The sequence below is a fragment of the Myiozetetes cayanensis genome, unplaced genomic scaffold (genome assembly GCF_022539395.1).
Source record: "Myiozetetes cayanensis isolate MyiCay16 unplaced genomic scaffold, myiCay2020 scf16, whole genome shotgun sequence".
NCBI lineage: Eukaryota > Metazoa > Chordata > Aves > Passeriformes > Tyrannidae > Myiozetetes > Myiozetetes cayanensis.
Window position 1 is genome coordinate 14,286,811 of NW_026087270.1, and position 114,565 is coordinate 14,401,375.

The 114,565-nt window shown below is 43.6% G+C and overlaps 4 protein-coding genes across 5 annotated transcripts; 2 read left to right on the forward strand and 2 right to left on the reverse strand.

The window, feature by feature from the left end:
* Positions 1–12,461: 12,461 nt before the first annotated feature.
* Positions 12,462–40,998, reverse strand: GAN (gigaxonin). 2 transcript variants are annotated; one of them, XM_050311174.1, is made up of 11 exons: positions 40,778–40,998; positions 27,387–27,501; positions 26,180–26,530; positions 25,507–25,724; positions 24,571–24,692; positions 23,973–24,085; positions 22,708–22,857; positions 22,250–22,386; positions 21,631–21,759; positions 15,341–15,450; positions 12,462–14,365 (listed from the first exon to the last, which is right to left on the reverse strand). In XM_050311174.1, the coding sequence occupies exons 1-11, from the start codon at positions 40,942–40,944 to the stop codon at positions 14,184–14,186; spliced, it is 1,794 nt and encodes a 597-aa protein (XP_050167131.1). In that variant the 5' UTR covers positions 40,945–40,998; the 3' UTR covers positions 12,462–14,183. The 2 variants fall into 2 exon arrangements, with proteins under 2 accessions (XP_050167131.1, XP_050167132.1); XM_050311175.1 differs by lacking the exon at positions 40,778–40,998 and having other exon boundaries at positions 26,180–26,349.
* Positions 40,999–43,740: 2,742 nt separating this feature from the next.
* On the reverse strand, positions 43,741–58,667 carry BCO1 (beta-carotene oxygenase 1). Its single transcript, XM_050311034.1, has 11 exons — positions 58,505–58,667; positions 55,897–56,025; positions 54,458–54,587; positions 53,202–53,349; positions 52,309–52,456; positions 51,122–51,342; positions 50,435–50,692; positions 49,288–49,390; positions 48,417–48,511; positions 46,739–46,850; positions 43,741–46,134 (listed from the first exon to the last, which is right to left on the reverse strand). Exons 1-11 carry the CDS (start codon positions 58,662–58,664, stop codon positions 45,962–45,964), a joined length of 1,677 nt encoding a protein of 558 aa, XP_050166991.1. The 5' UTR covers positions 58,665–58,667; the 3' UTR covers positions 43,741–45,961.
* Positions 58,668–67,424: 8,757 nt separating this feature from the next.
* Positions 67,425–103,863, forward strand: PKD1L2 (polycystin 1 like 2). Its single transcript, XM_050311643.1, has 42 exons — positions 67,425–67,725; positions 68,305–68,469; positions 71,214–71,399; positions 72,163–72,273; positions 72,698–72,845; positions 73,864–74,084; positions 74,724–75,128; positions 76,178–76,350; positions 77,925–78,042; positions 78,522–78,729; positions 79,312–79,432; positions 79,699–79,840; positions 80,296–80,496; positions 80,699–80,844; positions 81,319–81,513; positions 82,340–82,465; positions 83,827–84,009; positions 84,956–85,080; positions 85,899–86,025; positions 86,513–86,647; positions 87,047–87,272; positions 87,514–87,707; positions 88,127–88,357; positions 88,579–88,680; positions 88,896–89,074; positions 89,404–89,550; positions 90,031–90,230; positions 90,346–90,572; positions 91,103–91,316; positions 92,281–92,506; positions 93,275–93,506; positions 93,880–93,976; positions 94,398–94,538; positions 95,232–95,417; positions 96,232–96,559; positions 96,658–96,791; positions 97,662–97,789; positions 98,122–98,282; positions 99,627–99,837; positions 100,972–101,073; positions 102,220–102,351; positions 103,154–103,863. The coding sequence occupies exons 1-42, from the start codon at positions 67,425–67,427 to the stop codon at positions 103,277–103,279; spliced, it is 7,461 nt and encodes a 2,486-aa protein (XP_050167600.1). The 3' UTR covers positions 103,280–103,863.
* A 189-nt stretch (positions 103,864–104,052) lies between these two features.
* Positions 104,053–110,758, forward strand: GCSH (glycine cleavage system protein H). The gene is made up of 5 exons (XM_050311036.1): positions 104,053–104,192; positions 107,153–107,232; positions 108,383–108,446; positions 109,914–110,045; positions 110,629–110,758. Exons 1-5 carry the CDS (start codon positions 104,066–104,068, stop codon positions 110,724–110,726), a joined length of 501 nt encoding a protein of 166 aa, XP_050166993.1. The 5' UTR covers positions 104,053–104,065; the 3' UTR covers positions 110,727–110,758.
* The last annotated feature ends 3,807 nt before the right edge of the window (positions 110,759–114,565 follow it).

Here is a 114,565-nt window from a genome sequence, read left to right on the forward strand (position 1 = left end):
TTTCTGTCCTAGCACCCACCATCTCTTTTAGAACACGTGTTTACAGCACCTGGTTCTGCCCTGGAGCTGTGCTGCTGCCTTCCCCCTTCACTCCCCTTGCCCAAGCTACCCCAAACCTCAGCTTTTCCTTCTCTCCTACCTTGCATTTGGCCTTGCCTCAGTGTCCTTTTGTTTAAGAGCAGGTAGGCAGAGCTCAGGGTACTTTCCTGGAGGTCAAACCCTCGCTCCAGCTCCTTGGTGCCAGCAGAGGCAAGGCTGGGACACCAGGGAAGGGAGCAGCCACGAAGGAAGAACACTGCTCAGCTGCAGTTGCAGCTGCTTGGCAAGTTACAACCGTGCAGGTCTGTGAGCTTGCAGAGGTCACATCTGCACAGCACGGAGCAGCCGAGGGCCGGGATATCAGGCAGCCCTGGAAGGAGCTGTTTGTACCCGCCCTTGGGAGCAGTTACACTCCACAGATCTGTCCCCTCTGCTCAGAAAGGTCACAGGGAAGCAGCAGCACTTGTGAGGGGGGACGAGTGAAGGTGAGTGCTGGGGAGAATGGAGGCCTTGAAACAACCACGGGAGCTTTTCCAGGTGAGCAGAGGCTCCTTCCCACTCCCATCTCCCCCAGAGTGGCCGTCACCAGCACTCCCTGCCTGGACAGAGCCGGAGAGGGACTGCTCCCGCCTCCCCTCGTTTCCTTAGCCCTTCCTCCTCATTTATTTCCTTTGGGCTTTCCCCTTTGATTAAACTTCTGGCATGTAGGAATGTTTAATAATAAAACAGATAACTCATGGGAGATGATATTTATAAAATCCACTGCTCCTTTATTTTTCCCTTCACTTTTCATAAGACCTTGAGAGAAAATCTTGAACCGCGTTCTCCCTTTTAAAGAAGCAGAAAGAAAAAGCAGGAGGAGCAGTTAACAAGTTTTCAAACAATCAATGTTTTATTTGGTTAATTTATTAAACACCTTTAAGACAATTAATTTTGGTCTGTACCCTTCTATAAAATTATTCAAGTTCTGAGCAAACCTCCAATACATAAAGCAAAGTTACTTTTACCATACGCAAATTTCAGATCAAAATACAACACTCTGTTTTCTTACATTTATAAAACCCGATCAAATACAAACAACATTAAAAAAGATAAAACACTTTCACTGATCCTTGGTACAATATTACAGCACAATTTGCACAGTGGCAACTAAGTCCTCAAAGCACAAGTCAAATACTTTAAAAAGGGAACCTCCCTTTAGTCACCCAACGTTCTACAGAACACGTAAACAAAGTGAGTGCTACTGAATCCAGGAAAATTCCTGTGTCCCTTTTCGTGTGTGAGCCACAAACCTGCAAGGGAGGTTACTGCTGAGTAACCAAACAGCTTTCCTGCTTTGCTGTTCCCGTTCTTTTGTGTGCAACTACTCCGTGAGAACAGATGGATGGAGGTGGACCAGACTCTGCACTGGGCAACTTATGGCAACTAAAGTAAACCAAGAAATGTGTGTTCTTCTACAACCAGATCACAAAACTATCTCAAAGAAGAATCAATACCAAATTACCCGTGGGTACAACTGGAGTAACTGCCCTTTGCTTCACCCTCGAGACATCTAATGTAGACACAGAGTGTTTTCAGTTGTTGAGAGTTTGTTCAACTGCCAAACCCAGTGTTTCAGCAATGGGTCAAAGTGCCATCAGAACTGCACATTTTTCTACACCGTACCGTGCAACGTTTGTTTGGTGCTACCCCTGAAAGCTCGCACTTACACCAACCTGTGGACAACGTGGGGTCTCTCAGGAAAGAGAAACAACAACTAAAAGGACAAACACAAAGTGGTAGAACTGAAGTGTCAGGTGACAGACGCTGACAGGAAGGTTCTACTTGGCAAACCTTGCAGGAACACCTCGAGAAGAGAATGGAAAATCCGAGCAGTGGCAGCAGGGGCTGATGAATCCCCTCGGGTTCTGCTTTGCACAGGCAGTCAGGGCAGTTGCACCCCAGAGCACCTGAAGGGTATTTTTGCCTGGAGTTCTGCAACCCCTTCACTTCCCCCCATCCCCAAACCATTGACTGTGCTCACAGTTCAACTGTTAAGTTCCCTTATTTAGTCTCAGCTACTAAGAAGACTTGTACATAATTAAATGGAGAATGGATCTAACTTTCCTCTCCTCCCTCCCCAAACCCACGAGGATACCACACACTCCAAAACTTTTCACACCTGATTACATAATCCCAACAGAATGAGGGAGAACTGCAAACTGCACAGACAGTGCACAGTTAAACCACGCTCAAGTGTAAACAGCACAGGATGGAAACAGTTTAATAAAATCCTACTGAGGTACAGCAAAACCCCAATTTCCTAATTCAGAGGTTTAAGTGCAATTGAAACCCCACGTTCCGCCCTTCTCCGAACAGAGCTCTCCGTAATTAAGCTGCACTAATTAGGCTTATTCCCTTAAAGCTACATACCCATGCTATAACTCATTGTATTGACTTAATGCGAATACTTGTGGGGGAAAATTAATTTACAGGGTTAATTAAAACCTTTGTAGTATTCAAAAGGAATGATAGTAAAGGGATCAACAATGGAAAATGTGTTAATACATGTTTTTAAAAAGATTTCCAATAATTCTAACACAAAACAGCAAGTATATTTTGAAAAATGCATAGAAACCCTGTCAATACAAAAATCCCCACTAAAATTACACAACTAAGCAATTTTAATCTAAATATTTTATGTGCTTTTCCTATAAAGGCCACTTTGACATACAAATACAAAAAAATTTACATTTTTTTTTCCCCAAAATAAATTATTTGTTCCTCAATTAAAAATACTGAATATGGAAGCATAACAACCCTCTCTCCTGCCAGCTGCTCATCCGCAGCAGCTGTTTCCAAAGAAGAAAATCTCCAAATATTTTCAACTACCAAAAGAAATAAGAAATGGCTTCAGCCTCACACTAGGGAAAACCTGGGGGATAGGAATGGAACAGGCTGAACCCCTCCCACTGTGTGTGCTGGGGAGGGGATGGATACACAGACACCTGCAGAGAGAGCTTTGCTGTTTGTCTCCCAGGTTATGCACCGAAATCCCTTTTTGGAATCAGAAAAAGAAATCAAGGTTCATCTGAAGTAGAGAAAGGTACAACAGGAAAGGGAGTTAGGAGGGAGGGGCAGTGTGAGGTGCAGGGTGGGTTAAGCAAATGGAGAATGGTGTGAAGGTGAGGAGACAAGAGCACCTGGGAGATGAAAGCTCCTCACGGGATGCAGGAGCAGGGATAACAGCGTTACCCGTTTTACTGACATTTAACAGGAACACAAGGAACAAATTTCACTGGAAAAACAAATCAATGGGAGAACAAAGAACCTTTACCAGCAGTCCTGACCACAAAATCAAACTCAGACAGAAGCGTTGGAAACGAAAACGTTCTTGGACTGGGTTTGGGATGTCACGGGGATTCTCTGCCGTCAGGACCAGACCCACAACTGGACGACACAGGAACATAAAAGCAAGACAACACCAAGCCAGAGGGGCACAGCAAACCCCAAACACCCGACCTGCTCTAGAGCTGAGACAGGCAAACGTTGTGAAGGGGCCCCAACTCACTCCAGCGGGAAAAGCCGTGCTGGGGGATCACAGGATGAGCTCCAATCGACGACACCACGAGAGGACAGGAGGGACACGCTTGGACAGCACATCATTCCAGGTCAAACACCCACAAACTGACCCGGATAAACTGCTGGGTGAGATGAGGGGGCAGGAGGGAAACCAGCGAACTGGAGTGGGTTTGGATACAGGATTCTTGGGCAGCCACCGAGTACAAGCTCTCCTAGCCTTGGACCAAGGACTGGACTTGGAAGGACACGGGAGCTGCACATCTTCTGTATCACAAGGAATTCAGCTCTCTGGTGTGCTGTATTGCATAGTTTGATTGAGGCCAAAGAGCATTTACGTCTCATTTTTCCCTGTTTTTAACAGAAGTAACTCAACATACTCAGATCTGAGCATTCCAAACCCTGGCCCCAAGTGATTCATCAACTCATTTCTAAAGCAACACGTGAAGACTTTTGGAGTGGACACATAAATAAAAGCAGTAACTTCATTCCCACACAGAGCACAGACAGACCCACAGAACACGTGCACACACACAGAGCCTGGAGCAGTAAACACATCTGTAACACAGAAGTCAAAGCACGACAGCTGGACGATGGGAACAAACCTTGCTGTCAAGCTGCATGCCAGAAACGGTAAACGAGACCAGGTGAGTGCTTCTACCACACCACACCAGCGTCATTTTCTGTAGGAAAAGCGTCAATATATTCTGACAATGTCCTGGTCATTGTCAAGATCTGAGATTTGACAGAACGCTGAACCTTTGTGGGAGCAGCAGCAATGTGGCACCACATTGCAGCACCCTCCCATCTCCTGGTTCATGGAATATCGTAAGTGGATTATTCAATGTAGTTATTTCATTCTCTTATGCTGAAATAAAGTGTTTGTACCGTACAAAGTCAGACTAAGTTCATCAGTCATCATTCATATAATATGTATTTCTGTTCTTTAGCCCAACCCTACAAGATTCATGCTACTCAATAAACATGGTTTACAGAGGGAAAACTCTGAAGGTAGAGCACCTAACGTGAAGAAATTTTGCTTTTTCCCTTTGAAGGCAAAATTGGAACAGTCTCAACTTGTCAGGCTCCACTTCAGATTACGAAGCAGTGACCAGACAAACTGGGATGCAGTTCCACATCTCTGGTTTCTCAGAAAAAAAAAAAACGTGGAGGGGAAAACCAAGCAGGTAAAAGCTGCGGTTCCAGCCTGCAGACATAGTTCCAGAGACCCCAATATTTTCAGATTTGAATAGAAGCAATGCAAAATATTGGATCTCCTATAACACCCAGCCCATAAACCTTTCTATCTTCCCATTATGGAAGGGGCAGCATGGACTCATCCTCACCTGTGCTGCCAGAGCTGCAAAGCTCAGGCTCTGCACAGGCAGTGAATGATGTTGCTCTTCAGCCTTCCCTAAAGGGAGAGGATCAAGGATTTGCAAGTGCAGGGGGGGTTCTCCTGGGTCCCTCATTTATCAGCTGTTTTTCAGACAGCCCTGCAGATAACACAGGTACTCCTCATGAGGCCACCAGCCCTGTGGCTCCTGGACAGCCTGGATGAGTTTGGATGGTCCAGAGGGCAGCACCCAAAATGGGAAGGAGAAGGACAAGGCAGTCTCTGGACTCTTCTCAGAAGGCTGAAGGGCTCTTAGATTAACTGGAGAAATGCTACAGCACTGGGCCTGTGAAGCCTATGAGAAGACAATAACCTGCTGCCTGGAGAGGGGACAGGTTCAAACACCAACTCCTGATCCTCTCTGCTGCTTCAGACAGGGCAGGAGTAGGACTCGTGTCCTCCACAGAATAAAACACTTGTAGCAGTTACCAAACCCCTAAACCAAACTGATGATACAGATTAAATACAAATAAAAACCAGCACAATAAGGACAACAAAAGAGTTCCTCCACAGGATTAAAATTCATCTCTCTACTCCATGGCCTGCGCCCACAAGAGCCTCTCCTCAGACCTGCTAAGCTGATGTCTCTGCTCTTGGGAGCTTCTCTCCTTCTACCTCCTGACCCTCTGTGGCACCCACACCCTCGGGGGGCTGAGCAGGGGAGGTCTGAGCCAAACCCCACACCCCCTGCCCTGACAGCCACACTGCTCAGCGTGTCCCACACACAGAGCCAGGGCCTGGGACCCAGCCCAGGAACGTTAATATTTACAGAATAGCCACCACGATGCCAGTGGAAGGCCCTGGAATTAGCAGCTAATTGGTACAGTCTGCAGGGGCATGAATAGCTCCTTGTTTTGTCCCTGCTCTCCCTGCGTGGCCAGCAGAATGTTTGCTACATTGAATTCAACGCGGGAGCTGCTCCTTAAAACCTTAGAGGAAGATGTTCCCCCTGAAGCATTTCTTGGTTTTGCTTTCACAGAGAAAGGAAAAAGGCAGCTTTTCCCCCCGTTACATTTTGTATGATTAAGGCCTCTGACAGGTTGGGAGCCGTCTTTCTGAAAAGGGATGGTTTTTTTTTTACAAAAACAGACTGAATAGTCAAAGGAAAACCCCGGAGAATAAACTCGAGCTGATTATCAGCTTCTGTGGGTCCTTTGAGAAGTCAAGCACAGTGTAAGGAGTTCAAAACTATGTCAAAATAGCACCTTTAGAAGCAGAAGGAAATGCACTCCTTCAAGCTAAGCAAAACCCCACCTGCTTGAAGAGCCCAAAGAAACAATTAGCCAAGTTCAGGTACAGAAGGGGGGTATTGATTTTCGACAGTTTTTCCTCTGGAGGTGAGTAAATGGGGAACTCCACGGACAAACAGCCAATTAGACTTCACAGAAAAATCAGTGAATCTCTCCACTGAGATAATGGATCACAGGCAAAACAGTGCAGAGGCAGAGAGGAAACTATTTGATCTGTCCTTAAAAGAGCAGAGACTTGCATTTTTTGAACAGATCTTTTCCTATTTAAGAATCATCAGGACAGTCTTTCGATTGCTACTCTCATTTCCAAGTATAATAGTTACTTTCAAGGAATATAAATTTTATATTTATTTACTTTTTGCAGCAGCTGCAGGTCAGCCTTGGTCTTTTTGTACAGAAACATCAATTTAAAATGAAATTAAAGTAAACTGTCCTTGGGCAATGGCACCATTCTGTCCTGCTTCTTGTCTGCTTTTAGGGTTTTTTTTTATTGAAGGGCAAGATGTGATTTAAAACAAACCAAAAAGATTTGACAAAGTGCAAAGAAAAAAAACATGAGGTAGCTGGGAATAGGGGCTTCCCCCCCAGAGAATCTTGTTTTACTGATTCTTCTCCTCCACCCCAAGCACTGAAAAGTACCTGTCAGGAGTCCACCAGGACACAGATGGCTTGTTTAAAGCCACTAAATACGAAGGTGCAACACAAACTCACCACACACTGCAAAAATGCAGTCTCAAACCTTAAGTACGAAAATGTTTCTATTAAAAGAAGCCATTTTTATTTACCTATTTAGGTTTTGGAAGTCAGGGATGAAAACAAACAAACAAAAAGCTTCGAATTGACTTGGCAGGTGCTTCCCGCAGCAAACAAAAGCTCGAACAGACCCCGTGTCCTCTGAGCAACCCAGAGCAGTCCTCTGGACTGGTTTAAGACCAGTTCTGACAGAGTTTGAAAGTATTTCTGAAGAGGGCACTCCCTGGCTTGCCTTCAGCAAGAAACTTTACCAAGAGGTTTAGAGAATGTCAGCTCTGTTCGACTCGACCACCTGGGCAGGCACCCCGGTGTACTGGTTTACACACTCCAATAAATACCCAGACTTTGCTTTTTCAGAGTTAAAAACCAGCGAAACAAGTGGCAAGGGTGATAATGCTCTCCTGCTGCCACGTGTGCATTGATAAAGCAGGTTAATTAAAACTGATAAAGCAGATTAATCAACGTGAGATCGTTCAGGAGAGAACCTGAAGCCCAGCCAGGGATCAGGTTTTCACAGCACATCGATCAGTGCAGGCTGAAATGCAGACTTTCCCAAATGGCTCTTGCTTTCATCGGGTGCAAAATTGTTCCACAGGGCTTTTTTTCTCCCTGTTCTGAAGTTGGCAGAGGTGGCAGCACAGAGAGTGCACAGAAATTGCACTGGGAAGAGCCAGCCCATTGCACAGGCTGTCACAGAGGAGAGAAACTTTGCCCTTGACAGAAACTGAGGATATTTTAGCATTAACTGAAAAGAAGGAAGGGCAAAGAAGAGAAAAAAAAAAAATCAAGGCCATTAGGTGGTGATTCAAAAGTACCCAGTATTTGAAAGAAAAAAAAATAATTTCCATTTTCGTGTTTTATCAATAAAATTATTGACATTGAGGATGGTTCTTTCTATCCTATTACTGTAATCAGATCCATCAGCTTTTCCCAGGGCTCAGAACAGCCCCATTTCATTATGCAAATTCAAGGGCACAGGTAGGCAGTGGCATTGAGCACCTTCGTGCACTGATGTGCCCTGGCAGGTGCTCTCTGTTCCCAACAAACCCTGCAAGAGCACCAGGCAAACAAGATTTAGCCTTTGCCACTGAAAATCTCCAATCTTGCAGCTCACTTTTCAAGACATTTCAGTAGATTGTTTCAAATAACCTTCAAATATTATTCTGAACGGCCCCTTGATGTATTTCAAATATTTTTACAACCAAGAAGCAGCGACCTAGAATAAGCTATTTAAAATATCTAAGATTTTGTATCACCAACAGATTTACAACATAATCACCCATTGGTAGCAGTTCATGGTTTAATTCTCCTATTCCTTTTAATCCTTTTTAGCAGGTGTTTATCAAGTTGGGCACTTCACATGGCTTTAGTCCATGTTTTCGGATTACCTGTTAATCAAAATCTCGAGACAATTGATTACTGGAGTACAGCAGCAGTCAGGCTGCAGAGTCATGCTGGGCATGGCTGACCAGGGGTGTCACCTTAAACCCTGGCTGCAATCCTTCCTAGAGCAAGGAATTTCACAGGAAAGAAAAAGCCCACATCGAAAACCACCGGGATGATGGAGAGCAGGTGCCCAACTTAGCAATAAACTTCAGAGCACGTGGATGTGACCCCCACAGAAAATGAGCGGAGCTGTCCCCAAATCTCACTGCCTTCAGCTCTTACAGGGTCTCTCCTCTTTCCCTTCACAAGTGGCGTGCCATGGAAACACAGAACCTACAGATGCAGCTCCCAGCTCCAAGAAAGAGCAGGGAAGAGCAGCAGAACACGGCAAACAACAAAAGGCTGCAGCAGCAACGAGCGAAACACAGACCTGCACTTGTTCCTGGGCGGGAAAAGGGAACACTCCAGGAGAAGGTGGAATAGCAGCTTCTGCACACACAGATGTCATCAACAACCCCCCACACCTGAAGGAGCTGTTCAAGTACTCCAGAGAGCTCAGAGAACACCCCAGCCCCAGTCCTCAATGCTGAATTAGAGGCAGGAAGGATCCATAAATCCCTAAATCAAGTGTAACTCCTTTGACAAGCATGGCTGTGAGTGGCACCAAACCAGGCCTTATTTACCAGCTCCAGTCTGTGTCCCTGGGCACAGCCACTCTGCCCCAGACACTGCAGGCTGAGCAATGCAAACAAATTGCACTTCATGTAACTACTCATCATCCTAAATACTAACACTTGTTGTCAGCTGCCACTTATTAAATACTTGCATGGCACCAGTGCTCTAATAAAGAGCAAAGTGTCCATATCCATCACCTGGAGTGATATTCAAGGCAGCTGTGAAGAGTAACACAAACCTGCAGAACAGTATTTAAAAAAAAAAAAAAAAGGTAAAAATTTACAGTGTTTTCAATAGCACTCATTAAAAAAAAAAAAAAAAAAGAACCACTGCTCTTTTTTGGAACACAGTGAATTGTAAGCATCTCTGTATTTAGTAGCTGAATTGCTGTTACGCACAGAGGAAACCAAAAGTTTGGCACTTGTATCAGCTTGCATTTGTTATTGCATCCTCCCCTGTGCATGGCACAGCCACGTTAGCAGAGCCCGTGCAGGCTGCACGGCCACAGCATTTATGGAACAACCAGAGGAAATGCAGGTAAAACAGGGAAAGACATCCCTAAATCCCTCCCTCCTGTACTTGTGCATTTACTGAGTCATGCAAGCACCAGAAATACCGCAAAGGAACTGATCTGCCTGGTGCGCTCTGCAAGGGGAGTTTGTAAACCAGGCGCCTCAGCAGCTGTGATAAAAACCTCCTATTTTCACCCAGATCTCTGCCTCAGAGGGCAGGCTGTGTGCCAGGCACGTGCTGGGCAGCCCCAGCACAGCCTGCCCACTGCTATCAGTGAGCTGAGTTTGTGAATTTGCTTTGTTTTCAGATTCAACCACTACCCTGCTGCGCCATCTCCTACCCATTCAATTCACAGATGAGGTGCCCCCCAAGCCGTGGAGAGTCCCTCGAGCAGGAGCAGCTGGGTTGATACAGCATTTTCACAACGACTAAAACTTAAGGACCAGCTGATAAAACATTTGAGGACAGGCAGGCCTTGCTGTGGTACAGCAAAACTGAAGACTCTTCAGGATGCCTCTTCTTCAGGGTATAAAAACCAGAAAGAATCTGAAACCCAACCCCGACTCTTTAGGAACACACCTCACAAGGCCAGGTGTGTGCCTCCCTCAGGAACCCCAGGATTCATTTTCTGAGAGCAACAGCACTTTACTCCTTGCTTCTGTAAATCCTTCTCTGCTGCACAGAGCAGCCACGAGACTACACGTGTACAACAAGCAGAGAGGACACTGCTCTGTGCTTGCAATACTATCTCTTTTTTTTTCCCCACTTGTACACTCAAAACTTTTGATTTAACCTAAAATTAGCAATTTCAAAGTTTTTCCAAAAATTACCTGTGGCACATGAAAAAAAAAAAGGAAGAGGGACTTTTTTTTTTGTTGGGGGGGGAACTGTGGTAAGAGATGGAGTGAGGAGAAGAAAAAGCCACCTCTCTTCCCATCTTCCACAACTCCTACCCCGTATTTTGGTGATTTTTCTGATGACAGTGGCTGGGGTTTGTCCAGTTCCTCAGCAGGGGAAGGAAAAAGGACACAGAGGCCCAGCCCAAGTTCCTCGAGGTGGCCCAGCCAGTCCTGGTTTGGGATTGTGCTGAGCTCAAGGTGCAGCCAAGGACCCAGCCCTGGGCCAAGGTGTGCCGGGCACCGAGTCAGCAGCACTTTGCAGAAATACAAATGTTGGTCTAAAAACATCAGCATTTCAATGCTGTGATGAACTCTCAGCCCCAGGGAAGGTGCCTGGTGGTGAAGCCTCAGACTGCAGGGACAGAGGGCCAGGAGAAACATTCACGAGGTCACCTGTGGAGGACCCAGCTGAACGAGGGAGCCGATGCAGGAGCTGGAAGGAATTAAGGCCACTGTGCCAAGCAAGGACAACTTAAACAAGCTTCTAAACTGCCAAACCACCTAAAACCCCTGGACTGAACCTCAGAAGATTCCTGAGCTGTTTCCCACGTGGTTCAGCCATCGTGTGCAGGGGTACACAGCACCAGGGGTGCAGGGACAGCTGGGGTGGTGGCATTTACCAGTGAACCCAGTTCAGTCTCTGGCTGTTTGCACGTTCAGTGCCCCAGCAGACTGGTGACCTCCCTGCACTCAGCACCCCCGGAATCACAGCCTCCCTCCCCTACTGAAGTTGACCATCTCTTCTGAAAAGCCAAAGGAAAATCAGAGGTCAGCTCTACCTCTTGTCCCCTGCACCACCCCTGGGACAATCCCTGGAGAAAGGGGAGCCTTGGCATGAAAGCCTTGCTTCAGATTCAGGGGAGAAATCAAACCTGGTTATTGCACATCCCAAGAGATGCACTCGCAGATCAGACCAGGGCAGACAGACACGAGTCAGACCCCCAAAGACACATCCCTTCCCTCCTACACACACAGGGCCTGGAACAGCTCCTGGATCGGCCACAGGCAACACAGAAGGGGAATGACCCCCATTCACTCAAGCAAGGCCAAGGAAGCCAGTTTGGAGATCTCAGGAGTGCTTAAATCTTCAGCCTGAGCAACACACCCCAAACTCCAGGAGCCAGTGTCCCTGGAGACAACCCCTGTCCCTGGTCCCTGGCCTTGCAGGACAGGACACGAGCACACACATGTGCCAAGAAATTCAGTTTGCAACCGGTTCAGGTGAAGAGGCTTAAACTTCTTGGTCAAATCTCACCAAGTGCATCCGCAACACGTCCCAACCATAAGAGATTTGTTTGTTTTATTTATGTTAAAAAAATAAAAAACAAAAACAAAAAAAAAAGCAAGAATACCTACTGTTAATCCTACTTTTAAGTGTAAACATTCTGTTCAGTAATTTTAACTGCAAAACACTGCTTGATTACAGAGGATTTGGGGGTTTTATGTGCATTTATCAGTTCGGTTTTCTGGGTGCTGAATGCCCTCAAGGGTACTGGGAAGCTACAGGGACTCGGGAGATAGCAGCCTGCAATATTCTGAATAACGTTTTAGGAAGTTTTCCAAGCCACTTAGAAAACTGAGCTCAAAAGTGAAATAGGTACTTAGGAACATTCATCACTTTTGAATATGGGATCTTGGCACTTTTGTCTGAGGAAAAAAAAAAAAAATTGATCCATGTCAGATTTTTTCAAAAAAGGGGACGTTTTATAGATAAACTAACAGCACTTGATTTATTTCACAAGATAGCCAAGGATGGAAATAGTGGTTCACATTTCTGTAGTAAAGCATTATATATAAATTTAAAATCTAAAGACATATATATACACACACCAAGTTTACTGCAATGCATAAATATATAAACTTTTTAATATGTCAACTAATATAGGTCAGAAAATTGATGTATATAGTTCAAGTTTTGCAGCACTTCAGCATTGTAAAAAATAATAAAAAAATAAATAATGGTGAATGCATTGGCTGCTGCCCTTTTCTTCCCCCCGCCCCCCACCCCTTTGCTCAGAAATCAGAGTAATTCCAACCACACATCAGTGCTATGGAAGGACTGAGCAGAAGTTTCAGGATGCCTCTTCGAGGACTATTTAGTGAAATATCACTGTTGTGGAGCAGTTTGGGATTGTAGCTCAGCACGTCTAAGATGACTCAGTGAAGATGACAAAGGCTCACACTAACACAACTGAGGGCAGAGGTTGGCTTGTCTGAGGTCCACAAAGGTGCAGAGTGGAAAGTCTCGTGTGTAGTTATAATACTGGTTATACAAAACCTCTTTTTCTGAAGGGACAGGAGGTCTTATTTCTATTTCCCATCTCTCCCATTTTATTCCTTTTAAATAAATAGAGGTCACGTCCCACCCCTCACAACAACAATGAAATCAAAAACTGAGGTAAAAGTGTTCTACCAGCTGACCTTGACTACAAAAAAAAAGGCAATTAAATATCACTACTGATGTGAACAAGGCTTAGTAAGAAAAAGAATGCAAGATACCAAGTTCTTCACTCTAACCACGCCATAAAACCCAGCTTTCCAAGTCAGACAGCAATAAACAAGACTGTACCTTAGCACGGAAATCATTAGTAAACAAACTTTTGATCCCAATTTAAAGTCGCTGTACGAATTTTCCTGAACTCTTAGTCCAAAAATCAGGTTTTCTGCAAAAGAAATATATCCTTGTCATACTTCACCTTTGTTCTAAGAGAGACAAAACACAGCATTCTACGACCCTCAGGCTTAAAAACCATTCTTAGCTTGCAAGTGATCTGAAGTAAAAAGGAACACAACCTATTTGTTTCTTTTTTTTTTTTCTTTTTTTTTTTTTGCTTTTACCAAAAGCAGCAAATCACCACTAACCGTTCCAAACACCGCTTCCCTTTTCACTCCAAGAAAACAGCCACCAAAGCCCACCCAGAAGCACATGCCACCCACCTGCAGACCAGTTCATCAGGCTACTCGAATGACAGCGTAGAAAAAAAAAAAAACCAGTTTACTTCTCTGCAGTGTCCCCGTATCCGCTTCAGATTAGTCCGTTTTTTTTAAATATATTAAAAGTATTTCGTAGGAATGAACCCGTCGCGAACGAATGAAAAACCGTTATGTACACACCTCCACCATTTTTAGGCACAGACCTTATAATCTTTTTGAGGAAGGACTAGAAATAAAAGGTGCAAACGACCAACGTCTCCTGTGGCATCCCGCTCCGGCGGCAGTCTCGGCAGCACACCAGGGAGGTTGGTTATGGTACAGCTCCTGTGGATTAACAGCTATCCAGTCCCAGATAGCACTTTAATTCGGACCAGCTCCCCTCAGGGGAAATGCACCTGAAATCTGTTCCGCTTTCCAAGAAGCTTCGCCAAAGGAAACCAATTCCCAAAAGTCCCAGACACAAAAAAAAACCTTCTTCAATAATATGGTTTAAACTCCAAATGGTTACGGCTGAAGGTGTTTTCCTTGCTCTCCCCTTTTATTTCCCCCCTCTCTTTTTTTTTTTTTTTTTTAATGTATACTTAAGTTATTTTGTTCCCAAACAAGAACTGAGACTCAAGCTTTTTTAAGCGTTTAAAACAAAAACAGTTACCATACCAAAGCACAGCATACAGTGTAAGTTTTCAGCTGTAATTTCTCAGCTTTTCCTTTATATAGAGAGCTAGATTAATGGTGGGCTGCGCAGAACTCTTCCAGTCTCCTCCCCTGGCAGCTCGTGGGTCACGGAGAAGGAACACGGATGCGGAACAAGCCCTGCTGAAGCTGCAGCCGGAAGAGTTTGCAGTTGGCGATGCGCAGGGCGGCGCAGCCCGTGCGCCGCAGGTCCGACGGGAACAGCGGCTTCGTGCGCTGCCAGGTGCCCGTGCTCCGCTTGAACTCTCTGACGTAGTCGTAGTTTGTGCCTGAGTTCACACAAATAAAGAGAGGAAATGCCTAAAACGTGCTGTGGGTACCACCAGGTTTAACCTCCGATCATCACAGAATCAACAGGGTTGGAAAGGACCTCCGAGATCATCACGTCCAACCCTTGATCCAACCCCGCCGTGGCTCCCAGACCACATCCAGTGTCACCTTAAACACCTCCAGGGATGGTGAATCCACTCCTTCCCTGGGCAGCCCATCCCAATGGCTGATCACTCTCCCTGTAAAAAATTCCTTCCTAAAATCCAACCTAAACCTCCCCTGGCAGAGCGTGCAAACCCGGGAAGGAGAGTGTGCACGGGAACACAGATCAGTTGCTGGAGGGGTGGTTGAAATTATTGTCAAAAGGGAACTACTGGGACGTTTCTGATCCACTTAAACCCACCACATTTGGAATTTTCCTCATTTACGTTTCGTAGCAAGCCCTGTTACACATTTATATATGTACACATGGCCACTAAAGCATGTAGTCTTCCAAATCTCTTTTACAGTATGTGGCTGGATGCTGAAAGCTGAGGACTGGCTGTGTTTGTCAGCACACATTTATTTAGTTGGGATTTAGAGCCCAGAGTCACTCTCACATCCATATGAGCCACCGGATGATGTCCCCAAAATGCAAAACTGTCTGCTTACTGCTGCAAAGACAGGAGCCACAGCCTCAGGCAGTAACAGTTTTCCTTACATTTAGATAAAAGCAGTAACACACTCCTAGTCTCCTTCTCTGGTCTTCAAATTAATCAACCAAATTACCCAATGCTCATAGCACTGAACTTGTTTCTGAAGAGCTCCAAAACCAACCGGCATTTCTGTATGTCCAGCATAATCCCCATGAACCACAGTAACTTCAGAAGAGAATCCCAGCCTCTCACCCTTAAAATGTTCAGTCTCATTAGTGCCAAGCATTTAAAAGACCAGAAGAAAATAAGCAACAAGAGGTTTTTAGCTCTAGTTCTGACCTGTGTCGAGATCTCCAATCACGTATATGCTGGCTCCGATGGGCACAGCTCCATACACGAAAGAACTACTAGTTGGGATACAGAGGTTCTGGTCATTTAGATAAATCCACCTGTAAAAAACAACAATTAAAAACAAGGATGAGATTATTAAAAGAAAAAAAAAATTCAGATTCTTTTTGTAACTGTAACCTTTGACTCGAAAGCAGAGAGCACATGTTAATTTGTTATGCAAAAACCACTGGGAATGTTGTCTAGACTGCAATAGCCCTGGCTTCTCCTAGCCAGGAAAAGCAACTGGTACTGCTGTATCCTGAATTTGCTTTATTTCAGAATTGCTCCACTCATCTGTGTAATCTACCCACAATAAATTCTTCTTGCAGCCACCCAGCGTGACCTTCTGGAAGCGACCAGGCATGTCAGAGAGCCAACAGCCATGCCAGGCAATTTTCCCTCCAGAGAAAATGTTAGGCTGTTTCTCCTTAAAATTAGGAAAATCATAAACACATAGAAGCCTTAACGATCCACACTAGGGGAAATAACAAATTGCATCCTCTTTGGTTCTGAAATGAATTCCTACAAAATGCTGCTGCACTTTCACAGGGGCTGTCACAGTTCCCAAGTACAGACCCTGAGACATACAAATCAAGGCCATTGCAGGTGAATGTTCCTACATCTTTTATTACATAACCTACAGAGAACAGGAAAGCCTGAGAAACCTTTGGAAAAATCAACCCATGTATCTTCATGGCCATACCAGGTTAATTTGAGGGGAAAAGTTCGGAAATGCCCTCACAGATCATGGAAAATTCTGCATGCTCTGAACCCCTGGTTCAGAAGTAAACCCCTCTTGTGTCACTGAAGGAGATGCTGCTCCATATCAATTATCTTGGAGACAGAAATCAATTTTTAAAGGGCAAATGAAAGGATTAGCTGTCCATGGTTTTGTCTGGGCTGTACACTGAAGGATTAACATCCTGCAGAAAGCAAGGCCATGGTTTGTAGCTGTCAGAGAGGATGAGAGATGAACTAAGAGCAGAGAAAATGATAAGTTCTCTATACTGATCCAGAAACTCTCTTACAGAGCAAAACATCTTGCACCACATTTCATTAGCTTCCTTTCCTTACTGTGGGAAGAGAGCACAGTCAGTGTTTTCACTGCTTTTTAGCAGCAGTGACCTAGAATTATGAAAACTGAGTAAGTGGCAGAGAAATGCAGAAAGCACTAGAATTTTTGGGTTTTTTTAGTAAACACAGGACCATGTTAAGGAAGGGAAAAAACCACCCAGTTTAGAGGTTTATCTGGACAAGATACTCAAGGTTTTGGAGTTTAAATAAAAATATCTAAACCCACAGCGTGAGGTCCAAGCACAGCACCAAAGGACAATATTAAAGCATCTACAGTTGCTTGTGAAAATTCATTCTGAAGCTTTCTCAACACTCTGAAAAACAGGCAGCACTTTTCAGGAACACTCACAGCAGCTTTAGCAGTTAGAACTAGGAAGGAACAAAGACAGGAAGGGCAAGGGGTCACGTTTCATCAGAATTTGACTAAGCTCCAGCTTAATGTGGGCTGTGCCTGCCTTTTGAACAGTATGGAAAAAACACCACGGCCAAAAATTCACAATCTTCAGGAATCTGCAAACAGTCCTTGGAACAGAACTCGTGCGTACTTCCCCGGGATGGCTCCACTCAAACCGAGTCCAAGAGGAGCAGGGGGAAGGCAAAGCACCACCCTAACCATGGCCAGAAGTGATTGCTCAGGAGCTGAAATGTGCTTCCCCTCAAATTTAAAAAGGGAAGGAATCCTGATTTTTCTCCCCACTCTTAAAGTGATATAAACCAAATGATCCATCCCCACTGCTGTAATGAACCTGCAGGGTGGTACCTGCTTTATGTCCACGTGGGAAGTAAGTAAAGGTGTGATACAGAACCAACATATTCCAGATATATAACAACCTCAAGCTCATCCCAGCTGGGAAAGGAGGCCTGCAAAGGAATGGAAATCAGTGTTCCTCTCATCTGACAGTGCATCAGGCAGTGTTCTCATTACATCTGCATAAGCACTTGCTTTTAATGAAATTCCAGCACACTGAATAATCTTGCTCATTACACATACTGTGTTACAAGATTATTTAGTTTACTACTTATAGACTGCTGAAAGCTTTTCCTTATTTTTATGATGTTCCGGCAGCAAAAAGAATATTTTAAAGGAGTTTTTGCCACGTGCTGCTTCTGAACAAGTACCTCTCACTTTCATCCCCCTTAATACCTGCAAATTTTCATCATTCTTTTTGGAATCATGAAAAGAAGGAAGAAATCCTACCTCATTTACAGACCACCAGCAAAAGGCAGTTGGACTATTCCTAGGGACAGAGCTCCACCAGCAGCTCTTGCAAAGAATCCTGAAGCCAATTTGGGCTCTGTTAAACATTTCCAACTATCTACACTGAAAAGAAAAAACCCAAGTGTGTACAGACATCACCCAATTCTCCACACGCCTACGTGATGCAAGAAAGTATATTATAAATTATCAACTCTGGCAGAAGGAAAGATTGACCCACCAAGGTCTTGAGTTAAGACTTCCTGCTTTTTATGGAGTAAAGACACTGGACCACTGAGTGAAGGATACCTTTACATCTCCATCCTCTACTTTCACATTTATTAAGTCTGTTTTTAGCTTGATCAATATTTTAACAAACAGGATACAATGCAAACAAAGCTCAGTTTTTTGGGGAAAAAAAAAATCCACATCCTGACAAAGCCCTGCAGTCTGATGTATTTTCTATCTTTGGTTCACTTACATTCACTCATGCACATGACTCTAAAGACAGGCTGACAAAACATTTATTAACTGAAAAACCTCGGTTACAGCAGCACTTCAAATATGAGAATTATTTTCTCTATTATCCTGTTCCACATTTCACGTGGATGTTACTATTCTGTCTCACTTCATTTATTTTACTACTTGTTTATACAGCACAGCTTAACAGGAGTCTCAGTGTTTATTTTTTTGGTAGTGTGAAGATCTCAGCACATCCCCAGCCTTTAGAAAACTCTGTGTCACAGTTTAGAATAACAATTTTGAAAGGCTGCATGCTGTGAGTTATTCTGGAGTAAGTTACTGTCAAAGTAAACAACATTAAACAAGTTCAGCCCTTTAATCCAATTTAAGCCAGAATTATGGCAGCTTACAGGAATTAATATGTTTATATGCTGCTGTAAGTACATGCTTAGACATACACACTGGAGTAGAACCTGTAAGTCAGGCACCCCCAGGCTCTGGATGCCTGGGGTGGTGCTGCCCCCGTGCTCTTTGCCAGGGAAACCTGAGGCACACATGGAAATCCACGCAGATGACCCAGGTGTGCACTGCTGCACATCCCTGAAACCCAACAGTACCCAGTGGTTCAACTCACAGCACAAGTTCTCTCCATTCAAAGAGAACAGGATGCAGTTCTGCACTTCAAAACAGCTGGAAAAGCCCGGAGCTTGTTACAAAGTACAGAATATTGATATGTAACCATTAAAAACCCACCGTGAGTTTTGGTTGGAGACTGTTGGAACTGATGTGCTCTGATTCTGACCCTCTGCTGCTAAACCACCTTGCAAACATATTCCTCCTTTCCATAAATCTGTTAAACCCAGCACTTCTAAATTTCTGCCAGTAACATGCACATACATTCTCGATGTGACATTTCAGCTCTGACAGTTCCAGTGTTATTCCATCACTATAACTACAAAATTGTGTGTGTGCTGTGAAGTCTGAGGGTTCATATCCTTCACTGAGAGAGGTTGCCCACCTGTGGTAATGTCTGTGGCATCACCTGTGCTTTACTCCTGAGTACTGATGCACAGCAGAGCATGTGCAATTGCTAAACTCATCAAACACACACATTAGTACTCAGCATAAAGTTTTCACAAACTTAAGAAAAGCATGTTGTATTTATTTTGAGTGAAGTAAGAGCATTTAGATTTGTTTTCTGCTATTTCTCAATCAGCCCAGGAAATAACACCCTCACATCTTCCAGAGAGTCAATTTGCTTTCATGGGATATTCATGAAACACTATTTTAATAAATTTAAGATCATTTTCCAGATGCAATGTTACTTCAGAAAAGAATATTGGACAACAATGTACTTTGTCTCAGCACTGGGCAGGCAGAAATATTTGCTAACTGCAGTTTGAAGGGAAGTCCCTTTCTGGCCATTTTCTCTCTTTTCCACATAGTTACAACTGCTCAGGTGTCACAGTCACTGCCACAGCCCCCCTGAAAGGCACCCACCTGCACAGATCTCTGAGGGTGTGGAAACCTGGGATAGCTGGCAGACCCCTGGAGCTGAGTGCTGGAATGTAACACAGGGACACTGCACCCTCTTCTGGCTGCAGCTCCCCTTGTGCCTCTCGGGGCTGAACTGAGACATTCCAAACACTGGGAGCACAATCCCCAGCCAGCAGGGCCATCCCAGCCTTCCCTGGTCCCCAGTCTCCAAAGGAACACCCACACCCCGTGCCTTGCCTGCAGCACAGGCACACACTTAAGCTGAGTTTTACATTTCCAGGCTCAGATCCTGCCGTGGCAGAGCAAAAAGGCAGATGTGAACATCCTATCTCCCCGTGGGCCTCCTCCAGCAGCTCCTCCTGCTGCTCCCTCCCGGCCCCTGAGCCGGCACAGCCCTCACCCCACACACCCAGCACACGGGGAGGGGAGCAGAGCAGCTGGATTTTCACCACGATTTTATTTGCACCCTGTAACCCCTCGGGGATGCCCCCGAGCACAGACACGAGCACAGCACACCGTGCAGGGCTGGGTGCTGCTGTCAGCAGGTGGCACCACGGACTCACCTGCAGCACCAAGGCTGCAACCCCAGGGGTTCCCAAACTACCCTTCCAAGACAGCTCACCCTTTATCAGCCAGAGGGACAGGTTTACCAGTCACTGGTGAGGAATCATGAGCTATAACCTTCTGAAGAACAGAATCAGCCCGGAAATATTGCAAGGGAATCGGCTAAAAATAGCAAGTAGGAGAGAGGGGAGAACTTCTTTCCAGAATTCTTTTCCTTTCAAAGACCTCTTTCAAAAATGTTAATAAACTTTCAGCATTTCCCCACCCCCACAGGGCTAGAAAACACTAGGGAGCATCAGCAGCAATAGCCTCTCTTATCTGTCTGCTTCCGATATCCACTTGAAAGGATGTTTTTCTCTAGCCTCATTTGATTACAGCTAGTTTAGACATCACTTTGAACAACACAGAAGACCTCTTCATGCAGAAATTAGTCTCCTTACAACTGCATCTTGCAAGAAAATTACATAATGAATTTACATCTACTATTCTATTTTTGTGTCCTTTTATACAGGTCACTGTCATAAATCAGACTTGATCTTCTAATAAAGACATGCTCATCTTCTCCACCGTCAACAAGCCTTGAAACATCTGACCACAAAGTCTTTTTTTCAATTTAGTTTATAAAAGAGAACCATCCAATTTACAGTCATATGCAAGAAAAAAGTTGCTGAAGGAACCAAAGCTTGTCTTATGACTGCAGAATAAGGTGACTACACAAAAAAACCTGTCCAAGGTAACATTTTGAAGAGTTATCGTGTGTAATAAGGTGGATTACACCACCAGAGCCAAGAGGTAACAAATGGAGCAACTGGAAGCAGATTCAAAACAAAGAGGAGGAGATCAGCCACCCAGTATGTGCAGGTGGCTGTGGGATGTACAGCATCCATAGTGCCTTTCCCGGGGCAAAACCAGGAAAAAATCAGCTAAAAATGCTTGGAGCAAAAATGCATGGAATTTCTTATCCCTACCTCAGGAATTCCCTAAGCTGCAAATCCCTGGAGATAGGACTGGATCATGAAGAAATAGCCCTGTACATACATACACCCCTGCATAGAATCCTGGAATTATTTAGGCTGGAAAACACCTTTAATAAGCACTCCCAAGAAGCCTTGGGCACCAGCACAGGTAGGACCAGCAGTGCCCTGCACTGGGGAAATTGCAGAGTGCAGGGGAAGAACCACAAACTGCCTGTATGACCAAGGGCTTGTCCTGTTCAGGGGCACTCAAGACTGACAATGCTGGCCCAGGGCTTCAGGCTTGGTATGTTAAAGGGTAAAGCCACTGCTGGACCTTCAGTAACAGCCAAACTGGGTCATAAAAACCAAAATGAGCAACAGAGAGACACAGCGCAGACCTAACATGCTTTGAAAGGCTGGAGCAACAGTGGGGGAACAAGCAGAAGACTGTGAGGCGTGTACTTTCCATGTTCAGAGCTGCAGCCAGTTACCTTTTAAACTCATCATGATAAAATTCAGATTTGCAGGTCACCATCTCACTGGCTTGGCTGTCATCACGACTCCTGACTCCACCAAAGACATAGAGCTCAGAGGCAACTCCACAGGCCACTGCCCCAAATCTGAAAACCCAAATGAAAGAGAAAATATTAATGCAATATATAACAAAACCAGTTCACATAGCCTTCTGAACTTCCAACAATTCTTACTTTTTTATTTATGTACACACACACAGATCCCTTCTACATCCAACAAGATGAGTCATGGATGTGAATTGTAAGCACCTAATTCAGATCACATGAAACAGAAAAGCATTTACCTCTGAAAAAAATTCTGAGGTTCCAACTAAACTATTATTTCTAGTTTTCATTTTGCATCAAGGAAGTACTGCTTGTAACATTAGGAGTGTATTCCTACACCATCTGTATTTATTGCTTGGATGCTTCTCTTTTCCTCAGCCATGTGATAACTACAGGCCACCCTGACTCAGAAAGTGGTGGTGAAATTCATGGGCCATCTTCAGGGAGTCATCAGAGAAAGGACAATTTTCTTTCATCAGAGTCAGAAAAGGTTGTACACAGCAATCTGGTCCCCCCTTCCACTTTCACCCACCTCCTCTCTTTGAGAGGACAGATTGCTGTCCACTGCTGGGTCCTGGGGTCGTAGCACTCCACAGACTCAAAGAGTTTTCCATAGGAGCCTCCACCCATTGCATAGATTTTCTTCTTCATAGCTGCATAGCAGCCAATCTTATGGAAAAAAGAAAAAGCATATCTAAAATGACACACAAATGCACAGTACTGAGGGGCCCAAAACTAACTATACACACACACAGGCATTTGGGGTGCCTGCAGCACGTGTCAAACAATGCCAGGCACAACAATTCTCAGCCACAGTTTTCTTTTGGTTTATTAATAAAGAAGCTCTCTTTTCATTTTGAGATTATTTCTTACAGCTTCTACTTGAAGAAAAAAGTTAAAATATACATATTTATATATATATATATATATATACATCTGCATTGCCTGTTTAGCCATCAGTCATACAATAATATCCAATGCAGTCCTTACCTTCCTAACCATGGTCAAGTCTGGCTGCTTGGTCCAGGTCCGGCTATAAATATCATAGCTCTCCATAGAGATCAGCTCCCTTTCACCATCCTCACCTCCCAGAATATACAGAATTCCATCAATCTCTACCACACCAAAATTGTGCCGTGCCTAAGGGATACCAACAAAGCCAACGTTGTAAAATGTAACAGCCACGGCGAATAAATCAATGCAATCTTATTTTTCAGCACATCTGTCTGCAAAGTGCTACATTGGTATCATGCCTGGGGTTTGTTTTGGTTTGTTTTTTTTTTAATGGTGAAGCCCTAAACACCAGCATAAGATCGTTAATTTAATCAACTAAACTAAACAAAGGGTATTAAAAGAAAGAAAAAAAAAAAAAAAAAAAGAAAAGCAGAGCAGCAGAAGCCAAAGAGACCACACAGAAATCTAAGAACAGAGCTTGGCTCTATTTCAGTTTGCACAGTGATGGTCTCCACGATGAAGCCGTTGCTTTCAGATCTCTATAGCAGCCACATTCAGACTCATTATCTGTGCAAAAGCAGCTCCTCTATTTTGTATGTTTGGGCACACTCCCCTCAGTCCCACAGCAAACAGGAAACATCCCAATCATAGTCTTACTCTTAGTAGGCAGGGAACTTAATGCATCACAACTATAAATGTAGCCAAAACTACAAGCCTTTCCCAACCAGAGATTACAAAGAGGAAGATCCTGGGGCAAACAATTTCTTAATAAAAACACCCTGTGCTGATTTACAGAGATAAAATCACAGGTGTATTAAGGATATTATGTTTACAAACAACAAACTGTTAACTTTTTGATGGAATGTAAGTATGAAGAAGGAAGCATTAACTCAAACCAAACCTAAGTATGTCTGTGCAAGCCAAGTTCTGTATGTTGGCCAGTCCTCTGTCCATGTTTTCTGCACAGTCCGATCCCTTTGTCCATCTCAGAGTTCTCTTGTTTTAGAAGGCCAGCACACGCAGAACATTAAGTACACTACATGACTGATGCATTATGAAACTCCTGAAATTTTGTAGTTCATCTTACAGTTAGCTCTTCACCAACTGTTTAGTTTTTCCAGGTCCAGCAGTCAGCATCAGACCACAAGAACAACAACAGGATATAAAAGGAAGTCAGTCTGCAGCATGATTTCAAATGTGTAAGATGCGACTGAAGATTCAGAATAAAATTTTGCAGAAGAAAAGGAACATTTTTGCCAAAGTAAAAAACTTAAATCCCAACAGTTAGATAGAGATCTTGCCTCATGCATTGGTGGTAAGGAACTCCATGAATTGGTGTCTGGATCATATTTCTCTCCAGAGCTTAGCGTTCCCTTGTTTTCATCCTGACCACCAAGCACAAATAAAAATCCCTCTGTAAAACAAAATGTAACATGATCTTAAGAACAGGACTCACACCTGTACACTGAGCAAGACAAGGTGACTGGTGAGCTGTATCCTGGAATTCACTGAGAGATTCACACCAGTCACAGGTCAGACTCTGGACTGGAGAAGGCAAAGCACAAACTTATATGTGACTCCAGTCTAGCCCTGCAGATACTGTTCAACAAATTCAGTGATGCAGCAACTAGAATTTACTTAACACATGAAATACTCCTGGAGAGACAGATGCAGCAGATTCCCACAAAACGTTGCAGGAATAGTGATTTTAAGACACTCGGATGACAGGGATTTTCACAGAATCAAGTACAGTTTTGGGCAGACAAAGGGGAAGCACGAAATAACCCCAGTGCAGTCAGTCTTAAAGAAAATATATTATTACAAGCTGTATCTCGGATTTTGAGGCACTGGTTAAGTTTTCATAATATTGACTTTAAAAAATACAAAGTTCCCCTTTACCTGCTGACAATACTCCATGATTGATCCTTGGAATACTCATAGGAGCAAGTTCAATCCAGAGCTGTCTATTGGGGTCATAAAGAGGACACATACACCGCATCACTGAGGTTGGTTTCCGTGATCTGAACACAGGGTGGGGAGGGAACAAACAGAAACAGAAAGACAAGACAGAGTTTTACAAGTTCACTGTTAACACCTAGTGTCCAAAATTTGTTTGTTCACGGTTTCATGCACATTCATCACGTGTGGCACTGCCCTGGGTAAGGAGAAGACCCGCAAACCAAACATGTAAATTGAGTTTGTCCAGACTGGAGACAAAAAGCAGCTCCCTTCGCTCCTACTGTACCTTCCTGCACCTCTTTTTATGAACTTTGAACAGCTAAAAACAGCTGACAGAGTGCATTATTTGAGTAAAGTGATTCACAAACTGACATGCAAAATGTTATCTGAGTGGTTTACTACACTTCTATGAAGAGCTAACATCTAAATGCTAAATTTATTTAAACAGGACAGAACCTTCCCCCCCTGCTGCAGGGGCTACTCAAGAGTAGAAAGGGATTATTGTGTAGAACAGGAATTTTCATCTGGCAGCTCAGATGCACTGATAACAACTTGGTTTTTTGAACCACAGCTATTCTGAACAAAACAGTTAAAGCACAAGTTCGCTGCATTAGTTTTGCTATAGATGTTTCTCAGACCTTCAGAAAGGTGTTTCTCCAACGTCCTGTGCTGAACAAACATCCCACTCTCAGTTTACTACATGTTGAACGTCAGAAACAAAAATAACCATTTACTGCTGGATCATTCCCAGAGGTATTTCAGCTGCCCAACCTAAACCAAACTGACAGAGCAGAGGGTGCACATGTTCTGCCCACGCTGTGTTTCAGGTTGCCATGAGCTCCAGGCACCGGCTCTGCGATGCCACTGCACACTTACACTCGCTCCTCTCCCCCCACGGTCACGATGCACTCAGAGTAGCCCCGGGGCTTGAAGGAGGCCAGCATGGCCTCTCCCTGCTGGGGGGGTGTCAGGGGGATGTTGTTGCACTCCTTGACGATCTCCCGCACCAGCGGCTCGCTCATCATCTGCTCCCGTAAATACGCCGCGTCCAGGCCCGACACCCACACTGCCGACATGACATCCTTCATGTGAACCTGAGGGGACAGAGGGAGGCCAGGGAATCACCCACCCTGCACACAACAGCACCCAGGCACCCGTGTGTACAGCTGCTTCTGTATTTATCAAACACTTCAGAGTTCTTGATACTTGGCAGTAATAAACTGCACAGTGCAACGTTACTAGGAAAATGCAGCGAGTCCTCAAAGTTTCTCTTTCTCTCCACGAAAACAAGACTCTATCATTAAATGCCAAAATGGTGCTTTTTTTTCTTACTGCCTATCAAATAATAAAGGCAGCAGATGATGTATCACCCACAGCACTTCCACCCTTTTACTGCAGTCCCATGGTCTGCATTTCAGGCAAAATTCAATTAATTCCGTAAGTGCAAGATCAGTCCTGAAAGCAACAGGCCTATTACAAGTTCCCACTGATTAGAACAAACACTCCCATCTGCACCACATTCAAAATACAAACATTTGGATGTCCTGACCTTTCTGGATTCTGAATCATGAGAAATCCACCTAATCACCGCTTCAAAGACGTATCTTTCGTTTCCAACATTGAGCTTTTCCATCGACAGCACTTCTTTCAGTTTTTGAGGAGTCAGTTCCAAGAATTCCTCTGTGCTGCTGACATCTCGAAAGTGAGTTTCCAGATACTCTGAGGCAAGGTAGTGAACATGATGCAAACAATAGTGCAGTGCAAAGTCCCGAATACCAATACAGTTCTCAGCAGCTATGCAACCTTCTAAAAACTCACAGCAGAGAGTTTTTAAGTCTGTAAGCAGCAGGAGATCAGCTGCCTGTACCACATCTTGGATAGTTTCTTCATTTAGCCTGATCTGCAAGAATTAATTTAGAAGTTATAGCTACTATCACTCATTTGTTCCATGACATGCCCGCATTCATTACCCTCAATCTCAGTGGCTGAAAAATGGAGCATTAATGCCAGTGTAAAAATCAGGAGAAACTGATATGACTGCTACCCCTTTACAAGTGAACACAGGGATGGAAAGGCATTTGCTTGGCAGAAGGTGTCGAGCAGAATTTTGCGCCTGAAGAAACCAACCATAAAATTGTTCATCTCATCTGGGAACCTAAGACGAGTTTTGCTGCAACACATAAATAATTTTTTCTTTAAAATGCATGTCCAGAAAAGAATTTCAAGCCACATCTGCCTTTTCTTTTCCTGCTGAAAGTTAACACTCGTTCAGCAACATCAGTCTGGTTCCAAATAAAGTGGACACACCGACTTTAATTCCTGCCAAGGCTCCTGGCCCGCAGATCTGAGGGGGACAGTGACAAGAGGCCAGACAGGTGGGCACGAGGGGCACTGAGGGAGGACACCTGATGTACTCTTAACACCCAGGGATGGGGTCTCAAACTCTACCACCAAACCAGCTCTCTTTCACAGCTGACACAGACTCTGTGCTTTAAGGCAGGTCATTGAAGGTAGCCACCAATTTTAATACAAGCATTTGACGTTGACTCTAAATTTTAAAGTCTTCCTCAGCTGCACGAGACGAGCAGAGACAACTGCAGAGCCTGCTGCCTCTATTTCACATTCACAGCCCCACTCTGCAGGAGTTTCATCACAAAGCTTTAAACCTCAGCAGGTTTATCTTTCAGGATAGTGTTAAAACCTGAGTTATTCTGACAAATAGCCCAATTGCTGTCTAGTTCTTTTTAATACCATACCTGCCCGCTGAAGATGTAATCGAGTATCTCTTTCATGATATCAACGGATATCCCTTCCAGTTCAATCTTGTACGTGGAGCCATCATCCTTCGGAGGATTGTAATTCAGTTTTGTTCTAAGAGAGGAGACAAGAAAAAGAGAAAAGCTCAAAACCTGGGCACGGTTTGCTCTCAGTTTCCTGAAGAAACAAGCACTAGCTGTGGATCACTTAAGTTAGAGCAGGGATGTTAAAACCTTCCAGTGTGATGTGAAAACTGTCCCTTGAATCAGCACGGAAAGGATGTAGGTCTGGTCTCTGATATTGCTCATCACATTTCCAAACTGAACAAATACTTTAGCCCTGCAAGCCACCCAGGGCATCAAAGAGCCAAAGTGTTTTTTATCCCAGCTCATTCATCCCAAGCATTCAAAAACTTCACTCAGACCTTCCAACAGAACAGCAGCTCTGCTGACAGATGAAACACAAGAATTTGCTTTGATAAAGCTGGGAAAAACCCCCAAGCAAAACCAAACCCCCCATATATTTTACCAAGAAAGAAATAATTAGAGTGAGCAGATGTGATCAGAATATTCACTGGCAGCACAAATATTTGGACTGCATTACCATTTTGTGTAGTTTATGATGTTATCAGCCTAATGCTATGCCTGGCTGTAACCAAACCATGTGCTCAGAGTTGCAGGAAACAGCCCATGTGCTGCTCAGCAGAGCTTTAAATATTCATCTGCATCAGTGGACACCTCACTTATGAGCAATTCCTTTAAAAATACCAGGAACACCGTGACGTGCCTTTGAATAGCAAGGACAGGGACTGGGGGAAAAGATGGGGGAACTAATAATGACACAGCAGACACTTTGCTTTCCATCAGCTGTTTGTGCAAACACTTTTTCCAGGAAAGATAACTTTAAGTGTTCAAAAGTGAGCAGTGTCCACCAGTCTGGTGCAAGCAGCCACGAGAGCTAATGAAAGATCACTTTGAATGTCTCGTTTTCCACACTTCAGGCAATGAAAAATACATTATATAAAGACCAGAAAACTTGTTTCATTACTTCTCTGTGTGTTTATATATCTACATCTAAATCCCAGCACATAAAAGCCTTCAAAGCATTTTTACATTCATTCAAACATATTCTTAGATAAAATTAGTTTCTTAATGTGAAAAGTTGTGGCTTTGCTAAGCTGGAAGTGACCAGTTTGTCACAGTCTTCTGCTATCCATGCTCACACTAATACATAAATAGGACTTAGCTAAGGGCAGATTCTGCTTTACTTACTCATATCAGAACAAATTAAGTTTCTCACAAAATAAGCTACAACTCACATCAAGTAAAACCTGAGTCTGTAAGGAGCTATTTTTAAGTGTGAATAAGGATGGTAATTTTAGCCCTTTACTTAATCATGTCTGTGGTCTTGTCGTCCCTCTCCTACACTGCAGAACAGTTGGTGATGGAGGTGCTCAGCTCCTCTCAGTGTCTGTACAGCACAACTCACAATACAAACAACAACAACAACAGGGCATGGATTAGGAAATTGTTCATTTCCTAACACCTGGAAGGAGATTAGGAAAATTGGGTGACTCCCACTGAAGCACATGCTGCAATAGCAGGCACTGATTTACAACTTGTCAGTGTACAATTTCTAACCCAGACGCTCTTCTCCAGCAACACCAACAACGTGAACCTCAGCTCGAGCCACCCTGGCCCATGTGGAACGTGCACTTTTCCTGCCTGCAAACTCCAAAGGAAATGCAGATCATACAACACAGGGTTAAAGGCCTTTTCAACTCCAACACAGAGCAAAAGGCTTCTTCACACACATTTTCATTCAAACGAACCTCAGTTTTACTGCTACTACCACTCCATTTACACAAGTTTTAGGTTTCCTGGGATGAAACTGTTTTTTTCTTTTCATTTAACATAAAATAAATCAAGGTGTGCAGCATGTGACTTGCTGCAGCAGAAAAGAGAGGCAGTTGGATGGCACTTGGATCTCGCATGTGTCAGGTACCTGTGAGTAGCTGCTATGGTCAAACACAGCAGTGTCTACACAGAACCTGGACAGTCCAACACACTGTGGGGCATAAAACAGGCCCAAGGCATACAATAAACATGTTGATGCCAGCACTAATGGGGAGATTAGAGAAAGGACTAGTGCTATTTATCACTAACTTTCATCTTAGCATCACCTGCACACACCCAAGCTAAATCACCTCATTGCGTGGACTTTACTCTGACGCTTCCTGGTAACGAGAAAGTGTTGTTCAGAGTTTTTGGGTGTTATCAGGGCTAGATGTTCTAATTACTGTGTACTTTTTCAGGCATCAACAGTTGGTAATCCGAAAAGAAAGGACCCAGCCCCTGATGCAAGGCCAAAACACCAAGTCAAAGCAGAAAAATAACCTTGAGAACAAATCAAATTATTTCAGTTCCAGACACTCATATGGAGGGAAACATTCACCTTATGCAAATGCATCCCAGTTCAGACTAAGTTTTGCTCCTATCATGTGTCATGGGAAGCAATAGTTATCCATCTGTCACATGACTTTAATTTGTTGGTTAATAAGCCACCAGGTTATTTATTTTGGTACAAATACTTCTGAGCTATGACACGGGAGCCATTCCCAAAGGCAGCTGGAGGTGCTCCTTGTCATTCACGTCACGCACTGCAGGACAGCTACTGACTGCTGGGAAGAGGGAAAACGTGATGCAAGGGCATGTTATAACCAGGTTTGGGGCTGGAAAGGTGTAAGAAAGAAAATTGTGAGTCTAAGGAAAGAAAGCTGGATGGAATTGGAGGGCAAGGAGCTCTGTCTCCTCCTGCATCACCCAGCATCAGCTGCGACCTGCACCCACATCTCACAGCAAACTGAGGCCTGGGCACCTCTGTTATAACACAGAGAGAACGAGAACATTTCAAACCATGTTTGCTCCCAGGTCAGAAAGACAGTGGGCACATGGAGGAACACTTAACCCTGGTCCTCTATCAAATTCCACTTCAGAAAATAAGGTGCCAGATATGCTTAAGCAGAGGCTTCCCCACCTGTCAGCATCCCAGAAGGAGGATGCTTGTTTTCCACCACACTCTTCCTCAGGATGATTCACTCAGCCTGTGATTTGTGTGGCTGAAAGCTGGAAGTGGCAACTAGAAACTCAAGATGCAGAGAAGGGCCCAGCTGCAGCACAGCTGCTTCTGACACACGCATGTGACAGCTTCCCACTGTGGACAACATTCCTAATTACTTTAAAAGCACTCCAAGCCGCCAAACCACAGCAGAAAAGGCTGCCTTAATTCAGATGGAAGACCAGAACATCAAGATTTAGAAGGAAATAACCCCCCCAGCCAACCAGAAAACCCCTGAGCTGGGAGTGCAGCACAGCTGAAACACACATAGAGCTGGGGCAAATAAAACATGGCAACTTCTTCGTCCTGTTTTATCAAATAATTTCATTTTGAACAGCTTGACTCCATAGACGTTTTAAAACAATATTTTCCATTTTTTAATTAAGATCATCACCATAAGCTGAAATTGCCTCCAGTAACATAAACAGTGTTCTATAAATGCTCAACATCCACCCCAAACTCTTGTAGCTCCTCAGGAAAACTGCTTGGCACACAGAACACCTTGGGCAAGTGGCATCAGAACAACTGGGTTGATGTTGTGTTTTGATGTTGTCTGTGTGACAAATTTAGAATCTGCTGTTCCACATCACTTAAGGAATACAACCCTAATGAGTCATCTCAAATGACACCACATAAGGCAGAATGAGGAAAAAAATTCCAGTACCTCTTCTGTATGTGTAAGCAATATAAACAAGGTGAATTCTCAAAATGAAAACAGGGCTTCAGGACAGACGCTGATATTGCCAGAGTGACAATTCACGTCTAGTTGCATAAAACCAATTCAAACAGTAATAAAAACCTCCACAAACAAACAAAAAGCAAACCAACAGGTAAATTAAGACTGTCCACAGTTCTTGTTAAAATTCAGACGGCTCTTCCAACTTACTGTCACTTTAAAAGAGCAAAACAAAGAAAAACACAATCATCCTTTCAAGCGTACAGCCAAGTGCCTGTGACAGCACCAGACACTGGGATAGTTAAGATGAATGAGAATCACACTGAAAAAGAGTCCATGTGTCTGAAAACTTGGTTTTCTTACAGATGAAATTTTACAGAAGGGGAATAATAATTTTTAACAATCCAACCAGATCAAATAGTAAAGATAACAAAAATTCAAACAACAAACTCAGCTGCCACCAATAGCACTTGTTTTCCTGAGTCAGACGTAATTCTTATCTTTCAAATCTCTGCCTTGTTTGTGAACTGATAAGAAACTGGTGTGTTTTTACAATGGTGGCCTAAGTTATAAAGAGAACAACAAAACAACCCTTGGAATGCTTTAATCTTCGAGCGCTGCTATATCGGTACCTGAGCAGGTAAAGAAAACACCTGTCTGCAAAGACTGTGCCTGTGAGAGCGCTCCAGACCACAGACACCTCAGGCAGGTTTATACTTCCAGTGAGCAGCAACCCAAAGATCTGGGAAACAAGAGACAGACACTCCGGGCTTGACGCTTTGCAACACAAAAGTTTCACCTGCCCTGACGTCACCGCAGCTCACTGACCCACTTCCACAGCCACAGCAGGGTGTCAGGAGCCAGACTGCAGGAGCCAAGGGAGACACTCGGCTTTTGGAAAGCGGCTGCCCTCCCAAATTAATGATTTTGCTCCAGATTAACCGTAAGGGCTAGTCTGCACAAGCCCTGCCGGCATTGCCACACCAACAAACCTCAGGAGTGAAGCAGCAGAGCCACCCTTCCAAACCAGAGAGTAATAAAACTGGGGTTTGATGATAAATCCTTTACCTGCACCAGTGTTTCGGCCTTCTCTAGAGAGTATCAGCATTCTAAAATGAAGTTGCACCTCCAACAAATGTTTCCAGCAAAGACATGCACCAAACCTAAAACACACTCCCAAGGATGACTCAGTCCCAAAAATGGCAAGTGAGTACTTGGAGATTTTGCATCAGTAAGGAGAAAACTTTAAAAAATCTGCTTTTGATACACACAGAAGGCCAATTCAGTCTCCTCCTGGTCTGGGCTTCCTTATGCAGTTTTAAGTCTTTCAAGTACAAGCTTTCCATGTTAAATCTAATTAAGTCCAACGTAGGACTGACCATTTTAATGGTGAAGTTTTTCATGTGTCTGCCTTTCTCCCTGCAATATTTTCTCCCATGAAAGCCTGGTTCTCTCTACGTGCAAAAAAACCCCCCTTAATAATCACATTATTAAACAGGTCAGACATAAAAACATGATGCAGCAGTTCACTCCACCCACTTGCCATCCTCCAAAAAGGTATTTTACAACCAAATCAGAAGGTTTCCTTTGAGGTCGCACCCTGGCCTTTAGCACCACACATAAAAGCCAGTCTTCACCACACCCTGCAAAAGGTGCCAGCTCTCAGAGGATTCTGGCAATGCCTCTTCTGTGTCTCTCCTGTGTCTCCTTAAGATTATCTGGAACTGCAACCTCACATCTCAAGGCAAAGTAGTCCACCTAACAGCTCAGCACAAAAACCTGCAGAAGGTGCTTTGCTTGCTTTAAGAGAAACAAAAACCAGGAATAACCTAATTTTTTCATCTAGCAGCAAGTTTAAGTCAGGCAAAAAATGTGGCTTCCCCTCCTCTCCATGAGAAAGAGAACAAGGTGATTCCTTCAGCAGCAGCAGCAGCACAGGGGACACGTACAGGGCTCAAGGGCTTTGCTCAATGAAGAGCTTGTTTACCCTGAAAATCTGAAATTACTCTGATTACACTGAGCTCATCCAGAGCTAGATTGTAATCTAAATTGGAAATCTACCCTCCACCAGCGTGTCTTGCCTCAACATGTGAGTTAGCCCTAAGTAGACAGAACACACACCCGACAAGCAGTGCCCAGGAACGGACCCTGGGAGCTTCTCAGCAGCACTGAGGACCTGCCTCAGTGCTCAGTTCACTCTGGGTTTCTTTAGCCAAGCTGGAAAACAACCAACCAACTGTACCAGCTGAGTTTACAAACAAGTCGAACACAAGCAACCCAGATGAGCTGCTGGGCATCCCTGGCTCATGTCAAGCACCTCATGCACAGCACAAAGCACAGCTGGGTACGTGGCTGAGCAGACCTGGTTCAGCAGTGGTTGTTCATCCATGAGGTACCTTCCTGTGGCAGAAACACCTGCCATTGGATTTCAAAAGGTGGGGTTGGGGGGGGGGTTTATTTCGTTTTTAAACAGTGGGAAAAAAAATATCTAATCCCTGTTCCTCTCTGGGCAGCAGGCTGGGTCACATGGATCACTCAGAGCCCCTCCTGAACGAAACCTGTACCATACTGATGGCATTTGATGGCTCCACATGACACTCGAGTCCATTCACCACATTGATGATTTCCAGCAGTGCTACACCTATTGGGCAGGATTTCTTGGAATTGCAAAGGAAGACATTTCTGGAATAGAGTTTTAAACCATGAAATGAACAGTGTCTTACTTGAAAATACATCTCCTTTCAAATTAACTCTGCTTTTAAACTTGTTAAAAATGCTTTCTTAGAAGAAACAAGTGCAGTACCATACTCATGGTGTTAAGCTTATAATTAAACACATTTAAGAAATGCAGTGCTGTGTAGTGTGTCTCTAACAACCCAAACATTCCTGTGACTTACTAATATCATTATTTGAAAGAACACCAATGAACCTGCTGAGAAAAGCTGTATTAGACAAGTTTTTATACCTCACGTATCCTTGCAGCCCATTGGAGAAATTAGCACCACATCAGAGGAAGATTTCCATAACTGCTGATAAGTATGAAGTGGAATGGACAAAATCAAAAGTACATGAGTAGCATTGTGGGACAGCTGGAAGATGTTTGGAATCCCAATGAGGGAGCCACCTGAACTCTGGATATGCTGAGAGCTGGAAAACACAGATCTGCAAGACTATCACAGAATGTGATGACACAGCCAAGAGGAAAAAGGAACCAGGAACACGGATTTCACCAGCACAGGAGTCTCCAGTGCAGGGTATGAGCCATGTCCATAAACAAGAGCTGCTCTAGGCAGCCTACATTGTTCAGGGGATGTAAACCAACACCCTGAGGACATAAACCAGCCACCAACCACATGGTATTAAGAACATATTTCCTTGATAGGCAACAAGCAAGCTGTCCTTAACAGTGATTTATTTTGTTTTCTTGGAAATATTAAGCAGGGACAAAGATCAAATACAGGAGACAAAGACAGGACTGGAGACTCCTCTGTGCACAGGTAACACTACACTGGTACTCAGCACCAGGATATAGGGAATAAGAGCCTGAACAGAGTGTGAAGAAACAAATCCTTCAAACCCTTAGTTACTTTTTCTATTTGTCAGCCCACACCAGGAAGAAGTTCCTTTTGTAACTGCAGATGAGACCAAAACAAACAAACAAAACAGAAAGAAAAAAAATACCCACCAAAGAAAAAAAAAATCAAAACACAAATCAAGCAGTTCAGACTCATCAACCCCAGATACATCGGCAGCTTCAGAGCGGCCCCGTTCCAGCCGTGAAACACATTTTAAACCAAGCAAGGAAAAATGCTAATAAAAAAAGGCTCTTTTAATAATAAAAGTTCTGCCAAACAAGGCAATTAATGCAGGTGTAAAGGCAACCTACAGAGTATAAATTACCCAGCCATCCCAAGCAGCTCCATCCTGCCACACCTTCCATCCCAACTCGCCTCTTACATCAGGCACTGGGATACAAAGGAAGGACAAGAAATTTCATCTCCAGTTCTCCTGGGTAAACAAGGTGCTCTGATTCCCAGTTCTCCCTTTGCCTGACGTGTAGCAGCAGCCCAACTGTATTATTTTTTTTTTATTTTATTATTTGGGGCTGGGTAAGAGCCTCATGGCTTCCTCCCTTCAGGCCATCTTTAGGGGCTTGTTGGAGCAGGAATAAAATTAACAACTCCCCACTCAAGCCTGGTATAGTGACTCCTAAATCCCTTTTGAAATCATAAACTTTTAACACACCTTTATCAGTGTTGCCCCTTAACTGCTTATCCAAACATAATACGTGTGTAGGCACTTCTGACTTGTGCCAGGCACAGAATTTCTGGCCAAGGCAACTATTTTGATTTATTGCCTCTCAAAGTTACAGAGACTTTACAACTCAGTTATCACTTAAACACAACAGGCAGCATTGCAATTCCATTTTTTAAAAATCAAAACCGAACCAAAATGATGCCTCATTTGAAAAACAGCTTTGAAAGTCGGGAAGCAAATTCTGGCCCGATCTGTTCCTGACTTCCTACTGCCAGGTCAGGCTGTAAAGCTCCCAGGAGGCTGCCAGGAACAAACTTCTCATAAGAAACCTTGAAGACAACACAGCTTTGGAGCCCTCCTCGAGAGTGCAGTTACCACAACACTGCCCTGCACACCCAGCGAAGAGGGAACCAGCCCTGGCACGAGCACAGAGCGATCCAGCTAAACCAGGGCTTGCTGATTGTGTTCCTGACTTCAGCACTCGTCCCAAATTGGAAAAAAGTTTTAAAACACCACAAAAGGTCTCTGTAGATGTCAATAAAAACAAAACAGGCACGAAGAAATTGGTAGAAGCTACAGGTCATGCACTGGCTTCCAGCTGACCTTGCTCCACGATATTTATTGTCCAACAGGTGTAACAAGAACTGCCCCGGCCCACTTCTCACCCCAGCACTCAGGGATGCTCCCAGACACTCACACAGGGATGCTGTCTCAGCAGGATGCCTTCAGGACAATTCCATATGCTTCAAGTGCCAGCACACAGAGGAAAGGGCAGGAGTTCAATGACAGGGGCACGTCCCACCACATCTCCATGGAAATCTGTTTCGGCACTGGCAGAGAGGTTATGATTTTGAGGCTGTGCAGGGTCTCACAAGGCCTGCAATGTTTTAGGGATGTCAGAAGGTTGAACAGCACAAGTGAGAAGATGCAAACGCTGTCGGGCTATTTCTGACCATAATCCATTTACAATTTACAGCTATTTACAAGTGCATGGAAAATAATGTGAACTTAACCTTGCATTTACATTCTCCTTTAGCTACATTATGCTTATCTGGAAGAAGATGAAAATAAGATTACTGGTCCATTAGTGAGTTCAAAAAGCCTTGGGGAACAGTATAGAGCACAAACAGCCATCTGTAATCTGTTCACACAGATGTGTGAAAATCAAAGACAAAACTCGCTGAGGTAACAAAAACGTCCTAATTTAATTTCTACCAGAGCAGCACAACCCCTGCATAACAACACTAAGTTGGTCTAAGAATATGAGCTCAAATATCCTCTTTGTTCAGGTAGTTCCCACATGCTCCCCGTGATCCAGGCAGGCAGACACCAAGCGAGCAAAATATTAAGAGTTGCAAGTTCCAGCTGGCCAGGAACGAGTCATGCCAGACAGTGACAGATCTGCTGGGATGGGAACATCTGCTGCTACTGCTGAGGATACCAGGAATACTTGGAGCAAGTCTATCCTATAAAAGGTTGGCGGATATATGCTACAGCTTGGGCCAAACTTACCAGTGCAAGCAGGGTTTGTTCTGGTAAAAGCCCTTCTTATGCCACTGTAATTTACACCGGGCTCTCAAACGAAACAAATGAAGCCAGGGCAATAGAACCTGATCTACATTAGGGCAAGTGCCAGGACAAAGAGTGCTACAAAAAGAGTGCAGGCTTCTGGCTGACTTGTTCCAGAAGAGAAAATCAAGAGCTAACCTGGCTCCAGTTTAACTTCTCTGGGATGCACCTCACTCTGAGCCAAACCACGCTCTGTCCTGTGGCAGTTTCCTCCCGAGGAACCCTGCTTTTCTCAGGCTCAGGAACACACCACAAGATGTTACAGATATGCAGGAAGACTTCTGTGTTTTGTAGATGACAGGATTTGCTCCAGGGGCACACAGAGGGATTAGATAAACCTGTATATGTAAGGCAGTTCTGCAGGAATTCACACAACCACCCCAGACCTCACTGCCCTTGGAGGACTACAAGCCACTTGGCGTTAGGCAGCTGAGGCAAGACCTCAAGAATCAAACCACCACAGAAATTAAAAGTCTTACTGGTCCCACAGACCGAACATTTAAAAATTAAACAGGCATCTGTTAGTTTTTTGTACTTGCAGAAGCCACAGTAAGGACCAGACAGGCAGATGGGACCCACGACACCAATGACATTCCATGTGTTTCTGTGGCCCCTTCCCACTGAAGCTGCCATCTTTGAGCTGCATGGATAATCCAGTTGCCAAATAACTGGAGGGAAAACACATCACTGTAATTTACAAGAGTCCTACTCATAACCAGTCAGCCAAACAGCTTCCATGCAAAACTCAAAAACAGGTAACGCTCCTCTCTCTGTGGCTGCACAAATCCTTCAGCACACATAGACTCTGCTCACACCCAACCACCCCCTCACAAGGTCCATGCCTACTTATTTTCCTACTCACACCCTAAACTAAGCATTCATGCAAACCCTACAGTTTCTGAACTCGCCCACCAACTTGCCCACAGCCACAGCACATAATGACACAGCCAGACACTCAAAACACAACATCAACTCATACTTCCCACTGCTTCACTTACAAGTTTCACATAACCACCCATTTTTTTCTTCCAAGTTTTACCTCTGAAATTAGTTAATTCTAATTCTCCTGAGCTTTGTATTGGAATTTTTCAAATGAGAGCAACCTGAATCAATTGGCATTTGGAGTCTGTAACAGCCTGTGGTACCACAGCACCCTTTGGAATCTGCTACCCTTAAAATACAAGGGCAGGAAATTCTTGACTCTCCCGCAGTAACTCTTCATGTAGAAACCTAAACAGATTTTCTTTGCAAAACCGACACTCAAAATAAATGGGACTTGCACAGACTAGGTACAAGGTGGAGATTAATTTTATCTCCAGAAAGAGCCACTGAAACATCACCCTTGGCTGGAAACATAATGCTCCAACATTGGCAACCTACCTGACCAACTCTACCCAATGTGAAGACCAGCTGGACTAAGAGAGAGATCCTGGAGTGATAAAAAGAAGAGAGACAGGCAGCAGGTAAAAACTGGGCTCTGCAAAGGCAGGTAATACAAATGTGTTTCTTAATGTGCCCTACAAGAACTAAGCACATGTATTTTTGGTTCTTTACATCTTGAAAGCCCGAGGAGAAGACATGAGTAAGCTTTAAAAAAAAAAAAAAAACAAAAAACCACCACCCCACACTTAATCATATTTATATATTAATGCATGTAACCTACTTTCACACATAGTTAATGAGTTCCTTCATGGGATTTGAACCTGAACAGTTGTGAGTTTAAAAAACCCACAACTCTAATGACTATCAAGTTTTGTTGCTAATGCAGTTGTGTCTGGCGCTCTTATTCCTCACACACAATTAACTCATGTTTCCCCAGTGCATTTTCCAGAGAGAAACAAAACGCAATACTGAAAGATGAAATTCTGTGAAAAGCTACTTCTCCATAGAAAAATTTACAATAACTTTTCATTAAGCATTTTTTTTTTCCAGAGTAAAAATAAAAAAATGCACATTTCCTGTAAATTCATCCTGCTGTAACAGTAGAACAGCAGATTTCCCAAGGACATGACCTTTTACCACCTACAGCAGCTCCTCTGAAACTTAATGTCAGGCATATGGTCATCTAAAACATGATGGTCAACGACCCAAAAAGCATTCAGCCCTTTTGATGAGTATTGAATCAATGGTTCATTTCTATTTCACATCTTTGACTTCCCTTCCACCACAGTCTTCCAAACCTGCTTCTCAAAACAAGCAGTGACAAAAAAATTATTGTTAGTACACAGGCTCCACTATTTCTTTGTTTGTTTGTTCTGCAAATTCTTGCTGATCTTCCTTCTCTGTTATTTACATGCTTTTAGTTTATTTTTGTGTTTGAGAATGTTGAAGTTGTACTATGATGGTCACCCAAAATACCATACTGCCTAAAAGCAGATGATAATATGACACTGCAAAAAGTTGCATTCTTTTTTTGGAAAGAATCCCCATCCTCACCTAGGGCAAAAATGCAGATTTTATGACAACTTCACAGGAAGCAGCACCTGGAAGAAATGCCCAACCATTACAAAAAGTCTGCTAGATTTATGATAATCCTGTGTTTAACCGGTACTGAAGGTCTGCACCTACTTTACACGTGGAGACAAAATTTATGTCCTTATTACCTGCAAATGAGTGGACTTAAAAAAACAAAAAAACCCTTCAAAATTAACAACTCGTGCGCCTTGTTTAGCCTCTCTGCCACGCAGATATGCATCACAAACATCTCGTGGCAGGTATATTCTCTTTACCTGACGTGACAGGACCTGTCAGCACCGAGCGTGACAGGGTTCAAACTGCTGTCAGTGGCTGCACCAGGACTTCCCGGGAGCCGGGTTTCCCTGCACACACAGCCCAGGGGAAGCTCAGAAATCAGAAACCATGACTGTGCTAATGCAGCTCGTCCTCCCCAGCACTCGCTGTCAAGTGGCACAGTTCTGACAGCACATGCTGCTGACACCCTCTGCCAAGAGCTGCCAGCGGTCCTGGCACGGCCGGGCTTTGTCCCTCTGGCAATTTCCGAGGGATGTTCTTGGATGTTGTAGGGGCACGAGCGATGGGGAGACAAACCTGCGCTATTTCTTTTTTATATAATTTAAAAGCCGATGTACTTCAGGACACATAACCACCACCTGGCGCCCTGTCTTGCTAAAAGGCATTAAGGAGAGAAAAAAATGATGCTGAAGTGCTGACTCGGTGCGGGCGAGGGACACCCAGCCCAGCTCCTCACGGCATCCCCTGGGATGCTGCCCCTCGGACACCTCCCCGACCATCCGCACAGCTCGTTCCTTATGGGTCGCTGGCTCACGCCAGGCACTTGGCAGCAATTCAGGTGTTGAGGGGGGAATTTTTTCCCCCGGTGTGTGACAGAGCCCCTCGGACCTGGGAAAAGCAGCGGCTCCTGCGGAGGGAATCGGCGGCACCGGCCTGAGGGAGGGAAGGAGGCGAGGAGGGAAAGAGGGAAGGAGCCGGCCCAGCTGCTGCTCCCACAGGAACACGGGATTGTTAGGGTTGGAAGGGACCTCTGGAGATCACCCCAGTCCAACCCCGCTGCCCAGGCAGGGTCCCCCGGAGCAGGGAGGCGCCCAGGCGGGTTTGAACGTCCCCACACGGGGACACTCCACGCCCGCCCGGGGCGCTCGGGCCAACTCCGGGCCGAGGCGCCGCAGGGTCCGCAGAGCCCCCGCCGGCCTTCCCGGGCCGCTCCGTCCTGCCCGGCCGCGGATCCTGCTCCTTATGTAACCCCGGCTCTGCCCCTCCGAGCGGCCCCGGCCCGGCCCGGCCCGGCCGTACCTGATGTAGGGGCTGGCGGCCGCCAGGATGTTCTTCTGCACCGGGATCTCCTCGCCCTCCAGCACCAGGTGCGCGTCGCAGAACCGCGTCTCCTCCCGGAACGAGCTGAGCGCCCGCAGCAGCCGCGCCGGGTGCTGCGGGTCCGACACGGCGCTCGGCCCCGACATGGTGCTGCTGCCGCCGCCGAGCCGGGCCGGGCCGGGCCGGCTCAGTCCCTGCCCTCACACCATGGCTGAGCGCCCGCCCGCCGCTGACATCATCCCCGGCATCATCTCCCCGCGCCGCCCCGCGGGGGCGGCCCGGCCCGCCCGCCCCGCCACAGCCGCCCCTCCGCCGGGGCGGGGCGGGCACCCCGGGCGGGCACAGCTGCGGCAGTGTGGGGGTTATCCATCAAAGTGTCCGTGTTGTCCCCTCTCGGCTTTGAAATGTGGCTAAAGCAGGTCCGGAGAAGGGCAGGGGAGCCGGTGAAGGGTCTGGAGCACAAGTCCAGTGAGGAGAGGCTGAGGAGGCTCAGCCTGGAGAAAAGGAGGCTCAGGGGGGACATTCTCGCTCTCTACAGCTCCCTGACAGCAGCGGGGAGCTGGGAGGGTCGGGCTCCGCTCCCAGGGAACAGGGGACAGGATGAGAGGAAATAGCCGCAAGCTGCACCAGGGGAGGTTCAGGTTGGCATCAGGAGGAATTTCCTCACATGCAGGGTGATTACACATTGGATCGGGCTGCTCAGGGAGGTGGTGGAATCATCCACCATCCCTGCTAGGTGTCTGGGGAAAGAATGGACGTGGCACTCAGTGCCATGGTCTAGTTGACAGGGTGGTGTTTGGTCATAGGTTGGACTTGATGATTTCCGAGTTCTTTTCCAACCCAGTTGATTCTGTGATTCTGTAAAACTGGCCTTATATTTATTTATTTATTTATTTATTCCCTTTTGCCTGCTGGAGATGAACATGACCAGCATTAGCATGAGGAAAAGAGAATGAGATTTAAGCACAGTGAGGCCCATTGCGATTGTGCCGCTTTCCACGGCTGCCCGCTGGAAACATGGCATGTTCCAGCAAAGGAGATCTCCTTCAGGGCTGTTCCCATGCTAAATTTTAGGCCGTTGATTATCAACACGCTTAATTGCACGTTAAGAGATGACTTGATTCCATCTGCTTTCTTAACAGCATTCAGTGTTTAAGCAGTGAAACTATTTGCACTGAGCGAAAGTGTTTGAAAAGCTGTGATCTGCTCTAAAACACCCAGCCCGTGCTGCCAGGAGGGACCCAGCACAGCAGCTCACGGCGTTCCCTGCGCTGCCGGGCACAGCTGGCCTGGGATTTCTCAGGCTGTGGAACACCCAGATGGAGGTCACACTGTCCATTGCTCCACTGGGACAATAACATTTTGAGAGGGCCTGATCTAGCAAAGCTGTGGTGGGTCACGTGCTTTTATTACTTGCATTTCTGTGAAATGTGACAAAATGTTATCCTCCGTTTTCAGTTTGATGCTCTCTCCATTTTACCACTTGGAGAAGGAATTAAGGTATCTGGAAGTGACCCCAAATGAACGCCTTCACAAAGGCAGCCTTGTTCTTCCCAAGCTATGCGGGTTGGTTTTGCACGTGGAGACCCCGCAGTGCAAACCCTGCACTCAGTGCCTGGGTGGGGAGTGGGCACAGCCCCCTTTGAGCCAGTGCTTACCTGAGCACCAGGCTCCAGGTTTGTTGTGCAGCTCTGAACAAGAGTTTTAGAAGCAGAGGATGTTTCATGGAGGCCTAAACCCCTGCTAATGTGCATGTAACACCAGCAACTTTGCAACACTTATGGTTATACATACCTATTTACAAGCATTAGAAGGCCACTTCTTCTGGCTTGGGTATAATTAGCCAGGAGGTCAAGTGCAGGATGAGGAAGAGCACAACAGATCCAGAGGACACATTCCCAGCTCTCTTTGAGGGTAATGAAGGCAGAGAGCACGCTGCACCTTGACTGCTTGTTATTAATACTGTGGTAATTGCATACCCAGGGGAACAGTGGTGTGAATTATTGCAAAAGCTGTCATTGAGTGGCCTGGTTATTTAAAAAGAAAGACACCGGTGTGTTTCCGTGCCTGCTGTTCCACAGGAAAACGGTGCTGTATTTCTGGTTTTTGACTCGTCCCAGTAAACAGTGTTTGTGCTTCCTCCTGCTGCCTATGTGGGGCAATGGGACAAGGTGTAGCAGATAATACCCACTTCTGGAGAACAAATTATTTATTACACCTTGTTATTTGTTTGATTTAATGAAAGTCTTGGTGAAAAAAAAAACAACAAACAAACCACCAAAACAACAACAAACCAAACCACTCTACCAAGGTCCACTTGTAACAGCTCTGAAGTAATTATGTGATTCATACCCATGGCCTGATTCTATCACTCTAGTATATACTTTTTTCAGTTGAGATACCTATCCTTACTATTTTTATTTGCAGTCACTCAATCTAGATTTGCTCTACGCCATTCCAATAACTCCAGGAGCTTTACTGGGCTAATTTATGGCTTAAATTGGTGCAAAAGAAGAATCAAAACCATTCTGCCCTTGAGATTTCATGCAGTTTGTCAGCAGCAAACCAAATGACACTCATTACCACGTGCCACGTTGCCACATCAAAAAAACCCACAGGCCTTGCAGCCACTTGGCAAAGCATATCTGCATTCCCCGTGCTGCTGTCAGCCTGGAAATGATATGGTGTGTTACCATGTTCAGGGGAAATGTTTCATCAGGTTAGTATTGCAGCCACGAAAAACATTCTTGAACAAATTTGTGATTAGCCACGTGGTTTTATCCCCACTGTGTGTGCTGCAGGAGGATACTGGGATTGGCAAATCCAGATTTACATCGCTGTTTTTCTCTTCAGGTTGAACACAGACTTGATGCTAACCAAGTCCTGGGTAATGCTGACCAAGGGAATATGGCCCATTTGGTTTAAAAAAATCATACCCAAGATGAGTTGTCACAATTTATTTTCTACATTGTTTCTGCATGAATGTAAATAACAGGTTTACTTTCTTAGACTACAGGTTGTTTTTATGGGGAGTGTTCCCCTATCCTGTCATCTCTACCAGTAAGAATTAGTTCCTCAGAAGTCAATTAACTCCTGTGTCTAAACTCATGATCATCCAAAACCATAATCCTATGAGTTCTATAGAAGGAATTCTGAAGAAAAATTCTTAAAATACAATCTATAATAAGGGTTAGACTTCTGAATCATTGCCATCTTGTACTTTCAGAAATATTTGTGGGCACTTCTTAAAACCAAACTTTTTCAGGTTAAAAGAAACAACCCCAGTGCTGGTGTCTTTTGCCAGTATCCCCAATCTTTCCTTCCATATCAATTCCATATTACATACAAAAATGGAATTCAATTTCTTCTACAGAAGATAAAGTTCTCTTAAATTCTAGTGTTAACATGCCTTGGAAACACTAAAGGTGACTATTTCTGCAGACACACCTTCCTGAAGTGTTTATTTCCATTCTAGGGAACATGTAAACCTCTGAATGCCCCAAACTGCATATTTTAACTAAACCAGACCACAGTGACTTTTTTTTTAAAATATTAAATATTCTGTATATTCTTTACACTTATAAAGTGCAAAGACTTAAGCAGAGAAACTGAGTTCTAGTTATTACAGAGCAGACAGAAACCGTGGCTGATGATGGTGCAGCTCCTGCTCTGCTCTAAACACCTTAGAACAAGTCACCAAGGCCCAGGTTCTCATGTGATGGGGAGATAGGAAATGACAATGATTTCATTGTGTTTCCTACCTGTGAAACAGCGGGAGCAGCACAGACACCGTGAGAATGTGTGTACAAAAGTGAGAGGTACCTGAGCAGTGTGGTGATGTGGACAGAGCAGATGGACACCTACATGGGTGGATGTACCCCTTGATTTTCTCCATCAGTAAAGATGCCTCCAACAGTGAAGGTGTCTGCAACAGGGAAATACAACTCGAAGCAAAAAAGCTCTCAGTGAAAAATCAATGCCCAGAACAGGGAAAGAGAAATGCACTCGGGGGATTAGGAAATGCCATTCCTGTAAGGAAAACCGGTCCTGCCGTACTTGGCACTTCATGAACTTGATGTTGAAATGCACTTTTTAATTGGGCCTGTTGGTGAAGGAAGGAAGGTTTTATTAGGAAGCATCTGGTACAGGCAGTGATAAACCACTGTGAGAACAGGGATGCTCCTAAGCACACACAAAGCAAATGCTCAGCTCTGGCAACAACAGCTTGTATGTAGTTTCACCTTCTGTGTGGTTCAGATGAGGCCTAAATTAGATCTTTCACTCTCTCCCTAAACAATTTGTTGTCCATGTGTGCCTGAGTTCTGCTAGAAATACACTGCCCTCATTCACATACATCCTGTTATTAACAGACACTGGTAGCAATATTAACAAATACTACAATTCTTTTTATCTTTTACACAATGTAATCATCTAGTTACATGAAATGTCAGATATTCTCCTCAAGGAAAAACTGATTTAAATACAAAGTGCTTAAGATTGGGTATCACTAAAGTATAATTGAATGCTAGATAAAAATATATACTCTATTTCAATAAAGCTACTTGGTTTTGGCAACATTAAAGTGAGAAATACACCACGAAATTGCTAGCAAAGCTGCAGTATTGTGGATTCTGGATAAGAAAAATGTAGCACCTCAACGTAATACTTTGGTTCTGGTGGAATTTAAGAAATCAAGCACCAAGAGAATACACTGTCATGAATTATCAATATAGTAGATAGTTTAGCATAAGGTTCTTCTGGCAGGAGACAACTTTCATTGTCAGCTGCAGTCTTGCGACAGTCCGTGGAAGTTCCATGACCTGCAGACATGTGTGACTCATGCCATGTGTCACCCTATAAATACAGTACTTCGTTGCCTCACAAAGCTTGAGCCTGCCCAAGGAAAACATTTCTTGCTACCTCTGTCTCCTGTTCCCTGCCCCGCGAGTTGTACCCAACGTTAGCACTTCACACTCGTAACTCTGCTTTTGGAATAGCCACAGACCAGTTGTGCACGCAGTAATTGCTAACAAAAGTCATTGCTCTCATAAGAGATTATATATAGATATTGAAGAGATTATAATTTCTTGTCACAAGAGAAGGTTGTTCCTGAAGGATATTATCCCACATTTAAGTTGTCTGTGCAGTAAGACAAACAGCATTTTATTCAGTCTCAGTCTTCAATTCTTGCTGTGGTATGAACACTCCATGCAGGTCCAGATGCATTTCCACATCCACTGTGGCTCGTCCCAATTCTGTGAATGTTTTAGCATCCAAGACAAGTAGGAAGGGCGCTTTCTGTGGGTCACTCCTCACAACACAGCACAGAACAACACCTGGGACGTACAAGTGAAGAATTAGAAGCATGTAATAGTTACAGCAAGCAGACAAGATAACACTGTCAGGAAACAGTTCTTACTGCCTGAGTATACTGAGAGTGCTAAAGAACTAATGGATGCTTCCCTTTCTGCTGCTCTTCTGTGCTTTTCCTGCAGTTCATTGGGAAAGAAAACAAGCAAACCAACACCAAACTGTTCCTGGCACTTTTGGGGCTCCTCCTTTCAGCTGCTGGCCATTTGCCTTTGCAAGGGGTCAGCTGAGAACAGCACTGGATGGAGATTACAGGGGTACTTGCAGTGCCACTGGTTTTCACTGGTAGCATCACTCACTTCCCACTGTTGATAAATCCATCTCTGAGTGGCTCTCTGGAAAGTCCTAAGCATTGGTTTTATTGTTTATGGCTGCGCTGGGACATCACAAAGCTGATTTTGGTCTACTGTTACTTTGGTTTTATGTCTGCAGGAATAAAATGGCTGGTGCTAATTTTAATCTCACAGTGGAAGCATGAACCCAACTTTCCTGATTAAGAACAATGAAACTCATAAGATTTAATACAAAACTTGTGTAACCCCAGCTTTCAGAATGTTGTCATTATTTTACCGTCATCCTCTTCTCTTGCATCAGGGCTGGGAACAAAGACGGGCTCTGATGGCCAGCAGTCCTCCCCTCCCCAGTGGAGCATTTCCTTCGTCTGGGTATTAAATTTTGTGATCTAAAAATTGTTGTGACCAGAAAAGAAAAATCGTCAGTGACCCCAAGGGGAGCTTTTTCCAAAGGTACAACGTGAACAGACAGCTGGCAGGGGGCACCAGTGCTAAGGGTTAAGGAGCAACAAAGCACAGGAAGGAAACACCTGGAAAACATTACATTTTGGAATCACATTTGTGTGGCTGCATAAGCACACAACGTTCTTTTCATTTCATTAGATTACGATTGCACCTTTCATTTATAGTTTACAAATATTGACAGATCACGAGGTCTTTAGTGTAAATAATGCCCTCACTATACAGAGTCCCAGCCCTGGAACATTTAAGTCCTTAATGCCAATGCACTGAGATTTTGCAGGAAGCATTTTCTAATCCTGTGAATTATTTTCCCTGTTTCTCAAGGCCTTCTATTGTACAGTAAGGTACATATGCCAGAGCCAAGGCTATTCACAGTGAGGGGTAAGGATTAAACTAGTGGGGCAGACACTGGAATTTACTGAAGTAAATTGCAGAGTGTGGATTTTCATCTCACTGAGTGGCCAAACCAATTGCCAGAGGGGATGCCTGGCATTTTCAGTTCAATTCCATTAAGGCCTCTTCTCTACCCACACAGATGCAGTTCTATTCTTTTCCCTTTTGATCTTAAGCCAAAAAATATGTTTACACAAAAGTGAAACTATTGCGAACGGAATAATGGATGAAGAATTTGGACAAATTTTCTCTTCTAACTTCAAGATTACAGCAACTTCACTGACAGACTTTACCTTATTATATTGGATTATATGTGGATTATACATGGTGGTTGTTGTGCTTGCATTCATTAAACTGCAACTGATGTAAAAAAGAAAATCTAACAGCGTCTTTTCTTACATTTAAGTTAGTCAGGGATTATCTACACTGGAAATCACAAACTTGCAGATTTGTTTGAGCTTCTGTCAGATATGCTGCAATAAATTTTTCTTGCATCATGCAGAAATCCAGCTTAATTTTGTAATCAGTTGTGGTAATTATATACAAGAACCAACAGTGACCTCAATTTGTGCTGCCTTGTAGTCCCAGAGCAAGAATTGTAGAGTGACTTTATCTGTATACCATTCTTCCCTTCAAATATTAACACTAAAGGCTGTCTCCTGAAAAGTTGGCATCATGCACAGGTAAACAAAACATTTGCTACCCTCTAATAGGGAACTAGCCAATAAAATATAAAGCTTTCGGAAAAATCAGATACTGTTTTAATATTTAAAGTTTATTAGGTAGTGTTGCAGTATCTTATTTTTTTAGTTAGGTTTCCTAAAGGCAAAAAGGTATTAAATATGTACATCTATCAGTAATTCTTCCTACTCTCTCCTTGGCACATTACAGAAGGTTCAGCCCAATACAGCAGAAAACTGAGGGTCTCAGTAACTATTCAAGGGACTTTGTGGGAATAGGAAGCCTGAGTTTATTAAAACTTTATCAGGGAAATGGTACAACAGGAGCTTACCCTCATAAGAACTCAGGCTTTTCGTGTTTCTTTGCATGTGAATGACCCACAAATGGGAAAACACTGACTTTGTAAATGTTAATTGTACCTTTGTAGGAACTGGACTCCACTGCACCTCCGTTGCAAAGACATACTTGTGCTTTTTGCCATTATAGTCGTAGTTGATGCGAGGCAGTTCTATCCCTGGGTAAAGTAAAGGTCAAGACTTAGGAACAAGAAAAGAAAAGTAACTCAAATGTATATTTATATATACCAGTCTTCAGGAAGTCCTGCCCTGTGGAAAACCCTGACACTGTTTCATAAAGATGTTGCATAGATTTTGTATGTCTGAATTTCTGTGAAGCAGAAGATGGGTGTTAATATAATTAAGCCAGGGCTGTTAGTTCAAAAACTGACAATTTTTCCTTCTTAGGGATTCATTATACTGGAATTTATGAAGGTTGTTTTGGTTTGGGTTTTTTTTCTTTCTTCATAAATACATGACCTGAACAACTGAGAGAAAACTGGAGGCTAAAGGCATTACTTTCACTGGAGGTAAATATATCCTATTTGCATATTCCCGTTATTATTCCCTGAAAAAAGGTCCAAAATCCGCTTTTCAAGGCAATCTTTATAAAATACAGCAAAACCTGAAGGTACTATTTATAACAGACCCATTTAACTAAAATGACTCTTGTAACAGGTAGGTTTGCAAGGCCTATTAATAGATGTGAGATCAGACACAAAACTGATGTAACATCAGGCATTTAAATGTTCAGGCTCATGTAGTACCGGACAGACCCAGAGGAAGGGAGTAAAGAAGGAAAAGATACTGTCATGTAAGCATGTTGATTAAAAGTGCCATTTCCCTTCACTTTATAAAGATTTTACATGTATGAACAGCTCTCAGGCATTATCAGAATGCACCTCTGTGTGTGTAGGAGAATGTATCTGAGATCTGGATAATGGTTACGTCTCACCTTCACACAGTATTTCAGGTTGGCAGCAGATGTTCCCATCTTTCTCCTTTACAGCAGTTGCAGTAGAGGGAAGTGTGACTAAATTAGAACCTACTCCAGCGTCCTGAAAAAGATATACACTGAAAAATCTTGTGTCCCTAAGAATATGCTTCTAATTTAGATTTTTCATTGTGTTTGATATTAATGTAGACAATGTGGGGAGTAAACAAATAACCCATTTTCAAGAAGATCCTCCTTATGCTGTTCATCTTGTAAACATTCTGAGGTTTTCATTAGAAATCTTGTTATACTCAGAGTATTTTATTATATCATAGAACAATCATTTTGAATCAAACTGAGTCCTTAGAAAGGTTTAGATACACGTGGCTATGTTCCAGAAGTACAACAAATTGGTGAATTAAATGAATGAAGTTTCAAAGAATTGAGTATCAAATTCCCACTAGAAGTCACCAATGTTAGGTTTTTGCACCTGCTGAAAATCAAGTGCAAGAATCATCCTTTGTCAGTGCTGCAGAGCTGCTTCTGAAACATGAACCAAGCAGCAAGATTCCAGGATGTAGAAAGGAAAAGTAATATCCATTCCAAAAGTATCAGGCAGAAACTTGCCCCAAGTTGCTGGGCAGTATAAGATCTTCTGTGCAAACAATGATGTAAAATGATGTTTTAAATTAAACTGAAAGATAAAATCTTTTCTCTTCCTAGTGTATCTCACACTTAAATGAAATCTTCTCATTTTAATATAACCATTGCAATAGTTGGGAGCGTGTGTGTATTAAATGTGGGCTTCCAGTAAAGTGCAGTAAACAGATTGTGAAAAACCTCCTGCAAGCCCTTGCAGTCAGCAGCCAAGGTGATACATCTGCTTGTATTTGATGGCATTTAACAAGAAATCTCCCTGGGAAGAGAATGCCGTGTTGCCAATAGCCCTGTTCCCCACAAGGATGGTGTCAGCACCAGTAACTGTGTCCAGCCATTCACTGCCACTTCCCACAACACACACACAAAGCAAACCTCCTGCACCTTTTGTGTATCCCAGAACCAGAAATTTGCACATAAAGGCTGGCAACTAATAATTCACCCGTTAATCACACTGATGTATTTTAAATTACTGATCAAAGAACAGATTAAAAAGCCATTTTCTTTCTACCTTGTCAAACTGCAGAGGAACAACAAATCGTCTGCAGGTCGGGACGGAGGTGAGCTTGACGTTCTTTTCAAAGTCTTTATTCATGTTTTTTAAATAGAACATCTCATATAAGCTATTGTCTGTATAGGCAATAATATCAAAAACAATGTGGCCATCCTCTTCATAAGCATTTACATGGTGGAAAAACACCATGGCATCAGTATAAAACTTGGTGGACACTTCCTTTTTAGTCTTCCTGTCTATAAAGTGAAACCAAGTCTGAAAGATAAAAAAACATTATTGAAAACTGTTCATAGTCAGGAAACAGCTATTTAGAAAATTGTTTTCCAGTGGTAACCATCACCATTCCAATCACTGTCTGTCTACTGAAGCATATTAAGAACTGGGGGCCAGGAGCAACTGGATGTGTCTCAGATGCTGGTGCAGGTTGGAATTTCTCTACTAGAACACAGTATTTCTAACAGTACCTGGCTTCTAAACTACCCTCTTTCTCAAGAGCTTCAGAAGATTTATTTGCGAAATTAAAAGAGTATTAAAAAAAAGAAAACTTCTGAAAAAACTGTGCAACACACAAGCCAAGGGTTTAAAAAAACGAGGGACCACTGAAATGAAGGAAGCAGGTGACAACAGAACAGCGTGGAAGAGGTCACTGGCCTGCCTGACTCCACTGCTCAGCATCAGAAGTACCTTGTCATCCTTATTGAAGGCGAGGCAGGAGGCCCAGGTGACACCTCGGATGTAAGCAGTTGCCATTTTGAGAATATCCAGCCTGAAGGGCTGCTCTACGAAGATGATGTAATTTTCTGTGATCCCAAAGCTGTGGTAGTAGCTGGGGTGGAGCAGAGAGCGAGAAGGGATGGAGCAAACCACTTCCAGGTGTTTGAAACAAGATTTCTTCTTTTCGTGGTCTGAATATAAATGGTCACAAAGAAAAATATATTTATAATCATTTCCTATCCAAACTTGTGCTTGGACTTCTGCCATGCATGAAAGAACAGGTTCCTCTCAGTTTTAGTTGCATTTTCCTCTCAAGAAAGTAGTTTGTTTAATACTGTATAATTAACATAGAAGTTTGCATCCCAGTGAAGCAGCACAGTGAAATCACAATGCCAGATCCATTCAGGCAGAGCCCCCTTGTCCTGGGATTTGATTCCACTGGTTACTGTCTGCAGAACTTCCAGCATAGCAGAGAAAGGTGTTCACTTAAATCAGTAGCTTTTAAAAGGAGTTCAAATGTCCCCTTATTTTTTAACTGCTAAGGAGATGTTCCTGCTTGACATATACTGAGTTTGTTATATTTGTTTTGAGCCCCAGCTAGAAATTCCAAACTGATCCTGCAGCTGTGGAAGGGCCTCTTGATTGTTCAGCAAGGGACAGGCAGCTGATTGTAAACACCACCACCCACACAAAATATTATTTGAAGGAAACAGAGTAAGTGATTTGCTCTGTGAACAAAGGATGGTGTTTCAGCAAGGCCCAGTGCAGAGGACAGGTTAGAGAGGAATTTGCTCTATATCAGGTATTATTTGCTTCTCTATAATCATGGTGTCAGCATTTTAAGAGAATCTTCATTTATGAAGAAATAAAAATTTACAACTTCCAATTATATATACTGCCTTATAGAGAAAATTGTTTTTAAAATCTTCATCTGAAAGTAAGGTTCTTGCTACTGAAATACCTTGTTTACACAGTGCTCAAGGTGAATCTTTGTAAGAGCACATGCCCAGACAGGCTAAGCACTTAACATCAATAAGTTAAAATTAAGAAAATGAACACCACTGGTTGCTAGAAGAGCTGTATCACTCCTCCTTACCTCAGAAGAGAAGAAATTGCTAAGCAGTTTCTAGAAAATACCAATAAAAGACATTTCTTACCTGGCACAGAGGAAGGAATCTTAAATAGAACATATTTTGTCTTCCCTTTATCAACTATTGAAGTGCCCATGTTGAGAATATTTCCAGCACTGTCATAGTGTGGGTGAGAAGTTGTCACATTTACAGCTATGTATTTGTTGTAGTCAACCTGGAAAATGATACAGTGAGAGATCTGAGAAGTGTAAGAGAATTAAGATTTATCTCAGCTAACATCACATATCCACCAGCTTTTTAGCACTGGCAGCCTTTTGTTGGCACCCCATTTTCAAATGACCTTGAAATTTAAATATTTAAACGAAATGGTTTATGTCAAATGATTTCCTAATTCAAGGCTAAAACTGAGTTACAGAATCTGAATTACAGCCACCTCTCCCTTGCAGCCACGTAACACCAGGGGAGGATCAGCTAAAGAAGTTCCTGTGCAAATTCCCATTTCGCCCTGGAATCAGTTTATTTAACAGGGCTGTGGGTCTGGCAATCTGCTGGAGCAAAAAGATTACTGTTTGATTTAAATTTTGGAACTGTACTGCATGGTAGGAGAAAACTTCATTGTATATTTCGATGTATCAAGACTCCATTTTTGATAATTAAGTAATGTCTTGCATAAGCTTCTTGAAAAGCAGTCATATAACTGACCCACTGATTTGTTAATTATGTAAATAATTTTATAACTGAGATACATAATAATGGCCATCATCCAAAACAATCATGTGATTGTGGTATTATTCCTGCAGCCTTGCTAGATTATGTACAAGTGAAGTTGCTCAAAGCCCAGCTTTTTCCGAACCACACAGTAGAAGAAAAATATTTTGTGTTCAAGGATCCTCATCAGTCAGCCTGAAACTTTTTTCACCAGCAGACAAGGAACTAAAACCACAGGCAGAGGTTTATACCTTGTCCAACGTGTCCAGAGTCTGCGGATTAATTTTCCTGATGAAGTTGGTCTCGCTGGTAGCATAAAAATCATCCCCAGCTTTCATAATGTTGATCAGGCAGTTGTCTGTGAACTCAGGGATGGTGTGAGACAAATAGCAGAACGCCCTGGACAGAGGGAGATGCCCAAAGGGTGGGTTAGAGACGGAAGCTGGAGCTGCTTTCCCTGCCCAGAGCATGAGCCGGGCAGTGCCACGGGCCTGGGGCAGCTCCAGCACATGCACTGCTTCATCAGCATGGGCTAACGACACACTCTCCTGGGCCTGCCTTGGGAAAATTTGGCCTAACAGTGCCTACCTAAAAGCTGGAAGGTTTTTCAGTGTATGCCTTCATGAACAGATAGTCATACACTCCCTGATGGAATATTTTTGTTATCCCACATCACAATTACGATTTCAAAGACCAAACTTCACACGTGGGCTCCGAAGTTTTCCTTATTAGTGTAGGATTTTATCGTAGTCCCTGGAAGCCAAGACAAAGTTGCTGATATCCCTTTTGATCTTAAAATGCCAGTTACTCTCTTACTGCTGGAAGAGGGAGGAAAATCATCTGATTTCAGTGGAACAGCTTACAACACATCAGCTGTTTTGCAAGAACTGTTCCTGTGTGTTTTCTTACCAAGTATCATGTTCAAGGTCACTAGAGGTAGTTCATGCAGGAAGTAGAGAGGGGTGAGCTATTTGCATTTGCTGGGGAATGCCTACAGCCAATCTTACCAGACCAGTGATGGCTTACACCTCACCTCTCTGTAAAATCAGCTTTAATCAAAAAGCTTTTCTAGTTTTTTTTGCTGTTATTGATTCTGCTCTTCTTTTTGTTGAATAGACTTTGCATTAATTCCTTCCCCATCTCTTAGCCCTGTGCAGGGCTAAGGGTTGGGCTTGATGACCCTTGAGGGCCCCTTCCAGCTCTGCAGATTCTGTGATTTTTTCCTCTCTTGCTGCTCCCCCCCTTACAGAGTATTGTCAGTTTGGCAAAATGCTTGATAAAGAAAATGTTTGTTTTTCACAAAATCTGTTTGCTCTAAGTGAATAAACCAGCCAGCATGGGTGATAAAATCAATTTAAAGTGTTTGCCTTAGACTAATCCATGGAGGCCTTCTTGATATTTAGTAACTGTAAATTTGCTGAACACATTTTATACCTGTACATATGTGTCAGGGGTAAACAGGCAGAGAAGCAGACAGCAGAATCTTGTTGGGAAAAGCACTGCTTACTTGGCAAATATGTTTTTACATGGATCTGGATAAGCCATGGTCCCAAACTCAGACACCACGATTCTGTTTGCTTCGACGTTGCAGTTGTAGGTGTCGCTTCGGAGGTACTTACTCCTGTAGTAAACTTCACCTGGAGAGCAACAAACAGCTTTCCATCCCATTTGATACTCAGTTCTTCAGAAAATTAGCAAATTAGGTAAAGCCAAAGTTTCTCAAGCAGCTGTCCTTCAGCCAACAACGGTTTGGAACGAACCCAGCAACGTCCCGAACTCCCTGGTTTGAAAGGCTTTGCGGCTGCTGAGATTGGGAGCAATTTGTCAGGATTCCCTGATTCCCAACACATTTGGGCAGCACTGGGGGACTTCTGAGGGGAAAGGAGGGATTTGGATAAATTGTTCCAGTAAAACAAAACACTCTGTGCTGCAAATATGATTAATTATACAATCTGTGTGTGGGTGTGATAAATCTCCTGTTTTGGCAAAATCTAGTTAGGAGATTTTGCTTGAAAGAATCAATGTCTGCCCTAAAATATTTAATGGACCCCTGTACTTGAACTAAGTCAGCTCTGTTTGCTTTAGATAATTAAAACATACTGGCAATTTAAAAAACACTGACCATTTCTTTACAGGTTATTTTGGTAAGGATGTAGATCTGGGCAGGCAAGGAGATCCTTGCATGAAATGCTTCCAATCACAGAAATGAATGGTAAAAAGTAAGCACTAGGATTGGAGTATGGCAGGAGTAAATCCCATTTTTTTTTATAGGTACATACTTTTTGCCATAAGAATCTGGGTGTAAACCATCCTGCTTCACACTGTAAAACAGCTGAATGAATGAAAAATGCTCTAACTGAAAACAAAAAAAATGCAATTGTTTCAGATAGAGGAGCTGCCTGTTTTCCCCCATAAAGATGACAAGCAGGAGGATGGACTGTAGGGGTGTCAAATATCACCTAAGTGAGATTTGAGGTGTGAAGTGACACAGTGGCCCAGTTACTCTGCTGGCAGCTGTTATAGCTGCAGCCAAATCCTCAAAGGGGAATGTTAGTCTTCCCTGAAATTAGGCTGTTCATCCACAACAGAAAAATCTCCAGGTATTACAGAGCTGATCCATTTTAAAACAACAGAGGTTTTCTTGCTGTGGGTGGAAGGCAAAGGCTGCCCTGCAGTGACCTGCCCAGAGCTGCTTTCGTGCTGTCAACACTGAACTTTGGCACTCCTGAAGAAAGGACAATATAACACCTCCCTGATAAGAGCCACTCCTGCTGCAGACAGGGAGGTGCTTGCAGAGACTTTCCCCACAGCAGTTCCCACCTCACACACAAGCCACTCTGCAGACAAAACCTCAAACGCTCTAATCCGACTCAAAACAGCATCAGCACCGTAAGGCACCAAACTGTGGGCTGGGGAGCTGTTTTAGTGTGATGTGCAACAACTCACCATTTTTAAATGTAAAGCTGTGCAGCAGAGCCAAGCCATCAAACCAGTGGTTGTACTTGCTGTCCCCTATGGTGTGCATCCCTGGGCCATTCCGGAGGAGGATCCCTTGCAACCAGGTGGGCAACTCACCTGCAAACAGAAAGGAGGTACCAGTATCCATTCATTTTGGTGAGGGGCCTGTTCCAGGATGGTTTCCCTAAGGGCATAGTTTTCATGTAGTCACACAGACCACTGGTGTGTTAAGATTTGCAGTACCATATAATTATGTTGGAGTTTGGGTTCACTAAAATTTCCTCTGCCCAAAAATGTAACATTCTGCATGACTATCGCTATATGAGATTACTATAAGAAGATAAGATGGCTGGAATGTAATTTGTTAATTATCAGGAAGTCAATAAAGTTGGAGCTTTCTTTCCTGCACTCAGATTTTACAGTGATACATTTCCACCCCTTCATTCGTGCCAGGAAAAGCTAAAGCTTATCAGAAACAAACATATTTTATGGGTTAGATGACTTGCACTGGCCTTCAGTATAACAATTTAGACTTCAGGCTAAATTAATTCCAGTAAAAATCCCATTAATTAAATTACACAGCATAATGTAGTGTCATTCTGGGAGTGCTTTTGTGACATTAGGCATAATGTAGTGCTTTGTACACAAATGAAGTGGAGGAATATTGTACTGAAAATATGTAAGTACTGTTGAGCTTTGAATCAGAAATGTTCCTCTTCAAATCCCTGCACGAAATATATTACCCACCATTTGACTCACAGAATCACAGCAATTAGAGAGTGTCACTGGGGTTAAAGAGATGAACAAAAGCATAACAGATATTAAATGAAAAGCCTCACTTGTTTCTCTTTGTGTATGCCTCCTGAGGGAACATTTAATATTACATACTGCTCCTCCACACTGTTAGAATCACAGACTCGTGGAATGGTTTGGGTTGGAAGGGACCTTAAAGATTGTTTAGTTCCACACCCTGCCATAGGCAGGGGCACCTTCTGCTAGACCAGCTTGCTCAAAGCCCCTTCCAGCCTGGCCTTGAGATTATTCCTGTGTAATAGAATAATGATGCTCAAAAAGTTCCAGGACAGGCCAATAAAATAATTTTGCTGGAAGAGATAAACAGGGGGGTGAAAGGATCTTCTTTTCTGGGCACTGTGGATTTAATAAAGCTTCTGAAACTTCTGGTGCAATTCAGTGTAATTTCTGGCATATTTTCAGTATGGAAAACATGGAGCAAAGGGGCAGCTAGTGAGGTTTTCAGATGCTAATTCATCTTAGTGGGAATGAACCATTTCTGTAATCACACTTGGTACCAATCAGAATCCTGAAGTGTTATATTGCTTTAAAAATCTGGACTTTGTCCTTTTCCTACCAACTGAAGACACAACAGTGACACAGGGAAACCCCCAAATATTTGGATATTTATTAACTATTGTAGCAACAGAGTCTCAGACGTGGCTGTAGGTGGCTGCCATGGAGGGCATGGGTTAAATTGCAGCTGACCTTAGAAATATGAGTTGATATTTACAGTGTACATATTGAGTAACAAGGAGCCAAAATACCAGCAGAGCTCAGGACTGGCAAAATATTTAACGAGGTCAAGGTTCTCTGTAAGTTTTCTTTAGCAATGAAATTCTTTATATAGGAATATTTTGTATACATAACTTTATTTTCTGAGATATGCAGTCTTTGTTGAAATAAACCATTGCATAATAGAGACCGGATCTGAAAAACGGTTTTGTTTGCAAACAGCTTCAAATGTTTTATGAAGTTGTTATCTTGAGGAAAAAAAAATAATTGAAAGGCATAAACCCATAAAGGCATAAAATAATTGAAAGACCATTATAGCAAAGCACTTCGTCTGACTCGACACAAAATCTTTTCCCATTCAGCCACCAAGCTGAACAACTACAAAGTCGTGCAAGTTTTTAAGTGTTGTACTTGGGAAGTGACTTTACAATAAGATTCCTTACAATAAAACCTCTTCTGTAGCTGTAGCAAAACAAACAACAAACAAACAAACAAAGTATTTTGTAAAGTAAAATAAACCAGGAAAAATAACAGGCTGGTCAACCTAGAGAGCCACTTCAAACCGTTCTGCTGAAGGAAACTCCTCGGTTTTTACTGGATTAACTTTTCAACCCTCTTTTTAACGCTACCCTGGGGCGGTCAGTACTGCTGCTTGGCTGCTTGTTGGCGAGCCCCAATTTTAGTGAGCCTCCCCCGGAGCCAGGGAAGAGCGGGAGCGGACAGAGGGAGGGCAGGGAAGAGCCACAGAGAGAGAAAGCGAAAGCCCGAGCAGCGCCACGGGGGAGAGGGCGGCCGAGAGGAAATCCCTCACCACCAACTTCGGTGAGCCCTGTTCAAACAAACTTGGGAAAAGTACACACAATTGCCCGCGAAGTGAGAAAAAGCCCCCAGCAGGGTCACAAACATTATCTGAGATCTGTCCTTTAAACAAAATTCCCTCGCGTATCTCTCTCTCTCTCCCCCAGTTTCCCTTTCCAGCGCTGCCTCGGGTGAACGAGTGTCGCAGTTTTTACAGGCTGGAAAACACCAAAATAGCGGCTCGTTTCGGAACAGATTTTCCTCCACTTACCCTGCACCTTGGCTTTTACGGGCTCTGGGTGTTCCTCTTTGTTCCTGCCGTACAGGGCCTCCATCGTCGAGGACATCGCCGCTCCCCGCCGTGCCCGGCGCTCCGGCAGCCGCCCCGGTCCCCCCCTGTCTGGGCTCAGAACAGCTTTTTCCTGTTGCATATAAAGATAAGGTCAAAGTGCAAGGCGGGCTGGTGGCCGGTGGTTTATAGATTGACAATTTATAATAGCTGATCTTTAATCCCTTGCACACCCGCCGTAATTCTTGCACGTTCGCACGAAAATTAACTCTTTCACCGGTTCAAAAGGGGAAAGGGAGAAAAAATGTGACTCGCCCGTTTGCTCCCGATGAGCGGGGCTGAGGCACAGCCAGGGACAGGCGGGGTGGCTGAACCATCCCCGCAGCTTTCCAGGTAAATAGCTCTTCATATAGTCACTCGAACATATTCATCCATATGTGACCTGAAACCACTCTGCAAGTGTGGCAGGATTCATTTAAATGAAGGCAGATTTTTAACTTCGTGCTTTTGTTTCTAGATAAGGTACTTAACTCGGTCCAATGTTGTTAATTTTAAAATCCTCTGGGAAGAGAATTATTTCAATATAAAGCATGTGATTGCAGAGCAAATCATAGGCTCCATTGACCATGAAGGATAAAGGGATTCTTTGCACAATTATATATTATGCAATTTCTTATGGGGTTACCCTAAAATCTGATTTTGTCAGCTAAATCACCACTGTTCCCAAAAATGTTTTAACATCACTTCTCAAAGCTGACTGAGCTCTTAGAAATATACATATTTCTTTTATTCCAAACACAATTTGGGCTGCAGACTGCTCTGACATACTCATTAGACATTGTTCTCCTGCAGCCTGTTCAGTGGCTGATCTTCCCTTCAGGGGATCACCAGGACATGTCGTGGTCCCTCTTTGGAAAGCACTGACAGAAGCATGAGATAACAACATAAGAAATGAGATTAAAAAGAAAATATAAGGGCTTTGTTGGAATTAGTGATGTTAATAAACAGCAGGAATGAACCAGAAGGCTGCAGGAGAGGAAGGGCATTAAAATCCACATATGCAGATACAGACACATAAAAGTACATGTACACTGTATATGGGCATGTGTGGATTTGCATATATGTGACAGAAAGAGTGTGTGTGTGTGCACTGAAATGTTGACTTCCTTTATACACAAAGCCAAGTGAGGGATTTTTCAGCAGTGTTAGAGACTGAAAAGGATCTGGCAAAAACCCAGAGCTGCCCAACTCTCCTTTCCCTAAGCCATGAGGACATTTTCTCTGTCCACAATGTTTTGCTTCACTTTAATGTGTTCATTTCAGTGTGTCCTCATCCATTTCTGCGTGCAGCTCTTCATGCTGCAGTTTCAATTATCTGACCTGTGAGTTGTCTTATCTGGAGGGGTGTTAAGATTTCCATAGAGCAAGCAAGAAATTAAAAGATTAATTCAAAGCTCTTTTGCCTTCCCCACCATGACTGTTCATGTGGTTTAAAGTTCAGCCAAGATGAGATAGTTGGAAACCTGTTAAATGTTGTTTGGATGGAAGAACAAGGAGCTATAGATATCCAACAGCTTCTGAAATCAATCTAAATGTGTTTGGTAGCTAATTTCAAATGTCTATGCCTGGAAGTTTTGTCTCTTATTTTGTACAACTTAAATAAGGAAGCTTTGCAGGGTTCATTTTTCCTGCTTCATTTTTCCTAATACACTTCTTGTTGTTGTTTTCCTCAGGCTAATGACAAATAAGCAGTTTAGTAAGGTATGGAGAGATGGATTTTCTTGCCAACTCTGTAATTTCCCCCTTTTTACATCAAAATGGAGAAATATCAAAGCATTGATTCACAATTATGTGTAATTATCACCAGCAGGAGATGTGGATCAGGTGACTTTTCTAATGTTATTATTTCACAATGTTTCTTCTTGTTGCAAATCCCTTTGACTATAAACCTTCCCCCAACCAAACCTAACCTTTCTCTCCAGTTTCCTCTCTCTATTCACCCCTCATGGCATTTTTGAAGCCACCAGCTCCCCACCATGGGCGGGTTAAACGCTTTACTGTGTTTCTTTCTGCTCCAAACAGCTGTGGTGAAGGCTACAAGCTGTTTCCTGTTACACTTCTTTCTCACTTTCACTTCCCTCCAGTCTCTGTGGGCCTTGAGCTTCTCTCCCAAACTTTAAAAGTGCCATGAAGAAGGTTTTGGAGCAAAGATTGCCCTGCCCAGCAACAGTCTGGTGGTAGCTCCCAGGGACAGCAGAGCTGATTAACCACATTTCTGGTACAACGACCATGTCATTGCTGTGTGCCACCTTTGCACTTTTGGTTCACTTAACAAGAAGCAAATAAATCACTCAGAGACCAATATAATTGCTTATCTCTATGGTACTTAATTTATTTTAATCTCAATCTTCTGTTTATAATCTGAGTTCTAATTAAAACCCATTAACAAAGGTCAAATTGATTCGACAAATATGACTTTGAGCGGCACTAAGAACTTTCAGCTCCAAGTGTTATCTCCCACTACCACATAAAATTCCAGCAGCAAACCTGACATGAACTTAGGAGTTGTTCTTGCTGAAATCACACTGATTGCTATCTCATCTGCTAGAGACACAGGCTCTTATCTTTGTTAAATACTGGTTTATTGACAGGACCTCATTTCACAAAACTACCACCAGACTGTTTAGGAATATGTCCCTTGCACTGTCCCACTATAATTGCAGACACGAGTGACTAATATACTTTGTTCAAGTTTAAACAACTTTTCATATATTATTCTGGCCAGATTTTATTTGGATCAAAACAGCTTTGATCATACACTACTTTGATCAGTATTGTTTGGACCAAAAATAACTCTTTTGGTGAGATTTTAATGTCCTTGAGGAGATTTCTGATTTTTTTGGCGGGGGGGATTTTTGTGAGATTTCACAGTTTCTTTGTTAAAAATGTTATATTCTTTTATATATGGTCATGGCTTTAATACATCTCACCAGAAATACTGATTTGTTCATGAAAATAAAAATATAATGTAACTTAGTGTTAAAACTCTTTAAGTGCTTAAGCACAGAACTACTGGCCTACTCATACCACATTTCAACCAAGCTGAGCCTGCCCAGTGATCCTAACACCCAAATACTTAAACACTAGACAGTAAAACAAATAAACAGCCACATAAACTTCCTCAGCTGTAAGACTTCTATAACCTCATCTGCACCTTTCAACATCCCAAGCCTATTTACATGATTTAATATGTGATATTGTACAGTTCAGGCGTGTGTTTTCAGTGGGCAGAATGACAACATGAGGGTTGGCATTCACTGCCAGGGCTGAAGGTGTAGAAATGGGGTCACAGGTGTGTGCAGGGACAGAATTAGTGTTGCTACACCCTGTCCTACCTCCTGTACAACTTTGGGGCAACATAAATTAAAACTCAAAAGAACTTCTTTGTGCTTTCAGTCAAGTGGCAGCTGAGAGTAGAGGGCTTAACACAAAAATGGGGCTCCTGAAGGGAGAAGCTGCTGGACCTCCAGTCTTCTCATTATGGGGATTGTGAAGCTCATCTCTTTTGAGGAGAAGTGTTATTAATGGGTACTTGAAATGCAGCTTTTTTCTTTCTGCTTTCATGTCCTGCAAGCTCAGAAAGAGCTCACAACAAGCAGAAGAGAAATGTGTAACAAAATTAAATAAAACAAAGAAGAGGTGGAAACTGGCCTGGCTTAAGAATCTTGTGGAAAAGGGAGATTTCTGGTCTTATGGAAACGTGCAGATGAGAGTCTGCAGATGACACCAGTGAAAATTATGATGCCTGTAGATTGAGACCCAAGCAAATTCCTTTTGCCTCTCTGTGTGTGCCAGGCAAAGTTCAGTCTATTTGTATCCAGCAGTTAATGTTTTACCCAAAGAGGGCACCTTTAATGGTTTGAACAGTTCTCTAATTAAGATATTAAGGCAATGGCACATCTGATTTGTGCCGCTTAGTCAAACATGATCACGAGGACACAGGAGGTGTCATCAGGTTCTTCACACAGTTCTGCTCCTTTCTGCTGAACCCAAGGCTCACCTTGGCCATCAGGAACTCCAGCTCACTCCAGGACACACTTTAACCCCCTTTTCCTACTAGTCAAAGTTCTGCTGTGGAAAGCAAGAAGAGGTGGGAAGTAGCTGGGAAAGAGGCAGGTATCGAGGCATCAGCTGGATGGCAGGTGAGGAAAGTTCAGCTGCAGACCAAAGGCAGTACTAAATGCTTCCAAAGGGACAGTTCCTAGGAAAAGATCTTCAGGGAATTATCTAGGGGACATTTGTGCCAGAAGGTAACCATACACATCCTATAAACAGAAATTATGTCCAACCCAACAGCTCCTGAGTATAATCCTGCTTATCTTCATCCTGACCCCATCCTGCCAGGCATGAGCCTCTAATTTAATTATTGCACCCTTTGTGAGATAAGAATTGTTTCCCCTGTTTTTATAAACAAGATACCATCAAAATTGCAGCTTGGCACGGCTCACTGGTAAGTTCAGTGTGTTACCTCATGGAAAATTAAACAGCAGAAACAACAACAAGACCAAACCCTTTTCAGTCAGCAAATAACCGGGTGTCCCCATCAGGACAAGCAGCACAGGAGAGCAGGAAGGAAGGAAGGAAGGAAGGAAGGAAGGAAGGAAGGGTGATTGTGACCCACCTTCTTTATGCTCATTGGCAGATGGGCATTTTTAAAGCCAGCTGAGGAGATGGAAGGTGTAGGTGTACCCAGGGGCTTTTCTCCATCCCTTTCTGGGCAGTCTGCTCAGGACTCAGTTATTACCTATTCAGATAACATAAAGTTCTTCTCACTGAAGAACTTTACATGACACAGTAAAATGGACTACTCATGATCTTGTCTCAACTTAATGATAGCTGAAAATATCTTTTTCTACCTTAAAGCCAAAGTAATGTAAATCAGGTTTCCATTCTTATGTTTGTTTGTTAATAGAACAGAGAGATATTTCTGTTCCTGATAAAATCGATACCTTACATTCAGTAATACTCAGGAATGTAAAGATGGTAATATCCATAAGATGCCTAATTTGGGGCATGAAAGGCTGATTGGAGGAGGTGTCAGGGTAATCCTACTGCACCTACACATGTTAGATAAGCACTGTGTGTGCTCCTCTCCTGGGTCCTAATAATTTCAGCTTATACAGCTAAACTTTCCAGAGGGCATGTAAGTTATTTATATAAACTTAGATTAAAAAGACATAAATTGGGGATTATGAGTACTTGGAGATTTGGCCATCAAAACTGAGCTGGTTTTATAGGCTCAGTTTCAGGAGAGTTGAACAGCACAGGAAGGCTCCCTGAGAGAATTCCAGTGTAGGCCACCATTATATTTTTTAACACCTAATAAATTTTACAACATTGCAAACGAAATATGCTTGGATTTCTTTCACCTCAACCACTTCTACTTAAAAACAACAACAAAAAGTTAATAAACCTCGAAGGATCCATTTGAAAACCAGGATTACATCGTCTGTTGGGATGTTTTATATCACAGTGCTTTTCTGAAGAAACTTTCCCTCAATGGCCACCATCTGGTGCAACTCCTAAGGGCGAATTTGGACTGCGTAAGAGATCAGCAGGGCCCCCTAAAAACACTTCTGAGGGAAAATGAAAGTCTTAATGCAACAGACGCAAGAGAGCTCACAAACAAAGGAGTCATTCATAGCTTTATCTCAGCTCGCAGTGAGGGTGTGAAGATGTTGAGAAAGCTTTGTCACTGATTTCTAAGTCAGAGCTTGTGAAAACACATTTGCTTTGCGAGCCTTGTTTTGGCTGGTGAGGGAGTGAGTTTTAGTTGAAGTCACTGGTACACAGCACGTGGTTCCACAGCAGCCTTTCAGGCAGCTCTAACTGAGCCAGGATTAACAGATGAGATCCCACAGCAAGGTGCACCGTTTTGTCTCTTGCACACTGTTGTGTGAGACGAAGGAAAGTCTTAAATCATTTAAATTCAGCAAGCTGTAAAAGGCAAATAGACCAAAAAACCCAACAACTCACAACCAAAACCCCTTAGGCTGTGAAACCTCCACGTGGACTTCTGGCCTAAGAAAACTGTTTAAAAAAGAAAGTCTTCCTGTTGAGGAAGAATGCAAAAGGCAGGTTTCCCACAGGAAGGTAAGCTCAAGGAGCACTGTCTACTTGACATCCAGTCATTTCTCACTTATGAGTGAAAAGACCTTCAGAATTTTGTCTCCTCCTGAAGACCCTAATTTTGATGCCTAAAAGTGGTATTTTCTTTTAATGTAAATGCTTTTCGCTTTCCTGTGGTAAACAGAATAAACTGACAGACTGCTTTACTGGCACTAAAATATATGAAGTCAACGAACTGCAAAAGGAGGGAAATTGTCTTTCTTCCCCTCTCCATCTGCTGCAGGCAGCTGAAGAGTTACTTATAGCAACCGTAGATTAGGAAAAAAATGCACATTGCTATAGAAATTGCCAACAGTAGACTCACTTGGAGAGCTTGGCTTTATTTGTAGACATTTCCAAACATTATTTGTTCTTTTTCAGGGCCTGATTCAAAATCTGTCAAAGCCAGAGACAAGACTTCCATTAACTTCAGTGGCTTTGGAGCAGATTCCCAGAGGACAGCCCGTGGCACCCCCAGCTCGGGCATTTTTAGCAGTATGTCCGTGTAAGCAAATTTCCAGTTGCAGAGGGAGGGCTGGATGATGCTGCAGAACACATTCCTGACAGAAATAAGCCAAAGGCACCCACTGGGAATGCACAGGCTGTGTCACTCAGCCTGGCACATTTAAGCTGAGTCTCCTCTATCACACCTGTTCCTGCACAAACAGGCTGTGTTCCTTGGATCTCCAAGGCCAGAGTGGGTGTGGGGCAGAGCCTGGCAGGTCAGCAGGGCCCCAGAAGAAGCAGAGACTCTGAAGAAAATGTCATGCAAATATACAGTGGCCAACTGACTGAACAGCAGGGGCTCCTAGCTCTGCAGCAGCTTGGATGTAAAACAGTTGGGTTGGGGCTTCCCAAACTGAAGCCTGTGAAGGTTTGGATGTGGCCCAAAAGGGGTTCTTAAATTGTAGACATTCCCAACAGAACCAGCTGATAATCGTAGTTCCATGGTCTCTTCCAGGAAGGGGATGGGTGTCTGGGCCAGATCCATCAGATAATTAAAATGTGGGTTGGCCTTCTCCTGAGCGGGGAAACCCAGTCGGAATATTCACATCTCAGCTGCTCCGTAAGCTCTCCCTATTAATCAGTCAGAAATTCGTGTGGGATCTGCTCCAGTGGTTCCACAGCTGAAGTCCTGATTTGCAGGTGTGGTGAGAAAGCAAACATCCAGCACAGTGTCTATGGAGGCATCATCGTGCGTTTTCTTCCCCTTTCCTCTCATCCCCCACAATTGTCCTACCCATTAAACACTTTCCCATGAACATTATCTTGAAAACCCTCTCCACAGTCCTGCTTTACCCAGCTGAGCAAGACAGCCACGAGCTGGAGGTCCAGAAAGGTCTTGGGATTGAGAATCCCTCTCAGATGTCTGATGGATTGCACATACTTGACTTTGGCTGGAAGCTGCAGAGCTGGAGCTGCGCTGGTGCCCACACTGCAGGTGTGGGCATTGCCTTCAGCTGCCCGGTGCAGCCATGCAGGAGGCATTTCTGCAGCGCAGGAACCCATCCAGCATCGCTGGCTCCGGCACCTCTGGGATGCAGGAACTGGCTCACTGATCCGTGGCTAAATATAAGTGCATGTTCTTTCAGCTTGGGGTTATGGTGGCATAAATTAATCATAACGGCATCGAATCCAACCGAGGTGATGCCAAGGGCAGCAGGATCACAACAGCCAAAGACCTTTATTTGTGCTGCGTTTCTACCAAGGCTTTGCAAACCTGATGGGGATCTTTTCATGAGGAAGCTGAGATGCACTTAGGGATTTCAGCTCCTAAATGTTGCTGGGCTTGCTTCCTGAAGTCCATCAGCAGCCTTTGGAATGTGCACATAGGGCTCCCAAGTAGTTCTGATGATTAAGGCAATATTTTCTTCTTTTCTAAATCATTATTTTAACTTCAGGCCTTCTCCTCTACCTCCCAGCAGGTATAAATATTGTAGCTCTATAAAGTTGAGCAACTTAGTTTTTAAGGGATAACAGGAGCATTTCACTTGGGGTGTGGAATTTTAAGAAGACACAACAGTTCAAAATTAAACTTTCCTGGGACAGCTGAGATTAACCTGCGTATGTGTAAACAGGTGGGCAGGATGAATAGGATTCAATAATTATAGACATTGCATTAGCATGCAAAAGAAGCACCTCAAACAACAATTGTTAGAGATAAAGCAGTGCAAAACCATTAAATTGTTTTAAAATTTGTAAATTTTATCTAGAGGAGCAGTGTGTGTTTTCTCATCTCATAACTCCTCGCTTTGCTCTCTTTCCTCACTCTCCTCTCATTCCTATTATTATATCCCTTTGCTGATGTTATAAAGACCTCCAGCTTTAATGTTTGCACAATGATGCCTTTGATGGAGGAGCTTTATCTCACTTTCCCATGTGTCCAGCAGCAGAATATATCAACTTTATCTTGTCTGCTCACGAGGAAAACAATGCTTTAATGTCCTCCCTTCCAACTGATCCCACCTGGGATGTGACATTTGCACAATGGGCCTCACAAGGCCCTTGCAGGGGCTCAGCATCAGCACCTGCTGTGTTGTCTCCTCGGACACAACCACCATTATATACGGCAGGCAATCAGTTCCACGCCCTGCTGCTGCTGCTGTGGGAAGCAGCAAAGAGCAGGAACGCCGAGGACATGCCAAGGATGACATCCCAAACTTGTGAAGAAGGCAGCAAAAGGAGTGGTGGTGTGGTAAGCAGGATGAGTGCCACACAGGGCACTGAGCTGGGAATGTGGCTGGGGGTTGCAGTTCTGATTTCTCTTGCTGGAGGCTCGGCTGGGGAGGAAGGAACTGATGATGAAGGGACCCCCTGCTCGAAGTACCAGCAAGCTTTCAACCACTCCTGCTATGAGTTTGTGAGACTCCAGCAAAGCTTCACAAGTGCCCAGAGCTGGTGTGAGAGAGGAGGAGGGCACCTTGTCTTTATTCAGAATGAGGAAACTCAAGAGTTTTTGCAAAAACACATTGCTGAGGAGCAGGAGTGGTGGATAGGACTGATCTCAAACTCCTCGCCAAATGAAACTACTCACGGTAGGTGGTTTTAGAATCACATCTCCTTTTAATCTGTATCAGCCCATGATGCTTTCTTAACATGGTAGAAAATGCAATTAGTCTCTTTGTAGATATCTGGTGAGAAACCTCGTGTCTTTGGTTGCTGTATCTTCAGATCTATAGCAAGATGTTTTTCAATTGCCTGCTTCACTTCCCAGTTGCATATTATCAGCCTTTCCACTGGATCTTGTGGTTGTGTGAACACATGGTGAATCAGATCAGCCTGCTGACCCAGTGGAACAAATATGCTGGGTTAGATCTCCAGTGGAAGAGCAGGCTGAGCCAATTCATCCCACGAGGAAGTGCTGTGAGGTCTGATGCAAGAGAAAGGGTGGAATCCTGAGGCTGGGAGCACAGGACAAAGTGGCAGTGTCTCTTTTAATGATTGTATCAGGTTCAATATAAAATGTAATTGAAGATCTTTACCCAGACTAAACCACCTCTGCTTCAGTAGGAGCAGAGCTACAATCCTGCTCTGCAGGCTCTGACTCTTAATTGAATTACTGTGGAAAATAAACATTCAGGACCCAATTGTGTGTTGAATTTCTTTGTTCACAGGGTCGATGATTTGGCTGGACACTTCAAATATGAGCTACACTAACTGGCACAAGGATCAGCCATCTTCCATCTCACCCACTTGTGGGTACATCCTGAAGAATGCCAAGTATCAGTGGGGTGTGACTGAAAATTGCAGCCAGGAATTTGACTTCATTTGTGAGTTTGGTAAGGTACACAAGAGCTGGAACAGCAAAGTGAGTGTGCTGTGACCACAACTGGGCATAAATTGCCTTGCAGCTTTCAAAGCAGCTGGGCAATAACTTCATCAATCTTATTAAATGCAAACAAGCAAACTATACCCCCAGAAGTTGCTTTTTTCCAAAAGTACAGCCAGGCTTCCAAGGAAACCACTCCTGGAGTGAGCAAAAGTGAGAGCAAGCTTTCCCTATTTCTTCCTAGACCCCTCCCTCAGGTGAAGTCCAAGGGCTTCCCTGGTTAAGGAACCAGACAGGAACCTGTACTTTCTGATTACATCTCAGTGCTCAGACAGAAAATCTACAGACATTGTGTCCCTCAGGTTGTGATTTGGAACAAACAGTCCTGGAAAGGAATGGCTGCAATATCATCCCATTCAACATCTAGATATGAGGGGAATTTGTGTTCCTCACACTTTGTACAGAAGTGCCTTAAACTGTAACTAGAGCTGAGGTCACGAGCACTGGAAGGACAGTCTGGCTGTGGGCTCACTAATGCAAAAAGCTCTTGAATCAAGCAAGCAAGTACAGGTTCCCACAAGCCCTGGCAGTGCTGCTGCCCTGGTCCAGCACTCTACTTCTTCTGACAGAAATGCCAAGTTGTTCCACAACAAGCAAAGCTAATAATGGTTTACTTCCTCTCCTGATTTTCTGTTCCACATCCCCTCCCTACCCTCCTCCTCAGCACTCCCAGTTCACTCCCAAATCCCCAGCACGTCCCACCTCTGCAAATCCTTTTCCTTCCCTCAGCTCCCTCCCCTGCAGCTGCTGCAGAGCTCCAGCTGTATGTGCTGGCCAGCTGAATCCCACACTGTGGAACAGATAAACAGGGTTATATGTTATCCCCAGTCCTAACAGAGGCAGTGATGTAGCTCTTTCTCTTCTCCCTAGCAATTGCTTTTCATTAAATTTCAGGGTGTTTTGAGGTTTATATCCATACATCAAATTTGGCTGAAGATGACTAACATTACAAATGACTGGAGGAGAAGAAACTGGCAGCCAGCACAATCCCTTAAGCTTATTTTCCTTGCAAAAACAGTCTAAAATTATTTTTCCATTACAGCCACGGTAGACAACTGTCTGCTTGCAAGGAAACTTATCATCTGTTACCATAGGATCTGACTGAGAGCCCATTAAATTCAAAGAGAGTTTGCATTATTGGGCAACAATATCCTACACTACATCCATCATTCCACTACCCAGGAAACCAGCTTGTTGAGGCAATTACAGCCTTGTTTTCAGTATCTGCAGCCCATGTGCATTCACACATAACACAAATTACAATAACACAGTAGAGTCCTCTTTTACCAGCTTTGCATGCAAGGAATTAGATCCAATACCCCAAAGAAATGAGAAATATTTTCATTAGCTCCTCTGGGTGTTAAATGTTTGGAAATTCCCACCACTTGACAGTGCCTCAGTTTTTCTGTAAAATGGGTGAGTGGTATTTCACAGCCTCACACGTGGCTACTGGGAGTTGGTGCTCACTAACACTGAAATGAACAGTGGCTCCAAATAGTACCAATATTTGAATTTAATATCTCTGATGCCTGATAACTTGTCTACTTGATCATCTGAGCTACGAATACGGGCACAATCAACCCACCAGACAGTGTTCTGTCTTCATCCTTTCTTTGCCCATCTACCCGAGCACTATTTGTGATTTTTATTATTTCAATTCCACCCTTTGGTGCTCTGTGGGTTAGCAATTTATTGCAGTAAATACACAGGAATGCAAAGCAGGTTTTGTGCACCTTTCCATGTCAAAGTTGCTGAGACAACAAATACTGCAGGAAATCTTTATATAAAGTAAAGAACCAAAAAATATGCACGAGATAATAGTCTAGACTAGAATTGAACAGCAAGTTATTTTTCAAGCTTATTTAGAAAGCTCTAATCTGTAAACTGATCATGTTGCCATAGTTACAGCCAGGCTTAGCCTTTAAATAACAATAGCACACAATTCTTGCAGTGTGCACACACTGGCACAGTTAACCAAGGGACCTGAGGGGAATGAGCCAAACAGCAACTGGAGGACAATGTGTTTAAACCTGGGACAGCTGAAACAAAATCATTCTTTTGCAACACTCCCACCATGGGAGCAGCTTTCACATCCTCCTCTTCGGGGTGTGAAGTATCCTGATTGCTACAGGATACTAAGAGTTCTGAAAGATAATTTAACTGTCCCAGATTAATCAAAGAATGAGGTGTATGCATTCAGAGCTGTGACCTTACTCATCCGAGCGGCCCTGCTGGGTGAAGTCAGTCAGATATTACACAGGAACAAAGGTGTCTCTGGAGCACAAATGGGATCAGCTCCCATGCTTAATATGCAAACTCTTCTCCTCAGCAGTTCCCTGAATATTATGCAAATCCCACAGCGCCACAAGGCTCTTTCAGAAGTAACTTTAAACCTTCCAGTATTGCAAGTCAAACAAATGCTAAGACTTTTCCACAAAAAAAAAAAAAAGAGTTTATTTTTTGGATGAAAATATTTTTGTTTATTGAAAATGTCCTCAATGTTTTGTTTAAGGTGGTAGAAACATGAATCTATTAATTTTGACTTTTTAAAAATAATTTTTTCCCATTTTTTTAGCTTAGAAAGGGAGAAAAGGGAAGAGAGAGAAATAAAAAAAGGGGACATGCAGTAGAATTGTAGCAGGATTTTTCAGAAATGCAAAAAGTTAGATTTATTTTTTTTTTCTTTCCTACAAGAATCTGGCCAGAGCATTGCCTGTGATAATTACAATGCCACTGTACAGTGTGGATCTGGAGAAGTTATTGAGATTGGAGAGAGCTTCTATGGACGAAGGACCCCTCATTACTGTGTGTCTGACACTCCTCTCCAGGAGGACACAGGTGAAAGCTGCAGCTGGAGCAGTGTCAAAGATGAAGTGGCAGGTAATTTATGGCATTGCTGGTCAGAAACACAGAGTAGGCACCAAAGTTCCCCGTCCCTAAAGTAACTTTAACTTGTGTTCCTGTAGAGTTAGAGAATGGGAAAGTGGATTATTCCTAAAATGGAGGGGATCACAGAAAACTTCTGACAGGGAGGAGGTTCCCACAGGAGGCTGGATGGAAAGGAGGGACTTTGTGAGGAAAGAAGAGAAGGGGAGGAGAAGCAAAAGGAGGGACTTTGTGAGGAGCAAAGATTCAGAGAAGGAGAGGAGGAGCAAATGGAGAACAAAGGTGTACCTGGCTCCTCTCGCTGTGTGAAGAGATGAATGTGGACACATTCCTGCCTGACAAACTCAATGGGAGATGCCAGTTTGGCAGAGATGGGAGGGGACACATCCAGGCAAACCCAACTCCAACCCAGGAGGGTTGATACCCACAGCAACACGAGGGCAGGAGGGACCTGCTGTTCCCTTCCACGTGTGGAGCACCCAATCCCCTGGGGCCAAGGGCTCTGCTGCTTCCCAGGCTGTGACCCATCCCTGTGGGGATTCTTTGGGCTTTTTTACCTCCTCTAACTCAGCTTCATTCCAATAAAATGAAATGGTGCTAAGAAAGACCAGGCATTAAGCAACACACTAAAGCCAAAGTGATGTGGAAGTTTGTCTAGAAATCAGTGACATGGCACTGCTTCTCCTCTGCTTTTTGTTTCTCTGTTGTGACAGTCAAAGACAAAACCCACCCGATACAAAGTTCTCCTTCTTTCCAGCCCAGTGTCACGGTCTCCAGGCCTGCCAGGTGACAGCAGATGGCACTTTCTTTGGGGATCCTTGTCCAGCTTGGGGAAGCTATTTGTCTATTCAATACCACTGCAGGGAAGGTAAGAGGGAGAGGGGTTGTCAACACCAAAAGCCTGCCCTGCTCTTTGCTGGAACATTGTGACCATTGAAATCTATCTTAAATATCACCTCTCCATCCTCAGGGAAGAAATGGAATAGCAGTGACCACTAAAAATAAGCATAAAAGTGTAGATTCCCTGTCCTAACTATGAGGGTTTGGATAGAATACAAAGCTTGGAAATCCAGACACATAAAACACACTTGAATAAAATTATGTCCAACAGGGATCTTGACCAGTAGGTATGGAAAAGAATCAGCTCCCTGTCACAGCACTAATGCACACAAATCAGCAGCAGCAGCAGCTCTGGTTTGGAGCAGGCTGGCTCTCAGTGCAGGAAAATGAATTGAATTATGTAAGAAATGCAGACAAACACTGGCCTGGAATTCTGTCATTCTGTTTTACAGGTCTGCAGCTGGTGGTGACAGATACATGTTTTGTCTCTGAAAATGTCACAGTGAGTCTGAACTGGCTGCTCTCACCATACTCTGGCAACCTTTCCTGTACCATCAGCACTGGAGATGGTCACACTATCGATCCTTACTACCCTCCAACGTAAGATACATCCTTCTTGTGTCATCAGGCAAACACTCCATTTCATTGCTCGCACTTTACTGAATATTTCAAGACTCATAAATATGTTAAAAATTAAGTAGATTAATAATAGACCATAAATACAAGACACTTGGACCTGCAGAACCCTCTTTTGAAATTACTACACAATTTTATGTCACGCTGCCAACCACAATATTTCTTGTGTTTGTTATAATAAGTGTTTCCTATTTCTAAGAGAGTTTATTCCAGATCCTGAGACTCAAAATTACTGATCTTGTCCCAGTGCTGGGAATGACAGAGAAGGCCTCTAGAAATTTATTTATCTACTAATGGAATCCTACTTGAGTCAACTAGGAAAACAAGAGTACAAGAATGAAACCCAAAAATGTATTAGAAACAGTAAACTTTCTTCAGAATGTTTCTTCATTCAAACACCTACTGAGAAATATGCATTATCAGGACTGATGAGTCCTGATCTTTGCATTTACTGGGTGATACCATGGTAAGAATCTAAGGAGTTCAGGGAGAAGAGTGTCTGCAATATCACTGATTTGCCTTCCATGGTGTTTGTCCTTCAGGAAGGATATCCTTAGTGCTCTTTGCACCATCCCCCCACGTGTGTCAGTGATAACAGCAACCCCCACAGCCATTCACCTTCCACTGCTGTGGTGACTGGAGCTGCACCAGACCCAGGAGTGAAGAGACATTTTTGCTGGCACGGGCAAGGAGAGAGGCAGCTGCACCTAAAACTGTCATCTCCCTACCTGACAGCAAAATGTACCCACCTTAGAGATGTGATTTGAGAATTACCACCCTGATACCAGGAGGTATTAGAAAGGGAACAATCTTCAACCCTACAGATTCTATGCAAATAAACAAGGCATTGCAGCGATTGCAGGATTGCTGAGCCAGGTCAGAAATTTGGGAGTGTGACCAGTGAAACCATTTAGGGTGAAGGACTTCCCAGAACAGTCTTCCACAACGAGCAGATGTTCTCTTTGAATTCCAGGCTGGTCAGCAACATCACACACAGATACTCCTCTCCTGGAGAGTTCACTGTCTTTGTGGAGTGCAGCACCAGCGAGTGGCACGTGATGGCCCAGAGGCAGGTGACAGTCCAGGACAAGATGGATCAACTCAGCATTACTGGGTGCTACAGCCAGCACGGAGCTGGGAGCAGCTCTCACTGCCAGGCACTGTATGGGGAGGTGTTGTGGATTCAGGTGGAACTCAATGGAGGTGAGGGTAATTTCTCTGCATGATTTCAAGGGCAGGTTAAATACTCTCATTCCTGCAGCTGAATGCTCCCAGCTGCATTGGAGGGCTTCTCTCTCAGAGATATTCCACCACTAAATCATAAGTATAAATGATTTTTTCCTATTTACAAAGCTGACAGAGCATCAGTCATAAATGCTGTGGATTTATAGGACTAAAGTTAGAGTTCATGCTCTGACAGAGCTCACGCTCTGTCAGAGCATGAACTCTAACTTTAGTCCTATAAATCCACAGGATGCCAGTCAGAATGTTTCTGTATTTGAAGTTAGAAACTCACAGGAATGCTTCTCTGATTGAGGGTAAGAGGATTCCACGCTGAGCTGGGCACATTTGCTGGTGTTCATTTCTTTCTCACACTTCAAGTGCCTGGAAACCACGTTTATGCTGGAAAAATAAAATTCAGTAATGTATGAATTCTTTTGGCTGCCCAGATAGTACCAGCAGGAAACACGTGATAGACTTCCATAAAGTCACCCAAAGTGACTTTATTAAAAAAGACTGCACTGCTGCAGTTCTTGTGACTGGAATGCTGCACAAAGCCACTGGAATTGGTTGGCCTGTTCCACAAGCACTGAGGAATTTCTTTGGTGTGTGTTTTCACAGGCAGTGGAGTGACCTACATTATGGTAGCAGATAACATCACCCTGGCTGAATCCAGTGCCAAGGAAGGAATTACCCCTCACAACCTGACACTGGACAGTGCCTCCCAAGAGCTGCTGGGCCCGGGGACACATCAGCTGGAAATCCGAGCGTCCAGCAACACCACGGCCTCGGAGATCTCCGAGACTTTGGCTGTTCACTTAGTGGAGCCAATATCTGGTCTTGAGGCTGTGTTGGCCTCCCACACTCTGCAGCTGGGGGAGAACGTGCAGGTGAATGTCTCTGTGCATCGAGGTGCCCCGGATGAGGTGACGGTTGAGGTGACAGGCTCGAACGAGACTCGCTGTCACACGGAGGATGGGCCTCGTGGGGAGCCTCGCACCTACGTCATTCCCACGCACTCAGAAGGTACAGCCCACCCATCCCCTGCTTCCCAGTGGAGCTCCCAGAGGGAGTCACAGCATCCTGGGCTGGGGGAACAATAACGTGCAGATGAATTGGGTGGCTTTTCTGACTGCCAAGCTCGGTCTGCAGAGCAGTGGGAGCAGCACGGTCGTACTGACTTGTGGGGAGCTAAAAACCTTGAGCTCCCCACGGAGACTGAAAGCAAAGCTCCACCTGAGCCTTGCCATGGAAAAGACATGGGGTTTATTTTTTTATGACACAATCTGATTCAAGTACAGATGAGGACATTTTCCTGAATCACAAAGTGTTTTCCTCCTGTTTGTTCACATGTGTAACGTTTCAAGTTTAGACTCCTCTGCATTTTACTCTGAAGGAATTAACAATCTGAGGAGTTCTCAGTAGAGATGACAAAGAACAGGGGAGCTTTTCTGTGTGCCCATTTCCAACACATAGTTTTCGTGGGAGTTAATTATGAATAAGCTTTTAAGTAATGTTTTCTTTCCATTATCAAGTAATCAAGGCCTTTAAAATGTGAAATTAAGGAGTTTGTGCTTAGGAGTTAATTCAGTGTCAGAAGATAAAAAAATCCCTCCTCTAATGAACTATTCCAATCCCATGCCAAGGCTGGAACAGTTGAAGCTAATTATAATTTCATTTGATGTTTTAAAATTATTCAATATTAAAAGTTTTATTAGGTCTTCCTGTACCCATTTGAACATCCCATTCTTTCAGGCAGAAATTTTCCAAGCAGACAGCTGCTCTCTCAAGATGCCTGAACTCATTTGGACTCCAGCATTTGTGCACCTCTAGTTTACTGTGTGATAATACAAACAGCTGGCAAAGAACAGCGTGGCAAGGGCTAGGAACAAAGGCAGATGGGTTATCAGAAGTTGAGATAAAGGGGAATATTCCTTGAAAGACTTTTCAGCAGTGGACATCAATCAGAAAATCCCCTGCAAAAAAATGGGATTTTCTATACAAATTATGATTATACCCCAAACCTGATGGACTGGTCCCACTGCTACTCTTAAGAGGCTATTTGTCTTCTCCAGGTATTTTCCTGGTGAAAGTGGTGGCCAAGAATGCCTTCTCAAACATGAGTCTGGATCTTGGATTCATCACTGTGTTGGCAAACTCTTCCCATAAAAGAGGTAATTGCGTTAATCTGACAGTGCTGGTTTTGAGGACACTTCTTGCAATCAGAGCCCTTAATGGAATATTTATAGTTTGCATCTGGTAATTGCTTTCCTTCCAGCAACAGTGCTGAAAAATTTTGTGGAGGCTTCTTCCTGATGAAGGCAGATTCCCTGACTTTGAAGTAGTCATAAATTAGCATCACCCTGCATATGCTACACATTGCACATTTGCTGTTTGTCCTAGAGGTAATTAGTGGAGTTTATGGCTCAGGACACAGCTTTGAAACCAGAAAGTCTTTGCATCACTGCAGCCTCATAATTGCTGTCAGTAAATGCTCGTAGATGGCTCATCCTTACATTTACAAAGTCAGATTACAACAGGAATAAAGTAACCTTAGCTCTAATTGTGCTGAAACTTTTCCAGTGCTTCCCCCCAATTTTTCTTTGTACATCAGTGAAACTCCATCACCTTTTGCGAGTGTATTTTGATTTACACCATTATGTGTGGAGAATCAGGATCATCTTCACAGCCTGTGATGAGCTTGTTGTCACAGTTTTGCCTATTTAATTTGACTGTTTTTATCACAGCTTTAGAGTCTGACTCTTCCAGCCCTGTCTTTCACACTGTCAGGAGCCAAAATCCTGTGCATTTAAGTCATATTCACTGAAGATGTCTGAAAGCTTTACAGGTAGCACGAAAATATTCTGCCTTTTTTTTTTTTTCATTAAACAGATTCTGCCAAGGAAGAAGGCAGCTACGAAACAAATATCCAAAAGGCAAGTGTAAGTATTATTTAAGGATCTGTCTTTAAAATTGAAATACATATAAATTTTTCTTAAGACATAAGACACTGGAGAGAAGTATTCATGGCTTAGTAGATTAGGGACCAGGTGTTGTGTGCTCCAACTGGTTTAACACAAAATCTACACCAAAAGTCTTGGAGGAAAATGTGTTTTCAGGCATTCAATCTACAATTTATTAAAAAAAAAAAGATTAGAGAAAATGGACTTCTCCCAGCTATTCAGTTTTTGGAAGTTGAAATTTGTTTGGATTCATTTTTAATTAATCTACTTGGATATTGCAAACCTCTCTCTGAAGGGTGATCCTTCAAGCAGAATTTAATATATTTTTATATTATTTCCAAGTGTTTTCCACTTCTATATTGGAATGTATAAATTACTTTGCAATGAAAAAAAACCACCCAGTTTATGGCAAACTAAGAAGTTAAGGATACATCAATTGCTAGCAGCTGTCCAAATTTAAAGAATAAAAAACGCCAGATAGAGTATTTTATCATCTTAGGGGTCTGGTTTGTAACTGTAACACCAGCAGACAGACATCTGCTACAGGAGATATGGTGCTTCACGAGAAGGCAGCGTGCTTTGCAGCATTCCTGTAGGAATACCTTGCACCAGAGGAATATAAATCGAATTCAAACCCAAGTTTATTACAGTTTGTTGCACAGAAAGACAAACTCAGCCACTTCTCTCCTCTCTTTATCTACAGCTGTCGTGTATCCAGGGACAGACCATTTAAACTGCAGATCTGCATCCAGTCATTTGGGGTGTAAACTTTCAGATCTTTTTCATTTCAAAGAAGCAAGATTTGTGTGTGTCTATACACACTCCTGTCCTAACTGATGCATTTATTATTATTATTTAGGATCACAAAAGAGAAGCCAAAATCTATGTTAGACCGAGTCGCCACGTGGATCCTTTCACAGCTGTTACACTTGGCTGGCCAGACAACACCAGGAATTCCAGTTTTCTCTGGTCCTGTGGTATGTGAATTTCCTGGACTTTTTTCACCATTATTTTGATGAATAACAAACTCACTGTCGTGTCAGGTCACGTGGTGAAAATCTGACTAAAGGATGGTTTGTTTTCTGGCTTTAAAGTTTGCCACTCACTGTACATGAAGGATGTCCCTCCACCTTACCCTGGTGCTAACACCGAGCTAATCATGGGATATAACGTGGCACGATACTCAGCTTTGCCTTCTCCCAAAGGTTTCAATTTAAACATGATGCAGAAAGATTTCTGGCTGAAAATTGGATTCAGGACATCTGTGTTCTGTCCCCATAATTATCCTTCACCTCATACATTGCTTTGAAGGAGTCAGCCAGTACTCTGAACCCAGATTACCAACTCTTTAAACTGGGTTTAGGAAACTTTTTTGCTCTACAAAGCTCTTTAAAACCTATGGCAGGAAAGTCCTTTATAAGGTATTATTCTAATTATAAAGGAAATGTTTGTGCAGGAGCTTGCTGGCCTGCATGGAGTGAATGTGTGCTGCAACAGATCATCCTAACCAACCAATCTGAGGTGCAAATCCCACCTCCCTGCCTTCCTCCCCCGAAATCAGCAGTGACTGTCAGGATTACAGTCCGAACCCACGGCGGTGAAGAGAGGCAGGACGAGCAGTGTCTCTATGTGACTGCAAAACAAGAACTGCAGCTGGAAATCAGGTCTGTTTTTAACCCCAGTATTCACTGGTTAATGTTATTCAGTGGTTAATGTTATTACTGCACAAATATAGTGCAAGGCCACAGTTACCAATAATAGTGATAATAAAGTGATAATGTACTTATAGAATCGTAGAAACACAGAATGGTTTGGGTTGGAAAGGACTTTAAAGATCATCTTGTTCCACCTCTCTGCCATGGGCAGGGACACCTTCCACTATCCCAGGTTGCTCCAAGCCCTGTCCAACCTGGCCTTGGACACTTCCAGGGATGGGGCAGCCACAGCTTCTCTGGCCAGCCTGTGCCAGGGCCTCCCCACCCTCACAGTAAAGGAAACTTATTGTTGTAAACCCATTTACAGCTGTAAAAGTACTGTCTTGCTGCATTTTCCAGTCCACATTTCTGAACATAATCCTTTGATTAACTGAGTAATATTCTTCTCAAAACACTTTGACCCTACTACATCCTTTCAATGTTGGAGATTTCCATATGCAAACCTCATTGAAACTGTGGGAATGAATGCCATAAGATATGTCTGAAATTGCTGGTAGAAATCTCATACAGTTACTGTGTAACTCCTTACAGGTGTGAGGCAAACTGCAAACCAGTGAATGTTAGTGAGGAAGTTGTTTTGAGTGTCTCTGGACAGAAGGACTCCCAGGCCATACAATATAACTGGTATTTGGATAACACATCCCAGACCAAGGTGAGAGCACCAGATTTGTCAGAAACACTGCACACACAAAGATAAATGTCCACCCTGAGGGAAAGCCACAGGGGGATACTTGGCCAAGTGGATGCTTTAAAAATATGAGTGAATATTGAGACAAGGGGTTGCCTGGTTTGGGAAGGGTTATAATGAAAGGCGCCAAACTGCCCCCCTGCTCCTGAGAAATCACAACAGAAAGCACAACAAAGAGCCTTTTTGCTGTCCAGAAAACAGCCATGTTTTCTCTCTCTCTGATTTTCCAGTCTACAACCCTCCCTCTGGCCTGTGGCCTGACTGGTTTCCGGCAGAACTCTTTGAATTTGCTTCAAAGCAACACATCCGTGTTGAGAATGAACAGCTCCTTCTTGCAGACACAGGGAGAAGCTTTTCAGATTAAAGTAACAGGTAGGGACAAGCAGGGTTTTAGGGCTTTTCAGACTCCTTGGAGATAATTCTCTGCCATCATGACACCACACTGACATGGAAAGCTGTCACTTTATATGTGGGTTCTTTAAAATAACAAAGAAGTTTTTTCTGGGCTGTTGCACAGCAGGACAGATTCAGTTGTCTTGCTCCGAGCTGTCTGTAACTTTGTTCAGTCCCATCCAAAATGAAGCTTTGCTAACTCTTGATCAAATAACACAACTTTGCTTTCTAACGCAAACATTGCCGTATTTTTAATAGTCCTTTTCCTCTTACGGTTTATTCAGTAGCAGGATTTCATTTCTAATTAGCCCCAGCCTGATGTCTGTGGTGCCCGAGGGAGCAGCACCGTTGCTAGGTGGGCACAGTGAGTGCCCGGAGCTCGGCGCTGCTGGGCACGATCATTGCCGACGTTGTGCTGCCTCCCCCTCTCCCAGCAGTGACTCAGCGCCGCTACGGGGAGGGGATGTACCTTGTCAGCACCGTGTCCCCGCCCGCCATCCCCGCCTGTGCCGTGTCTCCCGAGCGGGGATCCGTGCTCTCCACCTTCAGAGTCTCCTGCAGCGCTCCCGGCGTGGTGGATCCCTCGCAGCGCGGTCCCAACAGGCAGCTCACGTACTGCTTCTATCTGGAACCAAGTGAGTCCCCAGGGGAACTGTTTGGCCGCTCCGCAGTTTCAGCAAGCGTTGCTGCTTCCCTGACGACAGCAAAGGCACAACCTGCTCTCTCTGCAGGGACGCTGAGCCCGAGTCAGCCAGGCCTGCCCGGAGTCCCCTGTTTGCAGAGAGCAGGAGGTGTCTGCCTGGTGTCTGGTAGGTCAGCCCCTCTTTCCTCTTTCAGATTCTCTCCTGGACTGCAGCCCGGATCCTGAACTCTTCCCAGTCTATCTTCCACTTGGAGGAGAGGAGAATAACTTTACTGTACACGTGACAATTACTGTTAGCAACAGCTTTGGTGACACAGTTCAAACAAACGCTTCAGTGAAGGTACATGATAGAATGACTTTATTTCAAGAACTCTCAAGTTGATACCTAACCCATGATTCACTTTTGGAGCTTGTTCCTATTTTTGACATATCACTTCCTTCTGAATGTGCCATCATCACCATTTTCCCATCTAACAAAGACTATTCTTTGTGTGCCCAAGAGTCAAAAGTATCTTCCACTGTCCTTTCGGTAGGACAGAAGTTGGAAAGATGATCTGTTTGGACATTGAGCAGCATAAGATTTATTTAGTGAGTCTGGAGTTACTCTGTAGGCCCCAAGAAACTCCTGCTCCTTCCCCAGTGCCCCAGTAAGAAGATCCTTATCAGGCCATTAAAAATAAAACATTTAAAACAGGGAACATGAGGTTTTATGTCCCACTGTAGCGAGGCTGTCATTAAGATGATCATGGAAGCTGCTCAGAGGTCATTATAACAGTGTTGGCAATGCTGAGAGCATTTCTGATTTCTTCACCAGGTTGGACCTGCAGATGAGATGGATGGGAACCTGACCCTGCAGGGCATGGTGTCTGAGAAGGCAAACACCATCCTGAGAGATGGGAACAACAGCATGAGCCTTTTGCAGCTGTACAAATCAGTGACATCTGTCCTTAACCAGCAGAGCCAAGAGGAAAGCTTTAACACGTCTTTACAGACAAACACACGAAAAGAGGTCAGCCAGACACTTGTTTTGTTGCAGTGCAATGTCATATAATGGACTCTTCATATTCTTTGACAACTCTGCAGCCATAAAAAGCTCACATATCACCACCTGAAATCAATGGAGGTTTCAAGTTTCTAGCATCTGTCTCAGTGTTTGGCACAGGTTTCAGCTATTTTCACTATTTGCCTACATAAATAATTTGTCTTACCCCCCACCAGTAAAACAATTAATTCTCAATTGTTATTGCATTAATTTAAAGTAGTTAATTTAAACCTAATTTTCCACAAACCATTTAAATATTGTTAAAATAGCCTCTCCTGTGGTATAAATACCCTATCCAATTTTCCCCCAAAGCACTAGATGGCAGGTAATTTTCTCTTGCCCGTTTCAGCTGCCAGTTGATGTTTCAGTTGTAAGCTGATATTTGTACAGGGCTTTGAGTGCCTCAGATGAAAAGATCTACAGAAACGCAATGTATCCTTCAATTATGATTCATTATTTGAATAACATCAATCACACATGGCTCTGCTTTCTCTGGAAATGGCATTTACACAGTAATTCACACACATTAGTACAAATTCTCACAAGTAACTCTCTGTGCTCTTAATGGATGTGAAGTGTATGAATTCTGTGTGCTGGGAGGTAACATAAAACTCATGATTATACAATTATTAAGGCAAGCGGCATCTTGTCACTGGGCCTAATATGATCCTTGTTGTGGAGTCTTACTCTCCTTCATAATTTACAGCAAGCCTGGCTGTCAATATACAGCACTACTTGCACAGTCCTAATTAGCATCTTGTTCCTTTGCCTAATTATCCCTTTTCATCCCAAGCTCCGAGGGCTGATGCTGACAACTCTCTCTGCTGTTAATGTAACATCAGTGCAGGCTGCTCTTAAGATGTCAGAGGTGTTGAAAGAAATCACTTACAGGAGTGAGGAGCTGTCTGTCTCAGCACAGGTAAGATCCAATTCATCTTCCATCTCCTCACACCAACAGTGGAGACTCTACTGCATCCCACTGACCTTGGAAGAGTTTCAGTGCCTTACCCATTTATCTTACCCAGTTATCTGTTCTTACCCATATTTTCAACTCCACCAGCATGTCTATTTTGACCAGGAGGGAATACATTTTGCTGTTTAGAGTAAGTAAATCCCACTCTCAGATATTGTCTCAGCAACCTCTGCAATCCAGGCTATGACCATCACATTTATCATGCGTTTTTTAGATAGAAACCTTCACTTTTAGTCAGAAACATGTTAGGATGTATGCTTTGTCTTGTAAAGCACTTTTAGAACCCTGAAGAAAAACTGTCCAGGAGGGTTTTTTTTTCTAGCATTTCCCACATTCACTTGTCCCTGATCCAGGCACTGCCCAAAATGCACACAGGCAAGCTATCAGTGAGGCAGCACCCAGACCAACTGGGCACAAATGTGCAGATGGGTCTCACAAAAAGTATCTCTTTAATCTTATCTGGCAACATGACATTATCAGCAGATGATGCTATTTATGCTTAAGGTGTGAGCACATGGGAGGACAGAACAAACTGTCACTGGGGAAGGTTCCCAAACATGCAGGCAATAAAAAGAGCTCTCCTGATTCCTGATCCAGTGTAGGGTTGGGAGCATTTCAGCAGTATGTGGTTGACTTTGGCAAGACAGGAGCAGAGCTCAGGCTCAGCCCTCACCCTCCAGTAAGGCTGCCTGGAGTTTGCAGGCTGTGGGAATGGATGTGTCCAAGCTTGCACTGAATTTGCCTGGCTCCCTCACCACCCTGGGCTAAAAGCTGCCCAGTGCTTTCCCAATCCCAAAGCAATCCCTGGCTGCATTCAGGCACAAAATAAAAATTGTACAACTCGTTCTGCTTTGGCACCTGGCACAAGGCCAAGGGTACCACTTGCTGGCAACTCAGTAGGGTTTGTGGGAACTAAGATTGAAACACTTGCTTGGCAATATGGTGGTATTTTTTAGGCACACCATCCAAAAGTATAACCTAATTTACTACATTGCTGTACATCCTAACAGTGCCCTTCCCCAGTGTTTGACAGACAAGCTTCCTTCAGATTGGTTTTACAGATGAAATCTGTAGAAACAGGCTGCATTTCTCAGGGCTGTATTTCATTGTAGTCTAGCATCTAGTATATAATCTTTATTAGCATTTGAGGCATTACCCCAGCACAAATAATTATAGTAAAACCAGCGTTAGCCACTAACAGTGCCGTGAGATTACTGCTGTTGCAATGTCCAGTAAATGACACCAGTGCCAACCCTGTCAGCTGTGGTACCAGCACATCTGAACTGCTCCCTGTGTTTTTCCTGCAGGTGGAAGCCAGCAATACTCTGAAAGATGTCAGTGCTTCCCTGCTGGCTGTGAACCCTGAGGACAGCAGAGATGATCAGAAGTTAAAGGAAGCAGCCAACCATCTCTTTAATGCAGTGAGCAACGTCCTTAAAGCTTCTGCAGAACTCAGAGCTGTGAACTCTTCAGTGCCAGAGGCAGACCAGGTAACTTTGGTTTGGCCCAGTTTGTACTGGACTGTGTGTGAACATCTGTTTGCTTTGGAGAGGAGCTCTGCTGCCTCTTGTGTTTTTAAATTGGCACTGGGAAGGGTTCATTGGGACACCATGAGGAAACTTCTCCCCAGTTAGATCTGTTAGACTGAACATTTGCTACTGAAGCTTCTTAAGATTTGTTACATTTAAATCTGGACAGGACAGGGCACTGCAGCACCAGTGTATGACCTCTAATGGATGACAAGCATGTGAAGATGTTTTTTCACCTTTGATTCTATCCCTTCCTTCTGCCCCTTAACTCAAGGAAGCCACAGGTATTCGATATTCATGATTGCCACCACTGCAATCAGCTCTGGGTCCTGCTTTCACTTTTTCAGAAAGCCCACTCTGATGTAACCTGTTTATTTTGTCCTACCCTTTCCTATGGAGATGTGAATTGATCTGAGTGCTTCATGGGCTGCACATACTGTAATTTCATCACTGTGAGGGAATAGGGCATTAAATAAATCTAACCTGAGAGAAACTGGTCAAGCTCTCCCAAGATAACACACAACTCACACACAATTGATACGTAATTAGGTCTTGCTTTTCCAAGTACCTAAACACTAAAGTGTGCACCTAAAGGGTTTTCATGCACAGAAGTGCATGGATGCTTTGATTGATGTCATGTTTGTAGTGCTTCAAACTTCAGCGTGTAGAAGTTAGAAATAATAAAATATAAAAGTAAAATCTGTAAGACATTTATTTGCTGTCTGCAGTGTTTCAACTGAGAAACTGAATTGCTGATAGAATAACTTTTCCTGAGATTAAGAAGCACATCACCCAGTTTGTCAGCTTTGGAAGATGCTGAAATTTAAAGGAAGCAAAGATAAATGATGTGCAGCCTGATGATTGCCAGTACCTTTGTTGCAAGTTTTCTCCTCTAATCCTTTCCCAGATTTTGGTGTCCCACCAGCTCCTGAGTACAGTGGAAAATCTCCAGAGTGCCCTCCTGTTTGGGAAAGCCCCGGATGATGAACCCACAGTGCTCACCACCCCTTCTGCCACAATGTACATGCACAGGTAACAGCTGCAGTGTCTCCCACCAAGGCTGCTGAGAGTTAATGAGTTTGTTCCAAATATTAATTCCACTGTGTTTAAATGGAACCACCCAACTAAATATTGCAGCATAATGACAACTTCAATAGTGCAGTGAGGCTTCATTACTACCTGATAGTAAGAACAGTAACATCCCCTTAGGATTTCTCATGCTGTGTCTCCTTTGACCAGCAGAGAATTTACTCCTGTGTCCTGGGAGAGGCAGCAGTCACCTACCTTTGAAATGATGTGGAAAACACATCGTGCCAGTTAAGGATTTCTATTCTTTTCCAAGTTGCCAACAATGACATGTTACATAGAACTGTAACCAGCTTGGCAGAAGCAAATCCTGAGGAGCCTGATGAGCGTTCTCCATTCCCAATAATCATCCCTGAATTGTTCCCAAGAGCCTGGTTTTCATCCACCTCCCGCTGTGCATTCACACCAAGAGCATGTTCACACAGAAACCACGAATGCCTTTCCCAGAAGCACCTTGGGCACAACTCCCTATGCAGATGTGCCAATTCCCCCCCTTTCCTGATGATTCCATGGCAGTGTTATGTGCAGTATTACGTCAGGGACAGATTATTGTACAAAGTATTTACTGGCAGAGTTAGAAAGAGTTTTGCAACTAAGTTATCCTTGTGAAGAGAGAAAGCTTTTTCCCTAGTTATGAAGTCCATGTTATTGATGTTTGGTCTTTTTCTGATGTGGTTTTTTTTTTTTTTCCTTTATTTTCTATCTCTTTTATTTTCCTATCTTTTTTTTATTCTGCTTTGTTGTGTCCAACCCTAACTGGACAGATTACAAACAGAAAACATGGATGGCACGTCCATTAACATCTCCAATTCCAGCTCTGCCAGCTTTACTCTCCCATCTGCTTCCTCTCTCAGTGTTTCAGGACTTGATGATGAAACAGTGGATATAAGGGCAAGTAAACAGCTTTTATCTGACACACCCTCCTGTTATGACAATAAACTGAAGTATTTTTGGTTGAGGAAATCTTCATTTATCTACAATAGGTAGCATGTAATTGTCATATTTTTATAATAAATTTTTAAAGGCCTCTCTCTGCTTGATTTGACCCTCTCAGGAGGGCCCTACAATACCTGCAATCATTTTTTTCTTTCATTGCATCTTTTCCAACTCTGCTAAAAAGGGGTTACAGATATGGAAACAGTAAAAATTGCTGTACACATGCCACTCTTCAGAATCAAAATCACTTTCAAGGTTTGTGTTGACCTACCTTAGGGATAAGGTAGATTCTTATTTAGATCTGAATGCAGACAAATCTTCCTGAAAGTTGAGTCCTGTCTGGGTCTGAGCTCAACCTTTCACTCTTCAGCAATTTAGATTATGAATATAATGAAATATTGTCAATATCTCGGTTGTCTGATTGTTCATGTTTTGCTAACAGATGGTGAGCTTTGCTGTGAATCCCTTTTTCTCCAGTGACACCAGTTTTGACATCAGTGGAACAGTGGGGGGTCTAAGTCTTACTGGTCTGGATGGCTTGGTCATACCAGTCAGCAACCTCAAAGAGAACATTGAAGTAAATCCACTATTTTCTATCCCTCTTTTTCCTTTCTGCATTAATGAACTGTCATTTGTGTTTCCATCTTCTGTAAGGAGAAAACAAGTGCTGCAGTGTAGATTGCATTAGATAATGGGATGATGTCTGCATTTGTTATATGGGGATCTGTGTGATGGGATGAATGAAATAACAGATATTTCTGTCTTTTCTTAAAAAGGAGGCATCTTATCCTTCATTTAAATGGCTGTGAGAAAGAATGTTTTCAGAGGTTAGCTGACATTAGCAAGAAAATGACTTTGAAGCTGATATTTTTGCTGGCCATGCTTTGCTGATGTTGTGAACAAAGATAACGTAGCTGCATGGTAGGAGCAAAGTGCTTTGCTGTATTTAAACCTTTGCCTTTCTGTTTAAAACCAGATCATGTTACCAAGGCTTTCAGCAACTCAGGAAGATAAGATTCTGTTGAATCTGGGCAATTATAGCACTTTCCAAGTCAATGTTACCTCAGATAACACATCTGTAGTGATCCACCTGGAATCTGAACACGACATCCCACTAATCCTCTACCTGGGGTACGGTTATCACCCAAATGAGACTAATTATGATATGAAAACCCATCTGTTCTCTAAGAAAGCTGCTGGAGGTAAGATAATGGTTAGTGACCCGTGAACTTGCAGAGTGAGCCTGGACCATGAGTTCAGATGTGCAGCTGGAAAGAAACCTCTCACAGGAGTTTCAGTCTGTCGTGCGTCAGGGTTCCAACAGGAGCAAAGAGGGGGATGCTTTGAACAATGAGCTGCTAAGAATTATTTCATAGCTGTTTCTTTGGTTTATTTGTTATGTGTAAATCTCCATGCATTGAAACTAAAATGTTTGTCTTCAAGGTGAGACAAACACCTGGGTTCTCAGCCCAGCAGAACTCATTTTTGGAGAAGGGACCTACTATTTCACGGTTTTGCAAGATATGGGAATGGATTCCACAGTCCATGCTGGGCTAACTGTGGGTGTCACTTGCTTTGCATCCCGCTGTGTATTTTGGGATGAGCGCCAAGGGAGCTGGAACAGTCATGGATGTCATGTAAGTAGAGCAAAACAAAACAATGTTCCTGTTACCCACTTCAAAGCCAGCCCTTATAAACCACCATCCTGTGGTAAAATGATAGCCCTGAACTCACACCTTAAAACAAGATCATTCTGAGATGTTTTGACAAACTGAAGAAGTTTAGTCTCAAATGACATTTTCATTTCTGTTTCCTGGGATGAACTTCGAAGAAGAAATTAGAAAATGTTGACAGGGTCATATTACATTATAATGCCTGTTATTGGCCACATATTAATGTTCCTGACTGGAATTTGAACCGTTCTTTTGTGTACAGCAGTTCTCTGCACTAGCTCACCAATCTCAGTGCTATCTTTTCATTTGCTTGGTAAGTCATCTAATACTTTAAACCCAAATGTTTTATCAAGATTTTTTTTTTTTTTTGTGGTGGGTTTCAGGTAGGACCAAAAACAAATCCTAGAAGCACACAGTGCCTGTGCAACCACCTGACTTTCTTTGGGAGCTCCTTCCTCGTCATCCCCAATGCCATAGATGTCAGCAAAACTGCACAGCTCTTTGGCACATTTGTGGACAATCCTGTGGTGGTGACAACTGTAGGATGCATCTTTCTGATATATGTGCTGGTGGTTATTTGGGCTCGAAGGAAAGACATCCAGGATGATGCCAAAGTAAGTCTTCAGCTAATAAAGACTGGATGTATTTAGGCCAATTCCCACCATGCCCAGGCTGGGTTAATAAGAAGTCTTTAACTTATCCTGCTCCCTTCCCTGTAACTCTGTTTACTGGTAAGTTAATTTTGTTTACAGGATGACAAATTCCTGCTCCCAGCTTTCAGGAACCCACACTTCCAGGCCAGCTGACACACTGCTTGTGTTGTGTTGTTCTGCAGGTGAAAATCACGGTCCTGGAAGACAACGACCCCTTTGCTCAGTACCGGTACCTGGTGACAGTTTTCACAGGACACCGCCGTGGCGCAGCCACAACCTCCAAGGTATCCATGGCACTGTGTGGGGAAACAGTTTGTGCACCCACTCAGGGAACTGGATGAATAGTGGAGTGCCTGAGGCTGTTAAACAGGACAGCTCAAATGCACTGTCTAAGCTAGAAAGTCCTAGATTTGATGGAAGCTGGAGGAGCATTCCAGAGGAATAATCGTACATAGGACTGAGATGTGCAAGTCTTCATTTTGCCATCTTTTTTTTCCAGGTGACTCTCACCCTCTATGGAATGGAAGGAGAGAGTGAGCCCCACCATCTAACTGATCCTGATACACCTGTGTTTGAACGTGGAGGAGTGGATGTTTTCCTTCTCTGTACCTTCTTCCCTCTTGGGGAACTGCAGAGTATTAGACTGTGGCATGATAACTCAGGGGATAGTCCGTCCTGGTGAGTGGAGATCTGAAGATCCACACATTTTTCTTTATAATGAGAACAGTTTTCCTTTTCTAGCACTTGAGAATTACCCTTCCTAACATTCCAGAAGAGAAGAAGTGTTAGTTTCTCATTTTTGCAGGTGAAATCATAATCTAAACTGCACGACCAGGAGTGCTTCCCATACCCCATGTCCAGTACAGGATGGGATGTGTTCTGTGATTTACAGTTTAGACACATCCTAAGAAGCCAAAGACCAGAGTTTGTCCTCCAGAAGTGCTGTCCAGTTCTGAATTTCACACCACTCATTACATGTGATTGTGCCCTGTATTTTTTTCCAACAGGTATGTGAATCGAGTATTAGTCCATGATCTGGCATGGGATCAGAAATGGTACTTCCTCTGTAACTCCTGGCTAGCCATTGATATTGGAGAATGTGTCCTAGATAAAGTGTTCCCAGTAGCTACAGAACAGGACATGAAGCAGTTCAGGTACCTTTATTTTATGGACTTTTTTAATCTTGATAGCAGTCAATCTAGAAAAGCAAGCATGGAAAAGAAAGACCAAAGCCCCAGACAAAAATGAAAACAAGGAATGTCTTTCCAGTGCTCTGAAAGGGCTCTGAACAAGGAAAAGAGGAAGGATACAGTAATACCACACTGGAAAGACTGGTGTTAAAGTCTGACAAGACCTACAGAAACCCAAGCATCTTCTCTTATGTGTAATTTCCTTAACAATTTAAATAGAAACTGCTGATGATTCACTTTCCCTCCATGGTGGCCAAAAGGAAAGGACATAAGTAGCTATGACCACTCCATGCAAATGAAACCACAACATCTGGTAATTTCTCACCGTTATTATTCCTCCTGACAGTACCTACAAGCATGATGAGGTCAGGACATTGAACTACGGTTTTTATTCTTTCCTCTCCCCTCTAAGCATCCCTTTGACTTCCCTCTCCTCCTTCCCAGCAATCTGTTTTTCATGAAGACCTCCAGGGGTTTCCAGGACGGGCACATCTGGTACTCGGTTTTCAGCCGCTGCCCACGCAGCTCCTTCACGCGCGCCCAGCGCGTGTCGTGTTGCTTCTCGCTGCTCCTGTGCACCATGCTGACCAGCATCATGTTCTGGGGCGTGCCCAAGGACCCAGCCGAGCAGAAGATGGACCTGGGTAATGAACCTCGCTTGTTGCTTGGGCGGGGAAATAGAGAGGCAGTAGAACGTAGAAGCAGAAATGTTGAACAAACGGGCTTTTTCACAAAGATGCCTCTGTTTGACCTTGACAGGTAAGATCGAGTTCACATGGCAGGAAGTGATGATTGGCTTGGAGAGCTCCCTCCTCATGTTCCCCATCAACCTGCTCATTGTGCAGATCTTCAGGAACACGCGACCCTGGCCAGCCAAGCAGGGCACAGAGAAGAAGCCGGGGAAGAACGGCCGAGTGTCCCCAAGGGAACCCCCCACCCCAGAGGCCACCCAGGCTGCCTCGCTCACTCCAGAGGCTGTGACAAAGGCAAGTCCCTGCGAGTCCTGCACTGCCCTCTGCTGCCACGCACTCCTGGCTTCCATGGCTCCACAGCACAAACGTTCCCTGTCAGGTGCCCTTCAGGCGGTCAGAAGAGAAAAGCCAATTGCCGCGGGTGCAGAGCTCTCATTTGCCCACCTAAACGCAATCCCCGACTTTGTTAAGAGCTGCCTTTGTAGGTCCCAGCCCTTGCACAATTACTGTGTGCGACCAAATCACTGCGTTCGGGGGTAAAGCAAACACTGAGCAAGGCAGTGGAGATGAAAGGTATCACAGACCCCATCATCTTTCTCAGCTTAGGTCCCCAGGCAGGTAAGCTGTCCTTTTGAACCCTGAAAGCTCTCTTACTGAACTCACTGAAATCTGCTCCTCACATCCAGCACTGTAGGATGTGCTATTCTTAGCCATTCTGGAGATTTTAGCAATTGGTGCAGCTCCCAGCCCGTGGTGCTGTCAGATCACATCAGCTTAAGCCACTGCAGCCAGAGTCACTGCTATGTTGCTGCTGTCTTCCCTAGGACATAAGAAGAATTGCCAACTCACTCTTTAAAGCCCTGAAGACTCCACCTCTCACCTCAGCATCAGATCTTGGAAAAGCAACAAACATCAACACCCTTCTGTCGTTGGTTGAGGACGTCATCTGCCAGCAGAACAGAGCTGGGCAAGGGTTTTACGACGGGAGCAAGAAGGATGGCCCTATAATTGTCACTTTAGGTTCTGTGGATTTGCAAGGTACACAACACACTGTGAAATGCCCTCTGAAGCCTTTGCAGTGAAAATGATGACAGCACTGGATGTGATGACCCAAGCTTTTCTCACATTCTGACTCAGAGGCAGTCACAGACTTACAGAGCAGCTGAGGTTAGAGGGGACCTCTGGATCCCACCACTCTGCTCACAGCAGGGTCAGCTGGGGAAGGATTGCCCAGGATCAAGGGCAGTCAGAGTATGAATGTCTCCAAGGGTGGAGATTCAACAAATTCTCCGATCAACCTAGTCCAGGGTCCAACAGTCCTCACAATACTCTCCTGTTCAGAAAGAATTGCCCAGGTTTAATTTGTGCCCCTTGCCTGTTGTCCTTTCACTGTGCATGAATGAGCACCCACCTGAGTAAAGACAACTGTGAAATCTCTATTTCTTACACTGTAGAATGAAATATTTGCTACCAGTTCTGACTTGGGAGCAGGATCAGTATCTACCAGCATAAAGACTCACAAATATCAGTTGTTTCACAGTTTTTTAACCTTTTTTTTTTTTATTTCCCCTGTTGGCCTTGTGCTGTTGTTCCTTTCAGTTTGACTCTCAACTCAGGCATTCATTTATCTTCAATTAAATGAGGATATATGAGTAAACAATCTCACTGATTTCACTGAGACTCACATTTTGGCTTTTCCAATGAGTCTACCAAGCTACTAATTGCACACGGAAACTATGAACAGATTAACAGTTGATCTGATCTGATTTCTCTATTAAGGTTTTGGGACCTGTTTAACTAAGTTGCCCTCTGGCAACAATTCCAGCAGAAGAGTATTAAGCTCTAGTACTAAAGCTGGTTTTACACATCCCTTCAAATGTTACTCTTCACTTTGTCACATTCACAATCTTTAGCTCCAGTTCTACTCCCCTTTGTAGTGAAGCGTATTTTAATCTAGGCATAGTTTTTCTCCAGAAGTAAATAAATAATTCTTCCTCTGCAGAAAAAACAAGCCCAACTCCAGAGAGGAGAATCTGTGAGCGACCAAAACATGGTGATTACAATCGCTGCTTGTACACACAGCTCCAGCAGGTGGAGATGGAGCTGGAATTACTGGGGCCCCATAAATTCCAGCTGCCTCAGAGTTACAGCCAAGCTGTTCATCAGGTTCAGCACATGAAGAGCCTCCTGGAGCAGAGAATGAACTCATCAGCGCCCATCAGTGAGGGGTAACCTGGTTCTCAGCTCACTCTCAGGATAAGTAAATTCAGGTCATGAATTCAAAACTGGTCAGGATGACAGAGCCCAAATAATTACTGCTTAATATGAGCTAGATGACTATTATTACAGCTGTAAAAATAAGTCTTACTATTATGCCATTGTAGAAAAGAAATCTCCACGCACTGTGAATTGCACACAAAGGCAATAATGACAGATCATTGCTCTTTGTCATTTTTGCCTCCCAAATGGAAAGTTACAACACAATGCCACATGATAGTAAAGGGCTGGGATAATCACCAAGCTCCAAAGTCACTGAAGTCTCTTAAAATGTATGGATAAAGAAAAATTATTAAGCAGATAAAAATAGTGCAGTGAAATATGATAATTAAATTGGAAGGATGGAAAACAAATGCACTAATTATCTCTCTGGCCTTCATGGTGATCACAAGAGACACATCCAGCAGCTTAAATACACTCATGGTTTTCTCTGTCAATAATTCTACTGGAAGTTCAATTATGCATAAACTGAGGAGTAAATAAGGCTATCATATTTATTTTGATTTTAGCTGATCTCTGCACACTTCCTCACATTTTTGCTCACTGTACTTTTGGCTATGCACACATCCTACATATCTGCATTAGTCAAAAGAATTCAGAATATCTTGATTGAGATTTTAAATCATAAGATGTTGTCTGTTCCCAGTGACCTTGATGGTTGTGATTTTGGTCCCTGTTCCACTGCAGACTGATATTTTCTCTTCTGTTTGACTGTCAAGGTGGTCCCTTAGTCCAGACTTGTCCGGTGATGACAAGAAGAGTGTTTCTTCCAAAGGGCTGCCCTGGTGGTTTGTGTTCGTTGGGTGGTTCCTGGTGGCAGCCACCAGTGGTGTGTCCGGGTTCTTCACCATGCTCTACGGGCTGCACTACGGCAAGGACAACTCCATCAAGTGGCTGATCTCCATGCTCATCTCCTTCTTGGAAAGCCTTTTCATCACACAGCCCTTAAAGGTGAGGTCCTCGGAAATACAACCACAGGCCAAGATAAACTCCCCTCCTACCACTGCAGGAAGACAGCGTAGCATGTCCTAAAGAACTACAGGATCTGAGATATGAAATGAGAGGCCTTTGCCCTTAACACGAGAGCTGGCAGGTGGTTTGCAGAGTTTCATCTCCATTTTTTCATCAGGGTTTAACAGGAGATGAGGTTCCTGACCAGGGAAGATGTGTCACCGTGCACTGTTCTCTTGTTTAAGGGCTTCAGCTGCATCAGTTCAGCAGTCAGAGAGCAGTTGTTCTCTGCAGTGCCTGGATCCAGAGGGATCAGTGGCCTGCACATCTTTATGTGAAATGGGCATAACTCATTATAGCTGATTCTTTCCAGGTGCTGGGATTTGCTGCTTTTTTTGCTCTGGTTCTGAAGAAGGTGGAACATGAGGATGTAGAAAACCCAGCTATCGATGGGCCTTTATCTGCACCAGGTAAGTGCTGGTAAAGTGAGACATTAATAAAGAAAGTGCAGCATTCTCAAGCTTTTGGAGGGCTTTATGCATAAATGTGTGACCCAGCTCAGCTGAGACCTTCACTGGTTACCTTTACATGCCTGAATCTTAGCTGACAATGTTTGCAGAAATCACGAAATCCATGGGCATTGTGACTACCTGCCTATCCATTAGCATTCCCAAGATCAAGTGGAAATTAAAACAAACCTAAATAACTGATTTTGCATCAGTTGCAGAAAAAAATAAAGACTACTGGATGTGTAGGTTGGATAAATCCTGCAGAACTGTTTCCTGGAAAAGCAGTAAATAGAAACGTTTCCTTTGAATGTCCAAAGAACCACAAAGCAGGACGTGGATGATCTGTGTCACTAATCCCAAGGTTTACTGCTCTCCCTCACAGGTGATTCACACCCTCTCTTAGGAGCCCGAAGAGACAGTAGAAGCAACATTTACCGGCCACCTCCTGCAGCTGATGTGGAGAAAATGAAAATCAGCTGCATGAAGGAGCAGAAAGCATTTGCCCTCATCCGAGAAATCCTGGGTATCCATACGTGGATTATCTTGCTTTATTCAGTAGTACTCATCAGTACTTTGACAGCAGTGAAAATATTGTTCTCTTGGGTGACAAAGTTTTGGCAGATCTTCAGCTTTCTGCCAGCCATTGTGATGTGGAGACAGGCTGTTCTGTGGCAGCTGGAGCTGCAAGGAGGTGGGAATGTTGGCTGGGGGTAAAAGTGTGGCTAAGTCTCGATTTTTTACGGTAAAGAAACACGTCACAGACACATGAGAGGCTACAATAAAAATAGGAAGGATAGAATGAGGAGATCAACAGTTAAATGAAGCTGAAGGCAAAGAGCAGATGGGGAACATCTTTCTAAAAGCAGTAATATCTTTAGTAATGATTTATACTCCTGTTTTATTTCCTCTGAAATCAATGGCAAAAATTACCTGAGCCTCACTGGGAACAAAGTCAGACTACTCATGTTATCCTGAGCTGCCATGACTGCTGCTGTTCAGCCTTCCCACTTGTTCTCTTGACTGCTGCTCCCATTCCAAGTGTGAAACAGTCAAACTGCAGCAGCTTCTGCACATTCACTAGCACTGGTCACTCAGAGCCTACAAAGCCCTCCTTGGCCTGGTAGGTGCTGACAGCAGTGATCATTCCTGCAGTGCATTTTGAACAGCATTGTTAATTCAGATCTCACATGTGCTGTCTCTCCCTGTTTTTTCCTAGCCTATGTTGGGTTTTTATGGATGCTGTTACTGGTTGCCTATGGGCAGAGAGACCCCAATTCCTACTATTTGAACAAGCACATTGAGGACAGCTTTACAGCTGGATTCCACCGTGTCTACAGTTACCAGGATTTCTTCACCTGGGCAAACACCACCTTACTCAAAAACCTTTATGGATCATATAAAGGTGCAGACTCACATTGTTTCCCTTCAGCTTGCCAGGTTCTGAAACATAATCTTTTATACATATCCCTAACTTTACCAGGCATATTTGTGAGAGTAAAAGTCTAGCATGGATTCCTATCATATGAATACTAGTGGATAACAAAACCCCCACAGCTTGATCACAGGTCAAATGTGCCCTGATATTTTCCTTGTATTTTATATAAACCAAAAGTTCTGCACTGTAATGCTACATTTTTCACGTTTTATGTTAGGTACTGCAGATATTCAGATACATCCCTCAGTTCTACACAAGCTTCTTTCCATAACCCAGAAAAGAGAATGGCAGACAGGTGGCACCACAAAACTTTTCTCAGGAGGGTTGTTTGCATCAGGGCTCGGGTCAGTGAGAAGGCAAATTATGCAATATCACCGTGTTTTCTCTATGTAGCCACATGCAGAAGGATCTGACCCATTTTCCAGCTCACATTTAAGGGTAAATACTGAAATACATCAGCAGAGTTGTTCTTTGGACACGACAGGCCACACAAACGCTGCATAAAGCTACTCTGCTGTGGGAGTCAAAGTGAGTCACTTTTCTCCCCCAGGCCTCATTTTCCTTCTGTATAAAATACAGATGGGTAGTGATACTGAACTCTGGTTTTATGAATGTTATTTAAGAACTCAGTTCCAATCAACATGAAGTATTTTGCTTCCAGTGTTTCTGAGAAAAGAATACAGAGCAAAATATTAATGCATCAGTGAATCATAAATGAAATGAAGAAATATTATTAGCTCTGTCATGTTGCCAGTGCTGCTCTTTTCCATCTCCTGTTCAGGATTCATCACGGATGGCAATTCCAAGCTGGTGGGTAGTGCTCGAATCCGCCAAGTAAGAGTGAAAGGAGACACCTGCCCTATTTCTCCCAAACTCCAGCATGTAGTTGAGCAGTGCCATGCTCCCTACTCCCTACACACAGAAGATACATCAGTTTATGGGGAACACTGGAATACTTCAGCCTTTGATAACTCCTCTGACCTGAGCTCAGCGTGGCAGTATCAGAGCCAGTCCAAACTGAGAGGGCAGCCCAGCTGGGGTAAACTGGCCATCTACAGTGGAGGGGGATATGTGATTCACCTGGGAACAGATCCTGGCAATGCCTCCAGGTACCACTTGTGTTCTTGGAAGTTATCAGTGTGTCCTCCCTGTGACACTGTCTCTGTCCTGTACGAGTTGGATCACTGGCTTTACATTTTTTTGGCAGAATTCTCCAGTACCTTTTCAACAATGTCTGGCTGGACACCTTCACCAGAGCAGTGTTTGTTGAATTTACAGTCTACAATGCCAACGTGAACCTGTTCTGCATCATAAGCCTGATGTTTGAGAGCAATGCTTTAGGTGAGAACCTTTCCTGAGTCACCCATTTCTGAAGACAGCAAGCAGTGCACTTACAGAAGGTAGATTTACATGCTGTCAGTGTTTTCCTAGTTCTTCATTCAGTAAACAGAAGGGTTTTTAATAAATCTAATCAGGACAGAATCAATGCAAACTTTATAAATCATTTAGGAGAAATGCAGCAACACTGTAATACTGACCAAAATGGAATATTTTATGTTTGCTTATATTGTAGTCATCTGCTGATGAAGAAAATGTGGCACTGAAACTTAACCTCCAGAATTTATACAAGAACAAATTGTTTCATCATCTCTTCAGCTAATCAATACAAGATTAAGACAAAAAGTACAAATAACAGTCTGTCTTTTTTGTTCCAGATGACTTCCAGTATGTTGCTGGGTAGTCATATAATATGTAACCTGGATAATGAAGAGAACAGTGAAACCATAATCTGGTTTAAAGGCCATAGCAACACATTTGGTCAGGGAGGAGCCTCCCTCAGGCCTGGCCTGGTACTGGAAAATGCCCAAACTGACTGCAAAACTGAGCTCGAGTTCCCTTTAGAATGAGATTCAGCTTTACATCTCAAGTCCTGCTCCAGTCCTGCATTTGCAGTGCCATCCAAACTCAGGCCTGCTGGGATTAGAGCTGTGCTGTGACACAAGACAACACTAGAGCTCTGAAAGCCATTGAGTGTCTGAACACCTATTTGAGGAAAATGTCAGGGAACACTGACAGGGTTACTCACAGAATCAAGTCTAAACCTCATTTTGATAGTTGGAGTGTGAAAGCAAGCACAGAAGTCTGACTGGTGAACTGAGGTGTTGGAATGACAACAGAGGTGTGACTATCAGAGCCCTGTTTGTGTTTTAGGGGCCTTCTTCACAAGTGCAGAGCTGCAGAGTGTCCGGCTTTACCCCTACACCAACAGCCTCCACCTCTTTGTGGTTGCAGCAGAAGTGATTTATTTCCTCTTTATTGTGTACTACATGATAGTGCAGGTGAGGTCAATGGAAAATTCACCATCACCTTGTGTCTGGGGTGGATTTCACTTACAAAAACTTTGTTACTGTACTTGGTTTCAGAAGCGCTGCTGTTGCTACACCAATGGAAGTTTGACTCACGTACAGTATCAGTATAAAATAATGGGAAGGCAACATTTTTATTTGGCTGGAATGCTTCTTTTGAAAAAGATAATGAGAAATTAGTGCAAGCTGTACTGTTATTGATGCACAGTAATCTGCTTTGTTGCAGAGGGGATTGCCCTAATCTTTAGAGGTATTGTGTGATCTGGAGTCATGAGACTGAGACAGCGAAACTCCTCTTTTCACAGGGAAAACTGATGAAGAGTCTGAGATGGAGATATTTCCACAGCAAGTGGAATCTCCTGGAGATGGCCATTATACTGATTAGCTGGAGTGCTCTGTCGGTGTTTGTGAAGAGGACAATCCTTGGGACCCGAGACATCAGTTACTACCAGGAACACAAAGAGAAGTACGTACTAATGCTATTTAGTGCATCCTTTGTTGTTGCTACTTATGCAGAAATAAATCTGTTTTTCCCCTTCCCAGACAGCAGCTCGCCTGTGCTAAATACTGCTCTCCTGTATGGGTACATTCATGAAGCCTGTAAGTGTTTCAGGGCTTAGATCTGTGTCAGCAATAGGATTTTCTTCTGACACCACTCTAATAAAATCCATCAGACTTGAGCACTAAGTTTCCCTTTCTAGCTGCTGATTTCCTGTCTGCATCACCCTCTTGTGAACCAACAAGCCTTTCTGCTATGGGACATCCACCCAGAAAGCACATAATCTGCTTTGGGTTTTGTTGTAAAAAGCCATTGGTTAGGGGACAATAAAGGCTTATTTAGTATAGAATGGAAGATTATAACATCTGTTAAAATACAGTCACACAAGAAAGAAGTGACAGGATCACAGGATGATTTAGGAAGGAAAGGACCTCTGAAGGCTTCTGTTCCAATCCCCTCTTTTGGTGTTAGATCAGGTTGCTCAGGGTCTTGTTTGATTGAGTTTTGAGTATCTCCAAGGACAGAGGTTCCACAGCCTCCCTGGAGCCCTGACCCAGTGCTGAACTACTCTCATTATAGAGAAAAAACACTCTGTTTTTTCCATGTCCAGCTGGAATTCCTCTTGCTGCAGCTTGTGGCTATTGTCTCTTGTCATTTCACTGTGCACCTCCAGGAGGTGTTTCACTACCCCCTCTCCACAGCCACTGACTACACAGCTGGAGACAGCAGCTGGAGGCCTCCTTAGCTTTCTTTGCTCCAGACTGAACAAGCCAAGCTCCCACACCCTTCTCTCCTGTGTCCTGTACCCCCACTCCCACCCATCTCAGTGGCCCTTCCCTGGACTCAATGACTCCTGGCACTGGGGAGCCCCAAACTGGGCTCAGAATCCCAGTTGCAGCCCCACATATGCTGAGAGAGCAGAAAGAACAAGCACTTCTTTAACCTGACAGCTCCATTCTTGCTAATGCAGCACTCCTGTATCACCCAGGAATATGTCACGAGCTCTATTTGTGCACATCACTTATAAAAGCTGCATTAGCTGCCTTTAAACTGTGACTTGCTAAAAATAAGCAGCATTTGGGCTACAGCCTAGACCCTCTCTCATTAAAAAAACCCAAACAACTCTGCCCTGCACAACTGAGCTTTTTGTGTGCACACAGCAGGAAGTACAGGTGGGAAGACTCCAGCAGGAACTCATTAGGTCTCCAGTGAAACCAGGACAGAGTGACTGGCCTTTCCAGCACACCCATTTCTGCTCTTCAAAGGACTCTGTGTGCATGCTCTGTCACACCTTTCCCTTTTCTCTGGCAGCTCTGTGAGCTTCAGCGAGACAGCGAGAGCTGATGCAGTTCTTGGCTACCTGATCGCCTTCCTGGTGCTCCTCTCCACAGTGAAGCTGTGGCACCTCCTCAGGCTCAACCCTAAGCTAAACATGATCACCTCAGCACTGAGGAGGGCGTGGGGTGACATCTCTGGGTTCCTCACTGTGATTGCAATCATGTTCCTGGCCTATTCCATTGCTGTGAGTAGCCCTGTGCTTTCTGTTGTCTGCAGGCTGTGCCCAGGTTAAATGAGTTCTTTCTGGATGCTGAAGGCAACACAGCTTTGCCACGTAAAAGGGAATAAAGGCTTCTCTATGTGGAATAGATATGACAAAGAAACAAAGCACAGGGAAAATAATTTTCTGGATAAAGCTTAAATTGTGGAGAGCTCAGCAAGTGCCATTTTCTGCTTTTCTGCCTATTGCAGGAATACTTACTATACAAGTACAATTATATTTCATCCTAATGAGGTTAAAGGATTCTTGGACTGCAACAAAACTGAAACAGTTTGTGTAAATCTTCTGGCAGGGTGAAATTCAGCAAATTAATTGCAGAGTCACTAAAAAAAGTGGAAGCATCTGAGCCAAATCCAAGCTGTCCCATAAAGGACAGTCCTATGACAAACAGGACCTGCTGCAGACTCACGCTGCCTGATTTCATGTCCCTCAGGCCTCCCTCCAGCACTGACACTCGGGCAACTGAGTAGCTTTAGGCACTGGTGTGGTCACAAACTTACCAGGTAAATTAAGAGATCAGATCAGTTCCATGACCCAGCCTGCTGTCCCATCGTGTGAGTGATGGAGCTGTGAAAGAAAGAAGCAGAGGGATGATGAAAAAGGTGAGAGTGCAGCAGCCCCCATTTAAATCAGACACAGTTGGCCCACAAGGTATAAATTAACAAATCAGCATCTTGGTTACTGAGGGCAAACAAGGAGGTTGCCTATTTGGAAGGATCTGTGTTTGTGCCTGTGAATTATTTGGACAGGGATAAATCTGCTCCTTGGATTTGGAGCTAAATTACTTTCATGATTTTTGTCATGTATTTGCAGATTTTTTCACAAAACTAGTGGCATTCTCATAGCCATGATAAAAGGTCCTAAAGCTAAACACACTCAGAAAGTGTGAATCCAATTCTAGCTCTAGGTTAGGCTTCTTCTTCTGTGACCTCGTCTGATGTTTCCCCTGCTCGTAAATAAAAATAAAACCCAAACCACAAAAAGCTTCATGGCTCTAATGACAAGCTGGGAGGGTTTTCTCTGAATACAGCAGTCATTAGCTGATTTTGCAGCAAGGACTCTGATCATGACACAAGATGTGACTTCTGTCCTCTGCAGGCAAACCTGATATTTGGCTGGAAGCTCTACTCTTACAAAACTCTCTTTGATTCAGCAGAGACCATGGTCAGTCTTCAGATGGGAATCTTCAACTATGAAGAGGTACCACTTTTAATTTTGAGAAGTTTATCACCATACAGTTAGCATCTCAGCTACCAAAGATGCTTTGACCCAGCAAACAGAAATACTTTCAATTAGTGTTAAACATTAACATAATTTTGCAAGCTCCACAGCTTCCTAAAGCAGCCGCCTCTTCTCATCAAGAAAAAGACATCAAGTGAAATCTCTCTCATGTCCCATTTTGAGGCGACTCATAATGAACCTTTCATTGAGAAACCTGCTCCCATTTCAACTAGAGATGTTACTGATTCATTACAGAAAGTTTTGAGCAATTTCCTTAGAAAGCTAAAGATAGAAGTGTGAGTGGGCCTTGTGTTTGTTCTGAACAAACCCTCCAGCTCCCCAGGAAAGGCAAGAGGAACTTTGTGTTACATCTGTTTTTATTATTCTTGACATTTTCATTAAGTTCTTTCAAATAGTGCAATACCCTTTGAACACTCTTTTTGTGGAGCAAGATAATTCTTGGACATCTCTGACTGTGAAGTCGTCCTTGGTGGATGTTTTCAGAGGATGGATCCAATAGGATATGGGTGGCTTTGAAGATCAGTAATTGGGAACTAAGTTTTTTTATCTCTACATCCCACACATGTTAATCATGGAAATATATTCCTATGTTGGAGCTTACATGCAAATTAGGGGTTTGGATTTTTCACAACCCTTGGTTTGTGAGTGTCTAAGAGAACCTGATTGGGCTTCTCTGTAAAACATATAATAAATTAAAATAACTGCACACAGAGATTTCATGTGTACTTTGAAAGCTGAGGTGTGAGGGAGCTTCAGTTGTTCTGTGGATAAACAGATCTCCAGGCTTGTCAACTTTCATATGAAACTTTCATACCATTACAATCAAATACAAATACTTAAAAAACCCAAAGATTGCCCATCTTTTATATATATATATATATATATACATAGAGAGAGAGAGAGTATCTTTTCATGTTTGTACTATTTCATATTAACACACAACAGTGGCTAAAGAAGAAAATGTATATATGTATAATACATATGGTATAATTGATTAGACACAGGATTTTCAGAAAGACAAACCTTTTGGTTCTTAACTGCTTGTATGTATGTATGTTTGTGGTTACAATCACGACATGATGTCTTACCTTATGAATTATACAGGTCTTGGACTACAATCCAATTTTAGGCTCCTTCTTAATTGGATCCTGCATCATTTTTATGACATTTGTGGTACTGAATCTGTTCATTTCGGTGATTCTCGTTGCTTTTAGTGAGGAGCAGAAGCACTACCAGGTGTGTTCATCTAAACTCTCCTGTTTTTAGTATTTATTGTTCAGTGCTTACTCGTGATTTAGGTAATCAACCTTGAATGAAAACCATATAAATTCAGTCCAGCTCTTAAGAACTCAACATTTGCTGAGAAAGCACACTTCAGATTTTCCAGATTGACTCTGTCTTTTCCTGGTCAGAGGACTTGCTGTTCAGACTCCATACGAGATCTGATTTGTAGCCTTCTCTTCACATACTAAATCCAGCAAAAAAGTCTAAGGCTTGTGCTATTTTGAAATCAGTGCCAAAACTGCTACTGAAGTGCATGAGGACTTTACAGCTCCTTTTAAAACTCTCATTGTGAGTGCCTGACCCATTCAAGCTATTGATAACGTGGTGTGAAATCCAGCTTAGCGCTCCAGTACTGCCCAGAATTCCTCTATGTTTTAAATAAAGGGAGATGAAAACAAAGGATGTGGTTGGTAGAAGACAAGATATATTCAGTTTTTCTCATTTACTTCGTCTAGAGACGGTGGGTGGCTCATTGTACATACCACTGGCTATAATGGGAGCTGGCAAGTGAACTCCAGGCTCCTGTAGAAAGATTTCCATGGGCTTTGACAGAGCCAAATTTTCTGTGGTGCCCATGCCCATCTGGGGCTTTTGTCTGGATAAAAATATTGGCAAGTTTTGCTTTGGCAGTCACTCATGCTTTGCTGGGAGTGAAAGTTGGCTTATTTCAACTCAAGCAGGGATTTTGTCTTGCGACTGAATCCACTCCTGGTCTCTGTGCATCCCAGTAACTTGCTGCTTGTTGTTATTTCAGGCTTCAGAAGAAGAGGAGATCGTTGATCTCATGCTAATGAAACTCTTCAGTTTCTTCGGGATTAAATGCAAGAAGGAAGAGAAGCCACTCACTGAGGGGCAGCTGGAGCAACCTGTCAGCGAGTGAATGATGACCACGTTGAAAAGTCACTTTGCTTGTGGGCAAAATATTTACTTGTTCGCTGTCAGCTGCAGTGGTTAGGGTTAGGTTAGGCTTTAGGCTTAGGTTATCGCAGCTTGCCACTGGAACGGGTTTACCCAAGGGAATGTCGTGACGCTGTGTCAGGGGAGGCTTAGGCTGGATATTAGGAAAAGGTTAAAGGGGTCGGGCACAGAACAGGCTCCCAGGGCAGTGGTAGTGATTCCAAGCCTGAGAGAGTTGAAGGAGCCTTTGGACAGTGCTCTCAGGCACGCAGTGGGATTCTTGTGGGTGTCCTGTGCAGGGCCAGGAGCCGGACTTTGATCATCCGTGTGGGTCCCTCCCAACTCAGAATATACCGTGGTTGTGGGAAAATGACGCGGTGTCCACCAGCGAGCCGTTCCCAGCGTGTTATTTTGGAGTAACAGCTAAGAAGTAACGCTAAACCTAAGGCGAAACGTCCCACGTGCACTTGCTGTAGATTCGGCACCTGTATTTATTTAATAAACACTGAGCGTCTGTTGCAGTCTGGTTAAACCCCCCCGCTCTCCCTCACGGGAAGATGGCGGCTCCCTCACGCCGGCCCCGGCCCCGCAGCCGGCGCGGCGGGGGCTCTCGGAGCTGCATCCAGGCGGCTCCTCACGGCCCGCGGGTCCCCGCCCGGCCCCACCGCCGTGAGGGACCCGCTGAGGGCCGGCACGGCCCCGTCGCCGTCCCCGCCCCGCCGCCATCGCCGCCTCCCGCCGGCGCCGCCCCCGCCCGCCCGCGGCAAAGATGGCGTGGCGAGCGCTGCGGCGGGTCGGGCCGGTGCTGGCGCTGCCGCCGCGCTGCCCGCGCCTCCCGCCGCCACCGCGGGTGCCCGCGGCCCGCGGGCTGCGCACCGGGGCGCTGCTGCTGTCCGGTGAGTGCCGGCCGGGGGAGCGGGGCGGGGAGGAGCGCGGCACAGGGGCCCGGCCCCGCGGGGAGGCTGCGGGCAGGGTGGGCTGCGGGATCTCGTCCCCCGGTGCGGTGTGCGCGGGGCAGCCGGGGCGAGGGAAGCGCCGGGCGGCAACCGCCCTATATCCCTCCTTCCTTCGCTCTGTCCCTCCTTCGATCCCTGCATCTCTCCCTCCCTGCCGCCCAGCCGTGTGTCCCGGCGGCCCCTCGGAGGGTACCGGGAGAGCCCCGCAACGCGGCTGAGGCCGCGGAGGGCTCGTCCCTGCCCCTTGTCCCGCTCCTGACACTGTCCCCATCCCCGCTCCCACCGGGAGCAGGTTCGCCTCCCTGAGCTGCCAGGAAACTTCCCACCTCCGCTCCTCCGGGCACAGGCGCTCAGTCTGCCCCAGCCAGCGGCTCCGAGGAGCGGGCCGAGCGCGGAGAGCGCTCTTGACCAACACAGCGCGTGTTTTCCTGGGATTGTCGCCCCCAAACAGCTCCAAGGGGCGCCAGCAGCACAAGAAGGGGGCAGCAGTGGGGGTGTGGTGGGGGCAGAGCCAGGGCCGGGGAGCCCCGGCCAGGTTTTCAGGACCTTGAGCCTGTTTGGGATGAAGAAGTTCTGCTCTGGCAGCCAGAGCTGCACCAGTGGCAAGGCAGGAGATGGACCAGAGCATCAGTGCCTGGTGTGGTTTTGCTCTGTGTGGTTAATTCTGAAGGCATCTGCTGCTGTCGAAGCTCTCTTTGAATGGAAGTTGCCCACAGAAGTCTGAAGAGCAGAACCTGTGGTATTCTAGCAAACAGAAATGTTGAAAAAGTAGTTGAGGAGGCAAATATGCTATAAAAGTAATGCAGCCACTAAGAGAGCTCATTAATTTTCTTCCAGATAGGCTTAAACCTCCCTGCTTAACTGCCTGCAAGTGAAAGAAGTAATGTTTGTTACTCATTATTTGCAAATTTAGTCAAGGTCTAAACTTTTTCACAATTCAGTTGTGAACCCATTGTTCTTCTATACACATCACTTGAAGGAGTAACAAGTTGTGCTTTTGTTTTAGGCAGAGAGGAAAAAGTTTGTGGAGGTGTGAGTTCACTCTTCAGGTGTATATTTATGAAGTATTTAATAGAAGCAGGTTACACTGAATGAAGGGCTGAGCTCAGAATGTGGTGTTAAGCTGAAACCAAAGTCCTGTTGAAATGGAGTAAATTGAGCTGCTCTTCTGAAAAAGGATGCAGGGGAGAGATTTGCTGTGCTTTGCCAATTCATATTCATCTAAATTGATTTCTTCAATGGGGTAATCCCATAAACTCAAAGTTCAAATTTTGAGATTACTTATTAACTGTTTTTAATTTGACCTTTACTTTAGCTGCAGGGTTTTTTGTTGTATGCTTAGATTTCTTAATTTGTCACCTTTTTTTTTTTTTTTTGTTTTAATCCTGAAAGAAACTTATGTGCTCTTCCAACTACTCAGAATATTTTACTGCTGTATTCCACTCATATGAAAGTGTTGTGGGTTTTTATTAGCCTTGCTTTATAAATAAATATTGTATAATGTTATTATCCAAAATAAAAATGTGTTTGTTGGCTTCTGTGTGACATTTGTTAACATCACAACTGTTCAGCTTGGGTTTGAGATTGTGTGCCATTCTCCATTCTTATGGTTCATTACTCATTCCCAATAGAATTCCTGTGGGTTTAACGTCTTGACCTCAAATGATTTAAGCCATTTGATTTATTCTGTTCATTAGAGTGTGTCAGGAGATGGTTTTGTAGGTATAAATAATGCTATCTGAAATTTTCTGGGTTTTTTGAATGGGAAAATACTTGTTATTTACACTTTACTCAAATTTTTTTGTGTTCTCCACTTGCAAAACCATGTACTGCTGTCCTGAGGGCTGTAAAATTTAGGCCCTATTCAAAGACAAGCCATTTTATCTGAGACTTACTTCTGTTGAACAAATAAGAGGATGCCTGCAATTGAAACAGCCTAAAATATGACAGACTTACAGTGCAAAGACTTTAGCAGGCCTGCAGTGAGAACATCCCTTGCCTGCTTGGGTGGATGCTGCAAGTAAAAATTAAAAATAAATTAATTTAAAAATAAGTAGGGAGGTATTTATGGGGAAACTATATGAGAAAACAGACAAGGCAGCTGAAAATGCTGAGTAAATTAAAGCTCCAGGTAAAATGTTAGCAAGAAAAACATTGCCTGATTCGGGTACTTCTTTTGAAGTTTCTCCATGTGACTTTCTGAAAACAACTGACTCCAATAAAGGGGGCTGGAATCTTGCAGATGTAAAATGTATGGAGAGTTGTGGCATTCCTGTGAAATGACTTCACAACGTCTTAATGGGCTGATTTTAAAATGATACAAAAAAACTACTGTGTTCTTCTCACAGTCCCAGTATTAACAGAGAGCAAATTCTCTCAAGGAACACTTGTCAGCGTGAGTTGACTTAATTTGTCCTCTGTTAATTTGGGTTAATTTTACACAGATCTGTGACAACTTTGAAAGAGATGCTGTAAGACTGACTCTGTTTCTTGAGTCATTAACGTTGTCCTTACCGTGTGGCTGGGAGAAAGAAACACTAAACATGTTTGAAAAGCCACTAAGCTATGGTGGAAACGTGTAACTCTGAGTAAAAATACACCTATATGCTTTAGATTTTCACTTCTGTTGGAAGTAGAGCTGCTCCTGTTGCTCCTGTCCTGTATCAGTCTCCGGATGATTGCACAGGGACTGGTCAATGTTCTCAGGAGAACACCCAGGGAGCTTCTGCCATGCCACTGAGCAGCACACGAGGCTTCTGCAAATTGTATGTGCTGTGTAAGGTATTTCCCAAGGAAAATGAAGAAAGCTGTAGTGAAAAGCCCCCGAGTTTGAGCCTGCAGGTATTTTAAGCGAGCAACACCTCACTTCTTTCTGAAATGTCAAGTTTGTTCCCTTCCAGCCCGCAAGTTCACAGACAAGCACGAATGGATATCTGTGGAAAATGGCATTGGAACAGTAGGAATCAGCGATTTTGCCCAGGTATTGATCCCTCCCCCCTCTCCCCCAGGCCTGCAATATTTATTTGGGCATATCTGCTCCTGGCCTTGCTCTTTGGACACCTCTGGATTCTTTATTGTTTTAACTGCGCATGTTACGCGCTGAGCGCCATTTCTAGACTTGGATCTGTCACATTGTTCGTGATGTTTGTGCTGCTTCAGCATTCTAATAAGTTCTTAATTGCTTCAGGTTGAGCCTGTGGAGAAGCTGAACTTGCTGAGGAACTTTAATCCTTCAGTTCTTCCAGGCCTGAGCAGTTTGTGGCTGTGTGAAGGGGACACCACGGACTTCTTTTTAGGTCAGGTTTCCCAGGGTGAAATCCCTCTGGCTAAAGAACAGTTGTGAATAGATGTACAACATGGCACATATCTCTCATCCTGGGACAGGAGTTCCTTGGGATTCTTTGTTTTGTTCTGGTGCAGGTGATTGATTTGGAATGGTCACAGGCAAATTCAGGGCAGAGATTCGCTGGGTGTGAAACGTGAGAAAAATGAATGGCACAAGCTATCAATAAGTGGAATTAATATTTCTTAGGACAAACAGCATTTCCTGGGATCTCAGTTCCCTGTGGATAACACTGACACTGTGTGAGATCCCTGGTCTTTGGTGAGATAGGGTACCTGTGTCAGGGAAGAGCTGAGCCAATTCTTATGGTGATAAGGGTGCCAATTAAGCCCTTCAGGGCAAACTGTGCACTAACAGCTCTCCAGTTGTCCCTCTCTCTGCGAAGGAATCACTGAATCTTCTTTCACACTGCACTGGAAGTAAATCCTTTGTGCTTTGTGACAAACAGGTAATTCCCTCAAAACGTTGGGAACTTTGAAACAGTTGTTACTGATGTAACTGATGCTAAGAAGGTCAGCAGATGTTATTCCTCTTTCTGCCAGAAGAAATCTGCATATAAACTGAGCCTGAGGCTTATTAGCACTGTAATAGAGAAACAGTAATTTGGCATTTTGGGGCATGATAAAACAATCCCGTTTTTTCATGTTAAATGTTTAAAAAGAAAATGTATAATGCTTAAAGATGAGAACTAAGTCTAGAGAGTACTTATACACACATTCCAGGGTTACTGTATCAGCTCTCTGCTATGTATACTTTCCTTAATGTATGCTTTTGTTTCTCTTTTAAGGAAGCGTTAGGAGACGTTGTTTACTGTAGTCTTCCAGAAGTTGGGACAAAATTGAATAGACACGGTAAGTTTCAGCTCCAGTTGCTAATGAAGTAATTATTCTACTCATGCCACTCTTCCCTTGCGAAGATGAATTTTATGAATTAATGTTTATGGTCATTAATACCATTATAAAGCTCCTGGATGTGAAATAAATTCCACCATTTCCACAAGAGACTGCTTTAATTTCAAATTCTGTCAGACAGTGCCTGGTAGCAGAAAATACCTGCTGCTTGAACTGTGAAGAAATTTGTTCAAAAATAAAACATTTGAAATATTTATTTTAATGATTTTGTGCATAATCTGTTTTTAAGATATTTATGCTTTGATTTGGACTAGCAAGTATTTATTTGTAATTCTCCAGTTAACACATTTGTGAGCTACACGATGTGAAACATTTAATTGATATCAAGCTCTAGTTTTTCTACAAATATCCAGACTCAGGAATTTTGGGGTACCAAATGTGATCACAGGGTTTTTCTCATTAGCAGTGTACAAATTGTTACGTTCTTCATCATTCAGTTCTGTCATTTTGCATGTTAAAGAAGAGTGAGCATTAGCAGGCAGAAAGGAAAAGCCTTTCCTGTATTAGCACAGGGAGCTGTCTCAGTAGGATATGAAGTGATTGGCATGAGCTTCAGGCACTGCCAAAAAGGAATTTGGAATATGAGGTAAAGTGGGAGGCCTTTCTCCTGCCACCCTTCCTGTGGGCTAGGTCTGTATCAGACTGCTTTGGCCAAATCCATTGCATCACATTGAATGGTTCTTTCTGTTTAGGATTTTAATTAACCAACTTGTAGTTTTGCTTTATCTGAGGGAATTCCGTTTCCTTTTAAGTTCCCTTCTTTTCTCTCCCGTTCTGGCCTTAATCTAATTCCAAGCTTTCCCAGAACAAGCTGTTCTCAGATCCCTTGTGCTGATCTATCTACTCTTCTGACAGCTCCCTCAGCCTCTGTCTTGTTTGCTTGTGGCTTGGAGCTGCCATTGCTCCAGGCACCCTTCCCTACAAACCAGGAGAAAAGGAAGAGCTGCTGGGTGCTCCCAGGGTGGTGCTTCTGAATACTAATGTGTGTGTTCCAGTCAGTGCAGACACAACACTTGACAGACTTTCTGAAGGAAAACTGGGATTCCTGAAGTTGTGGCTGTGTCTATTTTGTAACCCAGTTAGGCTGGATGTGGTTCCTTCTAACCCGATATCCCATCACCTGCCGTGGGGCTTTAGCCAAAGGGTTCTCCAAATGTAGGGAATTTCTGTCCCTTCTGTAGTAGCCAGTGATAGGCACATCCCTCAGAGTAATTCAGGGGCATAAACATCAAATTAAATACTGCTGATGGTTGTCATGAAGTGGGTGACTTCACTCTGTTTGACAGAATTTCTTGCTCAAGATCAAGACATTTCACTGGTTGGGTCATCATCAGAATGTCTGACTAAAAGAACTCAAGTGCTCTGCATTTCCCTCTTGAAAACATTCAATCCTCTTCTCTGTTCCAGATGAGTTTGGGGCTTTGGAAAGTGTGAAAGCTGCTAGTGAACTCTACTCTCCTCTCTCAGGAGAAGTAACTGAGATTAACGGTGCCCTTGCAGATAATCCAGGGCTTGTCAATAAATCTTGTTATCAAGATGGTAAGCTGTCATTTTTACCTTCCCATAACGAATACCCCCTGGATTATTGCTGTCACAAATGGCTCTGCAATTCCCATCCTTCCAGTTTAATGGTGTGGAGGCTTTAATGGAATATATTGAATATGGTTCAAGCCCAATAAAATTTAACAGGAAAGCATTATCACAGCCTTGTCTCTGACAAGCTGTTTTACAGTGTGTTCTCTTCAGACACAGGCTGTGGTTGAATTTAAATGTATTTCCCTTGACTGCATTTCTGTTTCTTGGATCTTGTAACAGCTCATGATCCTGAGAGGTCAGGCTCCTCTCTTCTTTCTAGACACTCTCTCCTTAATGCCACTGGCAGAGCCAGCACTAAATTACACAACTGGTCTGACTCAGAAGGCCATTTCTTATGACAGTTTGGCTGATTGTTCTTTTTTTTTTTTGTTAATACTGAAATATTTTGCCTGCACAAAAATCCAGTTGATTCTCTGGTGATCCAGGGCTGATGTGCCTGCTGGGAGTGCTTTCCTAAGGCAGGAACATGAATGAACCTTCCCTGTAGGATGTTAGCAACTCTTTCTTTTTAATTTCCTAACCACAGGTTGGCTTATCAAGATGACTGTGGCAAACCCTGCTGAACTTGATGAACTGATGACCGAAGATGCCTATGAGAAATACATAAAATCCATTGAGGACTGAGCTGGAATAATGAAATAAATTCATAGAAAATATTTCAGTGTAGTTTGTCATCAATCGAGGACATACAGAATATCCAGACCTGGCAACCTGAAAAATACCACTTAGGATCACATATACAGGCCCATAAATAACTGCAGTGATAAAGCTGTTCCACATCTGGGCACTTGAGAGGGTTTTTTATTCTCTTGTCTGATTCATTCAACTCCAGAATGTTCTCTCTAATACTTGGGGAAATGAAATTGGCTAAAATATATACTTTCCAAAATTCCTTTGACATCAAACTTAGTAACAACAGCCTTAATGTGGTAATTTTGTGGTAGGCACATGACTCTTTTTGTAACCTGCTTTCCCTGCAATACTTTTATATTGTTCCCAAGGTGTTGAAAAGCAGTGTCTCCCTAATCTCCTCATATTCTTCCTACTCAGAGACGAAAAGTTGATGCCAGCAAAAAAAGAAGGCATATCAGCTACCTCAACTAGTCCTGCCTGGAGGCAGCAGGTCTGGGCCTTGTCTTCCCATTTCTGTGCTTTTTTTGGGATGCAAAGTTTGGTCAGTGAAAGTTTTTCAAGGTTCTAGAGTGGATTATTTAGGCTGTATTTTTGCCCAGTGAAAACCACCTAAGACACAAATAGTTAAGGAACTGATTCTGCCTCTTGTGGTGTTTTCAGAAGAGCAGATATTGTGTAAATTGTGTGATCAGCAATAGTTTGACATATCAAACTGTCAAGTTGGTGTCTGTAGCAAGTAGGCAACTGAAACCAAAACTCCCTTTGCAAACCAGTAAAGTAAAACAGCTGATTCCCTTGGGCTTAATGTTTAATAAGCCCACAACTGTGCACTAAAACTTGATGGGACACCTGCACTTCAGGAAAAGAGGATAATATAGCAGAGCTTTGGTCTAAAACTTCTTTTCACAATTTAGAAATGGTTGTTAGCAGCTAAGCACAAAACAGTTTATCTAAGAGGAAGCAGGGGAATGCTTCATTCATATCAGATGACTAAGGCAAAATCCATGTTCCTTTGAAAGTCCCTTCTTCTAAAAGGATGTGAAGCACAGCCCTTCTAAAAGGCAGAAATACAGTGCTGGTCATAGAAAAACCTCTCTAATGTATAAAAAGAGGATTTCTTTTCTGATCTGAAGGGATGTCAAAGTAATTGGTTTGGTGGTTTGTTGTGTTTTTTTGCTTTAAATCCTAGGAGCAATTTTTTCCCCACACAGATCAAACCCCTGCCAAGGGAGAGTCCAGTTATCCAATTTCATCATCTCCACAGGAGTTAAACTGCAGAGTGACTAAGGGGAAAGAGGGGCTTTGACTGGTCCCTGGGAATTCTGACTCGGCAGTGGTTGATTAAACAAAAGGCTCTTGTAAACCTGGTGTAAATGTTTTAAAACCCCTCAGTGCTTATCCATTATTCACAGTACCATGCAGTATTTATTGTGACAACATCCAGGGCCCAGAGAGCTGGGAGCTTGATCCTGGCTTTTTACAGACTCTCTGCCTCAGTTGGGATCTTCCACCCCCTTAGGCACTTTGGAAGGGAAGAAGAAAGTTTGTTTCCAACACAGTAAGTTCAGGCAAATGGAGGGGTTGGAATGCAGGAAAATATTTCTGTCTGATACTGTTTCTTCCACCATTTTTTTCCCACAGTTTTAGGAAGCCCATCATTCATTGCCATGTAATACATGACCCTTGAAGCTCTCCCTTCAAAGGTTAGTCCAGAGCGTTGGAATGCATTTTTATACCATTTCCCCTCAAAAAGACTTGTATCCTTTCATTTTGATCAGTAAAATAGTAATTTCTGTAACGCCCTAAGGGACCTGGAGAACAGTAAAAACTGGCAACTCTGCTCTCTTCCTTTAAAGTTTGCCCATTTAAACTGTACTAGCAGTTTAAGTACGTGAGTGTGGGTAAATGACAACTGCCTGAAAAAAACCATCTGAAACAGAATTCAGCCTTTCATGGTGTACAGCTGGAGAATGGATGTTCTTTTGCTTAAAGAGGAGGGCCAGGAGCCTCTCTATCCCTAATTATTTTAGGGTTTTATCCAACACAGGGTGACTTACTGAATTTCCCGATTCCTCCTACAGAAAATTATCGAAGGAGGTGATTTCTTACAAAATAACCCCTTTATCTGTGACCTCCTAAGTCTTGACCCTGAGTTTAAGAACTTAAATATTATAGACTAAAAATATGGCAGAATTAATTAACAGCAGGATGCCACCCGTGGGTGGAATGCTTCAGGTCGTGAGCGGGGGACCTGTGCTGATTTAAATAACTGCAATTAAAAAGGGAAATTGCCGCATGGATTCACCACAGGGTGGCACTCAAATCGTTACAGATGGGGCAGGGAAGGCCCAGCCTGGTCCCCGGGGCTGCAGTGACACCTCAGCCTCGGGGTCACTCACCTGTCTGGGGCAACTGCAAGGTCAGCAGAAACACTGAGCGCCTCTTGCTTCACTGAAAACGTTTAAAACACGCTTCTCACAGCACTCTATGGAACAAAGGAAATCACTTAAACCTCCTCTTATTGCACCCATCAGCATGTGGCTGGACTAATGGCAAACAACATCCTTTGGCAAGCTGTTCCCAGGGAGCAGGATGTGAGACCACAGTAAAAGACTCTCCAGCAATATCCACCAGCATGAATTCCCAGCAAGATATGCTGCAGATGGCACAGCCAAATTTTGAGAGCAGCTTAGGAGTGTCCTTAATGTAATTTTCTCCACTTTGCCCACACTATTCAGGCACGGTCTAAGGACAGTCCTTGGCAGAGAGCTGAGTCTGTGGTATCTGGATGGGTTTGTTTGCCTCACAACTGCTGTTTCTCTCTTCCTGACAAAGCACAGTTCAGTCACTCCAGACCTGATCTATCTTAATGCAGTACAAGCACCCTACATCCTTCGCTATTAGGCTGTTTTATTTGTCATTTGTTTATGGCATTTAATTATTGATGCTGTTGAATGTATTTTGCTGAGAGATGCATTTTAATGGAAGTGCAGCACTTGTACCTTTCTCTGGCCATGAAAGTCAATCCACAAGGCAGGAGGATGAGTCTGCACTTCTTAAACTCAAGAGTACTTCTGTTGTGCAGCCATCACCCACCTCCCTTCCTCACTGCACGGGTCTGGATCAGAAAAAAATGACAGAAATAAGTGATCTTGGCAAGTCCTGGCTGTTCTGAGAGGGCCTCAGCTCCCTGGACACACCAAAAACTGTGGGGAGACTCCAAGGAACACCCAGAGAGGGACAGTAGGAAATAGGGTTTGTTATCATCATCATTAGTAGTAGTAAAACTGTCTGAATACTTCATACATTTCAACACTTGTTATTAATAAGACTATCTACAGTAATTCTGATTAATCATCAGATGAATTACCAGAGTCCTATTTTGTACCATTTAAGAGCGGAAAAAAAAAAAAAAAGAAAAATTAATCCAAGACTAAAGATCAATGTAAAACTATTCCTTTCTTTTTTTCCTTTTTTTTAGAGCACCATGACTTCATTACAATTTCACTCTGAACTGTAATCTCATTACTTCAAGGTCACTCAAGCATAACAGCAGCTTTAAATTCAAAGCATCTGCCTCACCAAACAAAAGGGAAATTACACTCTATTATTCTAACTATTACAGTCTAGTATTTGTATTGTGGCACCTTAAGAAAACAGTTCTAGATTCTATCATTTATGTGGGCTAAGAGTTCATTTCTACTTGAACAGAAAGATAAGATAGATGTTAAATCACAAAACATTCCCTCTGGGGAAGAAAAAAAAAGGAAAAAAGAAATCTAGGGCTAATTTTAATTAGTTTGCCCTTGCAAAGAAAAATATCATTAATG

Bases quoted from the DNA above. Each gene is read 5' to 3' on its own strand.
- GAN (XM_050311174.1), bottom strand. From the start codon at position 40,944: ATGTCGGGGCCGAGCGCCGTGTCGGACCCGCAGCACCCGGCGCGGCTG. The intron at 25,725-26,179 runs GTCAGGACATCC...CTGTCCCCTCAG, and splicing joins ATGATTCAGAATCCAGAAAG to GTTCACATGAAGGATGTCAT. The intron at 21,760-22,249 runs GTGGGTGAAAGT...TTGGGTTTTCAG, and splicing joins TGTCCTCTCAAAGAGAGGAG to ATTTGGGGCAGTGGCCTGTG.
- BCO1 (XM_050311034.1), bottom strand. From the start codon at position 58,664: ATGCAACAGGAAAAAGCTGTTCTGAGCCCAGACAGGGGGGGACCGGGG. The intron at 51,343-52,308 runs GTAAGAAATGTC...ATTTATATTCAG, and splicing joins GATTCCTTCCTCTGTGCCAG to ACCACGAAAAGAAGAAATCT. The intron at 48,512-49,287 runs GTGAGACGTAAC...TACTTTACCCAG, and splicing joins ACCTGAAATACTGTGTGAAG to GGATAGAACTGCCTCGCATC.
- PKD1L2 (XM_050311643.1), top strand. From the start codon at position 67,425: ATGTGGCTGGGGGTTGCAGTTCTGATTTCTCTTGCTGGAGGCTCGGCT. The intron at 79,433-79,698 runs GTGAGAGCACCA...CTGATTTTCCAG, and splicing joins ATAACACATCCCAGACCAAG to TCTACAACCCTCCCTCTGGC. The intron at 96,792-97,661 runs GTGAGAACCTTT...TTTGTGTTTTAG, and splicing joins GTTTGAGAGCAATGCTTTAG to GGGCCTTCTTCACAAGTGCA.
- GCSH (XM_050311036.1), top strand. From the start codon at position 104,066: ATGGCGTGGCGAGCGCTGCGGCGGGTCGGGCCGGTGCTGGCGCTGCCG. The intron at 104,193-107,152 runs GTGAGTGCCGGC...GTTCCCTTCCAG, and splicing joins CGGGGCGCTGCTGCTGTCCG to CCCGCAAGTTCACAGACAAG. The intron at 107,233-108,382 runs GTATTGATCCCT...TTCTCTTTTAAG, and splicing joins GAATCAGCGATTTTGCCCAG to GAAGCGTTAGGAGACGTTGT.